A 135,310-nucleotide genomic window follows, 5' to 3' on the forward strand; every position below is an offset into this window, starting at 1 on the left:
TGGAAAGGGAGGAGGAAGCCCCACACCCTCGAAGACTAACAGCTTCCTTTGCTGGATCCTCACTGAGGTACATGAGTTCTCAGAACAAATGCAGCCTCGACCGTGATTTTCCAGCCAAACTCTGTCCGCTCCGGAGTGAGGCCCTCCAGCCACTGACAAGTGGGAGATCTCCCTGCAAACGGATGCTCCGGCCAGGCCTGAGCCCACCGAGGGGAAGCTTCTGGGGCTTGTAATCCGGCCTAATCCTGCTGGACCTCAGATCCCCGCAGGCTTGCAGGAAGGCCACACGCAGCAGTCCCAGCTGAGACCGGCCCTGGCGACAGGCCAGGAGAGTGGCCACCTCCCAGCCCTGAGCCCCTCAGGGCCCTGGGGATCTGGGTCCAGGACAAACTGACAGGCAGCCGGGCCAGCCTGCCCCTCTGTGCCCTACCCTCAGCCCAGCCGAGGTCCAGGGCCAAAGCAAACCAAAGCTGGGCCCTCCACAACCACTTTGGTTGGGTCAGAACCAGACGGGAGACACTGGGGTTCTTTGTGGGCGTTCTGGAGTTTGGGTTCACACTGAGCACTGATCCCGCCTCAGTAAGTACATGGAAAGGAGTGGTGCCTCCAAGCTGACCGCTTCCGTCCCCAAAAATGGCACGTGGGAGGCGGCATCCTGGTGTGAGGCTCTAGCAGGCTGGTCCCAGAAAGTGGCGGGCTGTTCGGCCTCCCTTGGTGCCTAGGCCCAGCCTGGTCCAGGGGAAGTAGGGCCCTGTCCACCCTCCAGACCTTGGCCTCTGGTCAAGACTTGACCTCTCCAGGGACAGAGTGAGGGACACTCCTCACGCTAGGGCCAGGGAACACATCCCTCCACAGTCTTCGAGCCACTGGGGCAAACAGGACATTGCGGTGTGGTTAGGGAAACCCAAATCATGAAATCTGAGCAGTGAATCTAATGCCGGGAGTATTTTGGGGACAGAGGCAAGGCCGACGAGGCCGGCACTGCAGGAGGAGGCCAGAAAGGGAATTAGAGTCCTGGGGTCATGGAAAGTAGTGAGGGGGCGGGGTGTGCAGAACCAGGCTTGAAGCTTTCGACGGCCACTCCGGGGTAGTCGCTATCTACTCCTGCCTCACAGATTTCGCCAAAGCGGGTGGCATGTTACTGGGAGCCCCCACTCCCTATCTCCAGTGGGGGTGGATGGGGGAGGAGGCGCCGCACTTGGGACTCTGCTCAGAGAGGCCGAGCCCGCAGGATTCCTGCTCTTGATCAAGGCAGCAGGCAAGGAGTTGTATGGGTCTGGGTGGGTCGTGGCCCAAGAACTGTGATGTCTGAGAGCGATCTAAACGAGATGGTGGGCTGGGTACCTGGGTGGTCAGTTGGTTAAGCGTCCACCTTCAGCTTGGGTTGTTATCCCCGGGTGCTGGGATGGAGTCCTGCTTGGCTGGGGCCCTGCTCAGCAGAGGAATCTGCTTCTCTCTGTCCTTCTGCCCCTCCCCCAGTTCGTGTTCTCTCTCTCTCTAATAAAGAAAATCATGGAATAGAAAGTAATTAACAATCTAGTAACTAATTTAATCCTGGTCTAGAAGACCATTGAAGACTGGGCAGCGATGGCCGCGGGTCTTGACTGCCCACGTCTGGTTCCCAGCCCTGGGGGAAGGAGGCTGCCAGGCAGGTCTGGACCCTGGGCTTTGGTCAGGAGGGTCTGGAGGCTGCTGCGTGTCCCTTGCTCCTGTGGGCGGTGAAGCAAAGTCAGGGTCTGCTTCAGGGACACTCTGGGGCCCCCCTGCCTCGAGTTCTCCTTCACGGTTCCGGAACAGGCGATTCTGGGGGTGCGGGCCCAGGGCAGGCACTGGGCAGGGGCGGCTCTGGCTGCAGCGCCGGACATTTTTCACGGAAGGGGGTTGGGAGCCGGTGACACTTGGCTTCCCTGCGGGAGCGTCCTGCCCTATGGGACCTGGAGACGCGCCCAGAGAGGGTTGCAGCTGGGCTGGGGCCAGGCTCAGCCGATGGCTGGACAGGCCACACTCCAGTGCCCGGCCACCCTGCTGGGACTGCTGGCCTCAAGGCCCATGCCGAGGCCCGTTTGTCATGCACATGAGGGCGCTGGGTCTGAGAAAGGGTCTCCTTCACACACTGAGTCGCCATGAAGAGCACTTTTCTTTCCCCGTCTGTGGGCTTGGCACATGCCTGCTGTTTCCCAGTGGCCTCTCATTGAAGGGGCCAGCTCCCCCATTCTTTGTCCCTCGAGGTGCCCGGCAGACAGCCCCTGACCCTGCTGCGCTTTCAAAGGCTCTATAGAGAGTCTCTGCAGGTGAGCCGTCCTGCCAGGGGCTCCCCGCCAAAGGCTCTTTGAGACATCACCGGGGAGCGGGCTCGGAGCATGGAGCCTCTTGCAGCGAGCGCCCGCACAATGGGTCACTCAACCGGCGACCCCGCCTGCGCACGCGGTTGGGGCAGGGGCAGTCTGGGGTGGGGGAGGCCGGGGCTTGCTGTAGGGCTGTAGGCCTCCCCCTTCCCGCCTCCCTCTCCTCCCCACTCCCACAACCCGAGCCTCCCTGCCTCCCGGCCTCTCCGCTCCGCCTCCCTGCTCTCCTCCCTCCCCAGCCTCTGGCCTCCCTTCCCCTCGGGTAATTGCTCCTTTGAAGCCCCTGCCAGCCGGCAGGATGGCGCCCTGAGCACTACGACCCAGCCAGCGTCCAGCACGCCTGAGAGGCCTTCTGGCCCAAGGGGTTTCAGCCCCTTTTCCACTTGATTAAAACCAGCCCCGCGCCGGGGTACCCGCCCCCCACCCCGTGTGGCCAGCAGTCCTAGGGCCCCAAGGCAACCAGGTGACACTCTGAGGACTCACTGCCCACTAGCAGCATGAGGTCCCACTGCTCTGGTCCTCTTCCTTGCGTTTTGTTTCGTTTTTAGTGTTTGTTGGAAGAACAAGAAGGGAAGGAGAGGGAGAATTCTGGAAGCTTTAGGGCATAGAGCCACAGAGACCACCCCCACCTCAATGGTCCGGGTTGGGACCTCAGGCCTCAGAAGCTGTGCTGGGCCAGCCTGGAGGGGTGGGTGTGAAGAGCTTCAGCTGTGGCTCAGGGACAGGAGTGTCCTTGGGCTCCAGCCCCTACCTGCTCAGCCCCCCAGCTTGGCCCTCTGGGGTCAGGGCCAGCAGACGTGGAGCTGGGGGAGGCGGCGGGACAGCACCTGCTGTTTGCACACCTGTCCCTGGGAAGCGTGTTCTCTACCTGGAACGCCCCGTTCTTGCACGAGCACAGTGTACGCTAGGAAAACGCGTCATTCACTCACCATTCGTATAGAACACACACCCCTGGGGCCTCTGTCACGTGTGGCCAGGCCCTGGAAGGGATGGGCTTGACCCTGGCCCCTGGCCCAGGTGGCACAAGGGGTTTGACTGCCCTGGGATTCTGGGTTGGGGGCCAGCCTTCAGGGGTTCTGGGTGGTCAAGTCACATTGTCCAGGGACTGGGTCATGCAAAGAACACAGGAGGCACCTCCCAGTAGGGCCTGAGTGAGCCTGAGACACAGGTGTGGAAAGCCCAGTGGCCACTTGTCAAATCTGCACCGACCCGGGACCAGGTGGCACTGGGTGGTGTCCAGGCTTCTAGACGCCCAGCCCCTCGGAGCTCCCGGGGGTGTTCCGGCAGCGGCTGCCCCCCCAGTCCAGGAGACAGCCGCCTCTTGTTAGCTCAAAGAATGAAGGTTCCCTCAGGTCAGTCCTGGTCTTGAGCATCACGTGCCCCTGCCCACTCTCCCCGTAGCCTCTCCACCCGGGGCCGTGTCTCCCCACAGGCCACCTCCCGCCCAGCACCACTCATGCTGGGCTCAGGCTCCAGTGCCCCCCCCCACCAGACACCAGGGCATCAGGTTCTGGCCTTGCTCTGTGACCTTCTCAGACCCCTCGGAGCAGCCGACCACACTCAGCAATGGCCATGATCTTCCTGGGGGAGAGCAGCCGCTTTCCTTCATGGACTCCAGACAAACCACCTTCTGGGCGTGTGGCCCCTGAGTGGGCTTGTGTGCTGGAGTGAGCGGCAGGTGGAGGGAGGCAGGCTGGTTCTGCCCCTGCTCCCTGTGTCCAGGCCCTGCCAAGGCTGACCCAGACAAGGGCATCTCCATCCCATGCCATGTGGTCATCACCCCAGACCTGGGATCACTCTTTCCAGACCTTGGAGCCCACTGACCTTGATGGACGAGTCTGTGCCTGTCGGGCCAGCCTTGCTGGCCAGTGGAGCAGAAGCCCCTGGGTCCGGGAACCATCTGCCAGCCACTGGTGGTGGGCCAGAGCAGGTGCTGAGGGAGGTGAGGCGACCAGGTGGTGTGTGTCTCAGCCTGGCATGTTCTCGTTTAGAGGCTGTGGCTATGGGCACGGAGCTCCCACCTGAAATTCCGAGTGAGGTTCCTGGAGCCCTGGCTCTGCATCAGCACTGCTGGACGCCTCTCTCGAATTCCCTGAGCTCACTCCTGTTTGTCTTGGTCTTGAGGACTTGGGTCTGGGGACACATGGCAGCCATCAGGCTGAGGAGGCCCAGGCGATGTCCACTGCCGTCCTCCGTCCATGGCCCACCCTTGGCTGGCCTCATGCAAATGAGGACGGACAGGCCAGCCTGATACCTCCTTCTTCCCCTGAGCTGGGTGGGGGACGGAGAGCTCTTGGGAGGCCCTGGAGAGTGGAGCCTTCTCCCTGGGCCTGGCGTGCAGGCTGCATCCCATGGACACCCACACGTCCGCCTGTAGGAGCTTCTCACTTCGGTTTCCCGGGCCTCGTTCTCCTGCCGAGGCTGCGGCTCCTGCTTCCTTCCTTTCTCTCCTGCAGCTGAGCGTCACAGAACAGCACGGGTTTGGGTCACTGGGAAGGCGTCTCAGGCAGTGGCTCTGCCCTCCCCCAACACCCAGGGGCCCGCACCTGCCCTCCCTGCAGCCCTGTGAGCCTCAGGACCTTGTGGTGTGGGGTTCTTGGTTCCACTTGCGGTTCGGGGCCTCTCTCCCTGGCTGTTCCTCTGCCCAGTGGGGGGACCCTGGACAAGGTCCCCAGGAGGTAGCTCTCAGGTCTAGCACTGGCCTCCACCTCGTGTCTGTGCCCAGGTGCTGCACCAGGAGGGGCCGCAGGCACCTCTAAATCTGGGACCCTGAATGCAAGGGTGTCATGTGACCAGGGGCATGCCCCCATCGGGCTTCCACTGGGTCTCTGGTTCTTGGGCTCCTGGCCCTCTGGCTCCCCCCAACAGTGACCGCACCCCAGGGGAGCGAGACCATCCGTTCACGCCTTGCGTGCCAGGCCCTCACCTGGAACCCAGGCCCCCCACCCCCGGTCCCCTTGGGTCCCTTCACATGCACAACCCTGCCCCATGTCACTTTCCCAGGGAGGTCGCCCCAACCACCAGGTCCCTCTCAGCCTTTAGGACCACTTACAGGATCATCCCTGTCTCTTTTCTCTGTCTCCCTGTAGAGTGGATGTGTGTGTGTGTGTGCCCGGAGCTCCCCGGCACGGAGCCAGGAAGCACTCGGCAACCATCTGCTGATGAAGGGACGTGTTGAGGGTTGTGGGCCCTGGGAATGTGCTGGGCTGGGGGCGCCTGTTCTCTGTCCAGACCCTGGGGAAACTGCCGGTGGCCCACCGGTGAGATCCAAGGGTGCTCAGGTGCTCATAAGCAGGGCAGGGCCGGAACCTGTTGCTCCCCATCCCAGGGACACCCCTAGCCCAGGGTTTGCTGGAGCATCTCTCAGGGGCAGCGTGACTGGGAGCTGCTCTGACCTGCCTCCCTGTGCAACGCAGCCCCCTTCCACTCTGCTGTGGCTGTCCCTGGGCTAGTGGCTGGCCGACCAGCTGTCTGCCTGGGTGTAGGTAGGGATGGGATGTCCCTCTCTTTTAACCCCCTTGGGATCTGTCGTCCCCCTCAGAGAGGCATGGCAGCTGCCTGGCCATCCCTGGTTCCTTTTCCCCAGGCTTCTTACCCTGACAGCAATCCAGCTCCTGCACCAAGAGGCCCTTTCTCCCAGGGAGCCCCCTCCTCAGCAACCCCCCAGTCCACCTCCAAGCCAGGTGGCAATGGGAGGGGCTCGGTGAACCCAGGCCCCATAGCGAGGCATCAGCTCCTTGGCTCCTGGGGGACACTGCTCAGATGGCAAAGCACTGTCTCCAAGTGCTGACCTTGGATGTGGAGGGCTCCGGGGCTCCTGGGCAATCAGGTCAGGACCCTCCTCCCCATACTGGCCCCATGGAGGGCTGGGCTGGGGGCCCTTTGCTATCTTGCCCAGGACCTGAGCCCCTCCCTGCTCAGGGGCCGGAGCGATCCTGCTTTAGGGGAACGTAGATGGGGCCATAGGTACGGGGACTGGGCCCAGCAGATCCTGCCTGAAGGGGCTGGTCTTCTCAAGTGTGGTCTCCACCGGTCACTCCAGTTCTACTGATGTCCTGTGGTGGCGGCTGCTACTCCCATGGCACAGCCCTCCAGCACCCCGAGTTTGCTCACGGGAGCCAGTTTTATCACATCTGTCGAAAGTACATTGGGCAACGAACCTACTATCTTAATAACGCGATCGAGCAGGAGGTATGAAGCTGAAGCCCGCAGCTCCGCCTCTCCACACCCCCCCCCCACCCCAGTCTGCGGGTTCCTTCAGCTCCGCCTCTCCCCTCCGGGCCAGTGGGGACGGTGCCAAGCTGCACCTGTTTCCAAACCCTCTCTCAGGAACAAGCAGGGGAAGAAAGGAGGACCATGTGTGTTCCCTAAGGCGGCCAGTCTCCCCTGGCACCCTACGAGCCGCTGTGGCCTCGGGGAACCCTCCTGTGCAGCTGGGAGCCGGAGACCCATAGGTTCAGGCGCGCGGCCCGCCACTCTGCACCAGCCCAGCTCCGCGGCGCTGTTCTGCGTCAGACTCTGCTCTCCGTCTGGAAGGTCAAAGCAAACATTTTTTGGGGGCAGAGCAGATGTGAGCTTTTCCTCTGGGTCTGGCGGCAGAGCACAGGGTCAGGTCTGACTTCCAGGCTCCCGCTCAGCAAAGGGACCAGAGAGCAGGACACTTCCTGCGGGCTGGCGGGGAAGCACCTGACCCCGGTCACTGGGGTAAGCTGAAGATGCCCTGACCTTTGACCTCCCGAGGGCATGCGGGGAAGGGGTGTCATGAGAGGGAGGAGACCTGGCTGTTGGGTAGCTTTGCTCCAGAGTCGGGGGACGGGAGTCCTGGGAGCCCTGTCTGGCCAGCACCAGGCGGCAGGCCCCAAGTCTGAGGACACATGTCCACGTGTGGGGGCACAGAGCCCAGAGAGGGCAGAGCAGTCTGCCAGCCAAGCCGGAGTGTGGACAGGACCTGGCTTCCGCAGGCGGGAGGGCTGCCCCAACCTGGGGAGCCGTGGGCACAGCAGGGGTTGGGACCGAATCTGGGCTGGGGGGCAAGGCAGGGCAGTTAGTGGAGGCGGTCGCTGGGGAGGGGTGCTGTCCTCGGGGAGGGGTGCCCCTAGAGCTGGCCCTGCCCTCGTGGGCCCAACCCAGCTTCCGACGAGGCAGGCATGTTTCTCCCTTGCTGGTGTGCGGGAAGGGGCAGACCCAGCACGGGGCCGTGGGCACTGGGGCTCACATGGGGCACTGACCGCACAGGCCCTTGGGTGGGCTGCGAGGGGCGCTCTCTGTGTGGCAGGAACAGCGGCGTTGGGAGCTGCTGATGTGCTTTGCCTAGCTCGGCCAGCGACGGGCCAGCAGGCTTTCCAGCCTCGTCTCCGGCTTTTCTAAGGTGGTGTTTGGACTCAGCTCGTGCCCAGACCTGAGCAGTCCGGCTGGGACAAAACCAGCTAGAGGTGCATGGGGCCCCCTGAAAAGGCCTTGAACACGCCCTGTGCCCGCGCTCTTCTTGGCCCCACCTTGGACTCGGGGTCGCACACATTCATGGCACCTCAGTGGGGCTAGAGAAGTCCTTGAACCTTCGGAGTGAGTCCTTGGAGGGGACTCCCCGAGTGGAAGGACTAGGGGCCAGTGCTGAGAGGGACCCCTCAGCCTCAGGCCTCCCCTGTTCCCCAGGAGCGTGGTTGGGGTCTCAGGGCTGGGACCACACGGTGCCCTCTCTGTTCCTGTGGTTGTGGCTGGCAAGGACACCTGGCCTTCTGAATGACCCCAATGACCTTGGCCAAGCTAGCCAGGCTATGGCAGCACTTTTTCCACCAGCCACCAGGCAACCCAGGGCCCAGGATCCCCATTTGCAGAAACTTGAGGCCTTGCCTGGTGGTTGCTGGACAGGAAATGTCTGACACAGGACTGGAGGGCAGCCTCCTGCCGCGGCCTTGACCCAGGAGAGGAAGTGAATGCTGGGGTGCGCCCAAAGTGAGAGGCAGCTCTGTCTGAGCCATGGTGGGGGGCAGGCCCCAGAGCCTGCTGTGCAGACAGGAGGCCCTCCCTCCAGCAGAGGCTCTCTGTGTCTGGGGCTCAGCTCGGCGTGGAGCAAGGTGCCCGGCACAGTCTTGGATCCTGGTCCATCAGAGGCCCTTACCCGGCAGGGGCTCCCCTTCCATCCCCAGGTCAGAGCCCTTTGAAGCAAGGATCCTGGGGTGGCTGGAGCACGGCTGAGGCCCGAGGCCTTCCCTGGGCCTGGAGCCGCACCTGGGAGCGGGCCGAGTCCCGGAACGGACACAGGACCCACGGCGGAGGAGCCTGTCATGGGCAGGGCTGAGCAGAGCTCGGTTCTCTCTCCCTCCCTCCGCAAACACGTCTGCTGCTGGCCAGCCAGTTGCACTGGGGCTGGACACACAGATGCCCCGGACGCTGCCCATCTGGCGGGGCCCAGCCAGGTGAGCCTGTGAGCCGGGAGGCAGGAGCTAGCGCTGCTGGGGAGGATGTGAGATGCCCATGGGGGCCTAACGCAGAGACTGATCTGGAAGCAACGAGGGGAAGGGTGCCCAGCCCAGGGAATGGAGGCTTGGCAGAGCCGTGACACGGGGATGGAGCGCTTGGCACGGCCAGAGCCCTGGGAGTGAAGGGGCAGGGGAGGAGACCGCTGCTGGAGCCGGCGGGGTCCCACCACACCCAGGAGACGCCCGTGGCTGTCCAGACGCTGTCCAGAGAGGCTCGGACAGCAGGGCTGAAGTCTTCTGGTCCAGCCTTAATGAGGAAGAAGGAGGGGACCGCCTGTTCCTCCAGGAGAGGCGAGGACCAAGCTCAGGAGAGAGAGGTCAAGGGGGATGGGAAGCGAGAGGCAGGGGAACGGCGTTGGCTCACTCTCTGGTTCTCCAGATCAGAAGGGGAGGGGAGGAGAATGACAGCCCAGGTGCGAAGCTGGGACGCAGGAGCTCGCTTGGCTGTATTTGAAGAAAACACACAAAGCTCCAGAGGGCTTGGCCGGCAGGTGGCATGTCCCCCTGACTGGCCACCACGAGGCTGCCCACCACTCCTGAGTTCTCACGCGGGCTGCCTCCGCTCTCTCTCCCGAGGCCGTCTCAGTTTGTCTTAGTTGAAATGTAATACACAGAACATCAAATTTACCATTTAAAGTGTGCATTTTAGTGTAGCACAGGGCTGTGCTGCTGTCCCAGTTCTCTAATTCCAGAAGACTGTTGCCATCCCGTCCTGGTAAGAAAGCCTGTCCCTGTTAGCTGTCATCCCCTTTCCCCCTCGGCCCCCGGCCCCCAGCCCCCGCTAACCTACTGCTAGCTCCGTGGGTTGGGCTGTTCCGCAGACCACCCGTAAGTGGAAGCAGACACGCTGTGTCTCTGCGTCTGACCCCTTTCCCTCCGCCTGCGGCTTCCCGAGCCTCAGCCATGCTGCAGCACGGACAGCACGCTGTTCATCCGAGGCTGGGCCACTCTCCACTGTGTGGTTTGACCCCTTCCTCCGTTGTTGGACAGCTGGGTTGATCCCACTGTTTGGCCATTGTGGGGAATGTGCCATCTTGTGTTATAAGTAACATTATGGGATGACACATTTTGGGGCCCAGGAGGCTGTGTCCTAGCAGAAGCATCTGTGTCCTCCACTCACACAGACCACAGACCCACCCTGGCGGCTTCGTAGCTGCCCTCTGGCCAGGCCCCTGCCTGCCGACCTGACTCTGAACTTCCCTCAGTGCCTGGGAAGGAGGGGCTCCCCCTGGACCTGTGCTGGGGCCAACTTGCTCATTTTAAATTGTGGGCAACATATCGGATAGAACAACAACCACAAAAACCCCAGACACTTGGGGTCGAACAAAGCACACTGCTACCTTGCTTGGCCAAAGCCCTGCCTTTGACCTCCTGCATCTGCCCTTTCCAGCTGAGCCCCCTGAGTTTAAGGTTCTGTCCGAGGGCCACATGCATAGTAAGGGCGGAGCTAGAGTTGCAGGGAGCCTTAGGACTTCTGCTCTTCCTCCGATCCAGCCCTAACTCAGATGCTTGATAGCCATGGGCTAGGAAATGGTGCGACCACCAAGGGACAGGACAGCCAGCTGCTGGGCGGGACCACCCTGATGAGGCAGCACCCTGCCTCTTACGTCCCAGCCCTCCACATTCTGGTCTCAAGGCTTGGGAGCAAAAGCTTGCTTTCCAGACTCTGTCCCCACTAACATACGTGGGTGGGGGGCCCCCAGGTTATCCAAGAACCCAGGATGTGGTCATGTCTACACTCAGCTCTCCCACCAGACTGGGCTCAGCGGTGCACAAGGGCTGATGGACTTAGATGCTTTCAGGACTGGGGAGACCCAGGCCTGGCTGGAAGGGCAGGTGAGAGGCCCTCGGTGTCCCTGTGTGGGCCTGGGGAGCCAAGGGGCCGCAGCCACCCAGCCTCCAGCTAGCAACCTGGTGACCGCCTTCTCAGCCGCTTACCTGCCTTCTCGCCTCCTTTCCCCAGCACAGGGTTCTCTCCTCCCTCCCTCCCTCTGCTTCCCTTTCCAGCCACCAGCAACGGCCCAGGATCCCTGCTTGTGGGAGGAATAAACTCGAGAACTTGCCGTGACTGCCCCAAAGGCAGCTGCCCACAGCCCTCTCTCCCCTCCCTTCTCCACCCTCTTCCTCTCTCCCTAACTCCTCCCATTCCCAGGGATCAATCGCTGTCAAATGGTGAGGGGACCGTGAGGGGACTAGGAACAGGGTGCTGAGGGACCGCAGTGTGACTGCAGAGAGGAGATGGTCCCCTGTCAGGAGCTGAGCAGCCCACAGAGAAATGAGCCTCACGGTCCCTGGGAAGCTTCCAGAGTGCCAGGGCAGGGCACAGAGTTGGGAAAAAGAAGCCCAGGTGGGACAGGAAAGCTGCGCCCTCTCTGGGGTCCCTGAGGTCTGGGGGGCCTGAACCAAGTGGGGTGCAGGCCAGGGGGTCGCTCAGGCAGACATGCCTGTCCTGGGCTGTTGATGGGTTATGAGTGCAATGTTGCCTGTGTCACTGACAAGGCCCCAAGGACAACCGAGCACTGCCCGGAGGGTCCCTGACTACGGATGGGGGGGGCTCAATGAGCAGCCTTGACCCTTGACCTGTGACAGGGGAGGGATGGGGAGTGTCCCAGAAGGGCAAGGATGGGGAGGGTCACCTTCCCTGGAGAGGGGTGCGAGCATCTCGCTCCCCCACCCCCCCGACACCCCGCCAGTGGCTGTGCTGTGTGGACCCCAATGCCTCCCCAGCTCCCCCTCCCCTGTCCAGACCCCTCTTCCTGGTGCTGGACACCCAGTGACTTGCCCCAAGTCAGGGTGGAGTGGGCGGGCCCAGGCCCAAGGAAGGCGGGCAGGACCGGGGTGCCCTCAGGATCCCCCACTCCCACGCCCAGAGGAGCAGGGGGCCTGCAGAACTGGGTGGGCAAACACCGGAACCCTGGGGGCTGGGAGGTCGGGGCATCACGCTGCCCTGAGACCCCAGGGATCTGCGGGAACCCTGACATGGCAGTTAAGGGTTAGGAGCAAACAGGCCTTGGAGAAGAGTTAGTGGAAGCCGAGTTAGTGTGTGACATGGGATGGTCCATTTGAGCCCCTCACCTCCCACTCCTACACTCCCCGGACCTCCCCAGGCTGGTCTGAGCTGGGCCTGGGCTCAGCAGGGTCCCCCCCACCCCAGGCCAGGTGTGAGTGTGAGAGAGAGTGTGTGTGTGTGTGAGAGTGTGAGAGAGTGTGTATGTGTGAGTGTGTGAGTGAGTGTGAGTGTATGTGTGAGTGTGTGTGAGTGTGTGTATGTGTGAGTGTGTGAGAGGGTGTGTATGTGTGAGAGAGTGTGTGAGTGTATGTGTGAGTGTGTGAGAGTGTGTGTGAGTGTGTGTGAATGTGAGAGTGTGTGAGAGTGTGTATGTGTGAGAGAGTGTGTGAGAGTGTGTGTGTATGTGTGAGTGTGTGTGAGAGTGTGTGTATGTGTGAGTGTGTGTGTGTGTGTGTGAGGGGGGGGGATGGAAAAGTCTTCAGTCTCCCTTTGGCTCTGGTGGGAATGAAGTCTGGGTCCAGGACAGGCGCACCCACCCAGACCCGGGTAAGTGGGGGGGCTGTCCCCAAATGCTACAGGACCCAGGAGTGCGAGTGGCTATGCAGCTGGGAGGGCTCTGGGCCGCAGACCTCCCGCGCCCTTGGCCCCAGCTGTCAGGGGGTTCCCACCCAGCTCTGGCAGGAGGGTCACCTTCTGGCTCTGACTGTGACGCCCCCCCCACACGACGGGCATGGGAGTGAGACTCCCACCACCGCACTCTTGGGCACAGGTCACAGGAGCAAAGAGCCCTGGAGTCTCCCAGGGGCTTCCCTTGGAGTCGCTTTTTGCCCCTCCCTCCCTCCCCTCCCTCCCTCTCTCCCTCCTTCTTCCCTCCTTCCTTCCTGGAACCTTGCCAATGGAAACCATGCCTGAGCCCCATTAGCGGCTGCCCACCAGAAGAAGGAACCAAAGCCTGGAGGTCAGAGGCTTCTGCCCCTCTCCTCCCCAGGCCACACTTGCTTCAGAAGACTGGGTGTTGGTGAGGGCCGGGTGTCCATCTGATTGTGGAACGGCAGCAGGGCGAGCAGGGAGGGGTGAGCCCCTCAAAGGACTAGTTGTGAAAATCTAATTCATATGGCGCCTGGCGGCTCAGCTGATTATGTGGCTGGGGTCATGGTCTCAGGGTCCTGGGATGGAGCCCCGAGCCCAGGAGTGCCCCCCACCCAGCCCAGTGGGCCCTGAAGCCCCCAGCACCGAGGCCGGGTCCAGGAGTCTGGCTTCTCCCTGTCCCTCTCCCCATGCCCCCGCTTGTGTGCTTGCTCTTTCTGTCTCCTTCAAATAAAAAAAAATATATATATATATATTTTTTTTTTAAAGATTTTATTTATTTATTTGACAGAGAGCCATCACAAGTAGGCAGAGAGTCAGGCAGAGAGAGAGGAGGAAGCAGGCATCTCCACGGAGCAGAGAGCCCTATACGGGGCTCGATCCCAGGACCCTGAGATCATGACCTGAGCAGAAGGCAGAGGCTTTAACCCACTGAGCCTCCCAGGCTCCCTCAAATAAAAAAAAAAAAATCTTAAAAAAATAAAGAAAAGAAAATCTTTATCCTCCAAAAAGGGACAATGCTGGACGTGTGTGTCCCTCGAATCCCGTCATTCCAGGCGGATTCCGTCAGCCGGGCATGTGGCCCTGTCCCACAGGACTCTGTCCTCGCAGGGCAGACCCCTCTCTCCGCAGCCGGGTTGTGTTCCAGAGCGGCCCGAGGCGAGTGTGCTGTCACCAGCTCCGCCCGCTTCCAGAGCTCTGTGGGCCCTGGGTTGGCTGGGTTCCCGGAATCTCAGACAAGGGTCTGTGCACTTGAGTGTCCTCAGCCGCGAGTGTGAACAGCCGTTTGTGAAGTGACCACAGCTGAGCCCGGAGCCCAGCCTTCGGGGACACACCCTTGGCTCAAGGGGGAGGAGGTCTTGGGGAAGCGGACAGGGCCCAGAGGGACACAGATGGCTACCCCCTTGGGTTCTGAGTAGAACTGGGGAAGGAGTCAGTGACGGGGTGTGGGGCGGCTTTGGGAAACTGTATTGGGGGATGCATCTCCCAAGCTGCTGTGTCCCCTTGGCCTGAGAGGGCAGGAGCCGGGGAGGTGACCTGAGCCTCCTGTGGCTGTTTGGGGAGGCCACCCAGCATCTGGGACCTTCTCTGGGAGCGTGCAGCCGGCCCCGCGGGTACAGAGGACGCCCTCCCACCCCTGCCCTGGCCAGACCTGTTCTAGCGAAGCCGGCCCGGAGCCACAGAGGCAGGGCCAGTCCTTCCCATCACGTCTTCCAGCTGGAGGGCCTGGGCCTGGCCCAGCAACCAGCAAGCCCGGCGGGTCTGGCAAAGTCGCAAGCACCCAGCGTCGCTGTCAGACAGATTCCAGAGCCTCAGATCTCCAGGCCCGGGAGTTCCAGCGCAAATCTGCGCTCAGAAGGGCTATGCCTCGTGCCCCCGCCCACCCATCCCCCTTCCACAGGACGGCCTTCCCCAATTTGCTTCCTTTTTTCGGTTTCCCGCTACTTGGGCTTCATCGGAGACACCTCTAGAAAGTATTGGGTACAAACTTCCTTCTGTCTGGGACAGCGCTGGGGGAGGTTCCCTGGCTGCCTGCCAGGCCTCCCCGAGGACAAGGATGAGGTGGACGGTGCGGTGAGGAGCCAGCCGGCCCAGAGTCCGCACTCTTCAGGCGCCCGAGGCCCAGGACAGTGTCTGAGTCACAGCGCTTGACTGCCGTGGAGCAGGTGCTGGCTTCTCCTGGACAAGGGCCGTCCTTACTGCCCACTTGCAGGGTACCGGTGAGAGAAGGGGGGGCCAGCCCTCCCTAGGGGGAGCCTGGGGAAGCCAAGCTTTCCACTTGTGTGCTCCAGAGCCGCCGTCCTTGGGTGCTGGTGCCACCTGGAAGGGGGGTGGCTTGGGGGACGGCCTGTAGCACGGCTTGCCAGCAGGAAGGTGGACACTGGGGCCTTGTGTGAAGGCTCCAGCCCCATGCTGAGCTGAGCTGGGCTGGGGGATGCGTCTCCCCCATCACCACTACGTGGGTGCCTCCCTCCCAGTGACCAGATAGAGCAGGTGGGGACGGGGCCCCTGTGGAAGCAGGGAGTGGGCGGACGGGCTCCTTCCTCCTGCACTTCCCGGAGCAGGACGCCGGTGGTCCTGACTCTCCTGCTCCTGCTCACCAGGAGGGGAGGGGTCTCCCTTGGTGATGGCCTGGCCAAGCAGCATCGCAGCCACAGTGTGCCCGGTGTGCCCGGGACGCTGCCCGTCAGACCAGCTGCCACATGGGTGTGCCTGGCTGCCGTGGGCAGAGCTTCTGGGCAGGGGCACCTTAGCTAGCTGCGGGCATGGGGGAGAGTCTCAGCCACGAGTCCTGGGGAGACGGCGCTCAGTGACCCTCCTCTGACGCGGCAGGCAGGGCTCCGGTGGCCGAGCAGCAGCTCAGTGCTCTGATCACGAGTCAGAGCGGCAGGAAGTGACGTGTGGCTCTGGAGCCACAGGAGAGAGTTCTAGCGCGTTCTGGAGAGCGTGACGGCCTTCTGTGCAGCACGCATTATGGAGGAGGACTGACTCAGTCCGCTTGGGCTCCGGAACACAGCACCACAGTCTGGGGGCTTTGACAACAGATGGTCACTTCCCACAGTCTGGAGACTGGGGCTCTGGGATCGGGGTGCCAGTGTGCTCAGGGTCTGGGGCGGCCACCTGCTGGCTTGTGTACAGGGCCTGCCCCTGCGTCCTCGCTGCTGGAGGGGTGAGGGCGCTCACCCCATCCATGGGGCTCCACCCTCCTGCCCTCATCACCTGCCAGTACCATCACCTGGGGGTCGGGCTCCACACGTGAGTCTGGGGACACAAACATCCAGTCCACAGCAGCCCCTCCCGACCAGTAACCACACGAGCCACAGCTGAAGAGAAGGGAAGGGCAGGATGGTGCAGCCACCGTGTGCCCCAGGCCTTTCAAAGCCAATGTCTTGCAGACATCAAGGAAGCCCCCCCAGATGAGAACAGCAAGGCTGCGTCCTCAGAGTTTACCGAATTGGGGGTCCCATGACACGTGTGTGAGTGTGTGTGTGGCAGAGACCGAGCGGCAGGGGAGTGGGAGGTGTCATGGTGGGAAGGGGGCTCACGTGCCCTGATGGAGAAGCCGGGGACAGGGAGCTGGAAGACGGGTGTCCTTGACATTGGTAAAGGGAGCACGCTGGCTTTCTCCAGTGGGTCCTGAGTTGGAAGGGAGAGCAGTGGGTGGGAAAACTCACTGTCACGGACCATTTCCCGGCAGGTTTGGCAAGTGGTTCGGGCGGGTGGTGGCTTTCTGAGCTGGTGGCCGCAGACCGTGGACCTCAGTCCCATCTTTACGGGTGGCCTGCTGTCGTCCGCCCGCCGGGTCAGTCTGTCTCCATCTCTTGCAGTCCAAGGGCAGTTTCCTTCTCTGGAGACCAGAAGCAGCTCCCCAGGGATGGATTTCCCGGCGGCGTCCATGGATCCCGGCCCTGGGGACGAGGGCGCGGCGCTGGCCATCTCCCCTCTGCGGCCGGGCGAGATGTTCCACCTGTTTGTGAGTTACAGCAGCATGGATGCTGTGTGGACGCGCGGGCTCATCGGCCGGCTGGAGGCCGACCTCCCGGGGCTGCGGGTCTGCCTGCACGAGCGGGACTTCACCCCGGGCCGGAACGTCCTGGAGAACATGGCCGAGTGTATCCAGCAGAGCCAGAAAGTGCTGCTGGTGCTGAGCCAGGACTTCGTGCAGAGCCGCTGGTGCCTCCTGGAGGCCGAGCTGTCTCTCTTCGGCTACTGCCTGGAGCGGAAGCCGGTCATCCCAGTCCTGCTGCGGCCCTGCCGGGTCCCGCTGCACCTCAGCCACCTGACCTACCTGGAGGCCACGGACAGCCGCTTCTACCGCAAGCTGGGAGAGCTGCTGTGCCGCGCCAGCCCCCGCCTGGAGCGCGCCCTGCCCGCCCGGCGCCCGGCGCCCGCCCTCTACAGCGGGAAGACCCTGCTGAGCCTGAGCTGCATCAACAGGGACAGCCTGCCCTCGTGGAAGGTGGGGTCCTTCAGCACCCTGGTCATCCCCGACCCCCTGCAGGAGGTGCTGGAGGACCCCGAGGTCTACAGGCACGCCCTGGGCATCCTGAACGGCGTGCGGTCCCCCAGGTCCTGCCTCCGCTACATGGGCTGCAGGGTCCCGCTGGGCATCTTCCTGATCGTCCTCTCCTTGGCGGCGTTCACCCTCCCCCTGATTCTGGGGCTGCAGAGAAGCCCGCCGGCCGAGCGCTTCTACCTCATATCTGCCACGGGCTTTTTCTGCCCGCTGCTCGTCGTCCTGGGCGTGAACGCCCTGTGCTGGTTCCGGAGGTTCTCTCGGGAGAAGATGCGGGAGCTGGCGCTCCGGGTGGGTGAGGCCAACGTGCTGCTGGCGCCCCACTCGCTGCTGATGGGCTGTGACACCATGAACAAGCTCTACTTCGTGTACGTGCTGCTGGAGGACTGCCGCCAGGTCTTCCTGCAGGCCCCCGACGGCGAGGCCCTGTTCCGAGAGGCCCTGCTGCGCTTCTCGTCCAGCTACACTTGCTGCGTGGCCCACGCGCACTTCCCCGCCTGGGAGGATGCCCAGGGGGCTCCAGGCCACCTGGAGCTGGGCCTGTGCTTCTGCCAGTTCGTGTCTCTGCAGCTGAAGACACCCCAGGGTCTTGGGGTTAACCCTGTGTGACGGCAGGAGGGGCTCCGGGGCCGTGGCTGGCCCTGTGGACATGGCCTCCCTAGGGCCCGGGTGGCTCACACAGGACCTCGAATCTGGTCAGGACACTGGCCCTACAGCCCTCATACTGGCCCGAGGGCCCCACGTGCTGCTCTGAAGGCAGATTGACCACGTCAGCCCAGCTGGCCCAACTGTTTGGGAAGGGGCTCTTTGACGAGACTACCTGAGAGCAGGCTGGGGAGGCAGCAGGTCCCCTTAGGGTCTAGCCCTCTCCTCGGGAAGAGCTTGTCCCTGCTGTTGTCGACACGGCGGGTTAGCGTCCCAGGGGGACCAGGGCCAACGCGCCAGCTCTCTGTGGCCCTCTCCCTGAGCAGCATTTACAGACACCTGCCGCTTCTCCCAGGACACGTGGGGACGCTGGCAGTGTGTGGGGACACCAGGCCGCGCGCAGTGGCCATGGGCCGTCTACCCTCTGCCGACACACACACTCATGCCTGTGCCCATGCCATCGACTCTGGGAGCTCGTGGGGGGCCTGCCCCAGCCCCACCGTGGCTGGGAATGAGAAGGCCAGCGTGTGTTCTCAGCATGGACACCCGGTCAGACCCGGGTCTCTGCTCCCTCCCTGCCGCAGCCTGTCCCCAGCCTTGCTTTCCCAGAGGAGGGTGGCTGTAGCCAGGTGGTGCGCTCTCCAACCTCGTCCCCTCACCCAGAAGGCTGGCTTCCTGAGTGCAGACGTCACTCCCCACCCTGGGGTTTCTGGTCATCTGCAGACTCTCTCCCCGTGAGAACAGAGTGCGGCCTGCAGACAAGAACATCAAACACGTGAGCTGATTTTGGCTGCGGGGTCGGAACAGGGGATACCATGGCACGGCCCCCTCTGCCCTGGGTGAGGGTGAGACCCTCGCACTCCATGCCCATGCCCATGCCCATGTGAGGGTCAATTGGGCTCCACAGAGGTCCCTCGGTTCCAGCAGAGAGCTAGGGCTGGACTTTGGAAATGGGAGGTGGCCTGGGGCACTGCCGGAGCCTCAGCTCATCTGTCTCTAAACGTGCAGGTGGCAGGGAATCTCCCGCTAGATTTGAAGTCAGTGCCGGGCCCATGTCCCCAGCCCCTTGGTGTCCTTGGGCCCGTGGCCAGGTGCTGCTCTGGTGAGTATTTGGCTCAGGCTGGTTTGCTGACTGGAAAGCTCGGGCCCCAGACCACAGCCACAGGGCAGCAAGTCCCTCACTGACCCCTGAGCAGCCCTTCTGGTCAACCGTGTGCCTGCCTCCAGGGACCTTCTCACGTGCCCCTTGGACAGGATCCCATCCCACTCCACCCCACGGAGCTTACCCAACCCTGCTCTTGTGGTTTGAGCTGACCAGTCTGGTCCTAGCTCAGGAGCCCCAGAGCACGCCACCCAGAGACCCTGGGAGCTGTGATCCTGCCTTGTCTGCCCAGGCCGTGACCACACTGCCTTGACATGGCCTCTCTGGGCAGGCACGCACCACCCCAGGACCCCCCGCAGACTTCTCTATTTCAGCCTCTCTCGGGGAAGCGCAGCAGATCCCGTGGTCTGTTGCTGAACCAAGTCCCCTCCCAGCAGCCTGGACACACTTAACACGTGTTAATGGAACATAGAGGCTGGACTGTTCTCGGCTTTCCTGGGCCCAGGACAGCACAGGGAGGAGACTGGCCAGAGGCAGCTGGCTGAGGGACAGAGAAGGGAGGGGCTCTGGGCAAGGCGACAGTGTGAGGAAAGGCACGAGGTAGGACCCCAAGTCACAAGAGTAGCTGCCCAGTAGGGCATGGTCCCTTGAACCCAGGGCTCACTGGGTGAGCTTTGGGAGCCAGAAATTTCTTGGGGGCTGTGCTTGGTACCAGGATCGACTCCAAGGGGTGCCAGCACCTGGTCTCTGAGATGTCCAGACCTCTGAGAGGTCTCTGAGGTGCCTGGTCTGGGCCCCAGGCTGAGAAAGAGCCTCCCAGGAGCGATGGGGACCCTCCAGCCCCCACAGTTGTGGCATGGGATGAGGACCCAACAGCCCCATCCATACCCACTCTAGGCCAGGGCCAAACTCCCAGAGGGCACACACGGCTCTCACAGGCCCACTACAGGCTGTGCCAGCTGATGCTCTGTCTGGGGACGGTCCCTGGGGGCCTGCGAGCCAAGGCCTAGCTGCGGGCAGGGGCGCCCCCGCTCCTCGGGCAAACTGCGTGGTGATGGTGATCTCCCCACGCCACAGCGCTGTGCCGTGTGGCCCAGAGACAGCAGACAGACGAAAAAGAGGACAAAGAAGTCCTATCCCTTCAAAGGCCATGATTTTGAAGGTCATGAAATAACACACTTGTGCACACAATAAAGAGAAAATGCCTAAATGAACCATTTTATAGGACTGTTGGTCTTTTACTCTGGCTGTGGGACATCTAAGCGGCTTCAGTTTGTGTGGGCTCAGGAAGGCCAAGGAGGCTGAGCCTGGGGGGCCCTTGGCCTCCAGCCCAGAGTCGTCCTCTCGTTCCCCAGGAGGTGTCTGGTCCGCTCTTGCTGGGATCTTGCGCGGATGGCCCTGCTGGCCTGCGAGAGGCGGGGGCAGGGAGGGGGGTGTCTACTCCGAACACTCATCAGATCGGGGGCGCCTGGAGGCTCCATTGGTGAAGCGTCTGCCTTTGGTTCAGGTCAGGAACCGAGGCCCTTGTCAGGCTCCCCGCTCAGCGGAGAGTCTGCTTCTCCCTCTGCCCCTCCCCCTGCCCCTGCTCACACTTGCTCAAATACATAAATAGAATCTTTCAAAAAAATGCATCAGGTCGAACTCTGCCAGTTCAAGGAGCCTTATTCAACACCCCAGGACACCTGCCACCTTCTCCTTGCCTCCTCCACTGCCCCACCCAGGGAAAGAAAGGGTCTACTGCAGGGAACGTGCCTGTGGCTCTGCCACTGGGACGCTGGGGGAGGGGCCAGAGTGAGAGGACACGCGCACGCACGTTTGCATGTATGTGTGCACGTGTGCGTGTCTGCGTGCAACTGTGAGCGTGCATGTGCGTGCCTGGCCCAGGTGCACGTGTGTGAGTGTGCACGTGCGGCGCAGGCGTGCAAAGAGGACCCTGGAAGCATCACCACATCGCAGGACTCCGCGGAAGGACCAGCCTCTGTTCCTCTGTCTTCCTCAAGATGCAGCCCCTCAGGGTCCCACTGTGGGTCCCATGGCAGGGCCCCACGGCAAGGTCCCCAGGAGCCTGCAGTTCTTAGAGTCCCCAGCTGCTGCAGCCCCCTGCAGTGTGGGCTCACCCCTGTGAGCTGGGTCGCCCTCCCGACTCCCCGCTGCACTGGCTCACCTTTCTGCTCTGCAGCGGCTGGTAGTGCCGGGCTGGGGAGGAGGCTCTGTGCTCCCAGGATGACAAGGGGACACGCTGCCGTGTCTCTGTTTCTGGGAGGGTAACGGCCAGTTGAGCAGAGGCCCTCACCGGCTGGATCCCGACCCCGAATGCCCAGGCCTGGCCCTCAGTGTTTGCCTGACAGGGGGAGGCACATAACCTTGAAACGACCTTGAGGATGGTGTCCAAGGGCTGCACGTGAGAGTTGCCCTGAAGAGATGGGAGGAGGTGATAGGAACTGGGGAGAGTCTTACTGGCGGATGGTGGGGTAGGTGCACCACAGTCAACCTCGTGGGGTTGGTGGGCACGTGCATGAACACCGTCCTCGACTGGGTGCCGCGCTCTGTTTCCCGCTGGCTCACAGGGGAAGCCACACCAGCCAAACTCACATCCTGCTTAAATTACCCCCTCGCATGTGGATCGCGCCAGGATGGGTGCCGGAGGACCAGGGCTGACCGTGCGTCTGATTACCCAGGGCCGCCTGGCCCGGACACAGCGTTAATTCACAGAGGACTCACCCCATGCCTGCGGCGTGTCCAGGAGAAGGACAGCTGGCCCCAAAGACCACGGTGCCCTGTGCGTGACTGTGCCTGGTTTGACCTCGAACCGAGATCCCAGCATTTCTTCTCCCCCTGAGCACAGTTTCTCACATTGTCCCTGAATCTCATCATCCCGGGAGTCCCGCGTCAGGGAGCCCGTGAACTTGGGACACAGTCTGTTTGTGGAAGAAATGTTGTAGCGTTTGGACATTTTATCTGACACTGTCAACAACATGGGGTTGCAGTCCAGGGCCTCTGGTTTGTGCAAGGGTTTTTATAACAGGTTTCTGTAAAATTTGAGTGAGAGCAAAATTTAAGGGACCCTGAGAAAGGAGCCAGGCCAAGGGCAGGAGGCCTGTCCGGTGGCCCTGCGGGCGCTGGTTCCTGCAGGCCTGGCTAGGTCTGCCCCGAGCCCTGGGAACACCCTGAAGTCCTGCTGTCTCCTGCTGAGCAGTATCAGTAACTCGAAATCTGAAGGGCTAAATTTTATCGCGATAACCTTGGGTTTTAGTGTGAGAGAATTTCAGTTTAAGACCTGACTAGCTCTGACTTCGTTGTGATGCTGAGTAGCTCACAAATGCTCACAGAGGCTTGTGGGGCAGGTTGCAGGTCCGCACGACATTCAAAACGCCGAGAATATGATGTATCCATTCAGGGTTAGAGCCTGAAATACCAAGGACATCTAATTAATCAAGTTCAACACGTTTGTGAAAGGTCTTTTAAAAATTAGAGACTGAATATATCAAATGATTAAGTTAATGGCATTTTGATCACAGAGCACGCGAAGACTCACTAACACAAAAGTAACTGGGTTCATAAGTAGCTTTTAAACGGAGCTTGAAAGGTTGGGAACGCCGAGGGAGGGGTTCAGGACAGACCCCTCAGCCCGGGCCAGGCTGGGGGTCGTTGGGAGCAGAGGGCACTTCAGATCCTGCAGTTCCAAGACATACTCCTGTCCCCCCTTAATGACACAGAAGAACCGAAATTGGGGTCTTTCCCCAAGTAAGGGTGATGAGCAGATGGATTTCATCGGAGTGACCCATCTGCGCGGCAGGGCAAACCTCCGCGAAGTGCCCCCTTTCCTCTCAAGTCCCAGGCCACCCCTTTCTGCGAGGCGACAGATGGACCTCATCTGTGCGACTTCGAAGTCCCCACCCTGCTGATTCCCCGGACCGCATGGACCGCACGGATGGACGCCATTAGGTTTGACTTTGTCTTGCTCCTCTGTCTCATGTCCATGCGATTCTTGCTCAAGCCAGAAGGGCCTTTGAGGGGAAGGAATTCTTGCTCCCCGGCCCTGGTTTAAATTTATAGTTGTAAATCATAACATTTTGTAAAGTAAAAAATTTTAAGTCAGCAAGACTGCTCCTGGGAATTTGCCCTGAAGGTAAATCTCCACAACACAGAGCACAGACGCAAAATTATTCACTGCACACGCCAGCAGAGCCCGGGGCAGGGGAACGGGGCAGGAGACCGTCCTGCCAGGTCAGGAGCTGGGAGAGTGCTCACACCCGGCGGCCGGCGATTCTCAGAGCCTGTAAGTGACCGCCGGCAATGAAAACTGTTCTTGGGGCGCCTGGGGGGCTCAGCGGGTTGAGCCTCTTTGGCTCAGGTCGTGATCCCAAGGGTCCTGGGATCGAGGCCCACATCGGGCTCTCTGCTCAGCGGGGAGCCTGCTTCCTCCCCTCTCTCTGCCTGCCTCTCTGCTACTTGTGATCTCTGTCTGTCAAATAAATACATAAAATCTTGGAGAAAAATACAAATAAAAATAAAAAATGTTCTTGGCCCTTGTCCCCTTGCTCTTGGCAGGGCTCCTAAAACTAGGGATTTCGTGAGAGAATGGGTGACTTTCGTGACTCAGAGCCACGCCCGAGTTTATGCGAATGACATAGGTCTGGGCTGCTCCCGCCTGACCTGTGGGACGGAGGGCGAACTTGGGTTATAGGCTCTGGGGCAAGGAGATCGGGGCTTCCGAGGAGCACACAGGTGCCAGGAGGGTCGCGCTCCTGTGCTCACACCTGGTGCCTCTCCCTGAGTTGTGTACTTTATAACAAACTAGTACTCTGCTAAGTGCTTTCCAGAGTTCTCTAAGTCACACTACTGAGTTATCAAATCGCAAGACAAGACGTGATCCCCCCACTCGGTAGTTGAGTGGGACAGAAACGTGGGTGGCCCGAAGACCTGATGCTTGTGACGGCATTGGAATCAGGCGGGCTCCTGACACCAAGGCCTCCACTTGTGGGGTCTGTGCTAGTTCTGGGGAGTTGATGTCAGCGTAGGACTGAATTGCAGGACACCCAGGTTGTGTCGGAGAATTGATTGTCTTTTGCGTGGGGGAGAAATCCTTACAGTGAAAAAATGTCAAACGGGACAAATAAAATGGGAAACTGATTTTCCTCAGGGGCGGGAGGGAGCCGGTCACTTGTCGGAATCCTGTTAATGTTTTACATACTAAATAGTAGGATAAAATCAATAAAATGGGGAAGGACCCAGAAACAGAGTGCAAGCCGCGATAGTGAGTCCGCTCGGTGTCCGCGGGACAGCACAGCCACAGGGACGCGAGGAGCACAGCAGTTTAACTACAGTTTTGCCCTCAAACTGAAGACAGACTCCAGAGTGGCCCCGACGCTAGCCCTGCGCGTCTGAGACTCATGCTATGGCTTACCAGTTCTGAAAAGGACGCCCGTGTATTCTAACCCTAAGCAAACAAATACACTGAGAACAGGTTTCTCTGTGTTGGAGGGGGGCGTTATCAGTAAGGGAGGGGGGACTAGAACGAACCTGATGTTTTGGGGTTGGGATTAGAGGCATCACTCTGAAGTCATGGAGATGTGTGCACGTGGTTCGCGCTCACAGTCTACAGGTATTGTCTGGGCGTGCTGTGTGGACTCGTGGGGATTGCATCTGTGCACGCACACACACGTGCACACCCATGCGCGTGTGTATATGTGCACACCCAGATGCACAGAGAGGAGGGAAACGCAGGTCGTGTGTGTGTGACTGTGAACATCGTGCGTCATGTATCACATAGATCGCACCGGCCCGATGCACCGAGGGGGCCGGAGGAAAGCCCGCGACCAGCGCCCAGACCCCTGTAGCACCAGTCAAGCCTGGAGCACCTTCGTGCCAGAAAGTTAGGAAGCGCCCAGAGACTGACTTCCCTGAGCCAGATACAAAACAATGTGAACACAAAACCAAATACTGACGGTGGGTTTAGCTGACCAAGGAAGATGGGAATCAGTAGGCCACACTGATGTATAAAAATGAAAGGGGAGAAGGGAGAGCTTTTCTTTATGGTAAATGAATAGAATGTCAACTAGCTAAGAGTAGAAAAAATCCTGAATTCAGACAATCGCCGCTCGGAAAATATAGCATGACTGATTCAGACAAGAATTTTCAGTGGATGCTAAACGAGGGAGGGGTTGGTGAGGACCAAGATATTTACATCGTCTCAGAGTATCTTCCCACAAAATGTGTATTAATTTCCAAAGGGCAAATGGTAAGGTCACGAGGCTCATCAAAGCCACCTTAGCCGAGTGATCTAAGTCAACCGCGGGGCAGACAAGCAGACCTCAGTGGCTCCTGATGTCACACCCATGTGACACTGAGGGGGACACGGCATCACTCCTGGGGATGCAGCCTCCAGCTGCTCGCGACAACACGCCTCACGCACGTAAGCTGAGGCCAGTCTACAGATCACCTGGCCTGTGTGCTTCAAACCGTGAAGGTCACCACAGACAGACTGAGCTGCCCCAGGGGAGAAACCAGTAAGGAGGATGTGGCCGGGCTCTTGGACCGCATCCCAGGCCAGATTTTTTTTTTTTTTTTTTTTTTTTTTTGCTATGAAGGACATTGTTGAGACAGTTGGGAAAATATTACTAAGGTACACGAATTAAATAAGAGTATTGTATCAAAGTTAAGCTCCTGATTTTGACCATTGCACGAAGTGACATAAGAACATGCCCTTCTTGGGAAATCCACACTGAGCCATTTAAGAGTTAAGAGGCAACTTTCTCTCCGAGGCTCAGAAGCACTTCAGCCAGATGACAGAGCGCTGGTACCTGCTAGAGAAAGAGGGAACAGGGGACAGATGACAGGTCATGAGTGGTAGGTGAGTGAATGGATGCACGGAGGGCTGGCTGGACAGACAGGAGCCCACTGATGATGGACACAGGACTCACAGCCCAGCCCTGACCTGTCCACCCCCACGCCCCCCACCTGGCCTCCAGCGTGTCCGTGGTTTCTCGGAACACTTTGAACACCCGTCTCACTTCCTGGTCACTGCCCCCTGTTCCAAAGCTGCTCAGACCCCTCACCTTGCCTCCTTGGTCTGGAGGCCAGATGGTCCCACGTTGTCTGAGTGCCGGGCCCTGTGTCCCCCCACAGGACAGCACTAGGGCCAAGAGGGGCCTCCTCCAGGACTCTGACCCATGTCACCCAACACTAGGTGACCCCGTTGAAAAAGCCTATCGCTTTCCTGTCTGCTTCTTTTGCATGAGCTCCCAAGGCTGTCGTCCCTACCCCCATCCCAGCCCTTAGTGCTAGGGCCTGAGCTCACCTCTCACCAGGTGGGGTATCAGGGCCTAGGATCAAAGCCCTCAGAGGAGGACAGGTGCTGGAGTAGGGGCCATGGTCAGGCCTAGCTGGGCAGGAGCAGACCTGGGCTTCACAGGGCTGAAGCAGAGGGAGCGGTGGGTTGTGCTGTGGGCTGGGTAAACAGACTCTTGCCAACTCCAACACCCTCGGACCTCCCACCTCCTCTCTCGCTCCAAGGGAGTGGGAGATGGGGGTGCTCTGGGAGCAGGGAGCCCTCTCATGTCCCAGGAATGGGCTCACGTCCCCTCTTCCAGGAGGCCCAGGGCCCCGTGGATCCATGCATTCTCTCATTTCTTCAGTGACTCTCTGCTGTGGGTGAGGAGGTTGGGCTGGAGTCAGGAACCGGGGGTGCTTGCCCAGAACAGGGGGATTCAGCCGCTCCTGTCCAATGGGGTGGGGGGGGCCCAGGCGCAGCAGGAGGAAGAGGAGCTCTGCTGCAGGGAGGGCTGGGGGGAGTCAGGGATGGAGCTCGGCTCCCAGAGGATTCCCTGAACAGCTTGTTTCTTCGCAGCCAGCGGAGCAATGGGCCAGACAAAGCGCTGTCCACGCTGGGTCTTGGCGCCCAGGCCGGCTCCCCGCCCCTCCACCGCGGCTCTTCGGGATCCCTCAGGGGTCCCTCCCGGCAGTCGCGGGAGACAGGACGCCCTCGCGCTCACTCCCGCGGGGGTTGGGAAGGCAGGAAAGAGGCCCGCGGGTCTGAGGATGCTCAGGAGAAACACGAGACCCAGGCGGATGTGAATCTTTATTTAGAGAAAAGCAACGGAGCTACAAGCTCGGGCTGGGGGCGGGGGCATCAGCGAGGAGTCCTGGAAGCAGGGGCACGACCACAGCATGGGAGAGCGTCGGGCGAGGGCGGTCACAGGTGCCGGCGGGGCGCTGCCAAGACAGAGGGGAGGAGGGGCGAGAGCAGGCGCTGCGAGGCGGGCAGGTGACCCCCCACCGCCCACCTGCGTGGGAAGGAGTGCGTGGCTGAGCCCCCCGCCGCTCCACTTCCAGGTCGCGGGACCCCCCCCCCTCCGCTTCCAGTTCACCGGACAACGCCCCCCCACGCCCTCCATCAGTCCCCGCCCGGCCCCCAGCACGCCCCCAGCACACCTACCCGGGCTGCAGGCGCCGAGGCCATCACTGGGGGGCCGGGGGCGGGGCGCTGCCAGCGGCCTTCTGCGCTGCCTCTTTCTCTCCCTGCGCCGCTGCCTCTTTCTCTCCCTGCGCCGAGACCTTGCTGGGGGGCTCGGTGGCCGCCCCCGCCCCCGCCGTCCCCCCCCGCAGCCGCCGCCCCCGCCGCGCCCGCCTGGGTGGGCGCCTTGGGCCCTTCCTTGACGGCGCGGTAGCTCTCCCCCCAGGCCGCGGGCGTCTCGGTGCCGTGCTTGCGGCTCAGCGGGTAGGCCCCGATGGCCGCCAGGATGCTGCGGTGGCGCTCGGGGTCCATCTCGGTGTAGTACATCTCCAGGGTCAGCGGGGTGCAGATCTTGTGCTGCGGGAGGGGGCGGGTCAGGGGCAGCGGGCGGCGCCGGAGGGGGTCTTCTCTGGGTGGGGGAGGGCAGGCAGCCCACCTCCCGGGCTTTCGCGGGGACACTCTGGCCGGATGGCAGCGCAGGAAGACCTGGACTGCCCCACTCCCCAAGCGGTCCCGCTGCTCCCCAGGCCTTACCCGAAGCAGGAAGCCGTCCGGGCAGGTGAACTGGTCATACCAGATGGCCTTGTACATGATTAGGACACAGCCCAGGAGCGCCATGGCAAAGGCGATCATCCGCGCTGTGGGCAGCTGCAGGGGCGGGTGAAAAGGAGAAGGACGCCGTGGAGGGGGTTGTGAAGCCCTGCGAGGGCCAGGGCAGCCATCAGGGGCTCAGTGGCCCCTGGGGGCAGGGGCGCTTCTAGCTCCAAGCAGGGGAGGAAAGGAGACGGAGCCGGTTTCACTGATGAAAAACAACCGGTTTTAGAAATAGTATGCTAAAAATAACAAAAACCATCGTTTTCGGAGAAAAAAGTATTAGCCAGATATGCGGCAGAAGTGACCTTCCGTACTGCATACCGAACCCCAGTCACTAAGGAAGAGACACGTGAGCCCCTGGGAAAAACGGGGCCCCCGCAGGAGCAGGGGTGGCCCAGACTGGCTCTGGGCAGCGCCTCTGAAGGCAGCGGCTACCCTCACCCCCTTTATAGCAGGACGAAGGCTTCTGACTGGGGTGAGAGCACGTGAGCGAGCAAGGGGCCCCCAGGCAACCTGGCTGGCGTCTGGCCACCACACCTGCAGCTGCCCGCTCTCCATCTCCCCTGCCCTGCCTCCCCTTGGAAGTGACCACTGGGCAGCATGGGACGGGGTGGGAGGTTACCCTGCGCCCTTCCTCTGGGTGGTTACAGGCCAGCTTCTGGGCCTCCAGGTCAGGGAACTTCTTTGGCTGGTCCGGGGAGGAAAGCTGATACTCCGTCTGCGTCTTGATAACCACCTGCAGAAAGAGATGACCCAGGAAGACCCTAAACTGGGAGGACGAGGAGAGGTTCAGGGGCTGCTGCCCAGCAGTGCTGTGGTGCTGACCGGCCGCCAGGACTGTCTAGTGGGCTAGGCTCCCCTGTTTACAAGCCAAGGCTAGGGGAAGAGGGATGCTGGATGCCTGCTGGGCCATGGCGGCCTTGGGGCCCACAGATGGAGCCCCTCAGTCTGCTGGCTGCCTTCAGTTCTAAGGGTGTCAGCTCTCCCTGCTAGGAGCTGCCCCTGTAGCTGTTCCACAGCTTGGCTCCTTCCTCCAGGAAGTACACCTCCCCCTCTGGCTCCCAGAGTCTCCAGGCCCCTACCACGAAGCGGCCCAGGCAACTCCAGTCCTGTGCTGTGTGAGTGCTCCCAAGGGGCAAACAGTGGGCCCACCTGTCTGTTGAGAACACGGTCCAGAACTAGAGCAGACACCACTGAAGCCTGCCCAGATCCCTGGAGAACTGCCCTCGGCCAATGAATGGGCACACCTGTCAATGCCTGAGGTCCCCACCCCATGGTCCCCAGCCGAAAGTTGACTGACGTGGGTACAGATGGCTGCCACCTGCCCTCCTGCTGGGACAACTCCTGGTGATGGTCACACTCCAGAGCGCAGGTGGGGTGAGGCAGGGCCACTCTAGAGCTGGGCCTGCTTCCTCCAGATTCCTCCAAAAGCTGCGCTCTCTCAGTCATGGCCTAAGGACCCTGCCTCGGGCCCGCAGGGAAGGCATTTTCCTTGCTGAGACCCTGCCAGGTGGCACCGTGAGTTGGACACTGCCTGCAAGATGGCATGTGAGTCCTGACGGTCGGCCTGCAGCCAGCCCCCCCCTCACCGTGCACAGGTGACTCTGGGTGACCAGCTGGAGAGCTGACCAGTTCGCACAGAGAGCCTGTGGCCAACTAGGGTTTTGGCCCAGCCCAGCCCTTCCTCTGCTTGCTCTCCTGTGTGTTGGGGGGAGACCACATCTAAATAACCCTTAGCCCACGGCCCTCTACGCCCAGGGCAGGCTTGGAACGGCCCTTCATGCCAGCCGAGGCCCTCACCTGGTCAGGGAAAGGCGGCTGGAGCTGGCTCACATCCAGGGGGCTGATCAGAGGGACGCTGTCCGTGGTAGCCCCGTCCTGGTCCCCGGGGTCTTTGCCCGGCTTGCCAGAGAAGCTGCAGCCCAGCTTCACCATGGTGAGCGGTGGTCCTTGTCCTGCTGGAGGTAGTCACGGGTCACTGCCCACTCACCGCCTAGCAGACGTCCATGCGAGCGTGTGAGGCCGGCCCCAGTGGACACTTAAAGGTCGGATGCCCAGGAGAACTTGTATTCTCTGGATAAGTTTCTGTGTTATCATGCCAGAGCGGGGAGGCCATGCACGACAGGCCCTCCTCCGAGGTCGAATTGGGCCTCTGTCCCTTCCCACCTTCTGGTCTCCCCATGGGCCCTAGATTTGGGCACCGGGTGGTGTCTCTGACCGGTGAATGCCCAGGCACTCAACACTGGCACAGTCCGCTGGGCCAGCAGGCTCTAGCGCATATCCTGAGAGCAGCTACCTTGCTCAACGACAATGACCCCAGGGAGCCTGGGGGGGGTCAGTTGGTTAATGGTCCGACTCTGGATTTCAGCTCAGGTCATGATCTCAGGGTCGCAGGATTGAGGCCGCATCTGGTTCCCTGCTCAGTGGGGAGTCTGCTTGAGATTCTCTCTCTCCCTGCCCCTCCCCCACCTCTCTTTCTCTTAAATAAATAAGATCTTTTTAAAAAGTCATTTGATTAATTTCAATAATATCTGGAAAAGTACTTGACAAGATTCAACATCCATTTATTATTTTGAAAGTCTATTAGCACTCTAGGGGCGTCCTTAATCTGATTGATAAAGGCCAGCCACAAAATTCCCTACGCCAACCCTTACTGCATATGAACAGTGAAAGCTTTGCCTTCAAGATGAGGAAGGAGATAAAAAGGCCTTTTATTATCAGTTCTATAAACCATGGTGCTGGAAGTCTGAGCCAAGCTGTAGGGAGGAACAGCGGATGCGATAAGGCCTGGAGGTCAGGTGATTCTGTCACTGCTCACGGATCGGACGTCGTGTGTGTAGAAAATCCATGTGAATCTGTGGACCCATGACCAAGACTGGAGGGAGAGTCCAGCAGGGTCCGTCCAAGGCTTTTAGGAGTCATTATATTTCTATGCAGCGGTGACAAAAAATTAGAAAATACGTTTTTGAAAGACTCCATTTAAACAGTATTGGAAATGTCAAACGCTCAGGAGCAGACTTAAGAGAAATGGGGGAATTCCACATGGAAAATCATGAAAGACCTCAGGCAAAACATCATTGACTAAGACGAAAGGAGACCCAACTTCCTTAATAAGTGGGGAACAAAACCGTCATGGATTTTGGAAGGTTCCAAGTTTAAACATGTCCTTTTCCCCCCAACTGTATCTGTAGGATGAATAAATGCCAGTGGACAGCCCAGCAGAATTTCTGTGTGTGTGAACTCGCCAAACATCGTAATTTTGGGGCAAGAACACGTGTGACATCTTGTCACAGAGCGAGAGAGGGACTCATCTGCAGGCGTCCAGCTTACACGGCTGTGTGGCACTGATGTTGGTGCACAAAGCCCCACGTGACACACACATGCATGGACCACGGACTTGTGACAGAGTTGCTGTGCAAAGCAGGGGCATGGCCACCTGTTGATAAACGGATGTCCGCACGGAAAACAGGGCACCTAAGCCCTGCCTCCCAGCACACACAGAAATCTACTCCAGGTGGGTATGCCTCAGTTGGGAAGGCATCTTGAAAATAACACAGGAGAATATTTTCCTGGTCTGGGGGAGGGAAAGAGCTCCTCAATATGAGAATTAAGTATCAACCGTAAAAGGACTACATTAAAATTAAGAACTCCCACTTACCAAAACATAGCCTTCAAAAACGGAAACAGAACGCAAGAGTGGAGAAGATATTTGGAACATGTCGTGGCAAAGGACCTGAGGCTCATCCAGAAATGCTCAGGTCCTAACCCCCACTACTTGTGAGTGTGACCTTACTAGGAAACGGGGACTTTGCTGATGAGATCAAGTGAAGATGCCGTCATACTGGATTACAGGGGCCCTAACCCAATGACTGCTGTCCTTACAGAAGGGGGAAATTTGGACACACACAGGGAGGTGGTCATGTCCAGAAGGAGGCAGGGGTCAGAGGGAAGCATTCACAAGCGAAGGGATGCCTGGGGTTGCCAGAGCTGGGAGAGGCAGGAAGGATCCTTCCCTAGAGCCTCAAAGGGAGCACGGCCCTTCCTGGCCCTTGATGTCCAGCTTCGTGCCTCCAGCGCCTGTCAAAGAAGAAATGTCCGTTGTTTTAAGCCACCCACTAGTGCTCGTGCCTGACAGCCGCCCAAGGAAGCCGGGACAGGCGGATGTCTGTCTAAAGTGTGTGAAGAACGGCTCGAGCTGATAAAGAGGAAGAAAGAGAAACCTAATTGGAAAATGGACAGAGAAGGGTTTCAAAGGTCCATGAATACTAACTGCCCCCCTCATTCGTCCATGAGGGAGCCAAATTAGAACCAGCTTAAGGAGATACACCAAATCCCATCCAAGTCTAGGAGAGCTCAAGGAGCGAAGGATGCCATACAGGTGGTGTGGACCCACATAATCCACACGTGTCCAACTGTGACCATCCCTCACTCTAGGCGGACACCCAGCAAAGAGACAGGGCTCGCACGAACGTGGAGAGCAGCGCTGTTCCCAGAAGCACTCACCACCACGCAACATCCGGAGGAAAGCAAGTAAATGGATGGGGGCATTCCTACCCAGTGAAGGGTCATAGCTGCGGGCAGGCACAGCCCCAAAGCCCACCAGATGAGGCCAACAGAAGCCAGGCACAAAGGCAGGTTCAAGAACAAGCCATCTCTAACCATAACCTTTAGGAACCAATCACGGGCAATTAGGGACATGCACTCTGGGGGTCCAGAGGAATTCATTGCTTCTGAATCTGGAGAGTCTGGGGGGGGAGCTTTGGGGGAGGTAGCAGCTTTGGGGAGAGGTGGGGATTTCTAGTCTTCACTTGGATGGTGGATGACTGGGGAGCACTTACCTTCAATCATCAGGCTGCACGTCTGTTTTATGTCCTCTTCTGAATAGTCATTGTATTTCACAACAAAAAGTGTTCCAAATGATTGAAACCAACAACCAAAGGACAGCAGGTTGGTGGCGGAGGCCCAGCTACCCCATACCCTCCCCCAGGATTTGGACCCTGACGTTCGCCTGAACAGAGAAAGTGAGCCCCTTGGCCACGGTGGCCTGGTCGTCCCTCAACTACCTTCCTTGTGAGGACTCAAGGGCAGAGCCCCAGTGGCTGTGCTCCCATCCCTGGCCACAGCCTGCACCCATCCTACAAAGACTGCTGTGCCTCTGAAGCCCCAAACATCTGCCCCAAACACCTCTCCCTGTAGCAGCCCCCCCCCACCCCAGCACAGGTGCCCACCAGGCACAGAGGTGACCCAGCCTCTCACAACCCAGACGCCAGGACAAGCAGGGTGGGACTACGGGGCGGGGGCGGAGCTCCCACCCAGAGCAGAGAGATGCCCAGGATGGAGAGTGTGCACAGTGCTGGGCAGGGAGGTCAGGGCTGTGGAGGACGGGGCGGATAGCAGGAGCCGCACTGTCGGCCCTGCGAGATGCAGCCGGGTGGGCAAGAGGGGGCACCCCCTCGTGGGCTTTCCGCCACGGAGGAATGTCCCCTTAGGACCCTGAGCTGGGGCCCTTCCTTGGATTTATGCGCCAGGCCCAGGGCCCTTACAGGTCAGCAAAGCGCCCCCAACTCCACTCCCTGGCTGGAGGACTTTCCCTGAGGAGAGTGGGGCTTGGCAGGGGAGCGGCCTGGGGAGGACTCACTGACGCCTCCGCACCTGGCCCGGACAGGCGGGCGATGGGTTATTCTTCACGCGGACCCCGCGACAAGGTCCCCTCTCTGTGAGGCAGAGACGGACACGGGGCCATTGGAGTACGAATATGAAGAGGTCGGGCTTTCCAGTGCGAGGAGGAAAAAGGCTCAGAAGCGCCGGCAAGGTGCCACGGAGGTGGGGACTGCAGGGAGGAGCTGGGGGGAGGAGCGGCAAGTGCCCAGGGCTGGAGGAGCTCCGCAGGGGCGGGAGGGGTGTGCCACTCCAGTGCGAGGGGGCCGGGGGCCTTCTGGCGGCAGTGCCCCCGCGGCTCACCAGTCCAGCCTGCCATTTGCAGGGCAGAGCGCAGAGGGGCAGAGCGCGTGACCGCCCCGCAGCCCCGCAGCCCCGCAGCTCCGCCAGTCTCGGGTTGGTGGCCACGCCCGCTGGAAGGCTGGGCCCGGGTCTGCCCAGTCCCCACAGGAGGCCTCCTCGTACCAGGAGCTCCGCCTCTGGGGTCCTCTACGAGCCAAACCTAAGCTCCAACTCCTCCGACAAGGCGTGACGTCTATGTTACGTCACCGCGGGTTTCCATGGAAACGGAGCCGGGGATGACACATCTTCATGAAGGAAAGGAGCCATTTGGGGCCTTCTGGACTCTGCGCGTCTGGTTCCAGGCCTCATGCTCCAAGCAGAATGCTGGGGAAGGGGCTGGGCTGCGTGTGCGACCCCCTCCCCCGAATTCATCTCCCTTGCTGAGTCATGGGGGCCTCCGGGAAGGCTGGCTGGGCTCATTCACACGACAGACACAGAGCTCCGTGGACTAGGGGTTCGCCCCCACTCCTCCCGCTGCCCCCCCCCGTCCGCCCTGCGCTGTAATAGTGTCTTCTCCAGCGGTTCATCTGCTCCCCACCCGCCGTGGACTCGTGGGTGGGGGCGGTGCATGCTCCTCTCCGACGTTTGGGGAGGGGGCATGGGACAGGTGGGGAGGCTGTGCGGACGGACCAACGCACGCATGGAGAGGCGGGACGCGGGCCCTTAGCTGAGCGCACTACGGACACCCAGCGGCAGATCCGCGGTCGCGGACTCGCGTTCACCGCCCCCCTCATCTGCTGCGTCACGCAGAAGGGCGCGCGCCCGTGCGGAGGGGCGCGGGCTTGTGCGGTCTGGGCACGAGCGTCCCGCGCCTGTCGGGAGCGTGCATGTCACTGCGGAGCGCTGGGCACTGCGTGCTTTGCTGAAAGCCAGCGGAGCACATGCCTCCGCCCCCGCGCCCCTACACCGCCCCCCCGCCCCGCCCCAGCCGCAGCCCTGGGGCCGGTCCTGGGTTCGGCTTTTGGTTCTAGGGTAGGTGAACTGCGAGCGCAACCCAGGGAGGAGGGCTCCTGGGAGGGGAAGCGCGGGCCTGCCCCCAGCTTTGGCTTCCCACACACCAGCCACCTGTGGCCCCGCGTCCAGGGGCTGCGGCAGGTGGTTCTGGAGAAATATCTCTCTGCCTGCCTCCTGACCGCCGCTCAGCCGCCCCCGCCACGGCCACCCCGCTGTCGGTGCCAGCAGAGCTTCTCCGTGGTCTGGTTCCTCCGCCGCTTGTGCCTCCGCGCCCCGTCACCCACCCCCCGCCACTCCCCCTGCCCCAGCTCTCGCCCACCCTCAGACAGAGCTGAACGGATTCTGGAACCGGCACCCCCTCCCCACCTCGGGGACGCCCACCTCCCAGTGGCTCTCTCAGACCGTGGCGGGCGCCCTGATGTTCAGCAGTCCGACCCCCCACCCCCGCGCGCCCGCCAAGCTGCCCCACTGTGCGGAGATCCGGGCAGCCGTCGGGTCTGTGCAAGGCTGGATACCTACGGTTCTTCAGGAAGGTCCAGGCAGTGGCTCACCCGGCGGAGGCCCCCAGATCGTCCGGGAGGCCTGGGGACAGCTTCCCCGCTCCCGTCAGCCGAGACCCCAAGGGAGGACCCCGGCTCGACCTGGCCGCCATTGGGTCAGCCGCAGTGACCCCCCCATCCCTGCATACGCATCTCGCACAGGTGCACCGCACACGCACCTGTACACGTACCTCACACACCCGTGCACACTCCCCTGCACACACTCGGCCCCCCTTGCCCCCGCTCCACAAGGAGAAAGGTGGAAATGGCTCACAGGCGGCTCCAACGGGCAGCTGCTGCACGATGCGGTCGCAGGACGAGGATGCGGAGGAAGGATGCGGTTCCAGACGCTTCGCAGCCCAGCCGGGGCGGGGCGGGGGAGGGGCCGAGCCGAGACTGAGGCTGCTGTTGCCTGGGAGACGCGGGCGGAGGGACGGGAGCATTTGCGTCTGCAGCCACCGCTGCGCTCCCACTGCGCCCCCCCCACTGGAGCTGTGCGGGGTGGGGTGGGCATAGCCTACCACGCACACATCACACACTCACACCACCTCACTGCAGGGGAGCGCACACCCTGGCCAGCCGAGCCTGGGCGGCTTCTCGGCCTGGAGGTATCCGGGCTGCCCCCCACCCTCCACCCCCGACCTTGGTCAGGTGCTCAGACTTTCCTTGTTGCTCGCCTTGGTTTGGCCTTCACACCCCGGGAGGAAGGCCTCCTCCTCATGTCTCAGCGCCTGAAGCCCCTGGGCCGTCAGCTTTCCCAGGGCAAGCCTGTCCTTCTCGGGCACCGTTGTGCCTGAGCCCCTGCGCTGTGCCCCCTTAGAGAAGGCGCCCGGTAGGCATTTGTCCGGCCATGGAGTGCGGCGCTCGGCCTGGCTGGGGTCAGGCTCCACATCCCCGGCTCCCAGCCGGTGGAAGACAGCAAGGAAAACAGCATGTTACCAGCGATTGGCCCCTTCTGCTGCTGAATAAAATGTGAATAAAGCCACGGTCTGGCTGGGCCCCTTTTACCCACCGGTGGGCGCCTGGACAGTCTCCAGCTTTGTCTACGGTAGACGGTGTTGCTGGGAACGTCATACATGTGTTTGTGTGGACATTGGCCTCACTTCTCTGGGTAGGTACCTAAGAGTGGAATTGCTAGGCCAGATGGTAGCTTAGGTTGAATTTTTAAGAAAATGCTAACCTTTTCCCAAAGGGGCTGCACCATTTTACACTGGCACCGGAAATGTCTGAGGGTTCCACTCTCCACCTCCTGCTGATACTTGTTATTGTCTTTTTGCTAATAGCCAGATAGCCATCTGTGGTCGTCAGCTAGGGCCACCAGGACCGAGTGCCACGGACTGGGTGGCTACGCCATGGGTTCCTGCGATGCTGGAGGCTTCAAGCCTGATACCAAGGGCAGGGCTGTTTCCTCCGAAGCTTCTCTTTTGGGCTTGTCTTCAGATGGCCGCCCCTCTGTGTGTGCCTGTTTTCATCTCCTCTTCTTCTTCTTCTTCTTTTTTTTTTTTTTTAAAGATTTTTATTTATTTATTTGACAGAGATCACAAGTAGGCAGAGAGGCAGGCAGAGAGAGAGGAGGAAGCAGGCTCCCCGCTGAGCAGAGAGCCCGATGCGGGGCTCGATCCCAGGACCCTGGGATCAGGACCTGAGCCGAAGGCAGAGGCTTAACGCACTGAGCCACCCAGGCGCCCCCCTCATCTCCTCTTCTTAAAAGGACACTAATCAGAATGGATTTGGGCCACCCATATGACCTCATTTTTTTTTTTTCAAGTTCATTCATTTAAGTAATCTCTACACCCAAGCTGGGGCTTGAACTCAGGACTCTAAGGTCAAGAGCCGCATGTTCCCCTGACCGAGCCAGTCAGGTGCCCCCCAGAGGACCCCATTTTAACTTAATGATCTCTTTAAAGATCCCATTTCCAAATACAACCACATTCCAAGGTGCTGAAGATGAGAACTTCAACATAGGAATTTTGGGGGCAGCAATTCTGCCCTAACACTGACCTAGAGGGCATGTAGTGATATCGCACTGTGTTTTGAACCTGATTCTAATAACGAATTAGTTATTGATAACTAACGATATTAATAACTAATGAAGCTAGCTGAGCATCTCTTTATGGTTTTATTAGCCACTTACATATTTTTGGTGAAATACCTGTTCAAATGTTCCGAATATTTTTCAGTCGGGTATTTTTGTCTTATTATTGAGTTGTAAGAACTCTTTATATATTCTGGATACAAGTCCTTTATCAAATAGATGATTCACAAACAGTGTCTCACAGTTCATGATGTGTCTTTTCACTGTCTCGGTGGTGTCTTCTGAAGTGCGGAACTTGGTCATTTTGATGAGGTCCAACATCCATTTTTTTCTTTTACGTACCGTGCTTTTGGTGTTGTATTTAAGAACTCTTTAACCCAAAGTGATGAAAATTTTCTCGTTTATTTTCTTCCAGGGGTTTTATAATTTCAGCTTTTACATTTAAAAATGATGCATTTTTTTAAAAGAATGATGCATTTTTTTTAAAAGAATGATGCATTTTTTTTAAAATAGGCTCCACCCAGCATGGAGCCCAGTGTGGGGTTGAATTCACAACCCCGAGCTCAAGATCTGAGCTGAGATCAAGAGTCAGACACTGACCCCACAGAGTCCCGCGGCATCCCACACGTGAGTTTAGATCTGTAACTTCTCTCAGCGCTAGTCTTGTGCTTCTTTCATTAGATTTGTTCTTATTATTTCATTGTTTCCAGTGTTATTATGAATCAACTTTTCCCATAATTTCAATAAAATTTTTCATTGCTAGTGTATAGAGACAACTGATTTTCGTACGTTGATCCTATATCCTGAGATCTTGATACTTGTTTATTTATTTTTAGTAATTTCTTTTTGGATTCCTTAGAACTTTCTAAATATGGGATCACATCCTCCTCAAATAAAGACGGTTTTACTTTTCCATTCCAGTTCAAGCAGTTTTCTTCTCTTGCCGCACTGCGTGGCATCGACTGTACGGCGCTGAAGAGCCGCGTCTTCATCTCCAACCTAGTCTTAGGGAGAAAGCTGTCCGTCCTACACTGAATTCGGGTTTGCTGTGGTGTCTTGTACGTGTCTTCTCATCAGGCATGTTCCTAGAACAGTTCCTAGTTCCCAGCCTTTATCATAAGTGGGAACTGGACTTTGTCAGATTCCTTTTCTGCGTCTATTAAAATGCTCATGTGTTCTCTGTCCTTCATTTTTTTGGGGGCTCGATCCCAGGACCCTGAGATCATGACCTGAGCCAAAGGCAGAGGCTTAACCCACTGAGCCACCCAGGCGCCCCTCTGTCCTTCATTTTATCAGTATAGTGCAACGTAGTAATTCATTTTTGAATATTAAATCAATTTTGCCTTCCTAAAATAAATTCCTTTTTATGTGTTTTAGTATTTTATTAAGAGTTTGTTGTCGGTGTTCATGAGGAATACTAGTCTATGCTTTTCTTTTCCTTGTAGTGTCTTTGCCTCTGCAGTCAGGGCGACACTGGCCTCCTAGGATATCCTCCTTGCACAATTTCTATTGATCCGTCTTTAAGAGCGGATCTAACTTAAAGATATTAAATGCTTAGATGTGTCTTCTACTGAACCCTCTAGTGAATTTTTAAGTTTTAGTGATTATGTTTTTTAATTCCAGAATTTCCATTTGATTCTTTAAAAAATTCTGTTTGTTGAAGTTACTTCAGACATTTCATTATCCTTCCCTTTAGTTCTTTACCGCGGGCTCCGCTCAGCTGTTGTTCCCAAAGCCCGACATCCGGGTTGGCTCAGGGACACTTTCCATTACCTGCGTCCCCCTAATTGTGGTCATGCTTCTCTTGTTTCTTTGCCCGTCTTGTAATTTTCAGTTGAAAAATACGTGTTTGAATTGTCTTGTCAAGGGAGCAAGGGTGCCACGCCGACGCCACATGGAGCAAGGGTGCCACGCCGACGCCACATGGAGCAAGGGTGCCACGCCGACGCCACATGTCCAAGGTGGGGAAATGGTGAGCCGGGGTGGGTGGGCGAGGGCTCTACTTTCTGCTAGATTTTTCTCTGTACCTCAATTTGCTCAAAAAATCAATTCTCTTCATTTAAAAAAAGAAACAAAAAACAAACGAGATCGTAGCCACTTTGGATTCTGGCCTCTCCCCCGGGGATGATGGGGGTTCAGCGATTCCCTCAGACCGGATCTGCGCACTGTCCCCCTGTGCTGTGCACACTGACCTCACGCAGTCACTTGTCCTCCCTGGTTCTGCCACCTGGCTTCCCGGGGGTCCCTCCTGTGCCGACACTGCTCAAGGCCGGGTTCGGTCAGTCCGGGGGGCTCTGCCCTGACTGACAGCTGGGAGCCCTCAGGTATGTTTAGGGCTGCCTCCCTGACGTGCCCCCACAAAGCCTCTGTGCCCACCGCCCTCCAGGAGGCTGCTGGTGCCCCCTCTTCTGACCCAAGGCTCAGCGGCCTGTTAGAGCACCCACTTCTCAGCTGCACCTGGGCCTCAGGCCTCGGGCCTCCGTCCAGAGCCCGTTCCTCACTCCGACCTGCGGGAAGCCCTGTCCCTTGCCTGTGTCTGAGCAAACCCAGCTCCAGGAGGGGGACTGTGCCCCGAATGCCAGAGTGCAAAGGGCAGGGGAAGGTTTTCCAGCTTCCAGCCAACGAGACAGCCCAGTTTGGGGTCTGGCGCCCCCGGGTCGCAGAGCTCGAGCCTGCAATTGTCAGAACACTTTGCAGGTGGGTGGCCAGGAGGAGGGGCCGTGGGGCATACAGGGTCCAGCATGGGTGCTGAGGTGGGAGGCACCGCTGCCTTGGATCCATCCTCTCATGGGTGTGGGCTGGGCCGTGGGTCCTGTCATGGGTGTGGGCTGGGCCGTGGGAGTGACGGTAGCTGGGGAGCTAGCTGGGTAGAACGAGTCGCCGGTGCATTTGGGATCCCTGGTCTCTGACCTCTGCCCGGACACACCCACACGGAGCCATAAAACCCCGAGGATCCTGGGTGGGAGGAGCAGGGCCAGTGCCTGAGTCACTGTGTGCTTGGGTCTGGAACTACAGGTCCCCGAGAGCACCGTCTACACCGAGAAGGGGACTCCATCATGAGGAGGTAATGCCTGATGCCCCTGAAGCCAGACCCCCCAGCCCCTGGGGCACCTCCTTCCTGGCTCAGGCTGGCTGCAGGGGAGGGAGTCAGCGGGGAGGTGGGCAGGCGGGGGTGGCTCTCTGTCCTCGGTCCAGTGTCTGGCTGCGGTACCCAGGGCTGCCAGAGCTCTCCATCCGGAGCTACCAGTGACTGTGGCCCCTCTGTGGTCTGCGTCCGGGCACCAGCTTTGGGGGCCAGCCCTGGGCCCCCCATGAGAAAGAGAGAGCATAGCTGTCCCTTGGGGTCCCTTGGCCCAGCAAGGAATCTCCCCTCGTGTGGGAGGGAGGAGGCACCAGGTCTGTGACTGCCGGAAAGAAAGGGTTGGGTCAAGAGAGGAGGCTGGAGGCTGTCTGGGGCTGAGGGCAGGGGTCAGATGGTCCCCTGAGGGAACACCACCCAGGAAGCAGGGGTCCCCTCTTTCCTTCATCCCATGGGGGTCCCCTTCCCTCCTCCTCTAGCCAGGGCTCTCCCCTTGTCCTCCAGTTCTGGGGCTTCCCCTTGGAACCCTGGTGTGAACCAGAAGCCATACCTCCCTTGTAGAGAGGTGAGTCACTGGGTGGCCTGGGGGCCTTGGGAGCCCTTTGGAACCCAGAGCTGTCCTCCTGGAGAGAGGCCTACAGGGGGCCCACAGCCAGGATCCCAGGTCTCTGGACCTAGCAGCATCCTCTCCCATGAGGTGCTTTCCCTGGCTGAGCTGGACAGAATTGGGGTAGTGTGGAGTCCAGACACGTAGGCACAGGTCCATGGGTCAGCCCCTGCCGGCACGGGAGCCGGCCTCTATCTGGGAGTTGGTGCTCTGGAGAGGCAGGGCAGCTGAATGAGACCAGGCCCATGACCCGAAGTCCAGAGCACGCCCCTGCCCTTTGGCTCCCGTGGTGTCTACAGGAACCCTCACCCTGAAGTGCTGAGCCACTTGGAGAAGAGGCAAAGGTCTTTGTGGGACTGGAATCTGTGGCTGTGGGGTGAGGGGACAGCTTGTGGGAAGTCTTGATCTGAGGCTCCTGCTGACCCCCGGGGCTCCCTGGGGCTCCCCGGCCCCTCCCAGCCCTGCTCAGCCTGCCACCGTGCCAGCTGCAGAGACAGAAAGAACCCTTCCCCGGAGAGCCAGGAAGAGCCCTGCGTGCCCAGACTGCTAAAAGATAAACAGAGGCATATGAAAATGTTGAGTTCATTTGAGCAAAATTGGTTAAAATCGGGCGTCCCACCCAGCAGATAGGAGGCCCTCGGAGGTCTGCAAGTGGAATTACAGGCAGGAGGGGGTGGGACGAGGACGTCACAGCAGCAAAACGCAGGTGGGTCACGGCACGGCAACTATTCTTTAGGGGACGGACGCAGGGGCCTGTGGGACAGGTGACCCACCCAGGGCTGACCGGGCCGCTCCCGCCTCGCTGCTCTAAGGATCCAGTTCTGGGTTCGGGTTGGTAACCTGGGGCTCGGGGTGAGCGATTCCATTTTGGGAGTGTTGTCTTGTTTTTTAACAAGACACATACACATTGTCACACACGCACACCGTATCCATCACGAACACACACCATGCACACGCGCACACACGCACACGTACACATGTGCACACATACGTGCGGACACACACACATGCACGCACACAGGCGCAGAGACACGCACAGACACGCATGCACACACACACATCAGGCGCCCGTCCGTCTCCCATCCTCCCCTCTCCTGTCTTGGATGAGGCGTCCAGGACCTTTACAGCTGGGTCCATCCTTCTCCTGTGCTATGTTTCTGTGTCACCTCCCTTTGGCCATGGCCCCTCAGACTCCATGCCTGGGGCTTGGTCTTTGGCCCCTCTCCCCTGTTGGCCATCCTGGCTACCCTAGGGGTCAAGTTGAATGTGTCTGGAAAGAGCACCCCATCCTGCCCGCCTCCTCCCGGGCTTCCTGCCCGGGCACCAGCACCCCTGTCCAGCCGCAGCTCTGAGATGAGCAAGGGGCTGTCTGGCCCTGAGGGCGCCGTGTGCACAGCTTCCGGGTGCCAAGGACACAGAGCGCTCTGAGACCTTGCCCCGGGTCCTAGCTTGTCAGCACTCAGCCTAGGGTGCTGGGAGCCCTCACTGCTCTGTGCCCCAGGGGGAGTGTGCCCGTGTGCAGCTGCCAGCCCGGATGCCAGGAGCTGGGTGGCACATGGCCCATCACGTCCACCTGGCGGCCCGAGCTTGCAGTGGAGGGTCTGTCAAGAGTGCTGGGTGCAGCGGGCAGTGGTGCCTGCTCTGAGGGGCCCCGGGAGCAAGTGTGGGCCTGTGGCGGTCCCACCCCTGTGCCTGTGTGTCCTTGGTCTGTGGGATGGAGACACGATGAAACCACCCGTGGACCTGGCCCCAGGCCTCCCTAGCTGGGACCCAAGCTGCCAGCACGCCGGGCTGCCCACCCAGGTGTCCTGTCCGGAGACTGAGGAGCAGGAGCAGCCGTGGCCTGCCTCTCACTCTCCCGTATGGTCCCCTCAGGCTTCTCCTGGTCACTGGCCTGCTGGCTCTGCTGCTGGGGGAGGCAGGCCCAGCTTCCCTGCCCCAGGTACGTGTGCTCCTCCGCCCCACCAGCCTGGAAAGTGAAGAAAGGGCACCCAGGGCAGCAGGGGGCCCTGTGGGCACCAGGGAGGGCCTCAGGCTGAGCGGGAGTGGCCCCTGTCACAGCCGCCTGCTGGACCAGGTGGGGGAGGGGCCCTTGATGACACTCACGTGCCCTGTGAGTCTGAGCCCCTCCTCGTCCTCATGCGTGCCGCTCAGGTGTGACCTGTGCGCGTAACTGGTGTCAGGCCGTGTCTCCCCAGCCCTCTTCCCACCCATCCCGCCTTGGGTCCAGACCACTCAGCCTTGCACACCTGGGAGGGTAGGGAAGGGGAAGGCCCACCCCCTCGGGCAACAGACAGCGACCCTTCCCCGAGGGTCATGTTCGACTCACTGCCCTGTGCTCCCCTGGCTCCACAGAGGGCTGGACTCAGAGGAACTGGCCCTCCTTCCTCAGGCCATCAGCCAGGGAGGGGTGGGCAGACGCAGCCCCAGGGGTGGCCCTGTCTCTCCAGGAACCAGAGGGCCTCAATCCTGTCCCCAGAGGGTGGGGTGAAGTCAGCAAGTATGGTCCGGGGGGGCCTTGGAGCCATTTCTCTGCAGGTGTTCTCTGACCATGGACCCCACACCTGTGACCTCCCTCTTCCAGGTCCTCATCAAGACCAAAGGCCAAGTCGGGGGTCCTGAGCGGGACACAAAAGAGTGAGTGTCCCCCGCAGCCCTTGCCACATTCCCCTGCTGTTGCCCCTTCTGGGAACCCTCTAGGCTAAGGGCGTTTGTGGATGGGGGGAGGCCCTGCCCAGCAGCTTTGGGGAGGGGGCACTGCTCCGACCAGCATGGGATCCTGTGGGATCTGTCAGAGACCTACAAGGGGGGGTGATGCTCCAGAATGATCCCCCAGCTCTCCTAGCAGCCTCCAGGATGGCTACCCCACCCCCACGCCCAGGGTTATAGTTACCCACAGAGGCACTTTTTAAAAAAAATGTATTTTATCTATTTGACACGGAGAGATCACAAGTAGGCAGAGAGGCAAGCAAAGAGGGGGGGAAGCAGGCTCCCCGCCGAGCAGAGGGCCCGATGCGGGGATCGTTCCCAGGACCCTGAGATCATGACCCGAGCCAAAGGCAGAAGTTTAACCCACTGAGCCACCCAGGCGCCCCCCACAGAGGCGCTTCTAAGCCATGCCCCTTTCCCTGCACTCCCATGAGGCAACCCCGGCTGGCTTCTGCCCAGGGCCACGCCAGGCCAGGCCAGGCCAGAGGACAGACAGCCACTCCCCAGCCTGCACTGGCGGGGCTCCTGGCTCCTCCTCCTGCACAGGGAGGCCTGACCCAGCTCTGCTTGCAGGGCCTGGGACGCCCGTGTGGTGGACATTCTGAAAACGGACAACCAGCTCCTGGGGCTGCTAGCGGCACCAAACCTTGCCACTGCCGTGTGGGAGAAACGGCAAGGTCAGGTGGGCACCAGGTGAAGGGGGGGCAAGGTCACAGCAGCGGAGCCCCCGTGGAGTCGACTTCCCTCCAGAGGGAAAGCTCGCCTCCATCCCATCTCCTTGTCCTTAGGCACCAAGGCCCAGGCAGGGATGGAGGACACCCTGGGCCATGTTCCAAGCCCCAGGTGGGATCCTGAGCTGGACCGTGATGACCTGTACCACCCAGCACCCGAGGAGGCCAGGGAGGCCCAGGATGAGGCAGGGCTCTGGCCCTGGGCACTGTCACTTCCCCAGGCGCTTCAAGGGCCAGAGGAGGACCGAGACCACATCTACCACCCCAGGGAGGATTCTGGGGAGCCCTGACCCCTCCCCAACTGGAAAAATAAATCTCATAGGGGTGGAGGCCACATGTGTCTTCAGCAACAGTGACCATGGTCCTAGCCTGCTCTGTCGGGGACAAGGAAAGGCCTGTGTCCTCCTGGTGCCACAGGCTTGTCTCCAAACACTAAGAGCCCCCAAAGCTCCCTCAACCCAGCGCCCCTGCTCCTGGGATGATCGGCTCCCCTCAGGCCTCCTCCCTGGATGGTGGGATGGGGCCCGGGGCATGGCAGAGGTCAGTGGTTGGGACCAGTCAGCTCCCCACAGATAGGCCCTAAAAAGACAGCAGGAGGGTGCATCACTGGGTGCTCAGGTGCACAGGGGCTCAGGTTGGGGGGTGGTGCAGGACTCAGGCCCAGGCTCCTGGTCCTCCCCATTCTCTGGGTGCTTGTCCAGTGCTGTTTGAGGGGCCGGACCCCAGGGCACGGCCCAACCTTGCGGCTGCAGGCACAGGCTCACTGGGGCTATTTGATGCACTGAACATGTGTGGAGTACGCGTGCAAAGGCAGTCGGGGTTTCTGTGTGGCGATCACGCCTCTGCCTCAAGAGGGAAGCCTGGAGTGCCTCCCACACCCCGGCCTGAGCCCCTCCACTGGTTAGGACGAACAGAGCTCCAGGCAGAGGCCATCCAGGGCTCGATTTTGAGGCACGCGGCTGCTCCGGGGACTGCGGGCTTGTCTGGGGTGCCCTGGAATTCCGTGTCCTGTCGTGGGTCCCCTCTGAGCACTTGGATGGCAGCCCATGCCCCAAGGCTCTCCCTAGTGGCTCATGTGCTCGCCACCTGGCACTGTGCCAGCAGGCCAGGTCATCTTCACGTCACCGCAGAAGGGACCCCAGACTGGACCGTGACCTGTCCGTGGTCCTGCCCTAAAGCAGCAGGATGGGCCCCAGCCTCCTCACTGTGCACCTAGTACCCGCTCTTGCCCCAGATCCGGGGAGCCAGGTGCCTGGGGAGGCCCCAGACTGCATCCCGCATGGCACGCACGGGGGTTAGCAGGCCCGTAGGTCATTCCCCTTGCCCCGTCAGGTCAAGGGTGGCCACCTCTGAGCAATTTGGGGGTGCCCAGCTCAGATCCAAGGTCAGTGGCAGCCTTGGCCCTGGGCAGACCAGGGTGGCTTGTTGCCCAGTCTCTCTCTGGAGCCAGGACTTCCCAGGGGCATCTCCTCCAGCCCGAGGGTGCAGCCACATGGCTGAGGGTGCCTGGGGAGGCAGGGCGAGCTGGGGCTTCGGGGGTGGGCCGTGGAGGTGTGCGAGCCTTGTGAGCAGGAGGACACTGGCAGCGGCCAGAGGCTGTCCCGTGTAGACAACATCCAAAGGCATTCGACTGTACGCTTGGACTGTGTGCAACTTATTTTAGGTCGGTTACGTCTCAATAAAGCTGTTTAAAGCAAGGCCTTTGTGTGGCTAGAGGTGGCCGTGGGGTCAGGGGTCTGAGGTTAAGCCCTGGCAATGACTGGGCCCGGCCAGGCTGAGACCTGGACCCCCAGCCCAGGGGGCCTGCCTGCCCCCCAGGTTCTCTGTGACATCTGGGACACCAGCCCCGGGCTCTGAGGGGCCTAGAGGCCCAGGCGCCCCGCACACCAGCTTCTGCACAGCAGCCGCATGGCTACAGGAAGGCCTGGAGGGGAGTGGGAGCGTTTGGGGAGACCCTGGGGTCCAGAGCAGTGATGGCAGGCTATCCCCACCCTGAGCCCCAGCCCAAGCCTCATGCTGAAGCCATCACAGCCTCCCTTCCGCGTGCTGCCTTCAGGCAGTCTGGCCCTCTGCCTGCTGGCCACGCAAGGGACGCAAGGGACGTCCTCCTGTCCTTCACCTCCCCACCCCCACCAGCCCATTTCCCAGAACAGCTCGGGCTCCTGTGTATTCAATAGGCACTCAACCACTGGAGAGAGGGAACAGATGACCGATCCCCACCCTCCCCAGCACCCAGAATGACCCCTGCCCACCACCCCCAGCTCTGGGGGTTACTGCAGACCCTCCACTCAGGGCCCCTGGGCAGCTGCTCTGCTCACCCCCAGGCTCTCGCAGTGCAGTCGTGGCCGCCCAGCCCAGCCCTCTGTGGGGTCTCCTCACAAGAGGACCTCTACTCCTGTGAGCTCTTGTCCCGAACCCAGGGACCTGCCTCGGACCTTAGGGAGGAGAGAGGCCTTCCTTCCTCCCTGAGGATGCATGGGGGTGGGGGGCGCGCTGAGGAGCCAGTGGCCTCCCTCGTGTTCGGCACCGAACAAGTCTTTATGAGGACGGGGCTGTTGTTGAAACCTCTGACTTCAGAGACGAGTCACCACACTTCACATCATTATTGTAAATTGGGTGAGTCCCAGTCCCCATCAGCAGCACCTCCCCCTACCCCCCAAAGACTGGCCTGGCCCCCCGGGGTCCCCAGTTGGGGGCGGTCTGGGCTGAGCAGGACAGGGCCGGTTTGTCCGTGATCTGGCCCAGAGATGCAGATTCCTCTCTGGGCCCAGGGGTCTTCGCCAGGCCTAGATCAGTGCCTCGGGGGCCAGTACCCCCTTCTTGAGGATGAGGTTTCCATAAAGGGCCGTCTCCCTGCGTAAGGAGCTGAGCTGAGCACCAAGCTGGGTCCCCGGCTCTGCCACCTGTCCTGCCCACTTCCATCCCACCCACTAGGCAAGTCCAGGGACCAGTCCTCAGGCGAATCCCGACAGTCCTATTCCCAGTGGGGCCGGGGCTGAACATGGGGACAGGGAGTGGCCCTGGGACCCAGACCCAGACAGTCCCAGCCAAAGCTACCCTGAACAGCAGGACCCAAAGGGACCCCAGGTACTCGGCCGGAACTCACCCAGTTGCTACAACAGCAAAAGCCTTTTTGGCTCGCTCATAAAACTCAAACCTCTCTATCTTCGCCAGGGCGCTCTGGAAGGCAAAATGGCACGGTGGAGGGGCCTTGCTCAGAAAGCCTCAGGGCCCAAGCAGGCGCCAGGGGCATGAGGAGACATGCCGCTCTGAGCTCCACGACTGGCTCTCCTGGCTGGGGTCCCAAGGATGCTCAGCTTCTGAGCTGTGAGGACTGGGCAGGCAGGGACATGGGGGGCTGTGGTGGCCAGCTGCCTGGGGCCCTGTGTCTATTGGAGTTGGTCTAAGGGCAGGAGGGCCCCTGCCCAGGACAGGAGTCCCAGCAGCCTGTCCTCAATGGGTCCTGCCCAAGACATGTCGGTGGGAGGTCCTGGGGAGGAGAGGTTCATCCTTCCACAAAGCAGGGGGTGACACACAGCATTAGGCCAGGCTTCCGGCCATAAGACAGGGGCCAGGGGTGCCTCACTTGCCCCTGGCTCCGCTCACACAGGCTGGGGTGGGTGACGCACCTCAGGCCACAACAGGGTCCCTGACCTGAGAGGTGAGAGGCTGGGGGCTGGGAACAGCCACACCCCCAGGGTCACTTTTCTGTGGGGGGTGAGCACGTGAGCCACAACTGTAGGGGCGGTTTGGGGCCCTGTCTGTGACTCCCACCGGCCTCCACAGAGGTGCAGAGGGTCCCCGAGAGCCCCCTGGGTGGGTTACAGCCTCACCGCACAGCTGGCCTCCAGGAGGATGGACTCGTAGCTCTTCCACACCGGGGTCTGAAGGCCGATCTTCCTGTCACCGGGCACCAGCTCCATGACAGCAGCCTAGGGAGAGGGGGCTCAGCTCTGTGGCCTATGTACCCAGCAGCCCTGGTCCCAGCTCCCCTCCCACTGGAAGACAGTTCAGGGGTCCTCTGAGGTCTGATCTCAGAAGAAACCAAGGCCCAGGGCAGGGAGGGGGCGGCATGGCCACAGGCACTCACCGGGCTCTCTACGTAGGTGTCCAGTGGCAGCAGCTTCAGCACAACCTCCAGGAGCTGTGGAATGCCCAGGCCTAGGGCGGAGTGCCAGCTTCAGACGGGAGCCCTGTCCCACCCAGCCACCGACAGTGCTGCCTGTCCTCCCGGGCCTGTCCACGCCCTGGGCCTCACCAAGCTGGCCAGCTAGGATGGCCTCGGGCCCGGGACAGGGCGGGGGATGCAGGCCCCTGCTGCCCGCCTGGTGACACTTACTGGAGTCGCACTGGCATCTCCCTGCCACAGCACCTGTGACCATCCCGGCCCTGGGCTCGCCCTGCCCTCCAGTCCGTACTTCATAGGCCACTGGTGGTGACCTCCCCTACTCATCCACCAGGAGGGGCACCCGGGCCACTTCCCTGACCCCGGCACCCCCTGATGACCCCTGGGTGGCCACCTTTCTCCTGTGATGAGGATAGTGGGGTCTGGGAAGAGGCTGTTCTGTCCCAGGCTGCCCCAGGCTGCCCACTGGTTTCTGAGGTCCTTGTCATCCTGTGGGGCTGGTTTCTCATTGTTAAAGGGACTTGTGCTGGTTGCACGGAACGGGAAAATACGGGGCTGGGGACAAGACAAAAATCGGCTGTTATCTTATTAGCCTGCGGCTGGGAAACCCTGCTGTCCTGAGTGCATTTTCTTCTGCTGTGTTCTCTGCTCTTCTCCGTGGTTAGGCTTGTCTGCGTGGCTGGCCTTCACTCCCCATCGCTTGTTTGCACTAAATCGCAGGGCGTGTGGGACACTCGGAAGCTTGGCCACTCCTTACCTTCCAGCATTCTGGCCTTTCCCATGGCCCACCTTGTCCTGTCCTCCTTGGAGAGGAGAGCGTGCTGGGTCCTCTGGCCCATGGTGTAAACCCAGGCATGGCTGGCTCATCTCCCTCAGCAGAGGGTGGAAGCCAAGGTCACTGGGTCTGGAGTCAGCAGCCCATTGAACGGGCCTCAGACCACTGGCCCCCTGTCCAGAAGGGCTGGTTTACCCTACATCTCACATCTTTGTGCCTCAGTGGCCTCGATTTTGCAGGGAGAGTTGTGTCCCCTCAGAGCATTGCTGAGGGCGGGGGGACAGCCAAGCCCAGGGCCAGCCCAGGTGGGACAGCACAGGGCAGGACGCTGGTGTCCTCACACCCCCTATCCCCCTGCTCTTGGTACTAACTGCTACTACCATCACCTCGAGGCCCTGGCTCCAGGACCCTCCGAGTCACGCCTTCCACCCACCCCTGAGGGTCAGAGGGTCCCAGAGACAGAGCATGTGGGCACCCGGAGCCTGCGAGGTCAGTACTGGGATTTCTATAGCAGAGTAAAAGCTGAACACCTGACCTGGGCTGTGGGGAGCAGGGATGCATCAGTGCTCAGCCAGTCACAAGCCACTGGGCCTCAGTTTCCCCACTTGCAAGAAGCTACCAAGAGGTGCCTGAGATGGGGCAGGAGGCCCAGGGTCACTTCTGGGGCCCTCCCTGGGTCACCGGTGGGTGCTGGGGCGTAAGTGGGGATGGGGGCACAGGGCAACACTTGGGGAGCGCAGAGCTGGGAGCACTGCGTCTCCAGTCTAACCCCTCCCTGCCGGGGCGGTGGCTCACCGTCAGCGCGGATCTCCTCCGGCCCACACCTGCATATGGAGGCGGTGGGGAAGTTCACGTCTGCGAAAACTGAACAGCCACGCAACCCGGTCAGACATGCCCTGGTGGGTCCGCGTGGGTGGGCACAGACCTCGGGGCACCTGTCGCACACGGCAGACCACGCCCACTGCCCTCCCCGACCCCTCTCGTCAGAGGTGGGGGCGGGGAGAGGAAGCTTCCTAGAGCAGGAGAAGCTGCAGGTGCTGAGGACTAGGGCAGAACTCGGGACCCCCGCCCCGTTCCACCCCCTGGGGCGCCGCCGGTGCAGCCCCCGCCCGAGGTCCAGGGCTCCAGGAAAGGCAAACCGCCAGAGAAAGAGGTGTGGCCCCTTGGGGGCCGTCTGGGAGGGGGTCTGGAGAACGAGCAGCGCACTGGGCCTGAGGCCGCAGCTGGGAACTTGGCCCCGGGGCCCCAGAAAGCCGGGCTGGGGGAGGGGCCGGACCTGCCGGACGCGGCGCAGCCTGGACCAAGGGCCACCGTCCTCGTGACCGCCTGGGGCCGACCAAGGTCCGGGCAGGGGCTTGGCCACCAACCAACATGGCCCCAGTTTCCTAAAGAATGTGGGTGGGGGGTGGGGTAGGGGGAGTCCTATTGGGAAGTGGGACGGGGCGGCCAAACCAAGGCCTCCACCCCAGGACCAGGCTCTTCCCGGGCTTGGGGAGTCGTTGCCCCCCGGCTGGGGGCACAGTCTGGGTCGGGACCCCTGCAGGGCCTGGGGTGGCGGGGGCCCCGCGCGCGCCTCGCCTAAGGGTGGGGGTCCCGAGGCCCTGTCCCCGCCCCTCACCGATCTCGTCGCCGTGCCCCATCCGCGCCAGGGCGTAGAGCAGCTCAGGGGACAGCAGCGCCGGAACGCCCTTTAGCACCACCATGATCTCCGGGTCTGGAGCGGGAGGGGCGTGGCCTCGACGGAAGGGGCGTGGCCTCGACGGAAGGGGCGTGGCCTCGACGGAAGGGGCGTGGCAGGAGTTGGGTGCAAGAGCTGGCTGTGGGGAGGGTCTCCTCGCTCCAGCCCAGGGGCGGGACGCACGGAGGACTGCGGCTCGCGCGTGCTGACCGGGGGCGGGGGCGACACCCGGCCCACCCCGCAGGCGTCTTCCGGGGCCTCAGGTCCCTCGCCTGGTCCCAGACCCGAGCTCTCTGCTGCCGCCCCTCGCGGCCTCCCCATCACCCTTCAGTTACGCCCCCAGGCCTCGCTGACCCCCCACCCCAACTCCCACCCCAGCCCTCTGGGTCCCTGGAGGAGCGGGTGGCCAGTCCCGTCCGACTTCTTCACCAACATTCCTCGCAAGGACAGCCACGGGCCTGCCCTGGAGGGAACCCTGGAGGGCAGGCAGGAGCCACCTCTGGGCCAAGCTGGTATGCGGGGAGCACCTTACTGTGGGGTCTCCACCTTGTCTCCCAGGCGCCAACCTGCTGACACCCCTCACCTGAGTGGGGTGCCGTGTTCAATCCCAGGACAGCAGTGACCTGACCTCTTCTTTCCCCCTGGGGCCCCAGCTTGCCCGTCCTCCTCAGGACTGGACCTTCCCACCCCCCACCCCACCAAGATGGGGTGTCCAGATTGGGGGTGGGGTGGGGGTTGGGTCCACAGCGCGTTCCCTTGAACAGAGGGAGCACCTTGCCTTCAGCTGGCCAGAGTCTCCCACCTGCTGGACCCTTGTCCCTGGAGACCTGGGATCTGGGATGCTGGGACCACTAACCATACTGTGCCTTCCTGTCCACCGTGTCACCACTTCCCTACTGGAAGATGCTCACCTCCCCAGAGGTGCACCCCACACAGAGGTGCTGTCTGTGTCCAGGGCCAGACCCTGGTTGACTGTGGAGTGGGCTGTTTTCCAAAAATGGTGGCAACACTCCATCTGCCATCCTGGAGGGCCATGGGCACAGTTCCACTGCGAGATGGTTCTCTTCCCTTCCCTTGAACCAGGCGGACCTTTGTAATTGCTCCAACCAAAAGAATGTACTGGAAAGGGTGCTTCTGAGGATAGGTCATAAAAGGCAGTATGGCTTCCTCCTGATTCTCTCATCAGGATGCTTGTCCAGGGAGTCCAGACACGGTATTGGCAGGAAGCCTAGGGCACACAGAGAGCCTCCCTGTGGATATTCTGGCCCTTAGCCCCAGCTAGGCCCAGCGGAGGCAGCACCAACCAACAGACGAGTGACTGGTCAGAAGGTTCCCACTCAGTGAGGTGAAGACAGGCTGGCCCATTGGCACCCATACAGACTGTGAGAAGAGCTAGGACTGCTGTCTTGAGCTACTGAGTTCAGGAGCAATTCTGCAGACATGCTGATGGATCCCGGAGTCTCCTGGGCCCTGCCAACATGGACGCCAAAAGCCCTGCCAACACTGTCCTCGGCTTTCGATCTTAGTTGCTCTCTTCCAATCCCTCTCCCACACTCAGGCTGGAGGGCAGAGGGCGGTGCAGCGGCCCACACGTGTGCTGGCCTGCTTATCAGCCTGCTTACAGACCCACCACCAAACCTCGTTGTTCACCCTACATATGGGACCCTCTTCAACTCCAATGGGCCCTGGCCTCAGCTCATGGGGCTGCCTGGTACACTGGCCCAGCAGGAGACACTCCAACCCAGAGCCAAGGCCAGGCTCCCTCTCTGTGGAGCCCACCTTCTTCCACTTCATTCCCAAATGGACTCAGGGTTGTGTGGTCAGTGCTTTGTCACAGCCTCCAGCCCTTTGGTGACAGGAAATGCTGGGAGGCCAGGCCACTCCTGGGAAGGCTTTGTACACGAAAAACAACAAAACTACAGCAAAAACCTGAAGAAGGTAAAGATGTCTCTGTGTTTTACTGCTGGGTCCTGGGAGTCCGACTGACCAAGAGAGTCCATTGGAAAGCAGCCCGGCATCCAGCGGGGCCAGGAATGCAGGGCCCTGGGCTGGCCCCGCTGGGCAGAGTAGAGTCAGGAGCTGGCCAGGGGATGGGGAGGGGGACGGGCAACCAGCCTGCAAGGGGGCCACCCAAGTGGCACAGGTGAGAAGCTAAGGTTTCCCCTTTAAAAACAAATCAAAATCCCAAACAACATGGGGCCAGAGGTGCATAAACTCAGAGGGGGTGGGAGCCTCGCTGTGGGGTTTGTGGGCCCCGGGGTTGTCCTGCGTAGGGCAGTCAGCAACCCAACCTGGAGCCCCCATGCCAGGTCCAGGCTGAGGGGTGGGCTCCTGTCCCTGCCCAGCTCCGGAGCCAGACCTCTGAGGCACACGGAGTCTTGCGTACGGATTCAGGGTTTAACCATTTCCTGGCTTCTGGCTGAGCATGGCTAAGGCAAGGGTATGAAGGCCAGTATCGCATGGGCCCATCAAAACTAGCTCCGCAGAACTCTGGGGCTCCGTCGCACAATCAAATGATAGAGGCCACTTCCCGAGGCATGTGCAAAATGAAGGCCACCTTTCAGGTCCTCCTTTGGCACTGGAATCCAGGATATGCTGTATGTCACCTGGCACAAACCCCTGGGTATGCATTCAGCCTTTTTTTTTGTTTTTTTTTTTTAATATTTGTTATTTATTTGAGACAGAGAGACAGCAAGCATGAGTGGAGGGAGAGGGAGAAGGAGGCTCCCCGCTGAGCAGGGGCCTCGATCCCACGACCCTGAGATCATGACCTGAGCCAAAGGCAGACACTTACCCCACTGAGCCCCCAGGCGCCCCGCATTCAGCTTTAATCAATGAGTATTTCCACACCTGCCACCAGGAAGAACGCCCAGCCTCCTGACAACCTACGCACAGGGAGAGCCCAAACCATGCCACCCAAATCCCCTTGTACCTACTTCTGTAATAAGTCACACAGTTCAAGACCCTGAGGGTTATGTGCGAAGAATGACACGAGAGCACGTAGTTGAAGGTGTTCAGAGAGCCAGAGCTTTGCAGAAGATGATTTCAGTTCTTTCTCAAGTGCAGGTGTATTCAGCTCAGTTCCTGGGGGCTGGGGAGGGTACATGGTCGGGGCCCCACCCCAGCCCTGTGATCTCCGCTGTGTTCCGGTCACTGGACTACTTGGTGTAACTTCCTGAAGGACAGAGTGGGCGGGATCACTAACAGGAGCCCCAGGGCACCACTAAGCTCGGGACAGCGGGCTCTCCAGGGAGGAGGGCTCTGAGGCGCAGCCCCCAGCAGCAGCCAGGTCCGGGTCTTACCGTGGGGTCCTTGCTTAGAGCCCTGGGTTCTCCCTGAGAGCTGGGGTCATCGCCACAGAGCAGGAGATGGGGTGAGGGACGGGGGTCCCATGCAGTCGGCCTTGCCCCTCACGCGGGCCCATCAGTTGGCCTGTCTTGTCTGCACCAGCGACAAGAGCCGGCTGGGACCCCTGGTGCCCAGCGGCTGCCGGCAGAGATGCACATGGCCTGACCTCCCCTTAGAGGGTCTGAGGATGCTCTGAGGATGGGGCCCCACTCTGGGACAGCGACAGCCCCTGTACCCATGAAGCCCTCCCAAGCAGGAGGATGGTCTCTGACCTGTGCTCCAGACTTTTGTTCCATGGCCTGGAGAGACGGAGGGTCGAGAGCACTGTGCTGTGCTCAGCCACAAATTCAGCGGCAGGTGTTTGCTGAGGCGGATGGGGCTTCCTGGAACTGGGGCACCCCCTGCCCCGGTCACCCTGTGCCCTGGGAGGTGGGATCAGGGGATGCAGCTGGCCTATCAGAGTCTGAAGCCAGTGGAGTTAATTCTGTCCCCACAGCAAACAGCACTCAGTGTCACAGCCGTGAGCACAGCTCTGCTGGGTACCAGGAACCAGCGGATGCCTCGGAGACCACGCGTTCCAGGGCCTCCCATAGCTCTGATCCAGCTCTGGGCACGTGACTTAAGCAAACACCTGAGGGTTGGATGCAAGCCGTCCCCCATCATTCCTGGAGACTCGGCCAGCCTGGCACCGAGAAACACCAGGGGAGGGGCCCTGCTGACGGCCACTGATGGGGCAGAGCGGGCAGGTCCCCACCGCGGGTGGCCCTGTCTCGCAGCAGGCTCACTTCTCCAAATCTTACAGACACGTCTGCACCTCGGCACAAGGATTCACGCGCAGAATGGCCACTGCCGGATCATCCGCAACAGTGCCAGTAACAAGAAACTGGACGCAGCCTAGATGTCCAACACCACGGGAATCAATAAATAAAGGACGTTCCTGTGCCCTAATGTACTTCTGGGCCATCGAGTGGAATGCTCACGGGGGCAATGCTGAGCAATGAAAAGCAAGCTGGTGGCATGTCGGTAGCGCTGAACTCCCGGATACAGAGGGCACGCTGGGCTTGCGGGGGGCCGAGGGTTAGCGTGTGATGGGGACAGTTTCTCTGGGGACGAAGCAGCGCGGAGACAGATGGTGGGGACGGCTGTGGTGCCGCTGAGCTGGACATTTAAAGGCCATTAAGACAGTAAGCTTTGTGTTCCAGACTTCACCACGATGACGGGATGGTGGGCAAACGGGACGGTGCACTTGTGGGCCCGGAGCGGAAGGTAACGGGCCAGCGCACTGTGCAGAGGTGTGGATGCACAATCCCTTTCTGTAAGAAAGCAGCTATCCTGTGTGTGTCTGCATGTGTGCACAGAAGCATCTAGAAAGCTACACCCCTGTTAACGACGGTTAACCTGGGAGCGTGCCAGGGGACTGACTCGACGGACGTGTTTGCTTGTGGTCTAGCACGACAAAACAGAAGTCTGAAGAGTGACGTGGCGCTGGCCTTCAGAGAAGAGAGAGGCCCAGCATCTGCCACGTCGTCGGCAGTGCCCGCCCTCTGAGTGGTCATGTTCACAGGCTGGGAATCTGCAGTGACCACACACCGTGACCACACGGGGGACACGCTTCCAGCCCAACGCCGCTCACTGAACAAAGTGAATGTTTGGCAATGAACTCTCTCTCAGGTCCTGAAATCAAGTAAAAACTTGAACACACCACCAAAGGCTCATGAGCAGAACTGTTAGAAAGACTTTTACTGATTTGAGCGAGTGGGCGAGCGAGTGCACACACCCAAGTGGGGGGGGCAGAGGGAGCAAGAACCTGAAGCAGGCTCCCTACTGAGCAGGGCCCTACGTGGGGCTCGATCCCACATCCCTGAGACCATGACCTGAGCTGAGTGTCAGTCACCACCCAGGCGCCCCCGTAATTTCTGATTAGGAAGAACAGGCTCAGTCAGAGCGTGAACACGCCCCCCCGTGGGTTCTCATGGCCGCTGCGTGAAGTCGGCCGGCCACCCTGGGGAGCAAGAGCCCGACTGGTGGAGAGAAACTGGTGTCACCCATGCGGCCCTTTACAAGAGAAGGATTTATCTGCTTCTAAGACGGTCAGACTGCAACTTGTCTTTAAGTAGAGGGTTCAAGGCAGAGGCAGTGGTGCTCACTGGTCTTTGAAGCTGGCTTTTCTCTTTTCCACAAATGCAGTCATCCCTTCTTTCCGGTCTTCCTGGTGGGAAATGGAAAACAGGAGAGATGGACGGTCACGTTTTCCTAGAGAGTCAAGGCGCGGGGCTCTGGCCGTCTGTGGGGTTTGCTCAGTCTGCTGGGGTCCTCAGAAGCTTGGACTTCCACAGCGTGGAGGAGCACAGGGCGGGAGGTACCGCATCAGGACTACCTGGAAACCTGAGAACTGCCTGGGTTCCCTGACCTTGGCCTGGAAACAGCATCTGGAAATGGCATTTGTATATGCCCCTCCCAGTCCCTCGGTGTGAGCCTTCAGGAACCACTACACTGTGTGTCTGATAAACTCTCATTCCGCAGAGAGCTTCAGCCGCACCTGGCTGGGTCACTCACGCATTCGCCACCTGCGTGTGCATGTGCACACACACCTTCAGTTCAACAGCCGCAGTCACTTCTGCTCTCTTCCACAAAACACCTTAAGGTGACTTTCCGATACGGAGAGGTGGGTTTTAATGACTCACAAGGACTCCCTTTCAGTGACTAGCAAATCCTAGAAAACCCTGACCTGAAGCTTCAGAGGCGGCGTCAGGATACATCTGAACTCCAGGTAAGCGGCGTGACGCAGGACACCAACGCCGTGGGCGCAGATGCCCTGCACGTGACACAAGCGCTCGCCGCACAAGCGTGCGAGCCGTCAGACTCACGCAGCAGGAAGTCACCCCGAATACGTGTGAGCTTCTACACCCTGTACTCATCTGCAACAATCATGCTCGTGGACAGGACACATCTGATCTGGCTATCGGGAAAGCGAACAGTTTGGCCAAAGAGAAACAGCATTTAATGAAAAACCTGCAAGGACATTCCCAGGGATTTCTATGGCTGGCCCGCGCGTCTGCACCGAATGTTCACTCACGGTAGCGAAGGTTGAATAGAAGAGCTTCTTCTCCAGCTTGCTTCCTTCTGTTAATGTCATTTCGAAAGCTGAAAAAGAGATCCTGGGTGTTAGATGTGGGGACAAGCAACCTTTTTTATGGTGACAGGAAACACTCCCCACTGACCCATGTGAACCTTCATTTCACCGGGATCTGGATGGGAGCCTGGAAGCACCCCCTTCTCAAAGGCCCCGTCCTGGCTGCAACCCCCATGGCTCCAAGAGGAGCGGCACGAGGAACTGAGTAAAGGGTGCGGAGACTAACTCTGTCCAGTAACCACACCTGGACCTGAGAGCCTGCAGTTACATGGATTTCATTTATTTTTTTAAAGATTTTATTTATTCATTTGAGAGAGAGATCACAAGCAGGCAGAGAGGCAGGCAGAGAGAGAGGGGAACAGGCTCCCCGCTGAGCAGAGAGCCCGATGTGGGGCTCCATCCCAGGACCCTGGGATCATGACCTGAGCTGAAGGCAGAGGTTCAACCCACTGAGCCACCCAGGCACCCCTGGATTTTATTTTTTAAAGATTTTATTTTCAGAGAGAAAGAGAACACGTGTATGCACGAGCAGGGTGAGGGCAGAGGGAGAGTCACAAGCCAATACCCTGCTGAGTGCAGAGCTGGACCTGGGCTCGAGCGCATGACCCTGAGATCATCACCTGAGCCAAAACCAAGAGTCGGGTGCTCAACGGACAGAGATACCCAAGCACCCCAGAATTAAGTACGTTTTAAAAGATGTACAAATTAAGGATGAAAACCCGAAAAAGGAACAGTGTGCCAGAACAGAGTCCTGGGCAGTAAGAACACCACTGCTCTGGGTCGTCCTTCCAGTGAAGGTGAAGGGTCTTTCTTGGTTGAGCACCTGGGGTGAGCGCTGAGGCCTCTGACTGTGACCTTGCTGGCTGTCTCCACGTATGGCAGTGTCCACCGGGTAAGCACCGTGTAATGCTACGTGCTCATCCCTGTGGATGCGTCACGAACAACAGCTCAGCCAACGACAGGCTGGCGGCCGCCCGGGAGGGGACCTGCCTCCCTGCAGAAGAGCACACAGACCCGAGCGATTCAGCGGCCAGCATGGGCTCACGGCCTTCTCAACGAGCGGCCCCGGGCAGCGCTCCCCCAACGCTGTGCACAACCTGCTACGCTAAGATTCAAGAAGCTCTCGGGAAGGCTCAGAGAGGCGGTGCCGGTAGAGAGAGGACGGAGAGTCCAGAGCAACAGGGAGCAGCGTGGCCCCCGTCCCGGCTCACACTGGTGTCCTGTGGCCCATGTGGCCACCCAGCTGCAGGCAGAGTGGCTGAGGAGAGAAAACCTTCCACCAGGACCTGGCAGGTGAGCCGGGCTTCTCGGCAGTCAGACTGCCTTTACTTGAGACCGTCCTGTCCTTCCCGGCCATTTCCCTGCACCCCAGTGCCTGTCACTCTCCGTCCCTCAGGCTGGCTCCTCTCTTGGGTCCTAATACCAAGGACAATTCAGAACATTTCAGGAGAGTCTGTGAGCAAGCAACCAAAGACTGGAACTCTACAAAAAGCCGGGATCCCGACGTTAACAATCCTCCCGATTTCCGTCCAGGGTGGCCTAGGAAGAATGGCTGAGCAGCGCGGCTCCTGACCCGTCCTGTGCCGGCGGCCTGCACAGCGCCTCCTCCCGGCGGAACCCCTACCTGCGTTCACGGATTCTTTGGCCATTGCCAGTACGATTTTAGAATTGCTGGCGATTTTCTCAGCACACTGGATGGCCTCTTCGACCAGTCTCTCCACGGGAAATATTTTGCTTACGAGACCTAAAACACGAACAGGAAATTGGAGCGCGAATGGTCCCGACTGTGCTTCTCCCAGTCACAGTGCTGCTCCTGGGGCTGGGGGCTTCTGGGGGCCAACAAGGGGCTGTGGGGACGCAGGCTCCACACCGTCCCTGAGGTGGGGCCACGAGGCACTTACAGACACCCCAACAGGGAGGGAAAGCAGGTCCCCTGGGGCGGGGACAGGGTGTGCCTGCAAAGGTCTCAGACATCCCCTACTGCTGACGTTGGGCTAGGGAAACAGGAATGTTTTGACTCTTGAAGTTGATGTATATTATAGTTACTCTCTTGTGTGTGGCATTCCAAAGAAAAACAAAGGCACATGTCCCCTGGCTTCTCAGGACACCCGAGATGACTGTGCTCATCGCCCACGGGCACACCTGGACGCAGCCCCCACCACGCTCTCCATCCAGCTCCCCACACAGGTGGCTCCGTGGGGTGGCCCTGGCCCACACCTGCTTGCTTGGCGTCCTGGGCAGAGATCCGATCACCGGTGAGAACCATCTCCATGGCCAGTGACTTTCCAACAGCGCGGGTCAGTCTCTGGGTGCCCCCTGCACCTGCAGGGGCAGAGGGCTATTGGTTATAGTTGGCTCATGGCTAGTACAAGCCCAGATGGCACGGACACACTTCCAGCAAATTCTGAGGGATGAAGCTGGGCTCCTTGGGTGGGGCAGGTGGGCAGAAAGGAGGCCACCCAAGAAACCTCAGGTGAGCCTCCTTTTCATACTTGGGCCCCATGCCTGGCACACTGGGTCCCTGCAGCTCAGATCCTGGCTCAGCCCAACCTGGAGGGCAGCTGGGGTGGCCTCTGATCATGGCCTGCTCCCCCCAGAGTTTGAAGCAAGAGCAAAGGCTCTGCCTCCCAAGCTGCTCTGACTGTGGCCTTCTGGCCCAGTGCTGGTCCCCACGTGCCCCGCTCACCCTCCTGCTCACCCGACCTGCTGCACCCGGAACAGGAGAGGTCTGCCCCATCACTGGCTACACTGACGCTGAGGCCCCATCGTCCACCCGCCCCACAGTGACACCCGGGCCCTGTTGTCCATCCCACCCGGAGCCCTGTCTTCCATCTGCCCCACAGAGAACCCCGGGCTGCCCGGGTGAGCCAAGGGGACCACCTGACGGAGACACCCACAATCCAATAGACTCAGGTGCTGCCTCAGTGAAGTGGAGACCTTGGGCCCTGGGACGGGGACAGCCCAGCGGCCAGCAGAGCGCCATACAGGGCTTTGCTCATCCTCGGCCAACCCAGACACCCTCTGCGGGTCTGACAGCTGCTCAGCAGACACCCTGGGCTCCAGGCTCCACATGCAGTACCCTGTGGGGCCATAAACCCAGAGCTCTCATCAGGTAGCCCCCAGGGCATAGAGAAGTCACTGTCTGACCATGGCTCCCGTCCCCCTCCTTGTGGGGATTCCCTGCTCTGCTGAACCGAGGGCCACAAGCAGGCATCATTGCAGTGACAACGCGGTATGTGGCCGGCCTTCCCTAACAGTGTCTGCCGCACAGTCTGGTAGTCATCAGAGGGGCCTGCGTGGACCTGAGGCCCCCTGGGCCACTCTCTGAGCGCCGCTGCGTCCCCCGGGCTTAGTGTGCTGGTCGGCAGGGGGAGCAATGGGCACAGACAGGCGGCCACCATCCAGCGCGCAGACCACAGCCCAGGTCCCTCGTCACAGGCAAGCTGCATGCTTTGGTCTGTGACTGGAAAAGGCCACAAGCTCCTGAGACGTGGGCAGATTCTGGAGAATGACCGGGAGAATTCATGCCGGAGACATTATTACTCTTTACCTGGGATGGTTCCCAGCAGGATTTCCGGCTGTGCAAACTGGGCCTTTTCTCCAGCATAAATGATGTCACACATCATAGCAAGTTCGCAGCCTCCTCCAAGCTGCAAAACACAGGGGCCACCAGGCACCCGGTCAGAGTCACTCCATTTGCTTAAATGGATTTCCCACCAAAACGAACACAGCCCGGGGCGCAGCAAAGATTACCAGATACACAAAGTCACTTAAGTGTTTCCACAAGTTACTTACAACTGGCTGAGCTAGCAACCCCCTCTGTGAAGGGCCCTGCAGCAAACTCTCTCAGCTTTGGGGTCCCCAGTCTCTGCTCTGCTGTGGGGGCTCGACGGCAGCCACAGAGAGCTTGCAAACCAGCACGCTCGACTGGGGCCCAATCAATGAACCTGACTGGCTGGCGCTGCCTTACCCACAGGGAGCTTTACCAGATGGTCACGAGCTAAGATGCCCTCACTGCTTCGCCACGATCGGCCCCAGGGCCTCTGGGTGTCCTTGTGTCCAGAGACCCAGACACCACACAGAGGACAGCGAGCTCTCGAGCGTGGCAGGTGCAGAGCAGGCTGGAGCCACTGAAACCACATGGAGAAGGCAACGTGTTGCCTACAGCCCAGCAGAGGGGGAGATGCCCAGGGGCCCAGGGGCCGCGGGGAGGGCTGAGAATGCGAAAGCCCGCAGCGAACACCCACTAAGGAAAGCTGGTGTGACAGCACCTCCGCTCTGTGTGTCCTGGATCTGTGACGTCCCTCAGCAGGAACGGTGGGACTGTAACTACACTCCGACCTTTTCAAAATAAAGATAGCTTATCCCATGCCTCCTGGTGCACTGAGGGAGACTTGGTCTGATACTCACAGCATAGCCATTGACAGCAGCTATGACCGGCTTCTTGACTTGGGCAAGCCGGTCCCAGTGGCTCAAGAACTTCCTGGAGTAACAGTCCTGGAACGTCTGGTTCTGCATCTCTTTGATATCAGCTCCGGCTGGGGGTGGAAACGAGTCCCAGTTACCAGAGAGCAGAGACCCGAGGACTGCTGCACCCCCCAAACCCGCGGGGAGCTACGAGTGTGCAGCACGTGTAGGCACTGGGGGCTGCTGGGAATGGCCGACGACACAGGGCCCTGCGCGGTGCTGGCCACCTGGACAGAGCCGGGCAGCAGAGACTGTGGTGACACGCCATGCTATGTGTTGATGGAGAGGATGCAGAGGGACTGTGGGACAGGAAACTGATGCAAGCTCGACTCGGAAGGCAGGCTAATTCATCAGTCACTTAAGCCCTGACACACACAAAACCTGATTGCCAAGGACCCGAGTCACTTTGAATGATCTGATTCTGCTGGCAGCGCACGTATGGACGTCAAACAGGCAGAGCGGCTCTGTGTCTGTTTACACTATGTTTAAGTCAACCCTGAGTTGCCCTGACTTTTCTGATGCTAGCACGCAGGGGTAAGTCTGTTCACAATGCAACATGCCACAGTCAGCCCCTTGCGCACCTGCAAACGCCTTCTCCCCACCCGTGACGACGATGGCCCCCACGGCCGGGTCCTCCTCGAAGGCCTCCAGGGCCTGGTTGAGCTCGGTGATCAGGCCGTTGCAGAGCGCATTCAGGGCTTTGGGGCGGTTCAGCTGGATGAAGCCCACATTGCTGTTCTTCCCCTTCTTTTCTGCGATGATGTACTGAAAGCCCGCACCTAGGGGATTCGAGCAGGCCTCAGACAGGTCAGTGGACAGGGTGTCCCCGACACGTCCCCCGCCCAGTCCTCGGGCAGCAGCCCACAGCTCTCAGCCTTGTGGTGGCCTCTGCACCGCTCCCTACCTTCAAAGGAGTTTGAACACCTCCCAGCACCTGCTCTGCAGATGCCCTGGGATCCCACAGAAGCAAGGGCTGGGAAACAGGCTCCCTCCACAGACTGCGGCTGGGTGAGGCAAGGAGCTGTGTGTGCACAGAGCAGAGCGGGAGGCACACACCGGGGAGAGGTGACTCATGGGCCGGAGGGGCAGGCTGCTGACTCGGGGCCAGCATGGCCTGGGGAGGAAGAAGGACAACCTTGGAAACCGCAGGTCTGTGGGCCTGGGGCACTCACGCTAGGGTCTGGTGGGGAGGGACGCAAGTGCGAGGCTTAGCAGCAGCCTGATACAGCCCAGGATGGGACCGCCGGCCGCAGGTCAAGACCGCAGACGCCCGTCAGGATGGGACCGCTGGCCGCAGGTCAAGACCCGCAGACGCCCGTCAGGATGGGACCGCTGGCCGCAGGTCAAGACCGCAGATGCCCGTCAGGATGGGACCGCTGGCCGCAGGTCAAGACCCGCAGACGCCCGTCAGCAAAGAGAGCTCCGAGGAAAATCAACACGCTCTGGTAGCCGGGCAGGTACGGGGACACCCGGGAGGGAGGAGGATGCAGGGACGCCCCCCAGCTCGGGGACAGGGCCAAGAGTGCCTCAGGAACACTGCGGCCCTGACCAGAGGGCTGAGCGGAGGGCAGGCCCGGCCAGCTGGGGGAGACAGAGTCAGAAAAGCAGTGGCCGTGGGCAGGCCTGCGCCCCAGTCCTGCGCGACACAACGCGCGACTTTGCCAACGCGAGGCCCCAGCTGCACGTTCTCTCCAAGTCCTGCAAACCCCGCAGAAATTCACCAACAACCAAACTGAAGAGGCTAGAGGTCTTAGCACGTGATCCTGAGTCCCCCAACGGAGGAGCCACCAGTAACCGCAGAGGTCAGCACGCTGAGGCAGCAGGTGCTGGAAGGGGGGCCCAGCCTAACAGCAGAGCCGCGGGGTCCGGGCCCTGGGTGCACAGGGAGGAGGGGGAGGGCTGGTGGGGTCAGGCCGGTGGAGGGGGTGAGGTCCAGGGCGAGGCACCGGGGTGCCCGGGGAGGCCGGGGTCAGGCCCTGAAGTGAGGTCTGGAGGTCCCGGGTGCGGGCCGCGGTGCCGGACCCCCACGCGCTCTCAGTCGCGTACTCACCCGAGGAGAAGGGGCGCAAGGCCGCGGAGCCGGGGAGGGGGCGCAGCGGGCCGCGGACGCGGGGCAGCAGGGCGCGGAGGGCAGCCATGGCGCTGTGGGGACGGCTCGCCCCGCGCCGCCCGTCGCTCGCCCCGCCCCGTCCCGCCCCGCGGAGCCGCCCCCGGCGGCGCCAGTCAGGGCCCGGCCCGACTCCGAGCCGGCATCGCGAGACCAGAGGGCGGCGGAAGGGGCGTGGCAAGCGGTGGGCGGGGTCGGGGGGTCTGGGAGCGGGGTTCGGAGGGTTGGCCTTGTGGGGTGCCGCAGCCCCGTGCTGGCCGTCGGTGACCCCGAGCTGTGGGGCAGCCGCCCGGAGGACCCCGGAGGGCACGCCCGGCGGCCTCCTGCGGCCCGCAGAGACCCCCGGGCGAGCCCGCGCCGCCTCTTGACCTTTGGCCTTCGGCCCTTGCCCCCACTTCCGGGACGAGCCCTGCGGGCTGGAGGCTGGGGAGCCGCTGGCGGAACCCGGGCCCGATGCTCCCCACGCCCCCGGGGACGCGCTTCCCGCCCCGCAGCCCGCGGGCGCGGGGCAGGGACCCCCGCGACGTCCGCGGAAGCCGGGTTTGCGGGGCACGAACGGGCCGCAGCGGAAGGAAGCGCGTGGACGGGAGAAGGCGGGGGCAGTAAGGGGCGCCTGGCGACTCAGTCCGGGGTGCGGCTGCTTTCCGCTCGGGTCCTGGTTCCCGGGGCCTGGGATCGCGTCCCGGATGGGCCCCCGCCCCGCCTCCGGCCCCAGCCCCGCTTCAGACCCCAGTCCCGCCTCGGACTCCCTGCTCCGCGGGGAGCCTGCCTGTCCCCTTCCCCTGCGCTCCCCGTGCGTGTGCGCGCCCTCTCTCACTCCCTCCGTGAAATACATAAAAATCTAAAAAAAAAAAAAAAAGGGGCGTGGCCTCGACGGAAGGGGCGTGGCCTCGACGGAAGGGGCGTGGCCTCGACGGAAGGGGCGTGGCAGGAGTTGGGTGCAAGAGCTGGCTGTGGGGAGGGTCTCCTCGCTCCAGCCCAGGGGCGGGACGCACGGAGGACTGCGGCTCGCGCGTGCTGACCGGGGGCGGGGGCGACACCCGGCCCACCCCGCAGGCGTCTTCCGGGGCCTCAGGTCCCTCGCCTGGTCCCAGACCCGAGCTCTCTGCTGCCGCCCCTCGCGGCCTCCCCATCACCCTTCAGTTACGCCCCCAGGCCTCGCTGACCCCCCACCCCAACTCCCACCCCAGCCCTCTGGGTCCCTGGAGGAGCGGGTGGCCAGTCCCGTCCGACTTCTTCACCAACATTCCTCGCAAGGACAGCCACGGGCCTGCCCTGGAGGGAACCCTGGAGGGCAGGCAGGAGCCACCTCTGGGCCAAGCTGGTATGCGGGGAGCACCTTACTGTGGGGTCTCCACCTTGTCTCCCAGGCGCCAACCTGCTGACACCCCTCACCTGAGTGGGGTGCCGTGTTCAATCCCAGGACAGCAGTGACCTGACCTCTTCTTTCCCCCTGGGGCCCCAGCTTGCCCGTCCTCCTCAGGACTGGACCTTCCCACCCCCCACCCCACCAAGATGGGGTGTCCAGATTGGGGGTGGGGTGGGGGTTGGGTCCACAGCGCGTTCCCTTGAACAGAGGGAGCACCTTGCCTTCAGCTGGCCAGAGTCTCCCACCTGCTGGACCCTTGTCCCTGGAGACCTGGGATCTGGGATGCTGGGACCACTAACCATACTGTGCCTTCCTGTCCACCGTGTCACCACTTCCCTACTGGAAGATGCTCACCTCCCCAGAGGTGCACCCCACACAGAGGTGCTGTCTGTGTCCAGGGCCAGACCCTGGTTGACTGTGGAGTGGGCTGTTTTCCAAAAATGGTGGCAACACTCCATCTGCCATCCTGGAGGGCCATGGGCACAGTTCCACTGCGAGATGGTTCTCTTCCCTTCCCTTGAACCAGGCGGACCTTTGTAATTGCTCCAACCAAAAGAATGTACTGGAAAGGGTGCTTCTGAGGATAGGTCATAAAAGGCAGTATGGCTTCCTCCTGATTCTCTCATCAGGATGCTTGTCCAGGGAGTCCAGACACGGTATTGGCAGGAAGCCTAGGGCACACAGAGAGCCTCCCTGTGGATATTCTGGCCCTTAGCCCCAGCTAGGCCCAGCGGAGGCAGCACCAACCAACAGATGAGTGACTGGTCAGAAGGTTCCCACTCAGTGAGGTGAAGACAGGCTGGCCCATTGGCACCCATACAGACTGTGAGAAGAGCTAGGACTGCTGTCTTGAGCTACTGAGTTCAGGAGCAATTCTGCAGACATGCTGATGGATCCCGGAGTCTCCTGGGCCCTGCCAACATGGACGCCAAAAGCCCTGCCAACACTGTCCTCGGCTTTCGATCTTAGTTGCTCTCTTCCAATCCCTCTCCCACACTCAGGCTGGAGGGCAGAGGGCGGTGCAGCGGCCCACACGTGTGCTGGCCTGCTTATCAGCCTGCTTACAGACCCACCACCAAACCTCGTTGTTCACCCTACATATGGGACCCTCTTCAACTCCAATGGGCCCTGGCCTCAGCTCATGGGGCTGCCTGGTACACTGGCCCAGCAGGAGACACTCCAACCCAGAGCCAAGGCCAGGCTCCCTCTCTGTGGAGCCCACCTTCTTCCACTTCATTCCCAAATGGACTCAGGGTTGTGTGGTCAGTGCTTTGTCACAGCCTCCAGCCCTTTGGTGACAGGAAATGCTGGGAGGCCAGGCCACTCCTGGGAAGGCTTTGTACACGAAAAACAACAAAACTACAGCAAAAACCTGAAGAAGGTAAAGATGTCTCTGTGTTTTACTGCTGGGTCCTGGGAGTCCGACTGACCAAGAGAGTCCATTGGAAAGCAGCCCGGCATCCAGCGGGGCCAGGAATGCAGGGCCCTGGGCTGGCCCCGCTGGGCAGAGTAGAGTCAGGAGCTGGCCAGGGGATGGGGAGGGGGACGGGCAACCAGCCTGCAAGGGGGCCACCCAAGTGGCACAGGTGAGAAGCTAAGGTTTCCCCTTTAAAAACAAATCAAAATCCCAAACAACATGGGGCCAGAGGTGCATAAACTCAGAGGGGGTGGGAGCCTCGCTGTGGGGTTTGTGGGCCCCGGGGTTGTCCTGCGTAGGGCAGTCAGCAACCCAACCTGGAGCCCCCATGCCAGGTCCAGGCTGAGGGGTGGGCTCCTGTCCCTGCCCAGCTCCGGAGCCAGACCTCTGAGGCACACGGAGTCTTGCGTACGGATTCAGGGTTTAACCATTTCCTGGCTTCTGGCTGAGCATGGCTAAGGCAAGGGTATGAAGGCCAGTATCGCATGGGCCCATCAAAACTAGCTCCGCAGAACTCTGGGGCTCCGTCGCACAATCAAATGATAGAGGCCACTTCCCGAGGCATGTGCAAAATGAAGGCCACCTTTCAGGTCCTCCTTTGGCACTGGAATCCAGGATATGCTGTATGTCACCTGGCACAAACCCCTGGGTATGCATTCAGCCTTTTTTTTTGTTTTTTTTTTTTAATATTTGTTATTTATTTGAGACAGAGAGACAGCAAGCATGAGTGGAGGGAGAGGGAGAAGGAGGCTCCCCGCTGAGCAGGGGCCTCGATCCCACGACCCTGAGATCATGACCTGAGCCAAAGGCAGACACTTACCCCACTGAGCCCCCAGGCGCCCCGCATTCAGCTTTAATCAATGAGTATTTCCACACCTGCCACCAGGAAGAACGCCCAGCCTCCTGACAACCTACGCACAGGGAGAGCCCAAACCATGCCACCCAAATCCCCTTGTACCTACTTCTGTAATAAGTCACACAGTTCAAGACCCTGAGGGTTATGTGCGAAGAATGACACGAGAGCACGTAGTTGAAGGTGTTCAGAGAGCCAGAGCTTTGCAGAAGATGATTTCAGTTCTTTCTCAAGTGCAGGTGTATTCAGCTCAGTTCCTGGGGGCTGGGGAGGGTACATGGTCGGGGCCCCACCCCAGCCCTGTGATCTCCGCTGTGTTCCGGTCACTGGACTACTTGGTGTAACTTCCTGAAGGACAGAGTGGGCGGGATCACTAACAGGAGCCCCAGGGCACCACTAAGCTCGGGACAGCGGGCTCTCCAGGGAGGAGGGCTCTGAGGCGCAGCCCCCAGCAGCAGCCAGGTCCGGGTCTTACCGTGGGGTCCTTGCTTAGAGCCCTGGGTTCTCCCTGAGAGCTGGGGTCATCGCCACAGAGCAGGAGATGGGGTGAGGGACGGGGGTCCCATGCAGTCGGCCTTGCCCCTCACGCGGGCCCATCAGTTGGCCTGTCTTGTCTGCACCAGCGACAAGAGCCGGCTGGGACCCCTGGTGCCCAGCGGCTGCCGGCAGAGATGCACATGGCCTGACCTCCCCTTAGAGGGTCTGAGGATGCTCTGAGGATGGGGCCCCACTCTGGGACAGCGACAGCCCCTGTACCCATGAAGCCCTCCCAAGCAGGAGGATGGTCTCTGACCTGTGCTCCAGACTTTTGTTCCATGGCCTGGAGAGACGGAGGGTCGAGAGCACTGTGCTGTGCTCAGCCACAAATTCAGCGGCAGGTGTTTGCTGAGGCGGATGGGGCTTCCTGGAACTGGGGCACCCCCTGCCCCGGTCACCCTGTGCCCTGGGAGGTGGGATCAGGGGATGCAGCTGGCCTATCAGAGTCTGAAGCCAGTGGAGTTAATTCTGTCCCCACAGCAAACAGCACTCAGTGTCACAGCCGTGAGCACAGCTCTGCTGGGTACCAGGAACCAGCGGATGCCTCGGAGACCACGCGTTCCAGGGCCTCCCATAGCTCTGATCCAGCTCTGGGCACGTGACTTAAGCAAACACCTGAGGGTTGGATGCAAGCCGTCCCCCATCATTCCTGGAGACTCGGCCAGCCTGGCACCGAGAAACACCAGGGGAGGGGCCCTGCTGACGGCCACTGATGGGGCAGAGCGGGCAGGTCCCCACCGCGGGTGGCCCTGTCTCGCAGCAGGCTCACTTCTCCAAATCTTACAGACACGTCTGCACCTCGGCACAAGGATTCACGCGCAGAATGGCCACTGCCGGATCATCCGCAACAGTGCCAGTAACAAGAAACTGGACGCAGCCTAGATGTCCGACACCACGGGAATCAATAAATAAAGGACGTTCCTGTGCCCTAATGTACTTCTGGGCCATCGAGTGGAATGCTCACGGGGGCAATGCTGAGCAATGAAAAGCAAGCTGGTGGCATGTCGGTAGCGCTGAACTCCCGGATACAGAGGGCACGCTGGGCTTGCGGGGGGCCGAGGGTTAGCGTGTGATGGGGACAGTTTCTCTGGGGACGAAGCAGCGCGGAGACAGATGGTGGGGACGGCTGTGGTGCCGCTGAGCTGGACATTTAAAGGCCATTAAGACAGTAAGCTTTGTGTTCCAGACTTCACCACGATGACGGGATGGTGGGCAAACGGGACGGTGCACTTGTGGGCCCGGAGCGGAAGGTAACGGGCCAGCGCACTGTGCAGAGGTGTGGATGCACAATCCCTTTCTGTAAGAAAGCAGCTATCCTGTGTGTGTCTGCATGTGTGCACAGAAGCATCTAGAAAGCTACACCCCTGTTAACGACGGTTAACCTGGGAGCGTGCCAGGGGACTGACTCGACGGACGTGTTTGCTTGTGGTCTAGCACGACAAAACAGAAGTCTGAAGAGTGACGTGGCGCTGGCCTTCAGAGAAGAGAGAGGCCCAGCATCTGCCACGTCGTCGGCAGTGCCCGCCCTCTGAGTGGTCATGTTCACAGGCTGGGAATCTGCAGTGACCACACACCGTGACCACACGGGGGACACGCTTCCAGCCCAACGCCGCTCACTGAACAAAGTGAATGTTTGGCAATGAACTCTCTCTCAGGTCCTGAAATCAAGTAAAAACTTGAACACACCACCAAAGGCTCATGAGCAGAACTGTTAGAAAGACTTTTACTGATTTGAGCGAGTGGGCGAGCGAGTGCACACACCCAAGTGGGGGGGGCAGAGGGAGCAAGAACCTGAAGCAGGCTCCCTACTGAGCAGGGCCCTACGTGGGGCTCGATCCCACATCCCTGAGACCATGACCTGAGCTGAGTGTCAGTCACCACCCAGGCGCCCCCGTAATTTCTGATTAGGAAGAACAGGCTCAGTCAGAGCGTGAACACGCCCCCCCGTGGGTTCTCATGGCCGCTGCGTGAAGTCGGCCGGCCACCCTGGGGAGCAAGAGCCCGACTGGTGGAGAGAAACTGGTGTCACCCATGCGGCCCTTTACAAGAGAAGGATTTATCTGCTTCTAAGACGGTCAGACTGCAACTTGTCTTTAAGTAGAGGGTTCAAGGCAGAGGCAGTGGTGCTCACTGGTCTTTGAAGCTGGCTTTTCTCTTTTCCACAAATGCAGTCATCCCTTCTTTCCGGTCTTCCTGGTGGGAAATGGAAAACAGGAGAGATGGACGGTCACGTTTTCCTAGAGAGTCAAGGCGCGGGGCTCTGGCCGTCTGTGGGGTTTGCTCAGTCTGCTGGGGTCCTCAGAAGCTTGGACTTCCACAGCGTGGAGGAGCACAGGGCGGGAGGTACCGCATCAGGACTACCTGGAAACCTGAGAACTGCCTGGGTTCCCTGACCTTGGCCTGGAAACAGCATCTGGAAATGGCATTTGTATATGCCCCTCCCAGTCCCTCGGTGTGAGCCTTCAGGAACCACTACACTGTGTGTCTGATAAACTCTCATTCCGCAGAGAGCTTCAGCCGCACCTGGCTGGGTCACTCACGCATTCGCCACCTGCGTGTGCATGTGCACACACACCTTCAGTTCAACAGCCGCAGTCACTTCTGCTCTCTTCCACAAAACACCTTAAGGTGACTTTCCGATACGGAGAGGTGGGTTTTAATGACTCACAAGGACTCCCTTTCAGTGACTAGCAAATCCTAGAAAACCCTGACCTGAAGCTTCAGAGGCGGCGTCAGGATACATCTGAACTCCAGGTAAGCGGCGTGACGCAGGACACCAACGCCGTGGGCGCAGATGCCCTGCACGTGACACAAGCGCTCGCCGCACAAGCGTGCGAGCCGTCAGACTCACGCAGCAGGAAGTCACCCCGAATACGTGTGAGCTTCTACACCCTGTACTCATCTGCAACAATCATGCTCGTGGACAGGACACATCTGATCTGGCTATCGGGAAAGCGAACAGTTTGGCCAAAGAGAAACAGCATTTAATGAAAAACCTGCAAGGACATTCCCAGGGATTTCTATGGCTGGCCCGCGCGTCTGCACCGAATGTTCACTCACGGTAGCGAAGGTTGAATAGAAGAGCTTCTTCTCCAGCTTGCTTCCTTCTGTTAATGTCATTTCGAAAGCTGAAAAAGAGATCCTGGGTGTTAGATGTGGGGACAAGCAACCTTTTTTATGGTGACAGGAAACACTCCCCACTGACCCATGTGAACCTTCATTTCACCGGGATCTGGATGGGAGCCTGGAAGCACCCCCTTCTCAAAGGCCCCGTCCTGGCTGCAACCCCCATGGCTCCAAGAGGAGCGGCACGAGGAACTGAGTAAAGGGTGCGGAGACTAACTCTGTCCAGTAACCACACCTGGACCTGAGAGCCTGCAGTTACATGGATTTCATTTATTTTTTTAAAGATTTTATTTATTCATTTGAGAGAGAGATCACAAGCAGGCAGAGAGGCAGGCAGAGAGAGAGGGGAACAGGCTCCCCGCTGAGCAGAGAGCCCGATGTGGGGCTCCATCCCAGGACCCTGGGATCATGACCTGAGCTGAAGGCAGAGGTTCAACCCACTGAGCCACCCAGGCACCCCTGGATTTTATTTTTTAAAGATTTTATTTTCAGAGAGAAAGAGAACACGTGTATGCACGAGCAGGGTGAGGGCAGAGGGAGAGTCACAAGCCAATACCCTGCTGAGTGCAGAGCTGGACCTGGGCTCGAGCGCATGACCCTGAGATCATCACCTGAGCCAAAACCAAGAGTCGGGTGCTCAACGGACAGAGATACCCAAGCACCCCAGAATTAAGTACGTTTTAAAAGATGTACAAATTAAGGATGAAAACCCGAAAAAGGAACAGTGTGCCAGAACAGAGTCCTGGGCAGTAAGAACACCACTGCTCTGGGTCGTCCTTCCAGTGAAGGTGAAGGGTCTTTCTTGGTTGAGCACCTGGGGTGAGCGCTGAGGCCTCTGACTGTGACCTTGCTGGCTGTCTCCACGTATGGCAGTGTCCACCGGGTAAGCACCGTGTAATGCTACGTGCTCATCCCTGTGGATGCGTCACGAACAACAGCTCAGCCAACGACAGGCTGGCGGCCGCCCGGGAGGGGACCTGCCTCCCTGCAGAAGAGCACACAGACCCGAGCGATTCAGCGGCCAGCATGGGCTCACGGCCTTCTCAACGAGCGGCCCCGGGCAGCGCTCCCCCAACGCTGTGCACAACCTGCTACGCTAAGATTCAAGAAGCTCTCGGGAAGGCTCAGAGAGGCGGTGCCGGTAGAGAGAGGACGGAGAGTCCAGAGCAACAGGGAGCAGCGTGGCCCCCGTCCCGGCTCACACTGGTGTCCTGTGGCCCATGTGGCCACCCAGCTGCAGGCAGAGTGGCTGAGGAGAGAAAACCTTCCACCAGGACCTGGCAGGTGAGCCGGGCTTCTCGGCAGTCAGACTGCCTTTACTTGAGACCGTCCTGTCCTTCCCGGCCATTTCCCTGCACCCCAGTGCCTGTCACTCTCCGTCCCTCAGGCTGGCTCCTCTCTTGGGTCCTAATACCAAGGACAATTCAGAACATTTCAGGAGAGTCTGTGAGCAAGCAACCAAAGACTGGAACTCTACAAAAAGCCGGGATCCCGACGTTAACAATCCTCCCGATTTCCGTCCAGGGTGGCCTAGGAAGAATGGCTGAGCAGCGCGGCTCCTGACCCGTCCTGTGCCGGCGGCCTGCACAGCGCCTCCTCCCGGCGGAACCCCTACCTGCGTTCACGGATTCTTTGGCCATTGCCAGTACGATTTTAGAATTGCTGGCGATTTTCTCAGCACACTGGATGGCCTCTTCGACCAGTCTCTCCACGGGAAATATTTTGCTTACGAGACCTAAAACACGAACAGGAAATTGGAGCGCGAATGGTCCCGACTGTGCTTCTCCCAGTCACAGTGCTGCTCCTGGGGCTGGGGGCTTCTGGGGGCCAACAAGGGGCTGTGGGGACGCAGGCTCCACACCGTCCCTGAGGTGGGGCCACGAGGCACTTACAGACACCCCAACAGGGAGGGAAAGCAGGTCCCCTGGGGCGGGGACAGGGTGTGCCTGCAAAGGTCTCAGACATCCCCTACTGCTGACGTTGGGCTAGGGAAACAGGAATGTTTTGACTCTTGAAGTTGATGTATATTATAGTTACTCTCTTGTGTGTGGCATTCCAAAGAAAAACAAAGGCACATGTCCCCTGGCTTCTCAGGACACCCGAGATGACTGTGCTCATCGCCCACGGGCACACCTGGACGCAGCCCCCACCACGCTCTCCATCCAGCTCCCCACACAGGTGGCTCCGTGGGGTGGCCCTGGCCCACACCTGCTTGCTTGGCGTCCTGGGCAGAGATCCGATCACCGGTGAGAACCATCTCCATGGCCAGTGACTTTCCAACAGCGCGGGTCAGTCTCTGGGTGCCCCCTGCACCTGCAGGGGCAGAGGGCTATTGGTTATAGTTGGCTCATGGCTAGTACAAGCCCAGATGGCACGGACACACTTCCAGCAAATTCTGAGGGATGAAGCTGGGCTCCTTGGGTGGGGCAGGTGGGCAGAAAGGAGGCCACCCAAGAAACCTCAGGTGAGCCTCCTTTTCATACTTGGGCCCCATGCCTGGCACACTGGGTCCCTGCAGCTCAGATCCTGGCTCAGCCCAACCTGGAGGGCAGCTGGGGTGGCCTCTGATCATGGCCTGCTCCCCCCAGAGTTTGAAGCAAGAGCAAAGGCTCTGCCTCCCAAGCTGCTCTGACTGTGGCCTTCTGGCCCAGTGCTGGTCCCCACGTGCCCCGCTCACCCTCCTGCTCACCCGACCTGCTGCACCCGGAACAGGAGAGGTCTGCCCCATCACTGGCTACACTGACGCTGAGGCCCCATCGTCCACCCGCCCCACAGTGACACCCGGGCCCTGTTGTCCATCCCACCCGGAGCCCTGTCTTCCATCTGCCCCACAGAGAACCCCGGGCTGCCCGGGTGAGCCAAGGGGACCACCTGACGGAGACACCCACAATCCAATAGACTCAGGTGCTGCCTCAGTGAAGTGGAGACCTTGGGCCCTGGGACGGGGACAGCCCAGCGGCCAGCAGAGCGCCATACAGGGCTTTGCTCATCCTCGGCCAACCCAGACACCCTCTGCGGGTCTGACAGCTGCTCAGCAGATACCCTGGGCTCCAGGCTCCACATGCAGTACCCTGTGGGGCCATAAACCCAGAGCTCTCATCAGGTAGCCCCCAGGGCATAGAGAAGTCACTGTCTGACCATGGCTCCCGTCCCCCTCCTTGTGGGGATTCCCTGCTCTGCTGAACCGAGGGCCACAAGCAGGCATCATTGCAGTGACAACGCGGTATGTGGCCGGCCTTCCCTAACAGTGTCTGCCGCACAGTCTGGTAGTCATCAGAGGGGCCTGCGTGGACCTGAGGCCCCCTGGGCCACTCTCTGAGCGCCGCTGCGTCCCCCGGGCTTAGTGTGCTGGTCGGCAGGGGGAGCAATGGGCACAGACAGGCGGCCACCATCCAGCGCGCAGACCACAGCCCAGGTCCCTCGTCACAGGCAAGCTGCATGCTTTGGTCTGTGACTGGAAAAGGCCACAAGCTCCTGAGACGTGGGCAGATTCTGGAGAATGACCGGGAGAATTCATGCCGGAGACATTATTACTCTTTACCTGGGATGGTTCCCAGCAGGATTTCCGGCTGTGCAAACTGGGCCTTTTCTCCAGCATAAATGATGTCACACATCATAGCAAGTTCGCAGCCTCCTCCAAGCTGCAAAACACAGGGGCCACCAGGCACCCGGTCAGAGTCACTCCATTTGCTTAAATGGATTTCCCACCAAAACGAACACAGCCCGGGGCGCAGCAAAGATTACCAGATACACAAAGTCACTTAAGTGTTTCCACAAGTTACTTACAACTGGCTGAGCTAGCAACCCCCTCTGTGAAGGGCCCTGCAGCAAACTCTCTCAGCTTTGGGGTCCCCAGTCTCTGCTCTGCTGTGGGGGCTCGACGGCAGCCACAGAGAGCTTGCAAACCAGCACGCTCGACTGGGGCCCAATCAATGAACCTGACTGGCTGGCGCTGCCTTACCCACAGGGAGCTTTACCAGATGGTCACGAGCTAAGATGCCCTCACTGCTTCGCCACGATCGGCCCCAGGGCCTCTGGGTGTCCTTGTGTCCAGAGACCCAGACACCACACAGAGGACAGCGAGCTCTCGAGCGTGGCAGGTGCAGAGCAGGCTGGAGCCACTGAAACCACATGGAGAAGGCAACGTGTTGCCTACAGCCCAGCAGAGGGGGAGATGCCCAGGGGCCCAGGGGCCGCGGGGAGGGCTGAGAATGCGAAAGCCCGCAGCGAACACCCACTAAGGAAAGCTGGTGTGACAGCACCTCCGCTCTGTGTGTCCTGGATCTGTGACGTCCCTCAGCAGGAACGGTGGGACTGTAACTACACTCCGACCTTTTCAAAATAAAGATAGCTTATCCCATGCCTCCTGGTGCACTGAGGGAGACTTGGTCTGATACTCACAGCATAGCCATTGACAGCAGCTATGACCGGCTTCTTGACTTGGGCAAGCCGGTCCCAGTGGCTCAAGAACTTCCTGGAGTAACAGTCCTGGAACGTCTGGTTCTGCATCTCTTTGATATCAGCTCCGGCTGGGGGTGGAAACGAGTCCCAGTTACCAGAGAGCAGAGACCCGAGGACTGCTGCACCCCCCAAACCCGCGGGGAGCTACGAGTGTGCAGCACGTGTAGGCACTGGGGGCTGCTGGGAATGGCCGACGACACAGGGCCCTGCGCGGTGCTGGCCACCTGGACAGAGCCGGGCAGCAGAGACTGTGGTGACACGCCATGCTATGTGTTGATGGAGAGGATGCAGAGGGACTGTGGGACAGGAAACTGATGCAAGCTCGACTCGGAAGGCAGGCTAATTCATCAGTCACTTAAGCCCTGACACACACAAAACCTGATTGCCAAGGACCCGAGTCACTTTGAATGATCTGATTCTGCTGGCAGCGCACGTATGGACGTCAAACAGGCAGAGCGGCTCTGTGTCTGTTTACACTATGTTTAAGTCAACCCTGAGTTGCCCTGACTTTTCTGATGCTAGCACGCAGGGGTAAGTCTGTTCACAATGCAACATGCCACAGTCAGCCCCTTGCGCACCTGCAAACGCCTTCTCCCCACCCGTGACGACGATGGCCCCCACGGCCGGGTCCTCCTCGAAGGCCTCCAGGGCCTGGTTGAGCTCGGTGATCAGGCCGTTGCAGAGCGCATTCAGGGCTTTGGGGCGGTTCAGCTGGATGAAGCCCACATTGCTGTTCTTCCCCTTCTTTTCTGCGATGATGTACTGAAAGCCCGCACCTAGGGGATTCGAGCAGGCCTCAGACAGGTCAGTGGACAGGGTGTCCCCGACACGTCCCCCGCCCAGTCCTCGGGCAGCAGCCCACAGCTCTCAGCCTTGTGGTGGCCTCTGCACCGCTCCCTACCTTCAAAGGAGTTTGAACACCTCCCAGCACCTGCTCTGCAGATGCCCTGGGATCCCACAGAAGCAAGGGCTGGGAAACAGGCTCCCTCCACAGACTGCGGCTGGGTGAGGCAAGGAGCTGTGTGTGCACAGAGCAGAGCGGGAGGCACACACCGGGGAGAGGTGACTCATGGGCCGGAGGGGCAGGCTGCTGACTCGGGGCCAGCATGGCCTGGGGAGGAAGAAGGACAACCTTGGAAACCGCAGGTCTGTGGGCCTGGGGCACTCACGCTAGGGTCTGGTGGGGAGGGACGCAAGTGCGAGGCTTAGCAGCAGCCTGATACAGCCCAGGATGGGACCGCCGGCCGCAGGTCAAGACCGCAGACGCCCGTCAGGATGGGACCGCTGGCCGCAGGTCAAGACCCGCAGACGCCCGTCAGGATGGGACCGCTGGCCGCAGGTCAAGACCGCAGATGCCCGTCAGGATGGGACCGCTGGCCGCAGGTCAAGACCCGCAGACGCCCGTCAGCAAAGAGAGCTCCGAGGAAAATCAACACGCTCTGGTAGCCGGGCAGGTACGGGGACACCCGGGAGGGAGGAGGATGCAGGGACGCCCCCCAGCTCGGGGACAGGGCCAAGAGTGCCTCAGGAACACTGCGGCCCTGACCAGAGGGCTGAGCGGAGGGCAGGCCCGGCCAGCTGGGGGAGACAGAGTCAGAAAAGCAGTGGCCGTGGGCAGGCCTGCGCCCCAGTCCTGCGCGACACAACGCGCGACTTTGCCAACGCGAGGCCCCAGCTGCACGTTCTCTCCAAGTCCTGCAAACCCCGCAGAAATTCACCAACAACCAAACTGAAGAGGCTAGAGGTCTTAGCACGTGATCCTGAGTCCCCCAACGGAGGAGCCACCAGTAACCGCAGAGGTCAGCACGCTGAGGCAGCAGGTGCTGGAAGGGGGGCCCAGCCTAACAGCAGAGCCGCGGGGTCCGGGCCCTGGGTGCACAGGGAGGAGGGGGAGGGCTGGTGGGGTCAGGCCGGTGGAGGGGGTGAGGTCCAGGGCGAGGCACCGGGGTGCCCGGGGAGGCCGGGGTCAGGCCCTGAAGTGAGGTCTGGAGGTCCCGGGTGCGGGCCGCGGTGCCGGACCCCCACGCGCTCTCAGTCGCGTACTCACCCGAGGAGAAGGGGCGCAAGGCCGCGGAGCCGGGGAGGGGGCGCAGCGGGCCGCGGACGCGGGGCAGCAGGGCGCGGAGGGCAGCCATGGCGCTGTGGGGACGGCTCGCCCCGCGCCGCCCGTCGCTCGCCCCGCCCCGTCCCGCCCCGCGGAGCCGCCCCCGGCGGCGCCAGTCAGGGCCCGGCCCGACTCCGAGCCGGCATCGCGAGACCAGAGGGCGGCGGAAGGGGCGTGGCAAGCGGTGGGCGGGGTCGGGGGGTCTGGGAGCGGGGTTCGGAGGGTTGGCCTTGTGGGGTGCCGCAGCCCCGTGCTGGCCGTCGGTGACCCCGAGCTGTGGGGCAGCCGCCCGGAGGACCCCGGAGGGCACGCCCGGCGGCCTCCTGCGGCCCGCAGAGACCCCCGGGCGAGCCCGCGCCGCCTCTTGACCTTTGGCCTTCGGCCCTTGCCCCCACTTCCGGGACGAGCCCTGCGGGCTGGAGGCTGGGGAGCCGCTGGCGGAACCCGGGCCCGATGCTCCCCACGCCCCCGGGGACGCGCTTCCCGCCCCGCAGCCCGCGGGCGCGGGGCAGGGACCCCCGCGACGTCCGCGGAAGCCGGGTTTGCGGGGCACGAACGGGCCGCAGCGGAAGGAAGCGCGTGGACGGGAGAAGGCGGGGGCAGTAAGGGGCGCCTGGCGACTCAGTCCGGGGTGCGGCTGCTTTCCGCTCGGGTCCTGGTTCCCGGGGCCTGGGATCGCGTCCCGGATGGGCCCCCGCCCCGCCTCCGGCCCCAGCCCCGCTTCAGACCCCAGTCCCGCCTCGGACTCCCTGCTCCGCGGGGAGCCTGCCTGTCCCCTTCCCCTGCGCTCCCCGTGCGTGTGCGCGCCCTCTCTCACTCCCTCCGTGAAATACATAAAAATCTAAAAAAAAAAAAAAAAGACCGTGGCCCCAGGACCCTAGCTTTAGCCCCGCGGGGGTACCGACGCCGCCCTTAGCGAGCGGCGCTTCCCGTGGTGCGAGCCCGGCCCGTGTCTCCGCGCCGGGGTGCTCGCGGGGCCGCCCTGCTCCGCTCGGTGTGCGCCGCCGAGGGTCGTTCAGCCGCGTGAAGCCACCGAAACCCGGGAGATGAGTGTACGGGAAGGACGCGCCCGACCAGTGCTCCCCGCCGGCAGCTCGGTGGCTTCTGAGTTCAACGTCACGCATAGTTCCTTACAGTGTTACAGTGACTCAGTGACTGTTACAGTGTTACCAGTATGTGCACCTGCGTTACTTCCGCTACGGCGCGTCGGTGCTCAGCCTCCGTGGAATTCTCGCTCAGGTTCTGCAAACAGCCGAAGACAGAAGACGCCTACAAATGAAAAGGAAGACGGATATTTTCCAATAAATAACAAAATTGAAACCAGAATCGGATATTCAGCAAAGTTCATTCCGAGGCCGAGGTAGAATTTTATTCACTTTCACGCCAAGATGACCAACGCTGTGCTCACGGAGACTGCGCCCGCCACCCCGCTGGGACAGGTACACGAAATGAAATGGTTCCAGCCTAAAAGAAGTTCTTCTAAGCCCCCGGGCTGGCGTGGAGGAGAGCAGCTGTTGTCTTCCGTAAGGTTAGGGAAAAAAGAACAAGTGACCAAAAAACCACAAAGTATTTGTATTAACCTTCAAAATAAAAGTCACTTACTTTACCAGAAAGATGGGTTTATTTGGGAATAGCAGAGAATTGCAATTAGGGACATGCAAGCTATAGAAAAATCATGGGCCGGTCCAACAAAGGAGGAGGAGGACATTTGAGGGACTGCTCTGAACTAAAGCCCACCGGTGAGAAGCAAGCGATGACGGTGATGATGAAGGTGATGAGGGCTTCCTGGCTGAGGCGCAGGGTGGGCTAGTTTTGGTGGCAGGTGCAGATTCACCTCTTCTGGTGGGGCCGTGGTTGACTGTCTCCTGCTGAGGGCTCTTCTGTTGGGGTCTAACTCACAGTTGGTTCTGTGCTTACCATGGAGCCATATGGCTCCCCCTCTGGCCTCCTGACTCCATTCTGTGAGGTTTCCCATCATTAATTTTCATATATATGTATCTGTAAATGGGCCTCAGCAAAATTAAAAACTTTTGTATTTCAAAGGACACCATGAAGAAAGTGAAAGGACAATCCCCAGAATGGGAGAAAGTTTTTGCAAATCATGTATCTGGTAAGGGTTTTCTTTCTAGAATATCTGAAGAACATGTTCAACTCAATAATAAAAAGACAAGCCATTGAAAATTGGGCAAAGGAGGGGTGCTTGGCTGGCTCAGTTGGAAGGACATGAGACTCTTGTTCTTGGCATCATGAGTTTGAGCCCTATGTTGGGTGCAGAGATCACTATAAAAAAAATAAGCTTTTTATAAAGTGGGCAAAGGATCGGACAGAAATTTCTCCAATAAAGATATGCAAGTGGCCAGTGTGCACACACAGAGGTGCTCGATATCATTAGTCACTAGGGAAATGCAGACACCACTTCCTACGTACTAGAATAGCTGTGACCGGACAGGCAGTGTGTCAGCGAGTGTTGGAATACCCTCACTAGGGCCAACTGCTGGGTGACCACTGGCAGACTATAAAGGGACAGGATAGCGGAAAACATAACACAGGGTAATTTTAAGGGGGATAGAGCCAGTTCACAGGGCAAGGACAGTGACGATGCAACCTGAAAATGGGGCTGCAGCCTCGAGTCGTCGCCAGTCACCTGGAGAAGGGCAGTGTCCAGCCAGCTGGTCTGCTGAAAGTGGCCGTGGCCCGTGCTAGGAGCTTTCTTTCACCCGAGGACGAGCATACAGACATGTCCCTCACGGTCCCACAGTCCTATCCCTGAAGGTGGCACAGGGCTGCCTTGTCAAGGGCAGTGGGCATGTCACTCAGGACTCCAGTAAGCTCCAAACAGCCCACAAAAACCCACGTTTCCAGCCCTCCTTAGAGGTGCTGCTTGCCAGCGGGAACTAAGGTGCAGGCCAGAAGCCATAACTCCAAAGAAGCCCCACTGACCCAGTTCTGGACCAGTCTGATTCAGTTCAGACGCTGCACTAACCTTGCAGATGACCTCAGGATCCATTGTCATAACAAAGACACTGAACCTGGGTGGCTTAGTTGGTTAAGCCTCTGCCTCCAGCTCAGGTCATGATCTCAGGGTCCTGGAATCGAGCCCATCGGGCTCCCTGCTCAGCGGTGAGTGTGTTTCTCCCTCTGCCTCTGCCTGCTGCTCTGCCCCCCCACCCCAGATAAATACATAAAATCTTGAAAAAAACCCCAAACACCTATTAGTGCACTGACAAATCCACCTGCACCTATTTAAGGGAAAAAAAGAGGTGGCAGTCTGAATCCAAGACAGCCCTCTTCCTCTTCCCTAAAAATCCCCTAGTCAGCTGGCTTACCAGCCCTTTAATTACCCTAACCCCATATAACCCTGACCATGAGACCAAATCAGGAAGAAGATACCTTCAGAGCTTGAGCTCCCCTTCACCATTCTCTGGTCATTGAATAAATTACCAGCTTGCTGTGAAATGCCGTTTGGTTATTTCACAAATAGTTTTGCGTAGGAAAAGAACAGGCCACTTTGGTAACCGTTGGGCCTCTCAGGTTCCACCACTAGCCCTCGCTGTGGGCATACCTGCGAGAAACCCAGACAACAGCGGCCACTTTGCTGAGTTTGGGACCTCAAAGAATCTTTAATCTGTGCGCTGAAGTGTCCCCAGTCGTAGACCAGACGTCTGGGACACTGGCCGCAGCACAGCGACACTGTTGAGTTGAACCCTGGGGGGAACCAGAAGGCATGTGGGGGAACCTCTGAGAAGGAAGCCCCCTGGGCCAGCAGCTTTGCTCCAGGTGCTGGCAGGGGGTAAATCTTCCCCCAAAGAGAGAGCTGTTCCTCTCAGCAAATAGGTGACACTGGGGGCAGGGTGACTGCACCCAAACATATGTGGACTCAGTCAGATTGCTTGAGATGTCCGGCTGAGTGACAAGGCCAGGGGTCAGGCATTCAGCTCTGTGAACTGGTTCGAGGCCCAGTGCCACAGCCCACTTCCGGGTCCCCATGACCTCCGGTTTCCGCCCGGGGCTTTGTGTCCCCACCTGGGTCTGTGCGGCAGTCGGGTGCAAGCCTTCGGGCGCAGGGCGCACCTCGCAGGACGATCACAGTCCGACGGGGTTGTCATCTAGGAGCTTTTCCTGTGTGACAGTGACGCAAGCCCTGGGTTGGGGGCAGTGCACAGCCAGCTGTCAAGGGCCCTGCCAGGAGCTGGGACGGGTGCAGAATGACAGCAGGCCGTTCCTGACAGTCACTCATGGGCGCCTCGACCTGCTTGGCTTCTTAGATGACCAGCCACAGAAACTGTTCAGTATCGGGAGAGGGGTCAGCCGTGGTCTGGGCACTCTGCAAGGATTTTCAGACACCACTTTCTGCCGATGGCAACACCTCTCCCAACATCAGTCTTCAAAAACCCATGTAGCCCTTGCATGTATGTTTCATTGTGAATCACATATTTATGTATATTTCTATGTCCATTTTCTGAATGCCATAAGGGCTGGGATTTGTCTTTATTCCGGGGTGAGTTCTGAGCACCTTGAATTTGTCGGACAGGTTCCCTTATGTTTAAGAAGCTGTTCGATTACCAGTACTGGCCCTGGGCCATTCTGGCAGCAGCCTGGACATCTGTCTTTGCACAGAGGGATTCTGGAGGGAGGCACAGTTGGAGGTGGGTCTCCAGCACCCAGAATGCTGGCCCTCCCCACTCCTGTCCATTCTTTGGCTTCAAAAATACTAGCAGCCAGACCTATATGCTGCAGGAAGGACACTGGAAGACACTTACTGGGGAGCCTGGCCAGCCCAAAGGAAGGACTTAGAGACACCGGTGGGGCGTTCTCCATTTAACAGCTCCTCACCCTGAGCAGTGCAGAGTCAAGCTCAAATTCAATGAGCCCCACTTGCAAACCTATTTCCAAACAGCCCTTTGGCCTGTTCCTCCTCATGAGCAAATAAACACTATCCGCCAGCATGTAAAGTGTCTTCCTGGAAGAAAGAAACAGAAGAAACAATTTGGAGCAAACCTCCCAAAGCAGGAGAATGCCATTTTAGAGTTCCTTTTTATATCCTCAGACATCGCCTCCTTGAAGAACAGCACATTTCTCTAAGAACAGACATGTGTGGAAGAAGAGCTCTTGGAAATTAAACTCTGTGACAGCAAAAACAAAAGCCTCATGGGGAGAAATCCTGCAGAAAGCAGAGCAACAGGTAAAGATGGAAAACAGGAGAGAATACACTGAGCATCCAAGGTTCAGTCTGAAACCTCTGACGTCCTAAAGTAGGAATTTCATTTTATTTTTATTTTTTTAAGATTTTATTTATTTATTTGATACAGAGAGACAGTGAGAGAGGAAGCACAAGCAGGGGGTGTGGGAGAGAGAGAAGCAGACTCCCTGCTGAGCAGGGAGCCTACTTGGGGCTCAATCCCAGAATCCTGGAATCATGACCTGAGCCAAAGGCAGACACGTAATGACTAAGCCCCCCAGGTGCCCCTAAAGTAGGAATTTTAGAAAGGGTAACAGCACATGGGGGATAAATCATTGGTGGAAACAACTGATTAGTGAAATAACCTATGAAAGAAGTTCCCAGGACTGATGGACAGAGTTTCCATCTGAAACTGATGGACAAGTTTCCATGGACAGACTTTGAGTTCCCAACATAGTGAAAGTCCAGACACATGGAGGCACCACACTGTGAAATTTCAGCAAATGATCCTAAATATTTGCAGGGCGGAACAAGCCTCCACTGTGGTAAAGGATTACAAATTTGAGTGCCTATGAATCTTTTTTTTTTTTTTTAAAGATTTTATTTATTTGAGAGAGAGTGAGAGAGAGCACGAATGGGGGGATGGAGAGCGGAAGAGGGACAAACAGACTCCCTACTGAACAGAGAGCCCAATGCAGGGCTCAACTCCATGACCCTGAGATCATGACCTGAGCTGAAAGTCAGATGCTTGAGCCACTGAGCCACCCAGGTGCCCTTGCCTGTGAGTTTCCTAACCGCACTCCTAGAAGGGATGAGACAATGCCTTCACAGGCTGAAGGAGGAGGTCTCTAACCTAGAGTTCTATGCTTAGGCAAACTACAAATCAAGTGTGAGGGCGAAACCAAGACATTTTCAGGTTTGCAGTATCGTTAAAAAAATGATCTCCCAGACACCTCTTCTCAGTTTCACCCAAACAGGTGAGTGAATTAAGAAACAAGAATAGATGGCCAAGGAGGGCCTGCACAGGGGGACAGGAGGAAATCCTCTGGGACATGGAGAGGGGAAAACCCAGACAGAAAGACCATCTACCCAGTCTGGAGCTGACTTAGGAGTGGTAGCTGAAGGCTGCAGAGCCTCCCATCCCGGCCACCCCCACTGGCTGGAACAGGGGGCCACAGAAAGTCCACAGAAGCCTCCCGGTGGGTTAGGACGGCAGGATCTAGCGCATGACTAAGAAGGAATGACGTGCCCTAACACCCTGTTACAGGAAAGCCTTTGGGCAGAGGGCAGAAGCTTTCTAACCCTCACAAGACAGTAGAGAACGGACCTTCCTGAATTAGGGCCGTTCTCTAGAAAGGCCTGCGTGCTTGAATATGCACGAAATGTCTCCTGGGGTGGGTGGTGGGGAAGAGGCACGTGCGAGAAAGTTCTTCACTTACCCTTTCTCTTGAACTTTGTACCTCATATGTATAAACTCCTGTGACCACACACACTCAGAAGAGCCCCACTTCGGACGTGCTCAGCTCTCCCCGCCCCACCCTGACACCACAGTCCCCCTCGGACTTTCATCCATAGGCTCCCCGGGGTCCCAGGGCGAAGGCGCTCACGGCGCTTTTCCGCGGCAGGAGAGAGGCACCTCCTCCACCTTCTGGTCGCCTTTCCCAGGTCTCCTTCGGAAGGAGACACGAGCCGCCCGGCCGACCGGCGCTATCCCGCCTCCGTGGGGACACGCGCCCACATCGGCCAGCAGCAGGCCCGCGCCCCGCGCACAGGCCGAGGGCGGGCATACTCCCACCCAGCGGCGCTCGCCCACACTCCGCCCGGCAGCCGAAACGTGGGGGCATTTCTCGCGGAAGCCCCAAACCCAGCCCATAGGGTCACGTGGTGTGGCAGCCGCCCGGGTAAGGCCGCACATCTTGCTCCTCGCTCCACCTACCCGCCCCGCCCCCCCCTATCGCCCCCCCCCCCCTCGCCCCGCTCACCCCCCTCCCGCCCCGCCCCGCCCCTCCGTCCACCTTGAGCCCTCGCCCCGCCCCTCCCCATCGCCCCGCCTCCAGCCCCGCCTCTCCCACCTTCAGCCCTCGCCCCGCCCCCATCGCCCCGCCTCCAACTCCTCCCCTCCCGTCCGCCTCGAGCCCTCGCCCCGCCCCTCCCCGTCGCTACTGTCCCGGCTCGCCGTGCGCCCCCAGTCCCGTCGCCGGACGCCCGGTGCCCGGACCCGGTCCCGCCCCTCCCCATCGCAGCGCCTCCAGCCCCGCCCCGCGCCCCACCTCCCGCCCCTGCCGGGTATCCTCCGAGCTCTCCGCGCTTCGGGGCGGCGGGGGCGCACGGGGACTGCCCGGGACGGCGCGATGGAGTCGAGCGGAGGCCGCGCGGAGGGCTCGGCCCGCGGCCCGCGGGTGCTGGTGGTGGGCAGCGGTATCGCGGGGCTGGGCGCCGCGCAGAGGCTCTGCCGCCACCCGGCCTTCCGGCAGCTGCGGGTCCTGGAGGCCACTGCCCGCGCCGGCGGCCGCATCCGCTCGGAGCGCGGCTTCGGTAACGGCCTCTCCCGGAACCCCTTCCCCGAGCCCATTTCCGGAACTCAACGGGTGCGGCCCGGGCTCTGCCGCTCGGTCAGCCCTGCACCCGGGGTTGGCCGACCCGGAAGCCTTGCCTGCCCTCCCCCGCCCCCCGCCTTAATGAGGCCGAGTTCACTGGTGCCCGAAACTCAGCTGTCCCGTTGGCAAGGCCGGCCCCTGCCGGGGAGGGTAGCCTGTGTCTCTGCAGTCCTTCTGGTTGTGTCCCTCGAGGAGCTCCCGCTCCAGCCTCCGGGTCACCCCCAGGCACCCCTTCTGCCCCCGTGGCGGCTCTCTAAATGTCCTCTGAAGGCGGGCGCAGGCCAAATGTTGCCCTTAAACTAGGTCTGAGCAGGCCCTAGGACTGTAGTCTTCAGGGACCCTGTGTCCTCGGGTGGGGCTCTCAGAGCATGTCTGGGGAGGGCGGGGCTGGTGCGGTCCGGGAGAAGGGCTCAGGGTTGACCTTTGTGGGGAGACAACCTCAGAGTCTTCTCTGCTGCTCCTGCCAGGTGGTGTGGTAGAGCTGGGTGCCCACTGGATCCACGGGCCCTCACAGGGCAACCCGGTCTTTCAGCTGGCTGCCAAGTACCAGCTGCTGAGGGAGAAGGACTTGTCAGAGGAGAACCAGCTGATTGAAACTGGGGGTCATGTGGGCCTGCCCTCCGTGTCCTATGCCAGCTCTGGGGTAAGTGTGAGCCGTGAGCTGGTAGTGGAGATGGCGAGTCTGTTCTATGGTCTCATAGACCAGACTCGGGAGTTCCTACACACGGCCGACGCCCCAGTGCCCAGTGTTGGGGAGTACCTCAAGAAGGAGATCCGTCAGCGCGCGGCTGGCTGGACAGAGGATGAGGAGAGCAGGAAGCTCAAGCTGGCCGTCCTCAACAGCTTCTTCAATGTGGAGTGCTGTGTGAGCGGGACCCACAGCATGGACCTGGTGGCCCTCGTGCCCTTCGGGGAGTACACCGTGCTGCCTGGGCTGGACTGCACCTTTCCTGGGTATGTGCATGCCCCACCCACCGAGTCAGCCCTCCGTGTGCCGCCTCCAGGCACCCTGGGCCCCCTCCATGTATCCCAGGCCTCTCCATGCACCCTTGTCCCCCTTCATGTACCCTGGGCCTCTCTTCATGTACCCTGGGACCCCCTCCATGCACCCAGGTCCCCCCTGAGCCTCCCCCCCCCCTTTATGGACCCTGGTCCGTCTCCAGGTACTCTGGTTCCCCTCCATGCACCCTGGGACCCTTTCCATTTACCGGTTGAGCTTTGGGAAGTAGGGGAAGGGTGAGAGGGTCAGGAGGCCATTTGTCTTCCTCGTTTTAGAGAGATTGCCTGTTTGTTTCTCTAGTTTTGCTCACTTGGGAAAAAGAATTATTTTCAAGAAAAGATGATTAAAAGAAGGCCGTACCTCTCATCACACTTTCTTCCTCCCGTGTTTTTGAGGCCTCTCATGTGCTAAGTGCTGCGTAAGGCTCCAGCCTCTGTGATGGACAGATAGCCCACCCCTGTGGCGGGTGGCTGTCCCCCCACCGAGCACTCAAGAGGCCCTCACAGGACTGTCCCGCTGGGCTCTCTGGCATCACCACCCCAAGTCTCCCGGCAGGGGAGGGCATTTGTGATCAGAAGTAGGGTTCCAGGTGGGTTGGGAGGAGGCCTTGTCCTCCCACAATTACCTCCATTCGCTCATGCTCACCTGATCCCCTTGTTAGCCTGGGCAGTGGTGTCTGTGTTCCCGAGGAGACCCTGCCCTCCTCCCACCTTCCCTACAGGGCCTCCCCCGATGGCAGCTTCCTCTGAAAACGCCCACACCTCTGTGTCTCCTAGGGGCTACCAGGGGCTCACAAACCACATAATGGCCTCCTTGCCAGAGGACGTGATTGTTTTTAACAAGCCTGTGAAGACCATTCACTGGAACGGGTCCTTCCAGGAAGCCTTGTCTCTTGGGGAGACGTTTCCAGTGTTGGTGGAGTGCGAGGACGGAGCCTGCTTCCCTGCACATCACGTCATCGTCACTGTGCCCTTAGGTAAAGCCGTTTTCCCCGTCAGGGTTCCCTTTGGTCCCCCACCCCCGGGTCCGGGTCCGGTGGTAGCTCCCGTTTTCAGTCTAGCTCCCAACAGGGTTATTCTCTCGTGTTTGTAGCAGTTGCGTGCTTTGGCATTGAGTTTCACAATGAGAGAAAACGTGTGTCTTGCTCCTCCCAAGGACGTTTATGGGAAGGCTGGGACGGCCTCCAGTTCACCCAGCTGGGCTTTCTTGGAGACGGAAGTGGGTGTGAGAGCCAGCTCTCAGGTTCCGTCCTGGTGTAATCAAGGAATGGATCAAGCATATGGTTGTTTGATTCTAGATCTGACGCCCGAGACAGAAGCTCTTTTGGCAACTTGACAAAAGGTGGAGGCAGCTGAGCTGAGCTGTGCCTGTGCCGTCTCACTTACCCCACAGGCAGCTGGGGACGTGTATGTCCCTGTCCTCTTGGACAGAGGCGGACAGAATGACAGCAGTTAGTTGTGCAGGTTCACAAAGCTGGCAGGGCCCGAGCTGAGGGAAGGTGTGGGTTCCTGGGGTTCCTTCGGGATGGGATGTGGGCTGTGGTTAGCTAGCTCAGCACCCAGCTCCTCTCTCCCACACGTGCAACCACACTGGACGTACTAGCATCGTCTCCTGCTGCTGTTTGCCACCCCCTGCTTTCTCGGTTCATACGACTTCTGTCAATGTGCCCCAGTCAGCACCCCCCCGCCCCCGCTGGTGTCTGTGTTCATGCACAGTTGCAGGGCTGCCTGCGGAGCCCCTGCTCTCACCAGTGGATCCGTCACTGTGTCTGCTGGGGTTGCTCACCGGGAGCGGGGACACCGGTCACACTGGTTCTTTATAGGCACATAGTATTTCCTTGTATGTGAGGGTCGTTGCTGAATATTCCTTAGTTGATGGAAATTCAGCCTATTTTCACTTTTTTTGTTTCACAAAGCATTTTCCATCTGTGTGATGGAAACACAAACACTTGTGTGAATGTATCTGTGGCATAAATCACGGTGGTGGGAGCTGCTGGGCTGAGGGTCTGGGCAAATGAGACTGTGGGGGGTGGCGTGGGACCCCTCTGTGGGCCCTTGCAGCCTCTGTGGGTCTGTTTCCTCCTGGGCTGTTTGTCCTTTACTTACTGGCCTGCAGTTGTCTGTGTTGTAAGGAGACTGGCTTGTGCTGCGAAGAGTCCATCTTGTTGTCTGACTCTGGCCCAGAATTAAATTTTTTGGCATGCAGGTTATTTTTCCTGTGGCTTCTGGAGAGAGCCGTGGGTCGTGGTGCTTCTCCACACTACCCTGGAGCCGCGGGGTCTACAGACGTGGAGAGGCAGATGGGTTTCGAAGTGAGACAGTGTCCTACAGAGCCGTGCGGGTGGGGCATGACAACTCCACCTGCCTGAGCAGGTGGCCATGGGGCCTTTCATGTCCCTCCACTGCGGTGCTGATCACTGAGGCTGAGTCCCAGTGGCCAGAGCCAGCCCGGTTTCTGGGAGCCCAGCTGAGCCGGGGCTGGTGTGGGTCCCGAGTGGACATGGGCTCTGGATGCCTCCTTTCGCTGACTCCTCTGATGGGCATCCGGGTGGGTTCCTGTGGCTGTCAATTCCGGTTTATTAGATTCACGTGGTGTAAGTTGAGTCCACTGTGGATTCCAGGTTTTCTTAAAGAACATCTGGACACCTTCTTTGAACCACCACTGCCCACTGAGAAGGCAGAAGCGATCAGGAAAATGGGCTTTGGGACCAACAATAAAATCTTCCTGGAGTTTGAGGAGCCCTTCTGGGAGCCAGACTGCCAGTACATCCAGGTGGTGTGGGAGGACACGTCACCCCTGGAGGACGTCGCGTCTGAGCTGCGGCACGTCTGGTTCAAGAAGCTCATTGGCTTTTTGGTCCTGCCTTCCTTTGAGTACGTACGCTGCTTGAGTCTCTCTGAGGACCCGTCAGGGGTGAGCGTGGAGGAGCTGGTTCGTTGGCCCGAGTTTGGCTGTTGATTCACTGGGAGACATTTCTGGGGGATTTCTGGGTGGGATTCCAAGGCGCCCGAGAGCACTGATGACAGACACTGGGCTCTAACCACTGCAGGGCTGGATGGAAGCCTCTTGTAGGCAGCCTGTTGGCGTGTCTTAGGTGCTAGAATGAGCCTGTGGCCGGGAGGGCGTGTTCACTCAGTAAGAAGTGTTTGCTGAAATCCCCAGAAAGCTGGGGTGTGTAGGTTACAGAAGGAATTTGAAACATGGAAGGGTCTGTAACTGGGAGACAGTATTTCAACCTGATGCAGTAATTGAGGAGACGCCCTTGTGTTTCCTTATAACTCAGGAATCAAAGACCATCCGTGGCTAAGTTGGGTGGCTATGACGCACAGATCAAGCAGTCTGCGTGGGCTTGGTGCCGACTCAGAAAACAAGACCACAAGTCATTTAGGGACGGAGGGACGATTTTTCCCGCAAGAGCCAAAGACGTAGCCAGTGTGTGGTAGTCGATTGGCAGATGTGAGTCCAAGTTTCCACACAGAGACGTGGCAGGGTTGGGGACCATATTCTGGGCCTGGAGGACAAAACGCAGGGATGCCTTCCAGCAAAGCTCATCCCCAACAGCCAAAGGAGCTGGGTGCATGGGGCCCTCCCATCTAGGAGGGGACCTGCACGTGTCCTTTGCACTGAAGATAAAGCAGACATCCAGGGGCTTGGAAAGGTACCCAGGGCTGCGGATACGTAGTGGAGCAGTGGCTGGCGTGCTCGGCCAGCTGCCCCATCCCTGGCTCTGTGGCCTGTGCTCAGGACACTGGTGGAGACGACGGTCCTCAGGACACTCTGTGGTCCAGGACGGTGGCCCTCACACTTTGTGGTCTCTGGACCCCAGTTCATACTCTAAAAATATTGAGGGTTCCAAAGAGCATCCGTTAGGTGGGTCGTGTCTGTACATTTACCACACTAGAAATGAAAACTGTTAAATTTAAAAAATTTTTTAAAAATATTTTATTTATTTATTTATTTGAGACACAGAGAGAGAGAGAGAGAGAGAGCGAGCAAGCACACAGCAGGGGAGGAGCAGAGGGAGAGAGAGAAGCACATTCCCTGCTGAGCAGGGAGCCTGACTCAGGGCTGGATCCCAGGACCCCAGGATCAAAGGCAGATGCTTAACGACTGAGCCACCCAGGCACCCCAAATGTTTATTCTTTAAACTGAGTAAATCTATACCATGTTAGCATAGATAGCATCTTTTTTGAGGGAAGGGAGGGGCAGAGGATGAGAGAGAATCCCAGGCAGACTCCACGCTCTGCACAGAGCCTGGCATGGGGCCCGGTCTCAAGACCCTGAGACCACGACCAGAACTGAAATCCAGAGTCGGTCACCTGACTGAGCCATCCAGGGCCCCATTATACTTTTAAATGAAATCATGTTAACGTTTATTAAAGAAAAATAACTATATTTCTAAAACAAAGTTTAGCGAGGAGAGTAGCGATGCTTTGCCTTTTTTCCTCACCTCTACCGTCTGGTGTGATCCCGGACAGCTCGGCTCTCAAGGCTGTCGGAAGGCGGTGGGGCCGTGTCTCGTTCCACTTGAAGCGGATGAAACATCTCGACTCAGACACGCAGTCTGGAGAAGGGGTTGTGCTTAGTCTTCAGATGGTTGTGGGTGTTCTGTGAAATGGCACCGAAACTGAAGACGCAGTCGCTCCTCCTGGGTCAGGCACCATCTGGAGTCTGGAGGCTCGTCCTGGACGTCTGTGCTCCGAACTCTGCTGCCTGCGCTGCACGTTGAATGGGTCTTGCACACGTCCCTAGCTTGGGCACTCCAGACACTGATCTGTTTCATGTACGACCTCAAAGGATTACGTTTATTAATATCACCACGGATCTCAGGAAAGTCTCTTGGTATTGGGAACCTATCAAGCTGTTGGTGGCAGATACAAGTTTTCTAAAAATTGTAATTTTTGCTTGAGCGCTTAAATTTCTTCCTTGGCAGTAAATGATTGCAGTTGTTTTTCTCGTGATGGACACACTGCTCGTTTTCGAGAACCTGCCTGCCACACACCCAAGCTTGAATACTGGCCGCATTCTCTCAAGTAGAAACGGTGTTTGTGAGAGGAGCTACGCAGTTGGCAACTCCAGCCACCGCCCAGGGCTGTCCTGAAGACGGCGCCACACCAGTGTGCAGCAGAAGTGCTTTGTGCCGGATCTCGTTTTGTCACGAAGAATGTGAGCGGCGTGCAGTCAGGACTTGAGGTTTGATACAGTTAATGGCGTGGGCGGCTTCATCTAGGACGTTCCCAAGTGAATTTGGTGTTTTTGTTCATCTGTTTATTTTTCATGGGGCACGTGTCACAGCAGAACACCATGTGCTGGTCCCATTTCTGCGAAGGGACAGCCGTTCACTCCTGTGGGCCTTGCACGCCAGTGTGGATGTTGACAGAGTAGGAAAAGCAAACACTGTCTCAGCGTTGTGGAAAGGGTTGTGGCCTCACAGTCCCTGGGGGCTGGAACTCCGGAGGGTGGGCTGTGGGCCGCACCTGCTGTCGGGGTACTGCGGGGGCTGAGCACAGGTGAGCCGGCTGCAAGTCGTTTCAGCGTGTGTCTCCCCAGCAGGTCTGTCCACGTCCTCTGCGGCTTCATCGCCGGGCTGGAGTCTGAGTTCATGGAGACGCTGTCCGATGAGGACGTGCTTCTGTCTCTGACCCAAGTGCTTCGCAGGGTGACAGGTACGGAGCATGTGTGGCTGGGCACCGCGGGGGCTCCTCGCTGGCCATCTCTGGACAGGAGCCCAGCTTTGCAAGAACGAGCTTGGTGCTCTGACCCTCCAGGGACAGTCCTCCTGCTGTGAGTGGGGTCACTCGGTTCTTATGTCTGAGGAACTGAAATGGCTTTGCAAACACTTTCCATTGCCTTTTTCTGTTTCTGGGTGTCCTGAGTTAAGCAAAGTGGTAAGACAGGGAGAGCTTCTGAGGAATAGACTCGTGGTGAGGTTTTCTTCCCGGGTGGTTTCCTTCGGTTTAAACCACGGGGTCTTAAAGGGAAGCTGGAATGGGGCCAAGGGCAGTGGGGCCACACTGACGGGCGTCTCTGGGCGCAGGAAATGCCCAGCTCCCTGCGCCCAGGAGCGTGCTGCGCTCCCGTTGGCACAGCGCCCCGTACACCAGGGGCTCCTACAGCTACGTGGCCGTGGGCAGCACCGGGGACGACATCGACCAGCTGGCGCAGCCCCTGCCCACAGACGGCGCCGAGGCACAGGTGAGGCGGGCGTGGGCGGGGCTGGGACCCCTGCACTGGGTCTCTGTGCTTTCTGAAATTAGGAATCGTGAAATATGCATTATTTTATCAGAATTTTACATGCACGTAGCCTAAAGCATCAGAAAACCTTGCAGTGCTGGTACGAATAACAAACTTACAACCCGTGGCGGCTGTCAAGGGCCTCCAGCCCCCGCCCAGCCCTCGGAGCCAAGGCTCAGCTCCGAACATACCGCATCTCTAAGACTCACGTGCATCTGCCTCTTTTTACACAACACTCGGTCGTGGAGAACTTCGGGTCTGTGCACGAGCCGGCCAGACCTTCGGGCCACGCCTGCGGCTTCAACGCTGTGCAGGGGCAGCCGTGGCCCATCCCCCACACCATGGGATGACGACGTCGTTTTGCTGCAGACACCCCGGAGTGGGTCTCTAAAGACCTAGGACATCCTCGGAAGATGTGTAACTATGGCAACGTTGTCCCAGTTAAAAATGATGAAATTTCCTGTGTATGATCTGAAACTCAGGGCTCCGTTTCCCAAGTGCCTCATAATCTCTTCACGGTCTGCTTGTTCCAATGTTGCTCCTCGGATTTTCAGTTCTTGGCATCCCTGATTGACTCTCCCTATGGCAGATAGGGTTTTCGGTCTCTTGCCCTCCTCTGCCCACGCAGCACTCAGCCCTGCCCCAGCCTCCCCAAGTGTGGCGCAGTGCTCTTGGTGAGGCCACTGTTCAGTGTGTCCATCATCTGCTTTGCTCCAGGCCCCGCACACATCTGGCCCGAAGGACACTGTGGTTCCTTTCCTGTCTGTAGATGCGAGTGTGCAACTGTGCGAGACTTTATGCGTGTGTGTCTGTGAGTCTCTGGGCAGGTGTGTGCAAGTGAGCGTGACTGCGTGCACGAGGGAGGGAGTGTGCAGGGCTCCGATTTCTGTGCCTGTCTTTGCCTGGACTCTGCTAACTCCTTCCGTCCTCTCTCACCTCCTCCCCTACCCCCGAGTCAGCTTCGGCTCCTGACGCACAGCCCTCGCCTGTCCTGCGCCCCGTGTCCCATGCGCCCCGTGTCCCGCCTGCCCCATGCATGCACTTTCTGGAACGTTTGTTCCAGTAGCTCCCTGATGAGGGGTACAGGGGAGGTGAGTTTTTAGAGAAAGTTTGCCTGTGTGGAAATGTCCTTCTTCCCTTAGACTGCATGTTCCAGTCCTGCCAGCATGTAACAAACCACCCTAAAACCCAGTGGTGGGAACAGCCACTTTGTTATGCTGACCGGCTCTGTAGGTGGGCACGTGGGACCATCTGTTTCTGTCCATGATGTCTGGGGACTCAGTGGGGAAGACTTGACCTGTGCCGGGGTCACTCGGGGTTGGGGTGGGGGTCGTCTGAGGCTGCTCGTCTTGCGCGGCTGCCCTGGGCTGGGACACTGATGGGACCCCCTGCCTGTGGCTTCTGAGTGTGGCTCGGGCTTCCTCACAGCGCGGCTGCTGCTGCCCACATGGTGGCCCAGACATCCCCATGGAGGAGGCTGCTGCGTTGCCTCCTGTGGCCCAGCTAGGATGTCAGGAAGTGCCACTCTGCCACACCCCACTGCACAGTGGTCACAAGCCTGCTCAGATTCAAGGTCAGGACACAGACCCTGCCTCTCTACGGGAGGCGTGTCCAGGAACTCATAACCCCATATGAGCCGCACGTGGGGCACCAGCCCTAGTTTGAGGAGCACGTCCCTCAGCGTTCTGAACACGTTCTTCAGTGCTGCTCGGAAAGTCCGAAGCCATTCAGCATCCTTCATTTCTTACCTCTTAGGAAGCCTGGAATTATTTCAGCTCCCTGTTCTTCTTCTCTGCTGCTTCCCTCTTTTGTGGGATTTTGTTGTTTGGATGGGGGACTGGTCCCCATTTTTTTTTTTTTTTTAATCTTTTTCCCTCCTAACTTGCATGTCTCTGGGTTTTCACTCTGTGTTTTGGGTGAAGTCCTTAACATCGCATCCCAAACCGTCTGTTGGGTTTCCATTTTGCAATTTCTCTTGATCGTGGGAGTGGCTGCTGTGTTCCTGCTCACGCTTCCTGACCGGCTCAGAGCTCAGTGGGATTCGTGAACAATAAAGCCACACACTTGCCATCAGCTCTGCAGCCGCAGTGAGAGGTGTGCGGCTGCGGCCTGATGCCCGGCACCCTGTGCTAACCCCGGCCTTTCTTTGCAGCTCCAGATACTGTTTGCAGGGGAAGCCACACATCGCACGTTTTACTCCACCACGCACGGGGCTCTGCTGTCTGGCTGGAGGGAGGCCGACCGGCTCATCGCTCTGCGGGACCCACAGGCTCAGCTGCTTGGGCCCTGGCTCTGAGTCCTGCTTCTCCCCTTCTGAGCCCAGCTCCGCCCTCCAGTGCCATGGGGAGGCTGACAGACAGTGTCTGTCCTGGCTTGAGATTTGGGGGTGTTAATGGCAGCCTTTTCTGGTGACTGGAGGAAACTCTCATCTTTCATGTCCCTGAGTCTGGCCAGGGTCTAGCTGGAGCTGAGTGCGAAGTCTTCTTGGAGAAATGAGACATGGGAGGCCACCACTGCTGCTGGGGCAGGCACATAAAGTCTGTTAACGCCTCCGTGTGTCCTCGTTCTTGCAGCTCAGGCCTGCGGCGCCCGTCACACCTGTGTTCACCAGGCCTGGGCCATCGCTGGGCCAGGTGCCCCTCCCGTGAGTTCCCTAGACATTGGGTGCTGTGGTTGCCCCTTGTCCCTGGCGCCTTCAGACATTCCCGAGCTCTCACTGCCGGTCCCAGGACCACGGTGACAGATATTTAGTGGACACCAGCTGTGTGGCGCTGGTGGAGGGCCAGAGAGCGCGGACACAGGAGTACACAGGGCACCCCATCCTGACCTGGGGCCAGAGGTTTTCCAGAGGAAGTGAATAAAAAATCCCTCCAGAGTGCAGGGGGGTGGGATGGTTGGGGAGTCGGGGGAGTGGGGGGCATGTCAGTGCAGTGGGCAGTGTTGGGGTGAGTGTGTCGGGATGCCTGGGTGCTCGGCTCAGCTGACCCCATCCTACCTGGCTGCATTCTCAACGTGTCCCAGGAATGGGTCACAGCGCTGCCACTTCCCAGTTGAGGAGGGGACATAATGTGGAGGTCAAGGTCAGCCTCAAGGCTGCCCCCGCAGAGCTTGGTCTTCTTCCAAGGACAGGCCCAGGGAGGCTGGTGCTGTGGTCAGCGGCACTTGGGAGGAAGGTGTGGGAGCTGCAGGCGATGGGGCTCGTAGCCTTGCGCCCACCCTGAAGCCAGTGGCTCCTGCTTCCCCTCGTGCCTCAGGCTGCAGCCTGTGATGGGCTCTGGTGGGGGCGGTGGGGAGGACCCTGGCTGCAGGCACCAGCAAGCGTGTTTGTGTGTTTGGGGGAGGGGTCTTGGGGCCATGCCTGCCTAGGCTCTTCTCCAGTCCCAAGTTGGCCCCAGCATGCCCTGCACGGACTCGTTCTTCCCTCCCGGGTCAGATGGCCCCTCCAAGGGGTCTTCCCTGCTGCTGTCCCGGAGTTCTGCATGTGTGTCCCATGCTCTGTCACTCGAGTGTTTTGTGTGGGACACCTGCCAGTCAGTTGTGGGAAATCTGGAAGGTGACAGGGTTTTGTTTCAGGTTTGTGGTCCCAGGGCTCTGAGAGATGCTGCTTCCCTCGGCCATCTGTGTTGTTGACCTCCAAGGTTTCTTCAAGCTGCGTGCCTTGGGGAGACATTTCTCGTACCCCAGGTGACAAAGGTGAGCAGGGCACCTGCTCCCCTCTTGGTGGGAGGGCTGCCCTGTGAGGCGGGGCCGGGGACTGCGACCTCGTCCTCATTCTCCTCTGGTGTTTGACTCCTCCCCTGAGTCCATCATCTTGGTCTGGGAGCCGCCTGGGAGGGCTCACCTCCCGCAGTGCTGGGAATGTTTAGTGCTGAGACGGTCACAGTAGTGACATTTTTGTGCTGAGAATTCAAGCGTGTTTGGGATTTTAGCAGCTTGTTCCAGAAATTCCATTAGAGTAACACTCTTGTACTCACCGTGTGCTGAGTAGTTGCTGGGACTCAGAACTAAAGCTAAAACCTGACGCTACACAGAGTACAGGACCGCAGGAATCCTGGCTCCGTGTGTTGACAGTGGAGCAGGACTGCCGTCAGCGTTTCCAAAGGCTTTGTTTAAAATGAGGCGTATTTGAAAAAGAAAAGGGGGATATTACATATATAGACTACATTTAAAGTATTTGAACATTTTAACCAATTTGTAAAAAGGGGACTGCTGAGTTGAGCTAGAAATTTTAAAATGTAGTTAATATTAATATAACTATGAATTCCTTAAAAAAAAAAATTCCATGGGGGCGCCTGGGTGGCTCAGTGGGTTAAGCCTCTGCCTTCGGCTCTGGTCGTGATCTCAGGGTCCTGGGATCGAGCCCCACATCGGGCTCTTTGCTCAGCGGGGAGCCTGCTTCTTCCCCTCTCTGCCTGCCTCTCTGCCTCCTTGTGATCTCTGTCAATAAATAAAATCTTAAAAAAAAAAAATTCCATGAACTGAGGACCCCTGGTAAATCCCTGGCCTGCACAAAGTCCCAGGTTGGCTGGTAGGCCCCCCCCCCCCCCCCCCCCCCCAGCGGCTCGGCGCCCGGCTCCGCTCGCCCCCGGAAGGCTTCCTAGTGCGCAGGCGCGAGTTGCCCAGCGGTCCCCTGAAGCACCGGAACTGCAGGGCCGGGTCCTGGGGCGGGCGGGGAGGTCCGTCGCCGGAGCGGTCCCCCTGCGCCGCGCTGTGCTGGGGACACGGCGCCATGCGGGTGGCCTTGCACGCGCTCTGCGGCGCCGCTGGGGCCGCCTGGCGAGAGAGCTTCCCGCTGGGCGGTCGGGACGTGGCGCGCTGGTTCCCGGGACACATGGCAAAGGGTGAGGCGGGGCGGCGCGGGGGTCCGTCTGCCCGCGAGTGCGCCCCCGGCGTCCCCGCCCGCCCGCGTCCCCAGCACCGTTGGCTCGGCAGGCTGACCGCGCGTGGGGCGGGCGGCGGCGGGGGACGGCAGGGGTGCCCTGGGGTGGCCGTGGGTCCCAGCAGGTCCCTTCGCCGCCGTATTTCCCGAAGTCTCCGTCGCCCCATCGCCACACGGGGACGCGTTCCGGCTTGGACTCGGTCCTCTCCGAGCCGCGTGTTCACCGCAGCACGTTTACCGCGCAGGGGCCTCGCTGTCCCACCAGACCGCCCTAGGAGGCCCTTCCTGGCCGAACGGCCCGTCGGGGAGCCCTGGGCCTCTGGCCGCGGTGGCCGCTCCTGCGCCGCTCCCTTGGCGCGCTCGGGCGCCCGCGGTGCACGGGGCGGGGGGCCGCGCAGTCCGTGTCCCGAGGTCGGCTCCGGCTCCCGCGGTGCGCGCGGTGGGGCTGTGCGGTGCTCCGGGGCGCCCTCGAGGCCCCGGCGTGCCCTCGAGGCCCCGGCGTGGCGGCGTGAGGGGCGCTGAGCGGTGCCGTCGCTGCTTCTTTCCTTGTGTGGCTCCTGGGCGGGGCGGTGGGGGCCTCGGGAGTGGCCGAGGGGATCCCTGGGCAGCAGCACCTCCGTGCAGCGTGGAGGGCCCCTCGCGTCGCGGAGGCCGGGGTGCTGCTTCTGTAGCTGAGACCCACACCCTCAGAGGTTAACTACCCCAGGGGGTGGGGCCCAGACGTGCTGCTGCCCCTCGGGCAGGGCCTCGTCCCTTTCTGGAGGCCCCGGAGGCCCCCCCGCTGTTGAACCGGAAGGAGACACTCAGAGGGCACTTGTCCGTCACGCGACTCAGGACACGTCCCTCAGACGGATTCTTTTCTAGGTGGCTTGTGGTGGCTTGTGGTGGCGTGTCATTCGTGATCGCTGGGTTTAAAGCTATCCTATTTATTATTATTTTTTAAGATTTTGTTTATTTATTTGAGAGAGTGAGAGAGAGCATGAGAGGGAGGAGGTCAGAAGGAGAAGCAGACTCCCCATGGAGCTGGGAGCCCGATGCGGGACTCGATCCTGGGGACTCCGGGATCATGACCTGAGCTGAAGGCAGTCGCTCAACCAACTGAGCCACCCAGGTGCCCCTTAAACCTGTCCTGTTTAAACCCATTAGGCACCTTCTTCTGTTTTCCAGGGCTGAAGAAGATGCAGAGCAGCCTGAAGCTGGTGGACTGTATCATCGAGGTCCATGACGCCCGGATATCCTTCCGTGGTTGTGATCCTGTGATGTGTAAAAAGAAATATGTGTATGTTGGGTCTTTGTCCCTGTTTCTGGCACAGAGCTCTTAAAGCCCTGGGTATTTCCCAAGTGATGAGAGGGATAAAGGTGTCTGTCGATGGGGTGACTTTTGAAAGCCACTAAGTCACCTAGGTTTGAGGGTTGGTTGCCAGTGAAACAGTCCTGCTGTTGGAAGAGTGGAGCTTTTGGTTCCACCCCCTGGACCCCCTGACCTTTGGGAGGGTGTGGGGCTGGAGGTTGGATTGATTGCCGATGGCCAATGATTTAATTAATCAGCCCTGCATAATGAAGCCTCAGTTAAGACCTAAAAAGACAAGCTTTGGAGATCTTCTGGGTTCGCAAACATGGATATAGAGGGAGAGGGGCATGTTTATTATTAAAAAAAAAAAAAGATTTTATTTAGAAGGGGGGTGTGGCACACATGCAAGTACGGGCTGGGAGGGGGAGAGGGAGAGGGGATTTCAAGCTGACTCTGCATTGAGTGCTGAGCCTGATACGGGGCTTGATCTCACGACTGGAGCTGAAATGGACAGTTGGATGCTTAACTGACTGAGCCACCCGGGTGGCCCGAGTGGCACAGGTAGAGCATGGAGGCTCTGTGCTCCATCCTGCGTAACACGGCCTTGTACGCATGTGGCCGAATCTGGCTATTCCTGAGTCGTCATTTTATAATGAGCCAGTAATCTCGTAAGTAAAGTTTTCTCTGAGTTCCGTGAGCCACTCTGGCAAACTCACTGGATCCAAGGAGGGGTTGTGGGTCAGAAGCACAGGTGATGGCCTGGACTGTGATAGGCACCTTGGGGCATGTGTGGGACTGAGCCCTTAGCCTGTGGGATCTGACTCTTTCTCCATGTAGATAGTGTTCGAGTTGAGTTGAATTATAGGACATGCAGCTGGTGTCACGGAGTTGCTTATGTCGTGAGCCCCCTTGCTCCCAACTCTCCCAGAACTGGGTGCGGCACCCTAGTGGGAAGAAGAGGCCCTTCGTCCTGGGTCGCGTGGCGCTCAGGCAGCAGGAGGCATTCCTGGTGTTACCTGGTCTGCGTCTGCCTCCTTCCGGTCTCTGCTCTGGTCTGCTGTACCAGGCTGGTGCCCTCGCCTCTCAGTTACTGGCACTTGAAGCAGTGGTTCTCAGCTCTCATTACACGCTAGGGTCTCTCCAGCAGGCTTTAAAAAATCCTGGTCTGGGCCCCTTTCCAGACCAGTTATCCAGCATCTCTGGCGTGGGGTCCAGGCCTGTGTCTTTTGACACTCTGCATTGGTGCGTAGGGCAGCATCTTTGCTCTGACCTCTGCCTGGCACACCCAGACCTTCCAGTCCAGTCCAGCAGTGGGTTCTCTAGGTGACATATGCAAGCTTCACGTAAGCGTGCCGGCCAGTGGGATTTTCCTCCGGGCCTGAGGCGTGCATTGGCAAGACCCGGTGATCTTGTTCAGTAACGAATGCACTTTTCAGATCTTGTTTTTATTGTATTTGAGTATGTTTGGGTTCTCTTTACGTGATGAAGGTGTTGCTGTGAGAGTTGTTACCAGCTCAGGGATGTCAGACGAGGGACCGTTTTCACTATTTCAGACTCTGGAACTTTTGTAATAAGATGTCAGGTTTATTTACTGTAGGCTAAATATGTCAGTTTACAGGATATCCCATGCTGGGCAGAAGTGTTTGCTGGCAGTCCTGTGTTTGATTAGCAGAAACAACAAAGCTATAGTTGTTACTGTGCAGTGAGTGGACATCTGTCCTTTTGGTTTCTAGACCTCTGTCTTTTCCCCCAGGACATGGCAAGGAGACCTAGACTGCGTTAGGGACCCTGGGATGGAGTCTGGGCTTTTGGTATTGCTTAACCCTTGAGCGAAGAGTGAGATTTGTGGAAAGTCCTTTTGTGTGGGTGAGGCACAGCCCTTAACAGGTGTCCAGACCCAGGGTGTGCTGGAGGCCTTGGGGATCTCACACCTGGACTCAGTAGGAGACGGAGCAGCAGTAGCGGCTGAGTGTTCAGAGGATAACTAGGGGCCGTCCTTCTGCCCGTGTTTGGGTCCTATGAGGTGGGACCTGTCCTGATTCCCTAAGGGTCCCTGGCTGAGGGCGGAAGGGCCCGACAGTGCTGGCGAGGAGACAGAACCTTCAGGGGTGGTTTCCCCGGGGGACCCTCATCTCCTTGGCAGTCACCAGAGGGTGGCAGCGGTGGGAGGTCCGCTGGTTAGGGCAGTACTGGCTGCACCGTAGGGTGGTCACATCATTCATTTTGGACTTCTGCACCTTGACAGCTGAACAAAGGGCCAGTTCTGAAGCCTCTCACGGAGCTTCGCCTTCTGTCTGCCCCGTCGTTCCCATTTGGGAAGGCACGCGGGAGCCGCTGTCCTGCATGTCTGTGGTGGGAACGTGGCGGCGACGAGGTGTCCTTCTCCCCAGCCGGCGGGGAGTTGAGGAGGGTGGGGCTGGGCTGGCGGGGCTGAGACTGGGCTTCCTGCTCTGCTCAGTCCCTTCTACAGATTTCCTTCTGAAGGTGGCGTCAGTCTGGGTAGCAAGGTGCATGAGATAAATTAATGGGCTGGGAAAGCACTGACGGGATTTTTCCTTAATTTTACCACATTCCACTTTCCGGCCGCAATCCTCTGTTTCAGGAAACTCTTGGGCTTAAGCCGCACGTGCTGGTCCTCAACAAAATGGACTTGGCGGATCTGAAGGAGCAGCAGGTGAAGGTGCCCGTCCAGGCGCGGTCCGTGTCAGGGCTCCCGCGTCTGGGATTGCAGGCGTGCGGGGCTGGTTCGCGGGACGGGCTTGCTTCGGCAAACAGCACTTTGTTTGCAAAGCTGTTCCACGCGGTTTCTCAGAATGACAAGCCTCCCTCTGTGTCTACGGTCCAAAAGGCCAAGGTGCGCCTCTCCCATGGGATGTGGCCAGGCTGTGGGGCTGGAGTCCCATGCCCCACCGTGTGGCCTCTGGCCCATCTGGCAGGGAGCACTTGACATGTGGCTCCTGTTGCTGCCGCACGTTCACAGTTTACATCATTTTGATGAGCTGCATTTCAGTGGCTGTGTGAGGCCAGTGGCCACAGGCTCAGGCCACAGGTACTGACCTGGAGGTCTCCCGTGACGGCCGCGCTTGCCCCAGGCGCCCACAATGGCCGGCCAGCCCCGCATAGCCACTGAACTGGAAACTAGAAGGGTGGGGAGGCCCAAAGGGACTTCTTCAAAGCAGGCAGGATCGGGGACACGAGGCACCAGGTGACCGAGGGCAGGGCTTTCCCATGTGTTGCAGAAGTTCGAGAAGCATGGAGGTCTGGACATGTTGTTTTCAAGCACTCTGCTCTTCCTGCCCAAAGGGCCGGCACCAAAGCCTTGTGGGTCGCGGCCCAGCTGCTGTCAGGGTGTCAGTTTGCTCTTTGTTCCAGAATGTTGTTAGGGTTCTTTTCTTGTTTTTAGAACCATTATTTCCTGTTTCTTTCCTTTTGTTTACTTGTTGAGAGAGACAGAGATCACAAGTGGGATTGGGGGTGGAGAAGCAGAGGGAGAAGCAGGTTTCCCATTGAGGAGGGAGCTGATGAGGGACTCGATCCCAGGACCCTGAGATCATGACCTGAGCCAAAACCAAGAGTCAGACGCTCAACAGACCGAGACCCCCGGGCGCCCCTGGGTTCGGGTTTCCTTGTTGATCGTGGCATGTTTGAGTTACGTAAGCCCCAGCCACAAGCCTCTGTCTCAGGGTTTCCAGGGAGACATCCAGCACGGAAGCACCAGAGTTCTGTTCGTTGAGAATCCAAGCAGCAGCGACCCCTCACCCAGATGCAGGCACCTGGGGTCATTTCAAGCCTTCCCGCTGTGCAGATCAGGCAGCTCAGGCCCTCCAGGAGCTGGGTGTCTATGGGTCCCCGTGCATGTGCACATGTAGTCATTTAATCACAAGCTTTGCATTTATTGGTTGAGATTTGAGTCTTAATCAGTGATTGCTTCTGCCCTTAAATGCTAATTTCTGTAGAGTGCTGGGCACTGATGTGACCTACCGTAGGACCACAGCAGGGTCTCCCTGGGCTGGGAGCTGTTCTCAGGTGCTGCTGTGGCAGAGGTCCTGGAGAGGAGGGGTGGAGCCCCGAGTGGACGCCCCTCGTGTCTGCCTCGAGTGCTGGGTCAGCACACCGTTGTGAATTTATGTACTTCAAAGCGTGGCTTCAAATGTGTCTGCTGTGGCCTGTGTCTTAACCTGCATCGCCCAGCAAATAACTAAAATACAAACCTGAACTAGTGAGTGACCTTCTGTTCATTTAGGCATCAACCATGTGTTTAGCCGAACGTCATCGTACTGGTTTAAAAAACAGGGTTCCTACACTGCTTTTGCTTAATGCTGAGACCGGTAACTTCGTATTAACCTTAGGTTGCCTTTGGGCTTTTAGAACATCAGCTATGTTCTGTGATTGGATTTGGGTCATGCCTCAGTTTACAGGGGGGCTGGGCAGAACACTCAGGTGTAACGGGCTGTTTGCTGCTGGAAGTGGCCCCTTGCACACGAAGGTCCTGAGTCCCGAGAGGCAGGTGATGTCTGTGCTGAACCCTCGTCCCCGCTGGAGCCTGGAGTACAAGGGCCCCTGACTGGGACACCTCCCTCCCGCCCTCCCAGGGCCTCCTAACCCTCACCCTCACCCTCACCCTCCCAGGGGCTCCCGCGCCTGCACCGCCTGCCCCCCCCCCGCCAGCCTGACTCGTCTCCAGACCCTGCTGCGTGGCTCCAGGCCAGGGAACGGCCTGGCCTGTGGCGGGGGTGGGGGTGGGGTCAGTCTCAGATCCTTGGATTTTAGCATAGTATACCACCCGTGTTTGCATTTACTGTATAAGATGGAAATACTCTCTTTCAGAAAATTATACAACATTTAGAAGGAGAAGGCCTAAAAAATGTTGTTTTCACCAGCTGTGTAAAGGACGAGAATATCAAGCAGGTAGGCAGGCACCCTCTTTCGCTCTCCAGTGCTTTCGCTTAAATACATTTAAGAAATCCCACGGGTTATCTCATGTTATTATGAGAAGCAGAGTTTCGAGACAGTCCAGGGTTTGCTGGGCGCCCGGGGGCACGCTCCTCTCTGGGCGAGAGCAAGTGGGCTCTGGGCAGCCTGTGACGGTCTGAGGGGTGCAGCGCGGCTGTCGCGTGCGCGCGGGGCCGTGGCTCCCACAGGCTTCTGGCGGGTCTGGGGCCTCGCGTCCGCAGCCGTGTTCGGAGGATCACGTCGCTGGCTGACCGGTAGCTTGGCTAGAGTGGCCGCAGTCAGAGCTGTTGCCCGCTGGGGTCTGACCCACTCACTGATGGTGGAGGGACAGGATGGGGCACAGGTCACCGCCTCCCGCCGTCCCTGGGCCCCAGCACACTCTAAATCCTGATGTGGACAGCCCTGCTTCCCCGATGCTGGACCTGGGCGGACGCCACCCCGGAAGTCCAGAAAAAGCCAGTGTCTGGGTGTTTGTGCTTTGCAGGTCATGCCGCTGGTCAGAGGACTGGTTGAGGGCAGCTACCGCTATCATCGAGGAGAGGTTGGTTGTGGCGCCCGGGGCCGGCCGTGGGCTGGAGCCTCCTGCTGAGGGGTCAAGGCTCAGTGGCTAGCAGTGGCTGAGCAGTCCTTGTGCTGGGCCATGACCCCTCGGGTTCTCTCTCCGCTGCTGCAGGCGCCTAGGGGGGACGGGGGCGGCTGCCCTGCGTGTTCTTTTTCTCGCAGCAGGAAGGGTGGGTGGCCCTGCTGAGGCGGGCAGGGCCTCCACCCTGGTCTTCCTCCCCCTGAACACAAACCTGGGCTTGTGGGGCCCCCAGCATGGGCCACAGGAGGCCGTGGGTGGTCTGGGTGGACCCCTGACTCCCTGCTCTTGTGCCTTGGCAGAACCTGGAGTACTGTGCCATGGTGATTGGGATCCCCAACGTGGGCAAGTCCTCACTCATCAACGCACTCAGGAGACAGCACCTCGGGAAAGGTCCTGCCTTTGCTGCTGCTGCCCTTCATCTCCCTGGCGAGCAGTTGTCTCAGTCCCGACAACAGACAACAGTGCCATAGCCAGAGCCTCACGGCCCCTTGGGGTTGTCTCTGCCCTGAAAGGACCCAGTGAAGTGTCCGATGTGAGGTTAAGTGGTGACACAGAGTCATCCTGTTACCCGTTTTATACTGAATGTACTTTCTTTCCCGAACGTGAGATGTTGGTGTTTGACGCGGGGATGACCTCTCTACTCTCCTGTGGTCTTGTCCTCACCGAGCTCTCAGGCCACCACTGCACACGTGGGACCTGATGTCAGGCAGGAGACATTTGGTGAGGGCCCCTCTCCAGCTGGAAATCTGCCTCCTCCCGGCTCGGGAATGGCCTCCGGGAGCTCCCGGGCGCCTCTGGACTGTGCTCGCCTGGTGTTAGGGTTGTGCAGATGCACCCGTTACGCTCGCCCGCTCGCTGTGCTTCTGTCGTGCTTAGGGTTTTCAGGGTTAGCGCCAGAGCCGTGCTAGCCTTGTTCTCCAGAGGCGTGAGGAGTGCGCTGCCCATGCGCGGGCCCCAGCCGGGTGGAGCTGAGCCGCTAGTCTGCAGCTGGTGTTTTCGGTGCTCATTGCAGACTCACCAAACCGTCTGTTCTTTTAAGTTCATTTTTTTAAATTACAGCTTTTAAAAACGCTGTGGCATGAAGTATATTCAGTGCTGTCCATCCATCCCACTATTCTAGACTTTTCCATTGTCTCCAGCGGGAAGTCTTTAAACAAACCCTAACCAGCCCTGGGCACCAGTAATGTGCTTTCTGTTTGGACCTTCTGACCACGCTAGTGGTCAGCGTAATGTCCTCGGGTCCGTCCTGCGGCTGCCGCAGGATTTCCTTCTTTCCAAGGCTGAGTAATACTCTGTTGGGTTTCTGGACCACAATTTGCTTTTCCACGCACGCCTGGCAGACACGTGGATCTCTTTACTCCAGAGCTGACTGGGCCCCTTGGACAGGAACTCAGCTCACAGGCCTGTCGCGGGTAGCGCTGTGGGGACGGACTTGCAGCGGGCAGGGTTGGTGCCAGGCATGGGGTCAGGTCCTGGAGGCAGCAGCTGGCGTGCTGACATGAGAGCTCTGCTGGGACCTTCACGGTCAGGTGCTTGTCTGCTGGTCCCTGGGCAGGTCTTGGAGCACCTTTCTAGGTGTTTGGAAGAAGTTTTGGTGGAAGAGTCACTGCTGTGAGCTGGTTTGGAGTTGACTCGAGCCCAAGCCCCTGTGGGCCTTCGTAGGGTTCCGTGTGTATCATTTCTTACCCTGTAGCCTGTGTGCCAGGCTTTGTGTGTGACTACCTTTGACGGCCCGTTTCCATCCTGCAGGAAAAGCTACCAGGGTCGGCGGTGAGCCCGGGATCACCAGAGCTGTGATGTCCAGAATTCAGGTAGGGGGCTCGGCTGCCGGGTCTCGAGTGCCACGCACACATGCCTGGTGCTTCCCAAGGGCTGTGAGGCAGCCTGTCTTCTCCACTCTGCTCCCCCTGAGTGCTAGCCCTGCGCCACACACTGAGGCCCTTACATCAAACCCGGGGGACGGTGCGCTTCCACCCCTGTTTTATGGAGCACCTGCCCAAGGTCACACGGTGGCCTGTTCTCCCAGGCTTAGCTCAGCCTGTCCACACACACCCTTTACGCCCTGGGAGGAGAACCTATTGCCCGAATTTATTCTCCAAACTCAGTGGGAACTGATGGTCTGGGGAAGCCGAGAGCTTCCTGAAAAGGACAAACCCTTTGGGATGGGGCCCCAGAACCTCCTCAGAGCCTCAGAACCGAGCAGCCTGGCTCTGGGGGCCACCCAGCAGAGCACCTGGAAGGGGCGGCTGGCCCGACCGCCCTCTGTGTCTACAGGTGTGTGACTGGCCACTGATGTTCCTGCTGGACACTCCTGGGGTGCTGTCCCCTCGGATTGAAAGTGTGGAGATGGGCCTGAAGCTGGCCCTGTGCGGTGAGTCAGGGCCCCCTTAGCGCCCCCTCCTGCCGCTGGGCCTGACAGGTTGTGCCTGCTCTAAGTGGGCCGGCTGACGCGGGCCAGCCCCTGCTCTCACCCCGCAGACCGCAGACCGCAGACCGCAGACCGAGGCCTGGAGAGCTTACCGCCGAGGCAGGGCTGCCAGGAGCCGCAGCGTCTCAGGCTGAGCAGGGAGGGGTCGCTTGAGTGCCAAGGCCAGGAGGATATGCAGGGCTCAGCCTGGCCTCCTGCTTCCAGGAACCGTGCTGGACCACCTGGTGGGGGAGGAGACCCTGGCCGACTACCTTCTCTACACCCTCAACAGGCACCAGCTCTTTGGGTGAGTAGAGGGTCGGGGGCTGGGCGGGCCGTCCTCTCTCATCCTGGACAGACATCATTAAGGAAAACAGCAGCATTCACGTGTTCTTAGATAAACTGCACGTTCTGTGCAGTGTGACACACTTGACTCTTACACAGTCAAGAAAACCCCCAATTTTCGCGCTCTTTGGGGACGGCTCCTCCCTACCCTCCTGCTCCCATTTTATAGACGGTCTCCTGACCCCACATGCCACAGCTGGCGGCCGTCTGCCTTCTGTCCTATCCTCGAACGTCCTAGGAATGGAGTCCCACGGTGTGGTTCCCTGCGCTCGACAAGACAGCTCCCAGACTGCTCCGTGTCGCGCCGCGTGTCGCTCCTTCCTGGCGGCTGCCGCACCGTGTTCTGTGGTACAGACCGATGCACCCCTTTGTTCTCGCCGGGGAGTGTGTGGGGAGCTGGGAGTTCCCTGGACGTCCTGTGTCACGTTGAGGACTCAGTGCCCCGGACGCTCGTCAGTTTTACTGATTTCTACCAAGAGCTTTCGGTCACAGTGACTTTCTGTCTTTTAGTTCATTGGTCACTGTTCGATCTTTCCTGTTTCCTTTTCTGCTTTGCTGGCTTTCCTTCTGTTTGCCACCAGGTGCCGAGAGAAGGTACTGAAGTCTCTGCCTGTGGCTGGTCTGTCTGTCCTTGCGGTTCTGTGTGTCTGCTGCACGCACTCCGGAGCTGTGCTGGGAGGTGCAGGGGACAGTCTGTGGGTCCTCGTGTCCCCCTGATTTGATGCCCTCGTCGCTCAGAAGGGCCGTCTTGGCCCAGGTGGTTCTCTCTGCTCGGACACCTGCCTCGTCTGGTAGGGACACGGTGACCAGCTCTTCGAGTTAACGCGGTGACCCTTTGCTTCTCCTTTCACTTTGTGCTTTAATTGTGTCTCTATGTTAAAAAATGTGTTTCTCGCAGGCTGCGTACGTGAGGTCTTGCTTCTTACCCAGTCTGACCATTTCTGTTTTTTAAGTGTTTGCGCTATTTACAGGAAATGTGATTATTGTTGTCAGGTTAAACTTGTCATCTTATGGGGGCGCCTGGGTGGCTCAGTTGTTAAGCATCTGCCTTCGGCTCAGGTCATGATCCCGGAGTCCTGGGATCGAGCTCTGCATGGGGCTCCCTGCTCGGCGGGAGGCCTGCTTCCCCCTCTTCTTCTGCTGCTGCTCCCCCTGCTTTGCTCTCTCTTTCACACTCTCTCAAATAAATAAAACCTTTTTTTTTTTTTTTAAAGATTTTATTTATTTATGACAGAGACAGCGAGAGAGGGAACACAAACAGGGGCAGAGGGAGAGAGAGAAGCAGGCTCCCACCAAGCAGGGAGCCTGATGCGGGGCTCGATCCCAGAATCCTGGGATCATGACCCGAGACGAAGGCAGACTCCCGATGACTGAGCCACCCAAGTGCCCCTCAAATAAATAAAATCTTAAAAAAACCCAAATTTGTTGTCTCGCCGTCTGCTCCGTCCGTCGTTCCCTTTCCTCTTGCTCAGCATCCGCCTGCCTCTCCCCCTCCCTCCGTCCCTCTCCTGGATGAATTGGACGTTACGATGTTCCTCTGTCCCCTCTGTCAGCCTGTCGTCTGTAACTCCTAGCGGGGTTGCCTGGGTGTTTGAGGAGCAGCTCTGAGTGACAGCAGAGCGTGTCTCGAGTGCAGGCTCCGTACGCTGGTGCGTCTCCGTGCCTCGCTGCATCCGTGGGCTCTTGCTGTTCTGTGTCTTACTGGGAGCGTCTTGTAAGCCTGAGCTTCAGCGTTTGGCTTTTACGGAGACTTCAAGTGTAAGAAACAGACCTTAGCTGTTGACCGATGCTTGGTGTTTCGTGGGTGCCGCGTGCTCCCTGGCGTGGGTCCGGGCTCCGTGCGCTGTCCTCTGGCGGGGGGTTTCCCGTCACGCCTCTTGAACGGTCAGATTTGGGTTGTTCAGAGACGTCTTTCTTTCACATTCATTTTGGAAAGATACTTGCACTGAGTGTGAAAGCTCGATGGACAGCTGTTTCCAGGACTGGAAAGAGGTTGGCCCACCCTGTTCTCCCCGTTTCTGATGAGTAGGGGGTCATGTCTGTCTCTCTTCCTCCAGCTGGTTTTATGACCGCGGCTTCTCGTTTCTTGAGCTGGAGTTTGTTGTGCTCTCGGATCTGTGGCTTTGTAGCTTTTCTCGGATTTTCGACCACAGTTTCTTCCTGTGTTTTCAGCGACTGCCTTCTCCTGTCCTCAGGACTTGAGGCCCGCGTGTTGGCCACGCACCTGCACCCCTGCATGTCTGACCCGCTGCTCGTGCCCCCCAGTGTGAGTCTCACAGCGCGTGTCACGTGGTCTGTGTTTCTTGAGTTCGTAACACGTGGACCGTGGCCACACAAACCGCTCTGCCGTCTCTGCTAACCCTGACGTCTGGGGCGGTTTTGGCGAATGGCTTTCCTCCTCATGATGAGTCTGTTCCCCACTGTCCGTGCGTCGTGGTGGATGCCTGGCTGCTGGGCGTTTGGACTTCTCTCTGTTTGGGTGACGGGCGTCTTCCAGTTCCTGCACAAATCCTTGAGCTTCGCTTGGGACGATTGTCTGGAAGCAGTTCCTTCCAGGCCTGTGGGTCTGGAGCCATTGCCCCGCATGGGACGACGCCCTCCCCTGCCCTGTGTCCCATCCACCTGCTCCCGGCTCTGTGTGAGCGTGGGCCAGTGTCCCTCTGCCCTGCTGGCGGTCTCGCCCAGCCTCTGGCTTCGGAGGATCCCCTTTCTCACGTGTGCTGAGCCCTCATCTGCTAAACATGGAGGCTAGCAGAGTTGCGGCATTCTCTCTGCGGGCAGCTCTGCTCTCTCTGGTTCAGCTGCTGGTGTCTCCGCTCCAGCAGCCCTCTGGGCCCTGTGGGGTCCCGAGGTGCCGAGCAGGACAGTGCCGGGTCCCTGTTTACGTTCTTCATAGCTTGATGCCTGGTGCCTTGAAAACTGTTTTGTGTGTCTTTGGTTGTTTGAGGGGAGGTAAATTCAGTTCCTGTTATTCTCTTTTGCATAGAGGTAGAATTTCAAATTAATTTTTTTGCCTCATTTGTGTGGGAGTCTGTTTGGGCATCTGCAGTCCTGCAGCGTTTCTAGAGAATTTCCAGAGTCCCTGCGGGCGGCCACTCCCGCTGGGTTAGTGAGAGAGCTCTCCGGGGACAGCTCTCAAGATCATCAGGACCGAAGCCTTGTGGGACTGCCGCCCTCGGAAGCTGGACTTGGGACCTGCGTTCTCAGGGTTCAGACCCCTCTGAGATGGGCACTCTGATGCCCACGTGGGGGCTGGGTCCATGTCTTACTTTGCTCGTGCCTGAGCCCCGCTCCCCACTGCGGACCGTGGGGCAGATCCACTGTGTCCTCTGCCTGTGGGGCGGTCCAGGCTAGAGTTTCCCGGGCCCTGGGGTTCGGCAGGTGCTTGGCTGTGGGTGAGGTTTTTCTCCTTCAGCCCTTCAGGGTAGGCCGTGCCGGCCCCGTGCTGGCCTCCCTCATCGGGCCCAGAGCCGGAGTTGTGTGGGACAGGGAGCTCACGGGGGCCACTGGGCGGTTCTCAGCAGTGGTGGGCGCTGTCTGCTGGTCCGCGGGCTGTCGAAAACGCCAGGCACACCTCTTCCTTCTCCACTGGAGAGAGTGCTGGTGATCCTGGGGCTCCTGACCTCGTGTGGCTGCCTCTGGTGGCTGGCCGTGCTGACCCAGGGCTCCAGGCCACCGGTCTGCTCAGGAGTGGGGTGGATGTTGCAGCCATGGGCTCCTGCGGGGAAGCTGGCCTTAGGGCACCTGGCCATGGCTGGCCAAGAGCGGGGACCATGGGAGGGGTCCTTGCTAGAGCTGGGCATGGCCCAGCACAGGTCAGCTCTAGCTGTCCCTGACTGTGGGTGTGTGTGTAGGTACGTGCAGCACTACGGCCTGGACGGGGCCTGTGATGACGTCGCCAGTGTGCTGAAGCGGGTGGCTGTGAGGCTGGGGAAGACGCAGAAGGTGAAGGTGCTCACAGGCACAGGTGAGATGTGGAGGCCTCGTCCCCGGGCCGGGCGTGGAGAACCAGCCTGTGGAGCGGCTGTGGCTGTCGGGGAGGGCATGGTGGGCACACGTGGCTGTTTTGGAAACTGAAGTGCTGCAGAGGACGGGACTCAGGGTCCAGCCTGGAGAGGAGGAGGGCACAGTGGCCCTGCCTTGCGCTGGGTACACCCTGTGTCCTACCCCTTGGGAGCCTCCTGAGGTCTGGGTGCCACGGCCCAGACTCCAGTTTCTTTCTGAATATGCCCTAGGACCCAGGCTTCACTGGTTCCCACCGCCAGTCCCTGAGGATGGGAGGGAGGGGAGCGTCTGAATCCCGGGCCTGCCCTGCACAGAGGGGCCTTCCTCCCCAGACCGTCTCGTTTCCCCCAGGGGACGTGAACGTCATCCAGCCCAACTACCCCGCGGCAGCCCGAGACTTCCTCCGGACCTTCCGCAGCGGGCTGCTCGGCCCAGTGATGCTGGACAGGGATGTCCTGCAGAGCCTCCCCTTGGCAGACCCCTGAGTGGGTCCAGCTGGCAGGGGCCTCACCCCAGCCTGGCCCTTGACACCAGAGATTGGGATATCCCAGGCCCTCACACCCAAGAAGTTGACGCTGGGACTCCCTTTCCCAGAATCTCCATGCTGGTCCCCGTACGGTACTCAGGTCTCGTCTCTAGGAAGGAGCCTGTACCTGCTGCCACCCCACAGCCTGGCCAGCTGCTGGTCACAGGGCACGGTGCCCGGGGTCTGGACATTGGGACTGCTGACATGTTGGAGCTGTCCCTGTGCGGCTCACACCTGCTGAGTTTCTCTTAGGGAGAAGCTGACGTTTTCCACGGAGCTGGCAGCGCAGTCTGTAGTTGAAGCGCTGTAGAAGGCCTGTCTCTGCTGGAGGCTCCTTTGCTGTGCACAGTAGCATGTGGGCCCACGTGTTAAGGCCCGTGTCTCAGCCGGAAGAGTCAGGATGTGAGCCGTGTTGTCGGGCTCTCGTGCTAGGTCCTCCTAACGCCCTGGGTCCTGCAATAAAGACGGATCTGTTTGCCAACAGAGTGTTTATTTCACGACACGACTAAAATGTGCACACAAAATGGACAGAGGTTCCAGGAGCCGTGGCAGAACCCACGGACTGTCTGTCCCCAGCTGCGCACGGGCTGCGATGGTCGCTGGTGTGGTCAGTGGAGAGCTTTCCTGCTGCCTCCGAGCACCTTCAAGCTAACAGGTTGGTGGGACTCTTCCCCAGGGACCTTGACCTACCAGCCTGCATTCCAGCAAAGGGCAGAGGAAGGAGGGGGTGGGGTGGACCTGGTGTCCTGTGGGGGCGTGGCCTTCCTGGAAGCACCAGAGTCTCCGTGGCGCACCTCCCCTCCTGCAGGTGCCCACTCCCGGAGTGCACACACTGGCCTCTCCTGAGGGGACCGGCCCCGGGCACCGTCTGCTTCCCGCTGGAACCCTGACCAGTAGAGCGGGAAGTACGCCAGCGTGCGGCGGTGCCGAATGCCGGACACATTCCCGGAATCAGGCTGGTGTGTGATGGAAGCTCTTGACTCGGGTGTCCCGTTTCCGCCACTTCCACCACGTGGTGCCGGGCAGGCTGGGCCCCCGCTCCTGGCCCCTCAGACAGAGCCGAGTCCCTGTGCAAGGCTGTCCTGCCCGCGGGTGCAGCGGCAGGCTGGTCGCACGGCTCCTGAGGCCCCAGGCAGGGCTCCGCCATGCTGGTCTTTGGTTGCATCAGGTGTGATCTGGAATGGATGGAGTGGCATCTGGGCCTGCTGTGCCCCGAGAAGGCTGGCGCTGTGGGTACAGGCAGAGCTGTGTCCTGCAGCTCTGTGTCCTGGCCTTTGGAGAGCGATGCTTGGTCCAGAGTTCTGCTGGTAGCTCGGAGACCCTCACCCTAACCAGACCTGTGTGTCAGCTGTGGGAAAGCAGAGCGGGCAGGCCCTCCCGCCCCCTCCCCCATGGGAGGTGCTGGCATCGGTCAGCTGAGTCCGAAGGCCCCATGGTCCAGGGGCGGGTGTGAGGGCATATTCTGGGAGGCAGCCCAGCAGCAGGTGAGGCTTTCAGTGAGCACCGAAGGACGGGGCGATGCAGAGGATCTGGGCCTGGGAGGTTGTCCTGCTGTGGGATATGGGGTGGAGGAAGTGGTAAAGAGCCAAGGCCCCCAGGGCTTGTGGCCCGTGACCCAGGCCTGAGGCTTGAGGGAAACGGGCCTCTGGGCGCCTGAGAAGCAAAGGACTGGCTTTCTGCTGAGGGTACTTGGGTGCCAGAGGCAAACTCTTGCCAGGACTACCTGGCACTTCCTTAGAGGCCTCTCTGGGGGTCTGTCCTGTCCCCAGCACAGCCTCAGATGCTCAGACAGGTGTTGGTGGGGGTTCGGCTTCCGGGGGCCTTGCTTTGCTGAGCCCGAGCACCCTCTTGTCTGGCTGTGCCTGCTGGGTGCTGGGCCTGGCCGCCGTCCGCCTCCAGGGACCTGCCTCGTGGCCGTGCTGGTTGCTGGTTCCGATTTGAGATCGGGCCGGCCGCATTCACACCCCCCCCTTCCCTGGGGGGCCGTCTGCTGCTGATCTGCCCGAAACACGGCTGGCTGTCCCGGGAGGGCTCTTCAGTGGGAGCGGCCATGCGGTCCCTGAGGACCAGCGAGCACTGATTCCAGAATGTGAACCTAAACCTTAAAGGAAAGGAAAAGCTCTTGCAAGCTAAACAATGTGGTTTTTTCCCCCCAAAATAGGTCCCAAGAAGAGTTGAGTGACTTGTTTCAAGTGGGAGCAAAGTGGCCCCAAGGGGTCCATGGTCTTGAGAGTGTCCAGGGAGGGGGCAAGCCTCTGGGCCCAAGGGTGGGCTGGCAAGGCTCTGGGGCGGCTGCTATGGCAGGGGTGCCCTGGGAATTACCCAGAGACCCATGATGGGCACGTGTGGGCCCCGAAATCCCCAGACTGCCTGTTGTGGACAGGTGGTAGGCACACGAGAACCTGTGAGAGAAACTTCTTCTTCCCCAGAGCCACTAGGCCTTTGGTCCCTACTGGCTGCTGCTGTGGGGGAGGGCCACGGTGTCCTCAGGGCCACCCCTTGGCTCGGTGGTCAGCACGTCCACACCCCGCCAGGGTCCAGGATGCGGTCAGGGGAGCCGGGATGGCTTGAACATCCTGGTTTGGCACATCTCTCTGGGCAGCCGGGGAGAGATGCTGGACTGCTGGTCACGATGGCAGCACAGGCACCGTCTTTCTGGCTGGGGAGGACCCTGACTTGGCTGTAGGTGGGGCATCCTGGAGCTATGGGCCCTGGGCCTCTGGTAGGGTGAGAAATGGGGAGGCTGGGGAGGGACTTGAGCAGGGCTGTGAGTAGGAGGCTGCCTCTGGGTGAGAGGTGGAGCTGGGCTCCCTGGTTCAGAGGCAGTGGGCAGCGGTGGGAAGGGGGTGCTCAGTGGCTGGAGGTCTCTGGGGCAGGCTGGAGAGACCTGCCTGAGGGCACTGGCTGAGGGCCAGATCTTGCCCTAGCCCGGCAGGGCCTAGGGCCGCAGCAGCCCCAGGGCGCCAAGAGCGCCGCCCAGCAGCAGGCAGAGGTGGGGGCTGCTGGTGGGCCCCGCGCCCGAAGTCCATGCCCGGTAGCTGTAGACGCCTTGGCCCGTCCGGTTGCCACCTGGTCCCGCGTCCTCGTCCTCCAGGTCGTGTTCCCCCGGGCCCGGGGCCCTTCTCCAGCTGGAGCCCGCTGCCAGGCCCGCGGCCGCCCCGGCCGCCCCGGCCGCCCCGGCCGCCGCCCCCGCTGCCGCCACGCGCAGGGAGGAGCCTCCGTAGCGAGGCACCGGCCTCACGCGCACCCTCGGGGCCCCGCGCGCGCTTCCGCGCAACCCTCCCCTGGCGCTGCCGCGAGCCCCTCCACGGCCACCCTTGGCCGCACCGCTGTCGCAGAGGAAGGTGGCGGCTAGCAGCAGAGCCCAGCACGTCGCTGCCGTCCAGTTCATCTTTGTGGAGCAAACCTGCGGTAGAACGGGGAAAGGACCTCAGCTTCTGCGAGCATCAGGGGACCAGGGGCCTTGGGGCCAGGGGCTTAGGGACCAGGGGACTCAGGGCCTGGGGACAAGGGCTCAGGGCCTGGACACGGGCTGGGGGACCAGCGGGCTCAGGGCTTGGGGACAGGAGACTCGGCATTTGGCAGTACAGGGAGCCCTCAGCATCTGGCGGACGACTGGCTCAGGGCTGGGGTGGGCGGGGAGAGGCAGCGTTCAGGCCTAGACAGAGGGTGGGAGTCTTGTTCAGGAACCAGGAAAGGGTGACCTGGAGGGTGAGAGGGTTGAGCACCTCGGGGTTATTCTATGCCTGGGGCTGGAGTGGGTGCAAAGAACGGAGGGTGGTGAACTCCCTGCGGTCGGGAGCTGAGGCCTGGGGGAGGGGGCCCCATATCCTGGGCTGCCGTGGGACAACCTCCACGGCTTGGGACAAGAGGCCACACGGGGGTGGGGGATGTACTTGAAGGACACAGTCTCAGGGACCGAGGGTCCCCAAGGACCCAGATCACCGTCTGGAGAAAGGACGAAGCGTGTGCCTGTGTCAGGCTCTTCCGGCCCTTGGGGGCGGCGTGCACGGCGCGCAGACCCAGAGCGGGGGGGTCCTGGCCTCACCGCGGGCGCAGGCCGGCGCAGGGACTCGCGGCCGTGACACAGTGCAGACCCCGCCCCCGCAGGCCGGGACCCAGGGCACAGTTCCCTCCCGCCCCACCCCCGCACCACGCTCCACCCCCCCCACCCCCGACCGCTCGGCCGAGCAGCTGGGGCGGGGGACTGGGACGCGACGCAGGGCCGAATCCGGGCGCGGGGGATCCGGGTAGCGGCTCGACCCTCCTCCGGGGGCCTCCGATCGTCACGCGGCGCCTCCATCCCCAGCCCCGCGGGTGCCCGCCCCAGCCTTCTGGTGCGCCCGGATCCCGTTGCCCGGCCTTACCCGCCGCGGGCTTCTGTCGGAACCGCGGGCCGGAGCGGGTGCTCCAGGGGCCGCGGCAGGGCGGGAGGGAGCGGGTTGCGGCGGAGACCCTGCACCCGAGAGCGGAGCCTGGGTTGTGCGCGAGGCCTCCGCCCTAGGATTGGGGGCGGGCAGACGCGGAGGCTCATCCCCCGGGAGACGGGAAGGGAGGAGAAAGAGGCAGGCTGAGAGGAGCGCGCAGCCCCTCTCCCTTCCCAGCACCTCATCCTCGCCGCACCCCGTCCTAACTCCTACCCCCACCCCGCCGGCCCCCCACCCCATCTCCTGATTCCACTCGCGTCCACGCCACTCTGTCCCCACCACCCAGTGGGCACACAACCCCATCCCGTTTCTCCTGCACCCAGCACCCCACCCCACCCCCTCCATCCTCACTCCACCCCTCCTCCCCGCTTCTCTCGCACACTCCACCCCTCTCCCACCCTCCTCACCCTCTCTGGTTCCCCATCTTCATCCCTGCCCCAGGCGAAGTGTCCCAGATAAGGGCCACAAAATGCTAGGGCAGCCCCAGAGCCCTAGATCCTGGTGTCCAGTGCTCTTCACTGGAAGGCGCCTGGAGGAGAGGATGGTTATCCAGGGCCCTCGGGTATCCAGAAAGGAGATAATGGGTGACCTTCTAACCATCCTGCAGTGCCACTGCTCAGATCCCTCAGGGAGCCCTCCCGGTGGCCACTGCACAGCAAGGTCCCCCAGCCAGCCAGCCTTCCCAGTCCCTGCTGGATATGACCCTGGGACTCCTTGATGTGGCGCCATCTTGCTCTCCATCTTTGTGGATACCCCACCCAGCCACTCCGCCTGGGGACACCCAGCTCTCCCGATGGCTCTAGGGGTGGACTGCAGGACCTCTTCAACCGTGACCTGACGGGACCAGTTTGTTGGTGTGACGTGACCTCTCTTAGCTTCCATCAGACCCTCTCGATTCCCAGAGGCTCCGAACTGCTGCTTCACGCACAGTCCTGGCCCCCCAATTCCTGTATTGAAGGCCTGACCCCTAGGACCTCAGAATGTGACTGCATTTGGACACGGGGTCTTTACAGAGGTAATTAAGGTAGAGTGAGATTAGGAGGCAGGCCCTGATCTAATCTGACTGCTGTCCTTACAAGAAGAGGACATCAGGAGACAGACAAGCACAGGGACAGCCACGTGAGGACACAGAGGGCAGCCATCTGTGAGCCAAGGTGACAGGCCTCAGAAGGAACCAGCCCTGTGCACACGCTGTCCCAGACTTCCAGCCTCCAGAACCGTGAGAAAATGAGTTTCTAGTGTTAAGCCATCCCAACTATGGCACTCTGTTATGGCGGCCTGAGGAAAGTCATAGAGAACCCGAGGGTTTCTAAAGTCCATATGGAAAAGTAAAAGAAGTACTCATATAAGTCATTTTGAAAAACAAGATCAAAGAAGAAGGACACCCTGTCAGATATTAAGACGCTATAAAAGGTCACGGCAATAAGACTACTAGTCTGGGCAAGAAACAGCCGCGCAGGCAAACCGGGATCACTAACAGACTCACGGAGGAACGCACACGTGCCTGCAGGAATAGAACAACACGGATTAGGGGACAGAGTGGGAAACGGAAAGAACCAAATGGAAATTCTAGAACTGAAAAGATACACTTAAAAGTGCAGCTTAGATTTGGTCAGGGAGAGTTAGTGACCTGGAAGATGAGGAGACACCCAGAAGAAAGCCCGGGGAGAAAGCAAGACAACAGGCTGCTGGCATATAGGGGAGGCTGCCGCAGGCCCGCCCCACGTGGACCCATGGGGACCCCATGTGGACGAGGGGAACCAAAGGAGAGCAGCGGAGGGCTGGGGCAGAGGCAGTGTTGAGGGGCACATGCCGGACATTTTCAAAACTGATGAGGCAAGGCACAATTCTGGAAACATCACACACTCCAGATGCGATAAAGACAGAGAAAAGCACACCCTGGGGACCAGGCACCACACTTCTTGTCAGAAGACCTTGAAAGCTTCCAGAAGTGGGGGAAACCCAATTACCTAAAAGGAGTAAAAACAAGCTGATTTCTCCACAGATGTAGGGAGCAGCTGACAACCCAGAAGTGTGGTTTACAGAGCTGATGGCAGCACTGGTCAGAAGCCAAGAGGCGCAGCAAGTGTCACACAAGCAGCCATGAATGGAAGGGAGGCTGACACAGCTCTGCTGCCATCAGTCCGAGTGGACTTGAAGCTTGACGAAGGAAGGCACAAGTGTCACTGGAGACAAAGAGTAACACTTCTTAATGACAAAAGGTTAAATTTAGGAAGACGACAACACAGTTCTAAATTTCATGTACTTAATGACATAACCTCAAAATAATAAAGCAGCACAGTAAGAGAATATTTACAGCACCAAATCATTCCCATGAATTCAAAACTCTCAATGCCAAGCAAGCCGGCATGCCTGCAGATAGACGCATACTGTCCCAGGGTGCACACCAAACACGTCGCGCCCAGGGCCATGGCAGGGGAGGGCTTGGAGTGTGGGAAGCAATGGGTTCGAGTCAGAACCACTCTCCCTGACCAGGGACAGCAGCCCAGTAAGAAGGAAGGTGCTGGATCAACCCAATTTCTGCCACTAAGTGCCAGAGAACAAAGAAAAGGCAGAAAAGCCAAGTATGGGCATGCCACCTACTCACTAGACCCATCAAGTTTAAAGTCAAATGACATTCCTGTTTCTGAGGAAAGGTGGCAAGTGTGTGGCCTATGGCACCGTCTGGCCTTGCCTAGACACTTCATTCATTGTCCGGCCAGCCGAGGTTGGTTGCTTAGGCAATGGAGGCCATCCACGTGGGCTCAGGAACAGGGCAGGTAGGACCCAGGAGGGCCGGGAAGTGGGGCTGGCCACCATGGAAACTGGCCCTGTCCCAGGTGGTGAAGGGAGTGACAATGGAGCTGGGGTCTGTGCTCCTCCAGGGCTCAGGGCCCTGCTGGGGAGCTGTTCCCCCTCAGGTGCTGATGGGAGAGGTGGCAGGAAGCTTCGGCTTTACCCCGCTTGTCCAGATGCTCTCATGGGCACCCTGGGTTCCTGGCAGCTCTGGCTCAGAGTGAGAGAGCTGTGGGCTGCCTGGTGGCAGGCCGGAGGCTGTGAGCAGATGAGAGGAGAGGCATTAGGGAGCTCTGCCTCCCGCAGATGGTGCTCAGGAGGGACCAGGGGCTCAGAGGAGTTTAGTCAGAGCCTCCCTGACATCTCGATTCCGCAAGCAGTAGATGATGGGGTTGAGCAGTGGTGTCACAACTGAGTAGATCACGGACACCAGCTTGTTGATGTCGAAGGAGCTGGCAGCGTGAGGCCGGGCGTACATGAAAATGGTGGTGGTGTAGAAGGTGGCCACCACCACCAGGTGGGAGGCACAGGTGGAGAAGGCTTTCTGGCGCCCGGCCCAGCCCGGGATCCTCAGCACTGTGACCAGGATGTGTGCATAGGAGACCATGGTCACCAGCAGGGAGGTTGCAAGCACAGCCAGGGCTGCCACGAAGTCCAGAATTTCGATGGTAGTGGTGTCAGAGCAGGAGAGCTGCAGCAGGGGTGAGATGTCGCAGAAGAAGTGGTTGAGGACATTGGGGCCGCAGAACCTGAGGCGGGAGATGAGAGCCATGGACACGAAAGAGGCCAGGAAGCCGCCCAGCCACGCGCTGAGGGCCAGGCACAGACAGAGCTGCCAGTTCATGGTGGCTGGGTAGTGCAGCGGGCGACAGATGGCCAGGTACCGGTCACAGGCCATGGTGGCCAGGAGGAAGCCCTCAGAGGAGCCGAGCGAGAGGAAGAGACACAGCTGGGTGAGGCATCCTGAGAAGGAGATGGTCCTCACCTGTGCTAGGAGGCCAGCCAGCGGCTTGGGGATGGTGACCGAGGTGCAGAGGGTCTCCAGCACGGACAGGTTGGCCAGGAAGAAGTACATGGGTGTGTGCAGTTGCTGGCTGGCTCGGATGGTCAGCATGATGACCAGGTTCTCCAGGATGGTCACCAGGTAGATCGTGAGGAATAACCCGGAAAGCAGCCCCCGAAGGTGGCACAGCTCTGGGAAGCCCAGCAAGATGAATTCTGTTACCAGGGTCTCAGTGGAGTGGTTCATCGCCCTCCCTGGTGGGGAGGTCTCTTCTGAGCACCCTGGAACAGCAGAGAGAGGCAGGTGTGCTATGTCCGCTCTCCAAGGTGCTGCCCTACTGACCTGTCACCCCCACCCCCAGTCCAACATGCAGTTTCCCAGATCTAGCACCCGGCAGAGGGGCCTTGGGTACAGGTACTCTTACTCCCGATTTCCTATAGAAGCCCGCAGGCATAGGCTCTTCCTGCCCCCCACCCAGTACAGGGCCAGGTGTGTGTGCATGCACGTGCGCACTTATGCACAAATGCCCATCCTTCCAGGTGCACTCACACCCCCTGGGTGTGCACTTCTTACACACTCCCAGGTGTGCACCCCCCTCCACATCTCCTCTGCAGGTGCATACATACTTCCACACACACACCCCTAGGTGTGCACAACACACACAGCAAGAGACGAGACCCATTCTGCCCACTGTGTCTTCTCGGGCTGTGTCCCTGGGCACTATCCTGGCCTCATCCAGGTCTCCTTCCAGAAGAACTCTCCTTCCTGTTGTTCCTGCCTGGGGAAGGACACCACTTCCGTCTGACCGCCAGTGAGCTCTCTAGGGCTGAGCCAAGCTGCCAGGGGGTTTGCAGAAGGAAGGGAGGCTCATCCCCAGCTCTGATGTCCTCAAGTAGACCATGCCTGAGCCAGCCTGAGGTCTTTACCCTGTGTTTTCTGAGCAGCAAAATGGCTGTTTGGGGATGGACAGAGCAGTCCACTCAGAGCCGCTAAGGGGCTGTGCTGTTTGGGACTTTGGTAGGACACCCCTGAAGTTAGGTGTCTGAATGATGGCCATATCTCAGGGAGAGGGTGGTTGTCCCCACCAGCGGCCTAGGGGCTCCTCCAGGCTTTCCCGCCCCTCTGGGGGGAGGGGGAGCCGGAAGCTCCTGCTCATCCCGGGAGGGGACCGCGCTGGTGGAGCTGCCCGCCCCCCCCCCCCCCCCCCCCCCCCCCGCGCCCCGCGGACGGAGGGTGGGCTGCGCAGGCCGCTCTGAGCTGGTGGGGGCACAGGCGCGGGTGCGGAGAGATGAGGACCGCCCCCCAAAATTCTTGGCGAAGTGTCTCCAGGACAGAGGGTGGGGCGTCGGTCGGTGGGACGCTCTTGGACCCGCGGGCTGAGGCCGGGGGCTGGGGTCCAGGAGCTCCTGCCCCGCGCTCTGTGCCGCCCAGGCTGACGGAGGGTGTTGGAGACCCTCCCGGAACCGGCCGCCTCGCCTTCCCTAGGCCCCTGCCTCAAGAACAACCTCGCCCCCGCACAAGATGCGCGGCCTCCGCCGGGTCTCCGCAGGTCTCCGAGGGTCTGTGGGAAGGTTCGCCGCATCTCCCTCGCCCCGCTGCCTCTGGACCCAGGAGGCTTTTACCAGGCTCGTTCGCGGCCTTGCCTCCCTCCCAGGTGTGCGGCTCCAGGTCGGGAGGACTCTAACTGCAAATTCCCACCTGCGCGGGACTCTCGGGACTCTCTGAGCAATTTGTGAAGGGCGCGGCGGGGTCCCCGGAGGGATGGGTCCGACCTGCCCCCTTTCTCCTCAGCGACAAATAGGTCTTTGCAGGTCGCCTGCCCACCAGGCGGCCAGGCGTGGGGGAGGCCAGTCCGCAGACCCGCCCCCAGTCTCAGGGCCCTTCCGCGGACGTTCAGTTTCTTCTTCTCCAGGCGCGCCCTTTACTCATCTGGTTACAAAGTAACTCAGCTAACCAACCACCGTAAACCTCAGCTCCTTTCCTCCCCGACCCTGGGCTCCCCTCTCCCAGGGCCCACTCTCTGGGGTTCCCCTGCTGCTTCAAGTGTTCTAATTAGGACAAGATCTTTTAGTGCCTCCTGTGTTCAGACTGTACGGAAGGGTGTCCTGCTCTATGTTGGCCTTCAGGTCTTGCCTCTTCCTGTCACTGAGATCCTTGCTCTTCTGGGCAGCTGCATTTGCTTGAGGTCCGCCGGTCCGGGCAGCTGCGGGCTCTGGCTCCTTCTGCCTGGTCCCCCTCCCTGTCTGCTGGCTTGAAAACCTCGCAGTGAGCCAGGAAAGCTGAAACCGTCTCTTTGCTTCCCTTCTCTCAGGGTCACTGTCTTTTCATTGCCTCACTTCAGGGTCTTGAAAACCACTTTTTTTTTTCTTTCACAATTTTGTCTGTTTCCTTCCAGGTGGGACGGTAAATCCAATTTCTGTATTCCATCTTGGCTAGAAGTGGGAGTCCAAGTCCAGTCCTCCCTCACACTCACACCTGCCTCAGTGTCCCCGAGCTCCGGTGTGTGTCTCCTCCCTTTGGCTCCCAAACCAGGCATGACACCCAGAACTCCTGTCCCTTTACCTGCCCTGTAGGGACACGGTCCTGCACTGCCTCTTGTCCAACATCCAGAAACAGCCGTTAAACACATACAGTATCACTGTGGAGGGAGCTGCTGACCTGTTGTCCAGAGTGGCTATGCCACTTTGCCTTTGGTATAGAGTTTGAAAAACTGTCACTCTAAAAAGTTTGTAGGGGTATCTCCTTGTGGTGTTGGGTTTTTAAAAAAGATTTAAAAAAATATTTTAAAAGATTTTTTAAAACAGCGTGGAGCTCGAACTCACAACCCAGAGATCAAGGATTGCACGAGCTATGGACTGAGCCAGCCAGGTGCCCCTCCTAACGGTTTTTACCAGCATTTCCCACTGACCGCTGATGTTGACTGTGTGCTCACTACCCAGTCTTCGGTGAAATGCCCATTCAACTCTTACACCCACTCGCTTATTCAGTTGGTAGTTCCTTTACCTTTCAAGTTTGAGAATTTTAAATTCTGAGCACAGATATTCCATCAGGGGTTTGATTTGTAAATGCCCCCCCCACCCCCAATCATGGCTTGTATTCGACTTGACCAATAGTCTTTCAAAGATCAGAAGTTCTGCAGTTGATGAAATCCGGTTGTACTTTTTTCTTCTATAGATTGTGTTTTTAATGTTGTAGTGAAGAAGTTTTTGCTGCATGAACATTTTCTCCATGTGTCTAAGGTTTCATACTTAGGTCATTGGTCCATTCTGAGTGTGGGTTACAGAGTGAAGTTCATTTTTTGCGTATGGAGAGCCGATTTGTCCTGGCACTGTGTGTTGAAAATTGAATTACCTTTCATCTTTGTGTGGGTGTCGTTTCTGGATTCTCTAGCCCATTCCAATTCTACATGTTTATCTTTCCCCATACCACACTGATCACTACAGCTTCATGGGCCTCACAGCCGGGTTGAGGTACTGTGGCTTCTCTGACTTTGTTCTTTTTTCCAAATAGCTTTGGCTCTTTTAGCTCCTTTTCTCTTCCATGAATTTTAGACTCAGCTTGTTTTTTATAAAAATTCTGCGAGAGGTGCACCTGGGTGGCTCAGTGGGTTAAGCCTCTGCCTTCAGCTCAGGTCAGGATCTCAGGGTCCTGGGATCGAGCCCCGCATCGGGCTCTCTGCTCAGTAGGGAGCCTGCTTCCTCCACCTATTTGAGATTAAAATAAATAATATCTTAAAAAAAATTCTGTGAGAATTTTTTTGAATCTATAGGTTAGGTTGGGAGCATTAGCGTCTTTACAATATTCTCCAATCCATGAACATGGTACGTTTCTCTATGTAATCATGGTATCTTTGATTCCTTTCATGAGTGGTTTGTAAGTTTTAGCATCTTTTGCAAGTATCTTTCTTTAGGTTATAGGAACTCTTTTTCAGTTCCTTTAGGATGTGTTTTGATGAACAGTTTTCAAAATTACTTTAGGACAGTTTTAGATTTATGAAAAAGTTGCAAAGATATTACAGACAGTTCCCATACATGCAGTAACCAGTTTCCTCCAGTGCTAGTAACTTATATTAATTAGCATGGTACATTTCTTGAATTAACGAACTGATATTGATATGTTCTTATCAATTAAAATTTATACTTTATTTGGATTTCCTTTTCTGGTTAGGTATTAATTTCCATTTCCCATTTTTATTTTAATTTTTAAATTTTTTATTTAAGCTCTAGTTACTTGACATACAGTGCAATGTTGGTTTCAGGAGTAGAATTCAGTGATTCATTACTTACATACAACACCCGGGGCTCATCACAGATGCCCTCCTTTTTGTTTGGATTGCCTTAGTTTCTATCCAATGTCCTTTTTTTTTTTTTTTTTCGTCTCAGGATCCAATAGAGGATCCCACATTACATTCAGTTGTCATATCTCCTTAGGCTCCTCTTGGCTGTGGGTTTCTCAAACTTCCCTTATTTTTATTTTTTATGAACTTGACAATTTTGAGGCATTCTGGTCATCTGTTTTGTACAATGTCCCTCACCTGGGATGTGTCTCATGTTTTTAATATGACTAGACAGGGATTGTGGATCTTCAGAGGAAGACCATAGACGAGAAGTGCCATTCCCAGTACACCACATCAAGGGCACATGTTATCTGCATGGATGGCCATGGCTGAGGCCCTGGCTGAGGCCGTGTGTTGGGTTTCTTCACTATCAGGTTACCCACACCCCCTCCATACTGCCCTCTTTGGAAGGAGGTTGCTCGCTGTGCACAGCCCATATTGAAGGGGTGGGAAGTCGTGTTCTCCCTCCTGGAGAGAGGAACATGTACACAGATTATTTGGAATTCTTCCTCATGGGACGTTTGTCTGTTCTTTCCATTTATATCAGTTTATATCATTAGAGACTCATGGATAGCTGTCTCATACCTTGGGTTATGTTCCAGTACTACTGTGCTTCTTTTGTTGTTGGCCTAGCTTTGGCTGGTGAGAGCACTCAGCTGTTTCCCGGGCCCCTTTGACATACCCCACCGTTGTGTTTTTGTCTTCCCGAACACTTACTACATTTCTGGCACGAGGCGATGTGCCAGATGTGCCAGGCTCATCCTGCACTCTTCCTTCCCCAGCTGTAGATTCAGCTGTTTCCCCAAGGATATCCGGTGCTTTGTATTAGACATGGACACCTGGGCCCCCACTAGGCAAGCTTGTTGCTCCTGAGTGTTGTGTCTTCCAGGCCTTCCCAGCAGACAGAGAAGAGAGGGTTATGTGTGAATATTTGTCCAGTCGCTGCACACATCTACAGCCACTTCTGTACGGAGCCATCTGTACCCATGTTACATGGAGCACAAGATCTTACCGACATCTCCTCTAATCCACCTCTAATCCACCACTGTGTGGTCGTTCCAGCCTCTTGCCCTTACTGGTCTGTACGTCCAACATCTGCCTACTTGACACTTCGATTCCAGTGTACATGCCTGGTGGCAACAGGACAGTTGACTTGTCAGCTGGGGTGCGATGCGCGCCTGGTTTCTCTTGCTGTGGGTCTTACAGACTCCACTCATTTCCAAGGCTATTCAGATCAGCACCCTTACACCCCACTCCTACAGTCAGATTGTTTACCACTTTCTGCACTCCATCCCAGATCCCCAAATGTTCTGAGCGACTTTTTAAAAATTTGCACACATTGGAATTCACTTCTTGTGTGGTAAAGTTTAGTGGGTTTCAACAAGTATCATGTCTCCGTCATTATACGATCATACAGAATAGTTTCTCTGCCCTAAAAGTCCTCTGAGATTTACTTCTAAACACTCTCCTTTCCTCTGAACTGATCATTTTGCTATCTTTGTGGTTTTGACTTTCCCAGAATGTCATATATTGGAATCATACTGTATGCAGGCTTTTCAGACTTTATCCATTCACCTATTAAAGGACATATTGGTTGCTTCTAGTTTTGAGTCACTTTGGGTAAAGCTGCTAACAACATTCCTGTGCACTTTTCTTGTGTGGTCGTAAGTGTTCAGATCAGTTGGGTAAATACCTTAGAGTATGATTGTTGGATCACGTCCAAGAGTATGTTTAGCTGTATGAGAAGCCACCAAGCTATCCTCCAGAGTGAAGTTGTCGTTTCACTTTCTGACTAGCAATGTTGCTCCGCACCCAAACCACCATTTTGCATTGTTGGGTTTTCGAGATTTAGCCATTCTTATAGGCAAGTAGTAGTATCTCGTGTTAATTTGCAACTTTCTAGTAACATATTTTGTTGACAACTTTTCATTTTATATGCTTATTTTCCATCTGTACATCTTCTTTGGTCAGATGTTAGAGGTGTTTTTTTGGTGGAGTAGACAGAAGAGAGTGAGAGCATGGAGAGGAGGGGCAGAGGGAGAGGGAGAGGGAGAAAATCTTAAGCAGACTCCATGCCCAGCACAGAACCTGACACTGGGCTTGATCTCAAGACCCTGAGATCATGACCTGAGCCATTATCAAGAGTCAGACACTTTGGGCGCCTGGGTGGCTCAGTGGGTTAGGCCACTGCCTTCGGCTCAGGTCATGATCTCAGGGTCCTGGGATCAAATCCCACATCGGGCTCTCTGCTCAGCGGGGAGCCTGCTTCCCCCTCTCTCTCTCTGCCTGCTTCTCTGCCCACTTGTGATTTCTCTCTGTCAAATAAATAAATAAAATCTTTAAAAAAAAAAAGAGTGAGACACTTAGCCAAGTGAGCCACTCAGGTGCCCCTTAAAGGTCTTAATTTTAACAAATCTTCAGAAATTTAAAAATTTTCTTTTATGATTCACATTTTCTAAAGGAAATTCTTGGCTACTCTGAGGTCAATAATATTCATCTATATATTCATGGATATGTTTTAAGATATATTTTCATTTTCCTTTTTTTTTCTGAAGTGAAATTCACACAACATAACACGAACTAGTGAGAGCGTGCTTTTCAGCGGAATTTAGTGATGTTGTGCCCTTGTGGTCTTGGTCTGGGTTCAGCGTGTTCTCATCACTCCAAGAGGAAGCTCTGTGCCCCATTCTTTATTCCTCCCTCTCCAGCACTGGCAGTCACCGGTTTGCTTTCTGTCTGTGAAATACCTATTGTAGTGGGATCATACACTATGGAGTGTTTTGTGTCTAGCTTCTTTCCATTAACCATGTTTTCAAGGTTCATCCATGTTGCAGCATGGCCAGGACGTCATTCCTTTTTATGACTGAATAAATTCCATTGTAAGGATTTACCACATTTTACCTCTCCACTCATCTGTTGATGGACGTTAGGGTTGTTTCTACTTTGGGTCACGGTGAGTGGTACTGCTCTGAACATTTATGTACAAGTATTTGTTTGCACATTGGTTTTCATTTCTCTTGGATATATACCTATGAGTGGAATTTCTGGGTCATATAATAATTCTATGTTTAACTTTTTGAGGAATTATTGCAGTTTTTCACAGAGGCTGCACTATTTTACATTCCCACCAGCAGTATACAAGGATTTTAATTTCTGTACATTCTCACCAACATTTGTCCTTTTCCATTAAAGAAATTATAGGCGTTATGGTGAGTGTGAAGTGGTATCTCAGGGTTTTGATTCTCACCCTGACGACTAATGGCACTGAGCATCTTTTCATGGTCTTATTGGCCGTTTGTATGTCTTCTTTGGAGAAATATTTATCCGAGTCCTTTGCCCATTTTAAAGTTAGATTGTTTGTCTTTTAGTTGTTGGGATGTGTTTTTTAAAAAAAATATGTTCTGGATACTAGACCCTTATTAACATAAGATTTGCAAATATTTTACCCCATTTTGTGAGTTATCATTTTATTTTATTTATTTATTTTTTAAAGATTTTATTTATTCATTTGACAGACAGAGATCACAAGTAGACAGAGAGGCAGGCAGAGAGAGGAGGAAGCAGGCGCCCTGCTGAGCAGAGAGCCCGATGCGGGGCTCGATCCCAGGACCCTGAGATCATGACCTGAGCCGAAGGCAGTGGCCTAACCCACTGAGCCACCCAGGCGCCCGTGAGTTATCATTTTAATTTCTCTGATGCACAAAAGTTTTAAATTTTTATGAATGCTGATTCATCTCTTCTTCATTTTGTAGCTCTTGGTGTCATATCCAAGGATCCTTTCCCAAATCCAAGGTCATAAAGATTTGATCTTATATTTTCTTTAATGAGTTTTATAGTTTCAACTAATATATTTTCACTGTTGATCATTTTGAGTTAATTTTGGCATATGGCATGAGGTAGAGCCCCAGCCTCATTCTTCTGCAGCTGTCTAGTCATGCCAGCCCATTTATTGGAGAGACTGTTCTTTCCCTACAGAATGGTCTTGGTACTTTGGTCAAAAAGTAGTTCATCCTAGATATGGGTTAATTTGTTGGCTCTCAGATCTATTCCAATGGTTTTTAGGTCTATCCTTATGCCAGTACCACACTCTTTTGATTACTATAGCTTTGTAGTAAGTTTTGAAATCAAGAGGTGTGAGTCCTACAATTTTGCTCTTTTTCAAGATTGTTTTGGTTATTCTGGGTTCATTGCTAATCTGTATTGATTTGAGAATCACTTTTCTCAATTTTGCAAGAAAAGGAAAAATGTCATTATTATTCTTTTATTTACTTTATTTATTTTTTAAAATTTTATTTTATTTTTTGAGTGTTCCAAGATTCATTGTTTATGCACCACAACCAGTGTTCCATGCAATACATGCCCTCCTTAATACTCACCACCAGGCTCCCCCATCCACCCATCCCCTCCCCTCCAAAACCTTCAGTTTGTTTCTCAGAGCTGTAAAGAATTCCTCAAGCTCAACACCCCAAAACCAGATAATTGTGTCAAAAAATGGACAGAAGACATGGACAGACACTTTTCCAAAGAAAACATACAAATGGCTAACAGACACATTGTTATTCTTTTAAAAAATTCTTTATTTAAATTCAGTTTAGTTCACATATACTGTATTATTAGTTTCAGGGGTAGAATTTAGTGATTCATCAGTTGCATGTAACACCCAGTGCTCGTTCCATCGCGTGCCCTCCTTAATGCCCGTCACCCAGGTACCCCGTCCCTCTACCCCTCCTGTCCAGCAACCCTCAGTCTCTTGTGGTTTGTCTTCCTCTTTATTTTCATCCTATTTTTTTTTTCTTATTTTCCACTATATTCATCTGTTTTGTTTCTTAAATTCCACATGAGTAAAATCGTACGGCATTTGTCTTTCTCTGACTTATTTCGCTTAGATAATACCCTGTAGTTCTACCCACCTCATTGCAAATGGCAAGATTTCATTCTTTTTGATGCCTGGGTAATATTCCATTATATATATATGTATATACATTACACACACACACACACACACACACACACACCATGTCTTCTTCTTTTTAAAAGATTTTATTGATTTATTTGACAGAGATTGACAGACAGAGATCACACATAGTCAGAGAGGCAGGCAGATGGAGAGGAGGAAGCAGACTCCCCGCTGAGCAGGGAGCCCGATGTGGGGCTCGATCCCAGAACCCTGAGATCATGACCTGAGCAGAAGGCAGAGGCTTAACCTACTGCGCCACTCAGGAGCCCCATACCACGTCTTCTTTATCCATTCATCAGTTGATGGGCATCTAGGCTCTTTCCATAGTTTGGCTATTGTGGACATTGCTGCTATAAACACTGGGGTGAATATGACCCTTTGAATCATTATGTTTGTATCCTTTGGGTAAATACTTAGTAGTGCAAGTGCTGGGTTGTAGGGTAGCTCTACTTTTAACTTTTGGAGGAACCTCCATACTGTTTTCCAGAGTGGCTGCACCAGCTTGCGTTCTCACCAACAGTGTAAGAGGGCTCCCCTTCCTCCACATCCTCACCTGTTTTCTTGTGTTGTTAATTTTAGCCATTCTTTTTTCTTTAAGATTTTATTTATCTATTTGAGAGAGAGAGCAAAGGAGATCACAGAGGGAGAGGGAGAGGGATCACAGAGGCAGAGGGAGAAGCAGACTCAGCACTGAGCAGGGAGCCCAATGTGGGGCTCGATCCTAGGACCCTGAGATCATGACCTGAGCTGAAGGCAGAGGCTTTAACCCACTGAGCCACCCAGGTGCCCCTGGTTTTTTTTTTTTTTTTAAAGATTTTATTTATTTATTTGACAGAGAGAGAGAGAGAGATCACAAGTAGGCAGAGAGGCAGGTGGAGAGGGGGAAGCAGGCTCCCCGCTGAGCAGAGAGCCCGATGTGGGGCTTGATCCCAGGACCCTGAGATCATGACCTGAGCTGAAGGGAGAGGCTTAACCTGCTGAGCCACTCAGGTGCCCCTTGACTGGATTATTTGAGTGCTGAGTTTGATAAGTTCTTTATAGATTTTGGATACTAACTTCATCTGATAAGAGATTTGTAAATATCATCTCCCATTCTATAGGATGCCATTTAGTTGTGTTGAATGTTTCCTTTCCTTTGCAAAAGCTGTTTATCTTTTTTTTAAAATTTAATTTTAAAACTTTTAAATAAACATATAATGTATTTTTATCCCCAGGGGTACAGGTCTGTGAATCGCCAGGTTTACACATTTCACAGCACTTATCATAGCACACACCCTCCCCAATGTCCATATCTCCACCACCCTCTCCCATCTCCCCTCCCCCCAGCAATCCTCAAATTGTTTTTTGAGATTGAGTCTTTTATGGTTTGTCTCTCTCCTGATCCCATCTTCTTTCATTTTTTCTTTTCCTACCCCCTAAACCCTCCACATTGCATCTCCGCTTCCTCATATGAGATCATATGATAATTGTCTTTCTCTGATTGACTTATTTTGCTAAGCATAATACCCTCTAGTTCCATCTACGTCGTCGCAAATGGCAAGATTTCATTTCTTTTGACGGCTGCATAGTATTTTATTGTATATATATATCACATCTTCTTTATCCATTCATCTGTCGATGGACATCTAGGTTCTTTCCATAGTTTGGCTATTGTGGACATTGCTGCTATAAACATTCGGGTGCACGTGCCCCTTCGGATCACTACGTTTGTATCTTTAGGGTAAATACCCAGTAGTGCAATCGCTGGGTCATAGGGTAGCTCTATTTTCAGTTTTTTGAGGAACCTCCACACTGTTTTCCAGAGCGGCTGCACCATTTTGCATTCCCACCAACAGTGTAGGAGGGTTCCCCTTTCTCCGCATCCTCACCAGCATCTGTCATTTCTTGACTTGTTAATTTTAGCCATTCTGACTGGTGTGAGGTGATATCTCATTGTGGTTTTGATTTGTATTTCCCTGATGCCGAGTGATGTGGAGCATTTTTTCACGTGTCTGTTGGCCATCTGGATGTCTTCTTTGCAGAAATATCTGTTCATGTCTTCTGGCCATTTCTTGATTGGATTATTTGTTCTTTGGGTGTTGAGTTTGCTAAGCTCTTTATAGATTTTGGACACTAGCCCTTTATCTGATATGTCGTTTGCAAATATCTTCTCCCATTCTGTCCATTGTCTTTGGTTTTGTTAACTGTTTCCTTTGCTGTGCAAAAGCTTTTGATCTTGATGAAATCCCAGTAATTCATTTTTGCCCTTGCTTCCCTTGCCTTTGGCGATGTTCCTAGGAAGATGTTGCTGTGGCTGAGGTCGAAGAGGTTGTAGTCTGTGTTTTCCTCAAGGATTTTGATGGATTCCTTTCTCACATTGAGGTCCTTCATCCATTTTGAGTCTATTTTCGTGTGTGGTGTAAGGAAATAGTCCAATTTCATTTTTCTGCATGTGGCTGTCCAATTTTCCCAACACCATTTGTTGAAGAGGCTGTCTTTTTTCCATTGGACATTATTTCTTGCTTTGTCAAAGATTAGTTGACCATAGAGTTGAGGGTCTATTTCTGGGCTCTCTGTTCTGTTCCGTTGATCTATGTGTCTGTTTTTGTGCCAGTACCATGCTGTCTTGATGATGACAGCTTTGTAGTAGAGCTTGACGGAATTGTGATGCCACCAACTTTGGCTTTCTTTTTCAATATTCCTTTGGCTATTCGAGGTCTTTTCTGGTTCCATATAAATTTTAGGATTATTTGTTCTATTTCTTTGAAAAAAAATGGATGGGATTTTGATAGGGATTGCATTAAATGTGTAGATTGCTTTAGGTAGAATAGACATTTTCACAATATTTGTTCTTCCAACCATGAGCATGGAACATTTTTCCATTTCTTTGTGTCTTCCTCAATTTCTTTCATGAGTACTTTGTAGTTTTCTGAGTATAGATTCTTTGCCTCTTTGGTTAGGTTTATTCCTAGGTATCTTATGGTTTTGGGTGCAATTGTAAATGGGATTGATTCCTTAATTTCTCTTTCTTCTGTCTTGTTGTTAGTGTAAAAAAAATGCAACTGATTTCTGTGCATTGACTTTATATCCTGACACTTTACTGAATTCCTGTACAAGTTCTAGCAGTTTTGGAGTAGAGCCTTTTGGGTTTTCCACATATAGTATCATATCATCTGCAAAGAGTGATAGTTTGACTTCTTATTTGCTGATTTGGATGCCTTTAATTTCTTTTTGTTGTCTGATTGCTGAGGCTAGGACTTCTAGTACTATGTTGAATAGCAGTGGTGATAACGGACATCCCTGCCGTGTTCCTGACCTTAGTGGAAAAGCTCTCAGTTTTTCTCCATTGAGAATGATATTTGCGGTGGGTTTTTCATAGATGGCTTTGAAAATATTGAGTATGTGCCCTCTATCCCTACACTTTGAAGAGTTTTGATCAGGAAGGGATGCTGCACTTTGTCAAATGCTTTTTCAGCATCTATTGAGAGTATCATATGGTTCTTGTTCTTTCTTTTATTAATGTGTTGTATCACATTGATTGATTTGTGGATGTTGAACCAAACTTGCAGCCCTAGAGTAAATCCCATTTGGTCGTGGTGAATAATCCTTTTAATGTACTGTTGGATCCTATTGGCCAGTATTTTGGTGAGAATTTTTGCATCTGTGTTCATCAAGGCTATTGGTCTGTAGTTCTCTTTTTTGATGGGATCCTTGTCTGGTTTTGGGATCAAGGTGATGCTGGCCTCATAAAATGAGTTTGGAAGTTTTCCTTCCGTTTCTATTTTTTGGAACAGTTTCAGGAGAATAGGAATTAGTTCTTCTTTAAATGTTTGGTAGAAATCCCCTGGGAAGCCGTCTGGCCCTGGGCTTTTGTTTGTTTGGAGATTTTTGATGGCTGTTTCAATCTCCTTACTGGTTATGGGTCTGTTAAGATTTTCTATTTCTTCCTGGTTCAGTTGTGGTAGTTTATATGTCTTTAGAAATGTATTCATTTCTTCCAGATTGTCGAATTTGTTGGCATAGAGTTGCTCATAGTATGTTCTTATATTTGTTTGTATTTCTTTGGTGTTGGTTGTGAACTCTCCTCTTTCATTCATGATTTTATTTATTTGGGCCCTTTCTCTTTTCTTTTTGATAAGTCTGGCCAGGGGTTTGTCAATCTTATTAGTTCTTTCAAAGAACCAGCTCCTATTTCATTGATTAAAAGCTGTTTATCTTGATGAAGTTCCAAAACCAGACAAAGACTCCACTAAAAAAGAATGTTATAGACCAATATCCCTGATGAACACGGACGACAAAATACTCAACAAGATACTAGCCAATAGGATCCAACAGTCCACTAAAAGGATTATTTACCACAACCAAATGGGATTTACTCCAGGGCTGCAAGATTGGTTCAACATCCACAAATCAATCAATGTGATACAACACATTAATAAAAGAAAGAACAAGAACCATATGATACTCTCAATAGATGCAGGAAAAGCATTTGACAAAGTACAGCATCCTTTCTTGATAAAACTCTCTGCAGTGTAGGGAGAGAGGGAACATACCTCAATATCATAGAAGTCAAAAAACCCATAGCAATATCATCCTAAATGGGGAAACACTGAGAGCTTTCCCTCTGAGGTCAGGAACATGACAGGGATGTCCACTCTCACCACCATTGTTCAACATAGCACTGGAAGTCTTGGCCTCAGCAATCAGACAACAAGTGACCCTTGGGCTACTATTTTACATCTTCCCTAGAGGAGAGCACAGGCAGCAGCCCTTTTGATTGAGGCTGCAGAAACTTCTTGTTAGACCCGTCTCCAAAGGCAAGGGAAACAAAAGTGAAGATGTTCTTTTTTTTTTTTAAATTTTTTAAAATTTCTTTTCAGCGTAACAGTATTCATTGTTTTTGCACCACACCCAGTGCTCCATGCAAATCGTGCCCTACCTAATACCCACCACCTGTTCCCCCAACCTCCCACCCCCGCCCCTTCAAGACCCTCAGGTTGTTTTTCAGAGTCCAGAGTCTCTCATGGTTCACCTCCCCTTCCAATTTCCCTCAACTCCCTTCTCTCCATCTCCCCTTGTCCTCCATGCTATTTGTTATGCTCCACAAATAAGTGAAACCATATGATAATTGACTCTCTCTGCTTGACTTATTCCACTCAGCATAATCTCTTCCAGTCCCGTCCATGTTGCTACAAAAGTTGGGGATTCATCCTTTCTGATGGAGGCATCATACTCCATAGTGTATATGGACCACATCTTCCTTATCCATTCGTCTGTTGAAGGGCATCTTGGTTCTTTCCACAGTTTGGTGACCGTGGCCATTGCTGCTATAAACATTGGGGTACAGATGGCCCTTCTTTTCACTACATCTGTGTCTTTGGGGTAAATACCCAGTAGTGCAATTGCAGGGTCATAGGGAAGCTCTATTTTTAATTTCTTGAGGAATCTCCACACTGTTCTCCAAAGTGGCTGCACCAACTTGCATTCCCACCAACAGTGTAAGAGGGTTCCCCTTTCTCCACATCCTCTCCAACACACGTTGTTTCCTGTCTCGCTAATTTTGGCCATTCTAACTGGTGTAAGGTGGTATCTCAATGTGGTTTTAATTTGAATCTCCCTGATGGCTAGTGAGGATGAACATTCTTTCATGTGTCTGATAGCCATTTGTATGTCTTCATTGGAGAAGTGTCTGTTCATATCTTCTGCCCATTTTTTGATATGATTGTCTGTTTTGTGTGTGTTGAGTTTGAGGAGTTCTTTATAGATCCTGGATATCAACCTTTTGTCTGTACTGTCATTTGCAAATATCTTCTCCCATTCCATGGGTTGCCTCTTTGTTCTGTTGATTGTTTCCTTTGCTGTGCAGAAGCTTTTGATCTTGATGAAGTCCCCAAAGTTCATTTTTGCTTTTGTTTCCTTTGCCT

At 57.9% G+C, this 135,310-nt stretch overlaps 9 protein-coding genes across 22 annotated transcripts; 3 read left to right on the forward strand and 6 right to left on the reverse strand.

Moving 5' to 3' along the window:
• The first annotated feature begins 16,296 nt into the window (after positions 1 to 16,296).
• LOC111145048 lies at positions 16,297 to 17,547 on the forward strand. Its single transcript, XM_022499661.1, has one exon. It carries the CDS (start codon positions 16,297 to 16,299, stop codon positions 17,545 to 17,547), a length of 1,251 nt encoding a protein of 416 aa, XP_022355369.1.
• A 9,598-nt stretch (positions 17,548 to 27,145) lies between these two features.
• Positions 27,146 to 35,563, reverse strand: LOC111145378 (calcyon neuron specific vesicular protein). Its single transcript, XM_022500246.1, has 6 exons — positions 35,502 to 35,563; positions 29,535 to 29,692; positions 28,357 to 28,470; positions 27,675 to 27,788; positions 27,307 to 27,497; positions 27,146 to 27,272 (listed from the first exon to the last, which is right to left on the reverse strand). Exons 2-6 carry the CDS (start codon positions 29,667 to 29,669, stop codon positions 27,146 to 27,148), a joined length of 681 nt encoding a protein of 226 aa, XP_022355954.1. The 5' UTR covers positions 29,670 to 29,692; positions 35,502 to 35,563.
• Positions 35,564 to 44,684: 9,121 nt separating this feature from the next.
• Positions 44,685 to 51,015, reverse strand: LOC111145339 (fucose mutarotase). Of its 3 annotated transcripts, none has more exons than XM_022500183.1 (6): positions 50,908 to 51,015; positions 50,085 to 50,153; positions 48,479 to 48,549; positions 48,222 to 48,320; positions 47,495 to 47,568; positions 44,685 to 47,241 (listed from the first exon to the last, which is right to left on the reverse strand). In XM_022500183.1, the coding sequence occupies exons 1-6, from the start codon at positions 50,990 to 50,992 to the stop codon at positions 47,175 to 47,177; spliced, it is 465 nt and encodes a 154-aa protein (XP_022355891.1). In that variant the 5' UTR covers positions 50,993 to 51,015; the 3' UTR covers positions 44,685 to 47,174. The 3 variants fall into 3 exon arrangements, with proteins under 3 accessions (XP_022355891.1, XP_022355893.1, XP_022355892.1); XM_022500184.1 differs by having other exon boundaries at positions 47,147 to 47,237; positions 47,491 to 47,568; XM_022500185.1 differs by lacking the exon at positions 50,085 to 50,153 and having other exon boundaries at positions 47,118 to 47,241.
• A 5,161-nt stretch (positions 51,016 to 56,176) lies between these two features.
• Positions 56,177 to 64,104, reverse strand: LOC111145366 (enoyl-CoA hydratase, mitochondrial). The gene is made up of 8 exons (XM_022500232.1): positions 63,966 to 64,104; positions 62,497 to 62,694; positions 61,859 to 61,986; positions 60,999 to 61,098; positions 59,666 to 59,770; positions 59,073 to 59,192; positions 57,392 to 57,459; positions 56,177 to 56,524 (listed from the first exon to the last, which is right to left on the reverse strand). The coding sequence occupies exons 1-8, from the start codon at positions 64,051 to 64,053 to the stop codon at positions 56,459 to 56,461; spliced, it is 873 nt and encodes a 290-aa protein (XP_022355940.1). The 5' UTR covers positions 64,054 to 64,104; the 3' UTR covers positions 56,177 to 56,458.
• Positions 64,105 to 70,043: 5,939 nt separating this feature from the next.
• On the reverse strand, positions 70,044 to 77,971 carry LOC111145284 (enoyl-CoA hydratase, mitochondrial). Its single transcript, XM_022500118.1, has 8 exons — positions 77,833 to 77,971; positions 76,364 to 76,561; positions 75,726 to 75,853; positions 74,866 to 74,965; positions 73,533 to 73,637; positions 72,940 to 73,059; positions 71,259 to 71,326; positions 70,044 to 70,391 (listed from the first exon to the last, which is right to left on the reverse strand). The coding sequence occupies exons 1-8, from the start codon at positions 77,918 to 77,920 to the stop codon at positions 70,326 to 70,328; spliced, it is 873 nt and encodes a 290-aa protein (XP_022355826.1). The 5' UTR covers positions 77,921 to 77,971; the 3' UTR covers positions 70,044 to 70,325.
• A 7,369-nt stretch (positions 77,972 to 85,340) lies between these two features.
• Positions 85,341 to 95,451, forward strand: LOC111145128 (polyamine oxidase). Of its 5 annotated transcripts, none has more exons than XM_022499805.1 (7): positions 85,341 to 85,603; positions 86,133 to 86,619; positions 87,442 to 87,641; positions 89,286 to 89,538; positions 92,216 to 92,331; positions 92,703 to 92,860; positions 95,052 to 95,265. In XM_022499805.1, exons 1-7 carry the CDS (start codon positions 85,420 to 85,422, stop codon positions 95,193 to 95,195), a joined length of 1,542 nt encoding a protein of 513 aa, XP_022355513.1. In that variant the 5' UTR covers positions 85,341 to 85,419; the 3' UTR covers positions 95,196 to 95,265. The 5 variants fall into 5 exon arrangements, with proteins under 5 accessions (XP_022355513.1, XP_022355515.1, XP_022355516.1 ...); XM_022499807.1 differs by having other exon boundaries at positions 92,219 to 92,331; XM_022499808.1 differs by lacking the exon at positions 92,703 to 92,860 and having other exon boundaries at positions 95,052 to 95,451.
• A 2,092-nt stretch (positions 95,452 to 97,543) lies between these two features.
• LOC111144780 (mitochondrial ribosome associated GTPase 1) lies at positions 97,544 to 114,009 on the forward strand. 8 transcript variants are annotated; one of them, XM_022499235.1, is made up of 12 exons: positions 97,551 to 97,740; positions 98,946 to 99,010; positions 101,639 to 101,749; positions 103,897 to 103,977; positions 104,507 to 104,563; positions 104,905 to 104,995; positions 106,355 to 106,416; positions 106,880 to 106,976; positions 107,238 to 107,319; positions 111,212 to 111,324; positions 112,373 to 112,543; positions 112,697 to 114,009. In XM_022499235.1, exons 1-12 carry the CDS (start codon positions 97,629 to 97,631, stop codon positions 112,732 to 112,734), a joined length of 1,080 nt encoding a protein of 359 aa, XP_022354943.1. In that variant the 5' UTR covers positions 97,551 to 97,628; the 3' UTR covers positions 112,735 to 114,009. The 8 variants fall into 8 exon arrangements, with proteins under 8 accessions (XP_022354940.1, XP_022354941.1, XP_022354942.1 ...); XM_022499234.1 differs by having other exon boundaries at positions 97,548 to 97,740; positions 112,373 to 114,009; XM_022499236.1 differs by lacking the exons at positions 112,373 to 112,543; positions 112,697 to 114,009 and adding an exon at positions 111,714 to 112,369 and having other exon boundaries at positions 97,555 to 97,740.
• Positions 114,010 to 114,178: 169 nt separating this feature from the next.
• Positions 114,179 to 115,363, reverse strand: LOC111144781 (shadow of prion protein). Its single transcript, XM_022499241.1, has one exon. The coding sequence runs from the start codon at positions 115,277 to 115,279 to the stop codon at positions 114,827 to 114,829; it is 453 nt and encodes a 150-aa protein (XP_022354949.1). The 5' UTR covers positions 115,280 to 115,363; the 3' UTR covers positions 114,179 to 114,826.
• A 4,079-nt stretch (positions 115,364 to 119,442) lies between these two features.
• On the reverse strand, positions 119,443 to 120,360 carry LOC111144692 (olfactory receptor 226-like). The gene has a single exon (XM_022499112.1). It carries the CDS (start codon positions 120,358 to 120,360, stop codon positions 119,443 to 119,445), a length of 918 nt encoding a protein of 305 aa, XP_022354820.1.
• Positions 120,361 to 135,310: the final 14,950 nt, after the last annotated feature.

The sequence above is a fragment of the Enhydra lutris genome, unplaced genomic scaffold (assembly GCF_002288905.1).
Source record: "Enhydra lutris kenyoni isolate GAN:26980312 unplaced genomic scaffold, ASM228890v2 scaffoldscaffold12, whole genome shotgun sequence".
Lineage (NCBI taxonomy): Eukaryota > Metazoa > Chordata > Mammalia > Carnivora > Mustelidae > Enhydra > Enhydra lutris.

What these genes read in the sequence shown, in the direction of transcription:
- LOC111145048 (XM_022499661.1), top strand. Translation starts at nt 16,297, where the DNA reads ATGGATTTCCCGGCGGCGTCCATGGATCCCGGCCCTGGGGACGAGGGC.
- LOC111145378 (XM_022500246.1), bottom strand. Translation starts at nt 29,669, where the DNA reads ATGGTGAAGCTGGGCTGCAGCTTCTCTGGCAAGCCGGGCAAAGACCCC. An exon ending in AGCCGCCTTTCCCTGACCAG is followed by an intron (nt 28,471 to 29,534) that starts GTGAGGGCCTCG and finishes CTCTTTCTGCAG; the next exon opens with GTGGTTATCAAGACGCAGAC. An exon ending in ACCCAGAGGAAGGGCGCAGG is followed by an intron (nt 27,789 to 28,356) that starts GTAACCTCCCAC and finishes CCGCCCCTGCAG; the next exon opens with CTGCCCACAGCGCGGATGAT.
- LOC111145339 (XM_022500183.1), bottom strand. Translation starts at nt 50,992, where the DNA reads ATGGTGGTGCTAAAGGGCGTTCCGGCGCTGCTGTCCCCTGAGCTGCTC. An exon ending in GGGGCACGGCGACGAGATCG is followed by an intron (nt 50,154 to 50,907) that starts GTGAGGGGCGGG and finishes GTGGCTGTTCAG; the next exon opens with TTTTCGCAGACGTGAACTTC. An exon ending in TCCTGGAGGCCAGCTGTGCG is followed by an intron (nt 47,569 to 48,221) that starts GTGAGGCTGTAA and finishes TTTGCCTTCCAG; the next exon opens with AGCGCCCTGGCGAAGATAGA.
- LOC111145366 (XM_022500232.1), bottom strand. Translation starts at nt 64,053, where the DNA reads ATGGCTGCCCTCCGCGCCCTGCTGCCCCGCGTCCGCGGCCCGCTGCGC. An exon ending in TGGGGAGAAGGCGTTTGCAG is followed by an intron (nt 61,987 to 62,496) that starts GTGCGCAAGGGG and finishes TTCCACCCCCAG; the next exon opens with CCGGAGCTGATATCAAAGAG. An exon ending in CTGCTGTCAATGGCTATGCT is followed by an intron (nt 61,099 to 61,858) that starts GTGAGTATCAGA and finishes TGTGTTTTGCAG; the next exon opens with CTTGGAGGAGGCTGCGAACT.
- LOC111145284 (XM_022500118.1), bottom strand. Translation starts at nt 77,920, where the DNA reads ATGGCTGCCCTCCGCGCCCTGCTGCCCCGCGTCCGCGGCCCGCTGCGC. An exon ending in CTGCTGTCAATGGCTATGCT is followed by an intron (nt 74,966 to 75,725) that starts GTGAGTATCAGA and finishes TGTGTTTTGCAG; the next exon opens with CTTGGAGGAGGCTGCGAACT. An exon ending in CCAGGACGCCAAGCAAGCAG is followed by an intron (nt 73,060 to 73,532) that starts GTGTGGGCCAGG and finishes TTCGTGTTTTAG; the next exon opens with GTCTCGTAAGCAAAATATTT.
- LOC111145128 (XM_022499805.1), top strand. Translation starts at nt 85,420, where the DNA reads ATGGAGTCGAGCGGAGGCCGCGCGGAGGGCTCGGCCCGCGGCCCGCGG. An exon ending in CTGGACTGCACCTTTCCTGG is followed by an intron (nt 86,620 to 87,441) that starts GTATGTGCATGC and finishes TGTGTCTCCTAG; the next exon opens with GGGCTACCAGGGGCTCACAA. An exon ending in CATCGTCACTGTGCCCTTAG is followed by an intron (nt 87,642 to 89,285) that starts GTAAAGCCGTTT and finishes TGTGGATTCCAG; the next exon opens with GTTTTCTTAAAGAACATCTG.
- LOC111144780 (XM_022499232.1), top strand. Translation starts at nt 97,629, where the DNA reads ATGCGGGTGGCCTTGCACGCGCTCTGCGGCGCCGCTGGGGCCGCCTGG. An exon ending in TCGAGGTCCATGACGCCCGG is followed by an intron (nt 99,011 to 101,638) that starts ATATCCTTCCGT and finishes TAATTTTACCAC; the next exon opens with ATTCCACTTTCCGGCCGCAA. An exon ending in AGGACGAGAATATCAAGCAG is followed by an intron (nt 103,978 to 104,506) that starts GTAGGCAGGCAC and finishes TGTGCTTTGCAG; the next exon opens with GTCATGCCGCTGGTCAGAGG.
- LOC111144781 (XM_022499241.1), bottom strand. Translation starts at nt 115,279, where the DNA reads ATGAACTGGACGGCAGCGACGTGCTGGGCTCTGCTGCTAGCCGCCACC.
- LOC111144692 (XM_022499112.1), bottom strand. Translation starts at nt 120,360, where the DNA reads ATGAACCACTCCACTGAGACCCTGGTAACAGAATTCATCTTGCTGGGC.